At 38.8% G+C, this 130,159-nt stretch overlaps 1 protein-coding gene across 5 annotated transcripts; it reads left to right on the top strand.

The window, feature by feature from the left end:
* Window positions 1–29,564: 29,564 nt before the first annotated feature.
* MAPK10 (mitogen-activated protein kinase 10) lies at window positions 29,565–111,947 on the top strand. 5 transcript variants are annotated; one of them, XM_068402675.1, is made up of 12 exons: window positions 29,565–29,636; window positions 40,887–41,056; window positions 58,098–58,227; window positions 60,269–60,327; window positions 63,829–63,967; window positions 65,250–65,415; window positions 68,638–68,709; window positions 87,815–87,997; window positions 90,088–90,212; window positions 104,947–105,010; window positions 105,588–105,665; window positions 111,805–111,947. In XM_068402675.1, the coding sequence occupies exons 1-12, from the start codon at window positions 29,571–29,573 to the stop codon at window positions 111,945–111,947; spliced, it is 1,395 nt and encodes a 464-aa protein (XP_068258776.1). In that variant the 5' UTR covers window positions 29,565–29,570. The 5 variants fall into 5 exon arrangements, with proteins under 5 accessions (XP_068258776.1, XP_068258777.1, XP_068258778.1 ...); XM_068402676.1 differs by having other exon boundaries at window positions 29,571–29,640; window positions 40,831–41,056; XM_068402677.1 differs by lacking the exon at window positions 68,638–68,709 and adding an exon at window positions 79,419–79,490 and having other exon boundaries at window positions 29,571–29,636.
* Window positions 111,948–130,159: the final 18,212 nt, after the last annotated feature.

Raw genomic sequence — 130,159 nt, forward strand, 5'->3', positions numbered from 1 at the left:
GTGAGGTAGTAATTGGTACGGTTTCCTTACTAATATAATGTCTGTAATACATACTTTTAACCTTATGAGTCTTTTGAAAATTACTCCAGCTGTAGCAGATGAACATGTAGCTTATGTGTTTTTTGGTGTGTTTTTTTGTCTCTCTTCAAAAAATACAGAGAACTTTCAAACATACTTTGATTGCAAGTTGTTATTTCTCAAGCAGTTCATGTACTGACTTAGGCCCTCAAACAAAGAGCAGCTACATGGAAATACAACCTTGCTCTGTAGTGCTTTGCTTCGATTATGCTTGAAGCCTCACTCATTGTTCAAAGTAGTGAGAATCAAATCTTGTTTAGCATGTACAAGGTCACAGTACACCTACAGAAGCAGCCCCCAAAACACTTGGTATTTACACGTTACCACAGATCACAAAAAGGTAAAGAGTAACTGTGTCAAGAGATGATGAGAACCAGACAGTGAAATGAACTCAGGAGACCAGAATTATGGCCCAAGCTAAATGAAATATAAGCCAGTAATTTCACTTTGATATTTCAGCTTTTAGATAGTCTGATGCTTTTCTTATGCAAAATAACTTTTCGAAGGGTGGAAGAGGAGACAGACAGAGCTTCAGTAGCACTGTTGTTCATTCACGTTTCTCCACCTATGCTTCATGCAGACCTTGGCACCAAGAGGGTGAGCTAGTATTTAACTATGACTGATCGTGTGAGCCATGCAACAGCTTTTATATTATCCTCTCAAGTTACTTAAAAAAAAAAATCATCTTAAGAAAGATTCCTTTGAGATTGTGGAAGTGGCTTAGAAATGCAAGTTTGAAAATCATCAGTGGCAGACCTTTTTATCTGACTTGTGATTTGTTTGTGGTAGAGGGCTTTTTTGGGGATGCTAGGTGAGCGATGTGGAGTGGGCTTTGCTTCAGATGTCCAGCAGCAAAAAACTTGCTTGGTGAAGCTAACTTAGTGTTTTGTTTTGGGGATGTCAGAGGCAGCTGGATATGATGCTGTTTCTTATAATCTCATCTACATAGCTGCTGTGCTTTTCCACACTTGTTTGGTGCAGCATCTGCTCTCAGTAATTTTTTAAAGTTTTTTGCACCATTTCATTTTGCGTTTTAAATTCTACAACCCTGGTGGCAGAAAAGGCATGTATATATAAATAAAAAATAATAATCTATATCTCATATAATAAATAAGATGATGTAATATATTTCAATAAAGAATCTAAATTTATTGTGTGCATATATATTTAGTGAAAGATGAAATCGTGGTCCTTACATGACTTGAGAGTTAAGAGCTTAAAAAAAAAATTACCAAATAACAAACAGTTCACCATAAAAATGAATATTAGCTACCTGCTTATGGCAGCAGCGTACAGTCAGTGAAGGAGGACGGAGACTCACCAAGTGATTTTGCTGTTGTTCTTGCTGCCCAGAGAAGTATGCCAGCTGCTCCCACAGTAGTAGGACTCAGTCTCCATCTACTCACTGTATCACAAGAGGAACTGTGAGTGCCAGGGTTGAATGACATTGTCCATTCCTCTGTGGCGTTGCTGCTTTTCTCTGATCATTAACTAGGACAATGGCCTAGTGGTGCAGCTTGGTCAGTAATGTCATGCTGATTTATGTTAAGATGTTAATAACTAGAAGTTTCTAATTTATCTTACTTTTGCTTTGTATTATACAGCTTTGACTAAAATGTGGCTGGTTGGTCTTGAATGTTAGAGAATATTTAAGTGGTGATAACTTTCTCTTAAAATTACAAAATTTTCTTAATGCATAATACTGATCGGAAGGGAGAAGAGAGCTAGTGAAATAAGGATGCTTTAGCTTAAAATTCAGCTTATCAGTTAAGCAATTTTCAGTTTGATTTTTAGATTTGTTACGCAAGTCCTTAGGCACATCCATCAGGGAATTAGAATGCTCTAGACTAATTACTTTGCTGAATCTGGACTGTAAAACATAACTGGAAGGTATTAGGTATTGACACTGTAAATATGAGGCCTTTATTGCAAACTAGAACACCATTTAATAAAATAATCCAAAGCCCAGTGAAATCAGTAGAAAGATATCTGTTGAATACACTAACTCAGTACCAGACAAGGTGTGACCTGCAGTCATTTTTTTGAGATTATGAATGTGTTGTATAATCAGAAATGAAGTTACTGAACTGGCACAAATAATTATTCCTAAGGTTGAAACATCTATATCAATCATAGAAAGCTTCTCTGTTATGAAATTAAGAAATCTAGTATTTTATATAAATAATGTAATCCAAGGACAAGATGCCGCTGATATTCAAGGAATGGGGGTCAACAATTGCTACCAGTATCTGACTGTACAGGAAGATTTATCTTGTCTTTGCCCCACTGTTAGCTTATTCTTGCTGAGTCTGAATGCCTTTTGGGAGACGTGTATGTCTTCTCCAAGCTGAGACTATGAATGTTAATTTCTTGCCTTTTATTTACTACCTTCTGGCTCTCATTTGTTTGAAAATTTAGTTTCACAGTGACACATTTTGTACTTTCTTTACTAAGCATGTTAAACTGTAGCCTCTATTAAAACCCGAGGTAATTCTACAGCCTGTTCCTTTTGTCTGTGTTGAGATAAGTTGGGACTAGCGTACTTCTACTGCTTCCCTTTGTATATGTTTAGTTGCAGTCTTTTCATTCTGTTAGACTCAGTTGTCTTGGTATTTTTTGTTTACGCTATCTTTTGTTTTGATAGAAAATAAATGTAGTCTTACAGGTACATTTGGATCTATACAGATTCTATAAAGTGCTTTGATCATGCAAATATTTTATCTCATTAGGTAATGTTTAATGTTTCAGTGTTGCTGTCCATTTCTGTTGACTAGACAACCTTTTTGGTATTATTTGGTAAAAAATTAAAACACTGATCTGTCTTTTTCCCCTATTTTCTTCTGTGTCTAGTCATTGCCGATATTCTTTAATTTTTCAGATTTGTAGGTACATTGCTATTTATGGATCATACTTTGCCTATTTTCATTTATTTTTTTCTTTTGTTTTTACTAGTTACTATCTTAATATTTATCTTTTCCTATCTTTAACACAATTACCAGTTATGCAAACTATTTATCCATACATGGAGTGCAGGGAAAACCACATTATTTTGAAGTATCTATATATGCTTTAGATAGACTGTGGTGTACAGAACTGGCTCTTTAGTTTTTGTTAAATGTATGTCTACACTGTAGTCAGTGCATGGGCAGCTGGTTTTAAATTGGCTAACTTGAGTGCCGAGAAGAGTGGACTCCCAGCAGTATGGAACTCACTATGAACTGTGGCAAAAATGGGTTGATGCTCAGTTGTTGCTGCTCGTCTGCATGCTGCTGTGGCTATTTTATTAGTAGTGCCCTAGATGGGCTTGTTCAAAGCTTGTGTGCTCTATGTACTTGAGCTGAAGCCACAGCACTCTGAACTTACTCATAATTTAATGGGAGAATGCTAAACCTATTTTGGAACTCGGGCTTGCTTTCAGTATTGCAACAGATAGTGTGAGACCTTGGGCTCATAGTACAAGTTTGCGTTCCTCTGAGACCTGAAGGCATTTGGATTTAGTGTCCAGGTCCAGTACAAAACAGAGAAAATATCCAAGCTATCATACCATTTCCTTTGCAAAGGGAGTTGGCTCTCGTGTCCTTATGCATCTGTCTCTAAACTTCACAACGTCCTCCTGTGTGACACATGCAATTGTAGCGACGGCATTTTGCAGCCAGAATTTTAATGAAGGGTTTTGTTTTGAACTTTTTGATGAGCTCAAATGCATCAAGAATATGCATATCTGACAGTACAAAGAGGTAAAGGACAAAGACCTGTGCTTGCTCTCTGTCAGGGAGGTTTTTAAATATCTTGCCATTTGATGTATTTCATTCCAATGTAAAGGTGGAAAAGCTGTAGATTCATTTCTAGCATGAGTGATCTAGCAGTATGCAGAGAGAAGTAGCTGTAGTAAATCCAGGAAAGATATTAAAATATCTGTCCCTTGGAATTTGAGAAAAATGTTAACTGAATTCTTCCTTTGTACCTTAATAACTTTTCAAAGAGTGCTTCTGTAATCCATTTATTTATGGAAAGGTCATTGAGCTAAGTACAATATTTTAGCCTGCCTACAGAACTCCTTATACTTGATTTTGCACAGGATGTAAAGAAACGAGAATTTCTGATAAATATGGATACATTTTTCAACTTACTGTCCCCATCTTGCCAAGAGTGATGGTCCTTTCAGGGGTAGTGACGTCTCAGTACTTTGCTTCAGGTAACAGTTGCCTAAGTGTCTAGTCTCGGAAGCAGTCATTTTTAACCCTCCTAGTCCGTAACTGGTGATAACTGGATATTGGCATTTCTTGCAAAGACATCAGTATCTTTTGGCTATTCATTCTGCAAGCTCCTTGAACATATGTTGTCTGAAAACCAGTGCTGAACAGCACTTCACAAAAGGTCAATGAAATCAAAAATTAGATTGTATACATTTATCACAGTTACATAAATTTATTTGAGTAAGTATACAAAGACACATGCTTGCAAGAACTGCTGCATGTTAATATATTCAGGGCACCTGCTCATCTGAGCTTATCTTTACATGAGTTATGCTTAGAATTTGTGGTGCATATTGCATAGAATACAGTAGATAAGTTTATGTTTGATGAGGAAGCAAGTTCATTGTGGTTCTTTTTTTTCTTTACATGCAGCTACTTTATCAGGTGTATAGTAGTAAATTCACCATTCCTTCCTAGAATATGGTACCATGTGCTCTGCTGTTTCATTTATAGGATTGTCTTCTGTTTCTATTGTACACTGATGTTTCCATTCACGATGCTTGTGGATAGTTGTTCAAGACAATGTAATTGTGATAATATTTTACTTAATCCTTTTTTTTCTTTGAAGGACAGGTACTACCTACAGGTAGTAGGACAAAGAAGTCCTTCTTTGAAGGACACTCTTTTTGCGGGCCTGGGGAATCCCAGATGTAGCCATACTGGCAAGCAGATCTACTTCATTGTGTCTGTATGGGTTTGAGGAATGACAAATAATCAACACATAGACCCGTATGAGCTGAAATCTTTTCAAATAAAGGACATAAGGGGGCTCTGGGTGCTCTAAGTAGAGAGAATATGTATCTGTTTGGCAGTGAAACCTAATGGCCTGTGGGGCAATGTTTCTGAAAGCATAATAAGTTTCACTTACGTACATTTTAAATATGTCCAGTCTGAGCTTGCTATTTAGGCACTAGACAGTGTGAATTACATATTTATCTGTGGTTTCCATGGGATAAGTAGGAACACGTAGTAAAACGTGCTGATGCCAGAGTATGAACTTCGTTCTGTCGTAGTATGTGGTTAGCAGTTTTATTCTCTTTGTGAGTAGAGGCTGGGCCAGTAAGTGAAATCTGTCACAGTGGTTGTAGACATTGAGTTAGAGTTGACAAGAAATGAGAGACACAGGGTATTAGCATGGTTTTTCTGTGATTTAGAGTCACATTCACATTTGTGATGAAGTACTGCTCACCATCGGGTAGCTATCTTCTAACTGAGCCATTGTCTTTCTTGAAGAAAGTATTTTCACAGTATTTTCCAACATGAGCCTGAACAGAGGAATAATTTATCTGTTCACGACTCGTTCAGTGTGAACAGAAATGAAGAAATCTCAGTACAGTCAAGGATACTTAAACTGCTGTTTTCCTCTAAGGTAAGACCAACTTTAGATTTTTTTCGTCACTGATTTGGCTGTGCATGTTGTAAGAGGAAAATCCTGAAGGAACTGAAGAGAATTGCAACTTATCCTAGATTGTATACTTACGACTTCTGACATGTATAGGGTCTGCATAAATATAAGGAGGGATGCTCCTGAAGTGCACAGACACAGTGCTCCATACTCAATTTGGTGTATCATTAGGACTATTAATACAACTGCAGGGCCAAAAGTAGAGGCTCATTAGTGAAGCTAGGTGAATGTTGGTATTCAGAAAGGCAACGTGTTCCTTCTGCAGCAGACAATTGCATGCCTTGTAGATGTGGGAGTATAGGAGAGCTTATAAGCTTTTGTCACCTTCATGATTTATGCTATCACTATGACATATCCTGACCCATAGGACTTCAGGCAGCTTGATCATTTAAGCTATTTTACATTTTTTCATTATGTATGCTTTTTCTGAGTCTAAGTCCTTTGTACTTAGACCTTGATTTCCTTCCTTCCGTCTGAAGCAGACAGTACCAAAAATAATTCTTTTTTTCCCCCCCTCACTTTTGATGAGCTCCTTCAGTCTGTCAGGCCCTCCTTTTCAAAAGGACGTGTAGAAATCCAAGGTTTGCTGTTTGGTTAAAGTTTATTTAAAAAACCCAGCAAACAAACAAAGCGACAAAATACGTTTTTCAGAACTTAAGATAAAGGAGCCTGGGCTGGAGAGGTTGGCTTCTGGGTGAAGATCTACAGAGTAATCAAGTTCTTTTTAAAAGAAGAACTTGCCTGTCCAAAACCAGACCACATAGTGTCAGCCCAAAACAAGGGTGTATGATTGCTTCTTGGTGATCAAACCAGGTATAATCTTTTAATGAGCTTTTACAGCTCAATTTTTTACTGCATTCAAATCTTTTATTGGTTTATAGCATGACCTATTGACGTTGTAAAGGCTGTCTCCTAAATGTTTTGTCCAATCTTTAACCTTAATAGCTATTTTATAACCTGCACTGCCAGGTGCTTCACAGTTTCTGTAGGTCAGGGCAATTCAGCATGCTATCTGACACTTACCCATTTTGTAGTAATTTTACTGGATTTAATGTCTGTGACAGAAAGAATTCTGGGTTCTACAGTGAAACAGCCCTTCGTATAGTGATAGCAGTACTTAACTGCTTCACGGTGGTGTGTTTCAAAATAGGCTGGTTTAATCAATGTAATAGAAAGAAAACAGAAAGAGTTAGTATCTTTCTCTGCCTTTTGCCCTCTTTCTCCAGCTATAAGCTGATTAAACTGTTCCAGTCTTCATCTTAAGTAACTGCCATTCAGTGTTTCCTCAGTGAGCATTCACTTGCAGTAACTAGGATTCAGTAGAGGTAACTTCATGCAGAGGGTTTACATTATTGTACAAGTGAGAGAGAATAGGTTTAAGTATGGCAGCATGGATTCATACCTATAATGTAATGAGGAAAATAAATAACAAATGGTAAAACTGTAACAAAATTATTTCTCTTGATGGTGTTAAAATTTCGCATAGATGCATAGTTAAGATCCATGTGATTGGTCCCGCTGGTTTGTTTTCCACCCATATGCTTTGTCTGATGAGAAATACCTTGGCTAGCCAGGGATTCTTTTGTCTCTCTTGGCATTTTAGTTTGAAATGTAACATATGTTCCCATAGAAGCTGGGAATTTGCACTCAAAGAGGGGTTGGATAATACCCACTGTACAGCGAAGGCTGATAAAATCTCATCTTGGTGAAAGCTCCTGTGTAATCTCAGTAGAAGAGGGCAGTGTAAAGATGAACTCAACAAGCCATTGAAACTGTCTTTGTGAAAGGCAGTCTGCTATCATGTTGAACCATGGTTCAAATGAAATATCTGTAAGCTACTCTTGGATGGGGCTTTGAGCAACCTGATCTAATGAAAGATGTCCCTGCCCACAACAGGGCGGATGGACTAGATGATCTTTAGAGGTGCCTTCCAACCCACACCATTCTAGGATTCTATAATTCATGGTTAAATATTTAGCATTCATTCTGATCACCAAGTTTCACACCATTAGTTACTTGATCCTTGACTTGGGTCAGCATTTGGGAGAAAAATTAGCCAGAGAGCGTACAAGTATTCCAGTCAGTTGTTGCAACATCAAGTGTCCCAGCAAGTAGTCTGGGCTTAGGCATGGCTATCATGCGAGGTCCCTAACCCTGGCAACAACATGATTCAGTGGAAATTTGTAAAGGACTGGATGTGTAGGACAGTATTTCTGGCTATTCTTATGGGCATAAATTTGCTTGCTTATATTATTCAGGCAGATTTTCTTTGTTAATACGTTTATCATTCTTGTTGAATACTATATATCTTTTATTTTATTGAGTTTTTTTACTGTAATAGGGGTATTATACACAACACAATATGATACTCTAGTAATAATGCTATTGTGACAATAGCATGGTATACAAGATCTTGAAATTCAATACTTTGTGTTACTATCAATCTCTGAAAAGTTGTCTAGACAAACAGAGATGACAGTTATTAAAAATGTTTCACACTACATACAGGTCTTTGCACTTTTTCAGTGTTCTGCGTCATTTTGTCACATTTACATAATAATAACTACATTGAAATCTCTTCTTACAGAGTGTCTCTGATACAGTGGAGTAATTTCTGACAAAGAAAACACTCTTCTATAAAACAATGCCTTATGAAGTTCCTCCTTCTCATATGCAATTTTTTCAGATTAAAACAAGAAGATTTCAGTAGCACACTGACACACACACACAAACACATGCTTTGCTTGTGTGCATTCGCAAGGGCTGCAGTGGACTTACACTGACAAGGTTTTTAAAAACATTTGCACCGCACTGCTCATGGTCACAGTGTAGATGGGAATTTGTCTGTATTTTGGCTCTGCGTCACTTCAAGCTAAGCCTAGTGCTGCAGAATCTTATTTTGGTGATGATTTTTCTCAGCAGATTAATTGTCCATCCTGCTTGCATGCCTTTGTTTGGACTCTTCACTTACTCTGACCTTTGTTTTAACTCCAGCAATTGTGATAAAGAAACTCTTTTATAGTGAAAAATTTCATTTAACATTCACTAGCAGTGATTGATACCAGTCACCAACAAACCTGCTTTTCCTCCCACTGAAATAACTGGTAGAGTTTCCATTAAATACTGATAGAGGAAGGAATCTTTTTGAGACAAGAAACTGTCTTGAATTTATGGCTGCAAGTTGGTTAAATAAGCATGTGCCTAGGTCTGCCTGTCATTTGCAAAGTGGACTTGTGCCTCTGTGTACTCATAAATCATGAGTTGAAGTCTCAAAAAATTATTGGGTCATTTTGTTTTTAAATGGTGAATCTTGGTGTGTTCATGTTTTTCATCTTTTGAGGCTGTTGAGTGTGTTCTCTGTTGTCTTTCTGCAATTGTGAGGGACAGAAACTTCTTTTAAATGAAAGTTAAATCTCTTAATCTGAAGTTTTGAGAAGAGCAACAAATACAACCATAATAGGAGTCGTCAGCACTAGCAATAATAGTGATAGGAAAAGTGAGCAAAAGCTGGTCATGTCAGGCAGTGACTCGTATCCTTTTGAGGGTGGCACACACCTGAAGTTGGAAGGGGTACATTATGCTATGGACTTATGCAAATGAGTAAAACATTTCTGTTGCTGAGGATTATTAAAAATCACAACAAAACTGTGTTTCTGTACTGGTGGTGTTTGGTTTTAAAATTGCCCTTCCATTACAGCTTTGAAATTTGTCCAGGAAAGACTTGTGTTAAATTTTGTGGACTTGCAGTGGTCACATTCCTTTTCTCCTTTCCCACTTCTCCCCTTCCAACTCAAAGTAGACTTCTTGCAAATTCAGTTTTCATCCTGTCAGTAGTGACAGCTGCTGTTGTGCTCTGCTGACTCTGCATATCTTTAGGAAGTTCTGCTTCAGAAATTTTCTTCCATTCCCAGTCATGGAAGTGCTCCTACTGTGGAGCTGGTGTAGTGTATATGTAATTTTATTTTTATCTTCATTGAAATGCAGCCAGAACTAGACATGAATCCACTAAAATGTCTTAGAAATGGAAATGTCTTTCTATGGCTAGTTTAATGCACCTTTCTGACTGAGAATTGGAGGCATCCATCTTGCTTTGACGAGCTTTTAAAACATTCAATTCGTTATTGCCAATGCTGTGAATTTCATTTGTACAATGTCTCTTTCAACATATGGACTGATAAATGCATCCTGCGTAACAGTAGGATAGAGATTTCTTTTTTTTACATCATGGTTGAATCTTCTTCGGGACTGATTAACTGTTGAACAGCACGTGCTGTCTAGTCTAGAAAAGGATCTGATGTTCTTCTTTAACCATTCAAGTATTGCAGGTGAGTTCTGTCTACTAAAAAAACCCAACCTCCCAAAACCCCAAACATTGCACTATGTGCTTAGTGTTTCACCTTTAAATGTCAGTTTGACAGCGAATGCTGCCTGATTCTTCAAGGGCGAAGCAATTCTACTGAATGAAATAGGCTTAATTTGTAAACTTCATTGAAATAAAATTAGTCCAGAAGTAATGCTCTTTCCGCAATCCAGTGACATTGTTTCACTGGTAGTATATGGCTTTTAATTTGGGGAAATTTTGTTCTACTATAGGACAAATGGACGTATTTGTTGTAGAGGAATGGTTGCTTGTCACCCACCCTACTGTGACTGACTGGGTTGTTCTGCAGTCACGTGGCAATAGTATCCTACAAATGTGAATTCACTTTTCTTTCAGTGTATCTTTGAGGAAGGAGCTTCTGCTTAAAATAAAGCATGAGCATTCTCACTGAGCAACTTTCAGACATTATTTGGATTCCACAGAGAAAAAGGAGCTACAATTATGATAATACACGCTTTAAATGAGACAGAGGCAAGTGATACAATAAAAACTTCGTTTCAAAAGGCAGTGTGTGGTTTAGAGAGAGTAACCTCTCTTAAAGGAAAAAATCCCCAAAGAAGTGGAGAGTAATTATTCTGAAACATGTCTCTGAATTAATGAAATTGCTAAGTAGTAAAATACAGTGACATGTTTCTGATGAAAGCATCCTGCCTCTGAAGGAGAAGGATGTTGTAAGCTGTTGCTCGTTGTGGCATGCTTCATTGCTACCTGCGTGGCTTTCCTAAAACCTACAAGATATTAATGGACATAATGATTTCTTTTGCATGCCTGTATCTTTTGGTAAGAGTCGTATCATGTTAAAGTGATTATACAAGTCAACAGTATAAGTGCAAAGCCAGGAAGATTATCTTTGTGGCTGAGGTTTGCTTGGCTTGTACATTCCTTGTACTAGCTGCAAAATAAACAAATACTTCTTGTGTTAGAGATGTCCTACAAGTAGGACATAACAAGTTCCTAAGGAGGGGTAAATAGCCTGTCCTGCTTGGATACTGTTGCGAGGTCTAAAATAAACCTTAAGTTTCTGATATGGCGCATCTGAAATAGTGCTATGAATTTTCACTCCTGTTGAGCTCTGCAGTGTACGTTGGTTGTTTCACTCATCTTGTTCCTGGTCTGTGATTCATCTCTGGTGAACCTAAGCCCGTGGTATTCTATTTCCAGATCTTCTGCCAGTCCCTCATGAGATTTGCACTGAGCAACCCTGGAGTTACTTCGTGGAAGCTGGACCTTGAAAATGCTGTGGGGAGTGTTAAGGGCCATCCCTATACAGAGGAAATACGCTGCGGTCAGATGCCCTCTCAGCTGCCATGTGCTTTCTTGTGTCTTCCAGAGATGCTTTGTGAGCTCTCAGAGTAGGCACACACCCCATCCCATGTTGAGCAGAAATTGGTAGTTACTGTGGTTACTTTTGAAGTGACACTGATAATTTAAAAACAAAACAAAACCAACACCCCCACTCCTACCCCCAAAGAAACCAACCATAAATAGTTACTGGTTAATAGTCCATGTCTGGCAGACTTTCAAAATCCAGGGGTAAATGACCATGCAAAGGCATATACACTCAGTGTTGTTAAACTCGATGCAAATGTGGTGGAAAAGTGCTTCGGAGCCAGAAGATCAAGTCTTGTTGGCTGTAGTTCCTCTGCTTGTTGTGAAGTGGATAAGAAAACTCCTTGACTTAAATGAAACATTGAGCTTTTCTGGTTGGATTGATAACACCTGTTTCATCAGATTACAGTAATTCAAATGCAGTGGCTGTTTAAAATTATATTTGGCATGTGTAAAGCAACTGACAGAAGAGTATACTAAACATACAGACTCTTCATCAACAGATAAGATTTTATAGAGGGCATATACTGGTTCATCATGGAGGTGGGCATAACCCTGGTTAACCTTTCTACCAACGGTTAATTTGGCCCAAAGTGCATCTGTTTTCTGTGAATTCTTTTATATCTTTGTAAGCCTGGCATTCTGTTGAGCACTGTTCTTCTGAAGCTACAGATTTTATTCTTTGTAAACAGGAACTTCTCCGCTGAATGTAATGCAAATTGCAAGGGCATGTTCCATTGTGAAGAACAAGTTATAAAAATATCTGTCAGAAATAATTACAGTTGATCCTGCTGTTGGGCAGAAATGTAGACTGGATAATTTACTGGTGTCTCAGCAATATTTTCTATAGCTCTGGTATCAGTAGTATCAAAAATTAACTCAAAATGGTGAGAAAAGCATAAAATCATGCACAAGGGAAAAAGGGGATAGGAAAGGTTAATAATCTTCTATTCTTGGCTTTGCACAGTGGTTTGTGACATGGGCTTACTCTTCCATGACTGTGTAGAAAGCAGACTATGCTCATGGATACTGTTTTTGAAGATGTGGGGGCTCTTGAATGTACAAATGCTTCCCTCTTTTTCACTGACACCTAAGAATATCTTAAAAACCTCCAACACCTGTTTGGTCCTTTTAAAGTTATACCTTAAGTCAGATGTGGCATACAGTACAACCCTTTGTAGAAGACTAAGGGCGTATGGAGGTAGTTACACCGTATGGTGGTCTAAAGTGTGTATTTTGCAAAGTTGTCTGCAAGACTGACTTTTAAGTTAATGGGAGAAATTGCAAAGCTATTGGTTGTCGTTGCCCTCTGCTCCCCCATTCTCTAGATTGTAAGACTTGCTGTTATTGTTCAGGACAGCAAGGTGAAAGAGCAAAATGAATTATATAGTTGGCAGGACCAAAAAAGGGTAGGCTGGTAAACAGCTATTGTAATTTCATGGGTCTGGTAGAAATTGAGGTGTCGGTATCATTTTTAAAGAGCGGACAACAATACATCTTTCTAATGTACCCTTTCCTCACTGATCTGCAGTTGATAAGATTTCATTGATTGCCTCTTTTAAATTTCTATTCTTGAGCGTTTCAACACTGATGTTTTGGGAGTTCTAATTTACCTTTCCTCAGGTTTCTTTATTTCTCTGAATAAGGAATTTTCCCTTTCTTGTAAGCCTTCAGTACTGTGCAGAAAGAAGATCCAGGATGTGGACTCCTTATTCTTGTATAATTGCACATTTAAGCAATAATGTGTTGCTTGTTTATTTGCCCTTCGGACTGTTCTCTATACCCAAAGGTCCACAGCTACAGAAATGTTCTCTACCTGGAGATGAACAGGATATTGCAGTCATTGACTATCGCAATACATGGTAGTGACCTCCAGGCTTTTTTAATCCAACAGAGTTTACCAGCATGTGAAAGTGCTGCCCTGAGAGAGGCTGCAGAGGGTTTGAAAGTAAACAGCTAGTTTAATGAGAGAAAATGGACTGCTCAGTGTCCCTTGATCATGTTATCTGTGCTGTTTTGAATTGGAGCATGGTAAAATGGAACAAATGGTCACAAAATGTGTTAACTGTCCCAACTCAGACCCAGGCTTCCTTAACTCTGCATGTCTTTAACTCCTTTGACAGCTATCTTCCACTGGGACAGACGTGAAACTTCTCCGGGCCTCATTTGTTGAGCAGCGGTCCCCACATCTGCAGCTCTACCCCAGAAGACCTCGGAACAATTACAAGTGTGTCACCTGGACAACATGTAAAACTTCGCTGTCAGACTATCCTATCCCTGGTAAGGCATCTGGGGCCACCTGATTGCTGATGAAAACAACTCAGTAAAAAGGAAAATCCCTGCAAAAGAAGTGAACGATTACAGAGGTGTTACATGTTTGTGAAATGTTCATATTACACTGTGATGAGTATACTGTAAAAATGCAGATGAAGTAATAGGAGGAGAATCAGTTCAGGAAAAGAAACACTTTCTAAAGGTGTTTTGTGGTTTGTTGTTTGCAGCGATAGTTTGTAGTCTGCTCCCTGTGAGGAAGAAATGATTGTGACCAAAGCCTTCATTTATGAAAAGTGCCTGTGAATGTTATAGACAGAACTGGTCTTGATTTGACCGGTCAACGAACCTTTGAAAAAACATTGAATGAATATGACGTTTTGCATGATAGCTCTAAGCCTGAACAGCGTGTGTGTGAGGTAAGCTGTATTCTGTAGACCTGACCTATTTAGCTGTGTATCTTACTGTGAAGTTTCACCTCTAAATCTAATTCCAGTATTACTTCAATTCCGTGAGCGTGACTATGCAGCTGTGGATCCTATGCAAAGCCTTACACACATGCTTACCTCTGTGGTCTAGAGGACATTGCACATGCTGATATTTCCTTTAGGCCCATATTTAAATTTTTGCAAAATCAAGATCTCAGTGCACTTGTAATATTCTTCTCTGTGTAGCATGGATGTGTAGTATTATAATACAAATAGAATATAATAATAGTGCAAATGGTAATATAACAGATGAGTTAGCAGTACCTGGTACAATGTGACTGTTCTTAGTTGATCTTTAAGTGCCTGTACATCAATATAACAACAATTAATCATGATAATGTGCTAACACACTAGCAAGGACTAAAGATAGTTCTGAATGACATTCTGTGTTAAATTCATTTCCTAAATAATGCTGACAACAGCTACAGAAAATCACAAGGCAGTCCTGTATCTTACGTAGCCTACTTTTTTTTTTACTTGGTGTGTGTTTTTTTGGTTTAACCGATTTTGTTGGGTTTTGGTTTTTTCTTTTTTACTTTGATAAACGTAGCCAATTAAGTTCATGATACACCATGACAAGGTAAACTTAGCTTCCTCGGTGCTAGCCCTACTGGAGCTATAACTGTTGGCTGCATGTTAAGCAAATGCATGGGAAATAAGAATAAATTAGACATTTCCATTCTTGGATCCCCAGTATGTCACTGTATATGATCTGCCATTAAACAATGCTTGGGTGATGCTGAAGAGGAGGTGTTCCAGCAGTTCTGCCTGGTGTCACTCCTAGGGTGTGCCTGGGAACACAGGTGTAGAGACTGTACCAGGAGTTAATTTTGTTGGAAGCAGCATTGTCATAATAATGTTCAGGTCTGTTCATACCCTTCTATGGGAGGTTAGAGAATTGACATAACTTCCCATGAAACTGTGTCATGGAAGAATTGATGGCAGCCCAAAATGCAAGACAGACTCAACTTATGCTTCTTAAGAGGTTCCTGTTCTGTCTAGATGAGCGCAACAAAAAGCCTTTGTTCCCTTTTCACTTTGTGTCTAGTGAAACATCACTGAGTATCAGGGTTCTCTAGCAGCTCCAGCAGCAAACCAACAAATAATAAGAGTCACTGAAATGGTGGAGTTGACAATTTATGGCTAATGGAGGGAGGATCTAGGCTGAAGCATGCAGGCTCCATGCCTCCCCAGAAATCATTTCTTGTACTTTTTTGGTAGGATGTATGTGCTTAATATAAAACAAAAATAGTTCTCCTCTCTGAGACCATAGTCTCTGTTAGCTAGATGTACAGGGCTTAAATTTACAAGGAAGTAATTATTTATGTAGTTTAGGTGCAAGAAAGAACACTGAAGTTCTCACCACGCATGTGTCCCAGAATATTTTTAAACATTCTGAATGTGTGCAAATTCTTTATAATTTCTGTCTGAGGATAAATAGTACAGTTCAGCACAGGAACATCTCCAATATGTTGTGTTGCATACTGAAATCATGGCATTCACAAACGCATATGTATTTCACATATCTAGTCTGCCAAGCCCACTCTATTCAGTTTATAATTTTTCAGTGTTTCTTGAGGTGTAAAATTACATGGGCAGAACATAACACTGTTCCCTGAATTTCTTTTTTCAGAGATAGTCACTTCAGCTGTAAATTACAAAGACATGCTCCCTGCAGATAAAATGTTGCTGTAAATTAGAAAGCCTGAGAGGTTGTGAGAGGGAACTGAAATAGGACAGGTTTTGGATAGGACTGAGGTAGAATCAGTCTAGTATATTCCAATGCACAGGAATCTGCTGAAATTATTCTCCTGTTATTTCAGAGAATGTATTTCATTTAAATTATGTAGCATGTGGTACTAGCCCCTATGCAAGCAAAGTAAAGGCAGGTGGCACAAAGGATTAATTCTGGTGGGGTTTTTTATTGCAGAGATATAGCCCTGTAAGTTAGAGAAACAGGTTAGAGTCATGAGAACAGGACAACATTTTTCCTGCTGTTCTGTTGTGGTCAATACATGGCACTTCTGCTGATTGAGTTTCAGTTTGGGGAAGTGTCTGAATCATTTTATTTATGTTGTATCGCTGCACATATATAGATATATTTATGGAAAATTGATAAAGGTATAAAAATGCCTGTCTTCAGTTTGAACCTGTTTTGTGTAGATTAGGGATGAAATGTTTTTATAACTCTCTGTCTCGCCAGTTGTCTACTGCAGTGGATTTGTTGGACTTATTAAACATCCTAGAGGACAAGGTGTCTGTAAACTCACTCAAATTAATTAATGAATACTTAAACTACTAAAACTTGGTTTTCTCTGTATTTCTACCTCCTGACTGATTACACTTTCAAAAGTTATTTAAAGTTGAAGGATGAACAGACAGTAGGAAAACAAGCTAAAACTTTCAGTCCGAGTGGCAGTGATTTTTCATTACAAAAAGCACTTTTAACAGAACAGAAACATTTGCCGGGGTGGGGGGGCGGGAATTAAAGAAAATTGATCGAAGACTAAATATTTCAATTCATTTGTGTTTTCCTGTACTCTAAGGAATATCTTTTCCTAGGCTTTTTTTTGCTTGAAATTTTGACTGTTAAGGTTTTCTTTCTAGTTTAGAAATATTTTTTAAAGTGTTGGATATACTGCAGATTGGAAAATGGAGTTCCAATGGCTCTGTTAATAGTGTGGGAACCTCAGTGTACTAGAAGGAGTCACAGTCCATCAGGTTTGAGACATTTGTCTGCTAGTGTTTAAGAAAAGTATTAATATATTTTATACATATGTATTTTTCTTATGTTTTCCATAATATTCATACTTGTTGAGAAGTCTAGGAGATAGGAACTGAATAAGAGTAAAATTAGGCAAGGTGCTGCTAGCTTCTACCTAGTTCAGGAAAGGTTTACATTTGTAGTTAGTGTGAAAGCACTAGGAAGTGAACCCAGAAACACGTTTGGGTCTGATGCTCATTCAAATGGCAATTGCTTTCTTGTGGTATGTATTCCTTGCCTGCTGCAAGAAAAGAGCTAAGTGTAATTGTGACTTTACTGACCAACGGACATTTCAGAAACAGAAGACGATCCCCTATTGAGCCCTTGATAAAGGCTGCCACCCGAAGAACACATTAAAACCCTGAAACCTTAATCTAAAACTCCAGAGCCCTGGCACGTGACTGAGTTCTAAATTTTTCGTTCATGTTTACATTTCTAGTTCAGGAGAGTGAATACCAGTGCTCCAGTGGAATTGTGCAAGGGCTGTGTTGTGCTTTATGATCACAGGCCTCTGCTGAGGCTAATGTGAAGCTGCGCTGTCCCCATGGGAGCTCTAGGAAGCAGTTATGCCTTGGGCACACACTAAATTGCTGAGATTTTCCTAGAACAAAAAAGGCACGTGGGTTTAATATCTCCCTTAAGAGCTTTCTCTTCTTTAGATGACCATGTGCATTATGCACACATGTAAGGGGTGTGATTATTATTACTGCTATGTAATACTGTTCTGTTGGCATGTGTGCATGAAGCTTTACAAAATGTGTAGTGTTTATACTCTCCAAGCTTGTAGTCTAACTGGGATGAGTATTAGGCAAATGGGTTAATGTTTTATAGGGAGTAGAATTAATCAAGTGTGAAGGGCTGGACAAAATAAAGAGTATTTACATTGATATTTTGTTGTCAACCTAAAGAAAGCTTGGTACTATGGACATCAGAAGGTGTTCTAGCTGGGGGGAAGCTCTGGTAATTGAGTCACAGCTGAATAAGAAGCCAAAAACATTAGAAGAGCGAGCTATGGATTGCAGCATATTTGGAAAAATACATAAGAAGGTGCTAAATGGAAGAGCTTGAGAATTACTCTTGCACTTACATTTAGGCAGTCAAAATTAGGGTAAGATTGTGTTCGTGTACTTAAATTCTTTAGTAAAAGTAACTCTCTTAAAATACATGTTTACCCTGGTCATGGCAGCGTATCACGTTGTGGTACCCATCTCAGATCTTCCAGACCAAACTCTATCAAATTAATACAAAGGTTTGTCATTGAAGTTATTCTTTAGTCTTTTTCTCTCTCTTGCTTCCTGGCATTACTCACTGCAGAGTTCTTCTGGTGGCAACAACTTTCTCAAGGAATGCTCAGCTTGTTCTTGCTAAGATATCCCATACCTTATTAATGGCAGTGTTTTGGGGAGAGGAGTGAAGTCCTCAATCCATCTGGTGTACCCAGGTAAATTAAACTTCTTCCTGTATTGTCCTTAGTCCCCTTGGCTTACTGGATCAAATGCTCATAGTTGTTGCTGTTCACCACTTTGCTCAGCTTTGAGGGGAGCTGGGATACAAGAAAGAATATAGTTCTTGATGTAGTTCACATTTGAATTATATTCAGTACCTGTGAAAATCTGTATTTCATATGAGGTGTTTTGACCTTGCATGTTTCTGTAGATTTTGAATGCCTTTTATCCCTGTCTCTGAACTCTGGTTCCTCAGCAGAGTCGAGTATTTCTGAAAACTTCTGACAGCTACCTGAGAATAGGAGAGGCAGACAATTACCTGTTTATCTGAAATACCTGCACTGTATCTCTGCTTTAATGCTCTTACAGCGTTTTTCTATAACTGTGGGGATGCACATGCTTTTAAATGATGCTGTGTGCCTATGCCTGGCAGAATCAATTGCAAAGTGCTGTTTACCTGTAACAGGGAGTCTTTCCCTACAGTCAGAAGGATGTATGAGCTAGTGTCTCTGTATCTTGGTGGCAATGAGGAGGGAGAAGTTACGAAACAGCCAGTTTTGCTTTCAGTTTTCTGTTTTCCCAAACCGTTTGTCTAGAAAATTGCCCAGTTTGCCTCTTTGGCTCATTTTTTCTTACAAAAGCACTAGGAGAAGCTCTTCTTTGGTTAGGAAGAATGCTAAGGGGGCACCTCTGCCCTTACACCTTCAGCTTAGTTTGCAGTGATGTGAAGAACAGTTTTTACGTTGTTACTGCTGCCTTCAATTTCAGTACTGTAGAAACTTTCACGTTGCTGTATTAGTTCACATCCATGAATCACTTTCTCTCTTCCTCTCTCTTTGGTTGTTTTAATGAATGGCTTATGAAAAATTGCATTTAAAATTTTCCATTTGGAATGGATGACACACTTTTCTGAATAGCTGGTATCTGATGTAAAAGGTTAACCCCTGAGTCCCTCAAATCATTGAATCTTTTGACACTCAGCAAAGTAGGACCAAGCATGTCTTTACACTCTCTCCATATTCTGTTGTGTATCTCCAGGGATACAATGTGATGATCTGATATGATGGAAACTCAGAGAGAGAGAACAATTTCTTTTCAGAGAGTGAAATTGGGAAATACAAGTAGAAAAATAGCCCTTCAATTGCAACTAGGGAAGAACATGATGGCCCATGAAAATGCAATGTCTTTCATGCTGTAATGTTTTTATTTACTACAAAAAGATAACAACAACAGGAAAGTATTTTGCAGCAGAGTTATCTTTTTTCAATGTTGCTGTTTTAACTTCACCTGAGTTGTTTTGTGCCACTTGTCACAGGAAAGTAGACTAAATTTGGCACATATGATTCCTGCTGGCCATTTCACACTTGGGAAAAGAACCAAACTCGATTTATTTGCATGCACAATTCTGAGTGTGCTGCATCCCAGCTCTCCTGCCCTGTCCCTGCCCATTGAAATAGACTGCTGGGCCCTCTGTGGGGGTCAGTGTTTTGTGGGGTAATATTTGAAGTGAGCCAGCATCCCAGGCTAATGGAGACTGGCCATGGGATCAAGAAAGTCTACACTCCTCCCTGTTATCTCTTCTCCCTGTTCCTTTATTTAATCCTTGACAGCCTATTAAAAATAGAAGAACATTGAGAGAGAAGAGAAGAACAGAGAGAGATTCTAAATACAGCTCCTGAAATGGCAGGGGCTTGAAAAGGCTGCTGTAGTGCGTACAACAGAGATGCAAAGTTTCTGTTGCAGCAAAGCCGGAACATGGGAGTGCTCTGGCTGTCCTGTTTGTATCTGGACAGCTTTGCTTTTCATGTAAGGCTCAAATTTCGCTATTAAATTCCTGGTTTTGGTGCACTTTCTGCAACAATAAGTCAGTTCCTTGGTCTAAAAAGAAATTTACATGAAGAAGTGTTTCAACTTACTGTCTTTAAAATTCCCACCCTCTGACTTTATCAAAGTCACTTTGTTCCAATGCTACAGAAGAAAGAAAAAAAAAAATATTTTCTTGTGACAGTTAACCTTTGTGTTTCAAGTGCTGTTCCTTGTTTACTTGTATAGAAGAACCTAACAGGAATTTGACTTGGTTTTAATCACTCCTTACCTGTCTGGTCTAAGTTTACAAAAGAGTAAATTTTTTTTCTAATGTGCTAGTTTGTGGTCATCTGTGTAACAGGCAACTAACAATAACCTTCACGATTCTGTATCTTTGCATTGATCAGCTACCATATTTCTGGTTTTGCTTATGGGAAAACAAATGACTATTGCAGCAACAGCCCTCAGCAGCTGTAGATACGTTTTCTTTAAATGGTTCTTCTCTCATTGTTTTGTCAGACCCTAAAACTTTAATTGTATTCACTGGATATATAATTATCCTTATTATTCCTTGTAGTAATGGATAGTTTTATTTTTCTGTTTTATTTTTGGTCTAACTGCTAAATATAGTAAGCTAAGATTTTGCAAATCATGTGGCAGGCATGAAGGAGTTGTGAAAGTGTAGGTGCTGCGCTTCGGTTTTTGTGTAGTTAAGGGCTTGATTAATGTAAGAACTTCATGGCCAAATCTGGTGTAACTCTTAAGGAGAAGTGCCTATGTGGAGAAGGGAAAACAAACCTACATGGGATTAGTAGAACATAGTGATTGTAGTATCAGTGTACACGTGCTACATCTAATGCACGCAGACAGCCAAGGAAGCTAAAGAAGAAACCATTGTGCAGTTGTGTGCATCAGCTTCTAGGCTAAAAATCTGTATTAGTATTTTATTTAGCACAAAGCTAATGATCCTTTGAAAAACTTTTACCTGTCATTAACTACAGCTAGATTGGAGCAACGAAACACCTGCTTTTGCTGGGTGTGTACCCTGTGTAACTCAAAGGGAGTCTTGGTTTCTTTAGCCTTTCTGCACTGGCATGACATACATTCTAAAAGCAGCAGCGTAGGTAGATGGATGTAGTCCAGCAGCAGACAAACTGTTCTTTCCAGTCTCGCATTATATTAGATTTAGTTATTGTTCATCAGAAACACAGGGCTTCTTCTTCATTAACAATTTTTTCTCATATATTTAGAGTTTTAATCAACACAACTCAGAAAGTATCAAAATATTTTCTGTGTTTTCTTAAACAAGATGCAACTGCCATTTGATATTAACAGTTTGCAGTGATTTTGCAATAAATCCTGCTTGCTTTCCCGAGATGAGTGGCTCTAGTAGCATTTTTGTTACGGGAGTAATTAAAATTTACATTAAAGCTTAGGAGGGGGAAAAGATTTTCAGAAGGGAAGGAATCTGGATTTTAGTTGTTTGAGAAATAAGCTGTTTTGTAGCTGCAGAATTTACAGTGTAATCTGCTTGTGGCCACAAGCTTGTCCTCCAGAACTAAGCCTCTTACATTTTTTGAGTAATAGTATTTTTAGTTGTGTAGCTACTGTATTAATATGTAAATATAAACCAAGGTGGGAATTGAGCATCCTGACTTTGCAAACAACTGAAGTAACTGTCCTTGCTTTGAGCAGAGAGGTTGGATAATACATTTCCCATGGTCCCTTCCAATGTGAGTGATTCTGTGATTCTATTCCTGAATAATTGTGAGGTGTAAATTGGCCAGCTTGGTTCAGTGGCCAGTTATACAGTTCTTTTAAAGTTATGGTGATAACTTGCTCAACTGAAACATCCATATTTATTCCATAGTCCTAAACAGGTTTTCATATCTCCATCATACAAACTTTGATATAGGAAAGATGGGCATCAGTAGAATGTAATATAATTTTTTATCAAATAAGTAAAAGCATAGCTAAATATTATTTTGTTTACATAATTTTTTCCTGTTAAGTCACAAAAACCATAAATTTTTCCTCTAAATTGAATGAAACTCGTAGAAATTGCTGTTGCCTCTACCATAGTGCCACAAAATGAAGGTACCCTGAAACAGGATTTATATCTGAATCTAAGCGCCTGGCCTTTGATACATTTCTCCTAAAGTTAGAGTTTTGCTTTTGACTAGGCTATTCATTCTTTTTACATGCACCCTTTGTTAATGGGGTGGTTAACTTGCATAACAGAGCAGCATATTAAGAATGAGATCCAGTAGCATACAGATCAACGTATTAGTAATTAATTCCAAACTATTAGAGCTTAGTATATATGATTTAGTCAAATCTATTAATTTTATTGATACTGCTTGATGCAGACAGTAATTGAGTATTTTCCTCTGTATATTCTATAGAATATATGTCATTTTCACCAGTCGTACAGTGCCAAGGCCATCTGTGTTGAAGGCAAATTTAACTGAATTTGAATTAGGTTTGGAGGTTGTGCTCTGACTTGGGAGTGTATTAAAAATAGTTTTGATGTGATTCATTACATACCTTCAGGCAGTTTTACCACTGACATTTATCTAAGGAACAGCTTTTTATTGTTTGGTTTTTTTTTTAAATATATAGAGGAAAATAAATTTCTGAGAGGGCAGAATTTTTCATTCAACTGTGCTGAGATGGTTACCACAACTTTTTGTCTTTTTTTTTTTTTTTTTCGCAGAAAGACAAAGCAGATTAAAACCAAGTGCCAGAACAGAAAAAATGCGGGGGGGGAGGGGGAGTAAGAAAAAAAAATCTTGCTTTTACCATTGTGGTAAAGGTTGTTATCTTATGGTAGGCAGATAGTAAGTGTTTTACTGTTCTCAGCTCTTTCCAATTACTTTTTCTTCATTTTTTGGTGACAATAGTAGCTATGGTCTTGCACACTTACCACTGGAGTTTCATCCTGTGCAAATTCAGGGCTGCTTCCAACATCAAATTTAATGCCTCTAAGTAGTGGCTAGATTTTATTTTCTCTTTGAATTTGCATCAGAGAATGAAGATATTCAGCTACAAATGAAAAGATGGTATGAGAGATTATGACAACATCATCGTAAACTTTGACTAATTAATCTGCTGCAGCATCTCACAGGAGCAGATTCTTTCTCTGATAGTACCTGTTCGTAAAAGTAAGTATCACTTAGGTATGTGATATCTTGGACTGTTATAACTTGGGCATTTACACCAGGTATTGTTAAGTGTGGAAATCTGACTTGTAATAATTGACTTGAGAATACACGGGAAGCTGGTAGCAAGGCTGGACTTGGAGCTCATCTGTTCCTGTCTTCTGCACGTGAGCTGTGATCATTTGGAAAACCTGCTTATCAGTCCCCTATCTTTTCAGTTTGTGTGTTTTTTTCATTTCGTATGTATTTCCTCCAAAAGCATTTTCAGTGCTATTCGTAAATTCTTTCTTTACCATTCTCTTTTTCTCTTCCAGCAGTTCAGTTTTAGAGCTGCTTGCATGATTCTTGTGAATTTTTACATGCCATCACTTCTCATCCCAGTGGAAGATTATCTGTTTTGTTTCTGCTGGGATTTAACCTTAATTACCCTATTCACACCATTGCTTTCCCCAGTTATTCTAAGAATAATTAAAATGAAAGCATAGACACAATAGAAAAACACTCTTTCGCAGTAGAAGCACTCTCCTTGTCTATTATTAATCCACTTGGAAGTTTCAGTTTGTATTTATCCTCTGTCAGGTCTTGAAGCTTCTTGCCAAGCAGTGGGTCTCATTGAAGCCGATATTGAAAATGCCCTGTTATTGCAGTGCTCTGAATTAGATGTGAAAAAAAAATAAGTTCTATAAAAAATTGCTGATAACCCTGAAGGTCTGTTCTTTGAAGACCAATTTGATAGGATATTTGGACATATATATCCCAATCATAAAAGGCAGCAATTATATGAAAAAATCAGGCAAATTGCAGCCCTTCTTTCTTGAACCATCATGCTAAAGAATACAGAGCCCACGTATGGAATTCCATAGGAGTCTGAGGATCAGAAATTACCATTCTCTCCCGGTGCACTTTCTCATGCTATGTGACTTTGGTCAGGTCTTCATTATTTTATACATTCAGGATACAAAGATGCTGAATGGAAAGATGCAGTATACTGATAATGTTCTGTAACTTCTTTATTGTACTCCTTCTTGTTTATACAGAGCAGAATAGCCAAATTTCAGTAAACAAAAAATACAGTTACAGGAGTGAGAGCATTACTCAAAGCTTCAGAGAACTGATAAGCTACTGTGATAAGAGTGTATATTTTCAGATGAAGGAGAGAGGAATTCTGGTACTGGAAATGCATAAAATGATTCAAACATATTTTCAAAACAGGAAGCATTAATAATTCAAAAATGTTAATCTTTGAACATTAGTGTTTTTCAAGGTTTTTAAGTGACAGATGAATTGATAAATTGCCCCCTCTCACTAAAGTGGGACAGCATTTTTTTTAAATACTTTTAAAAGACTGTGCTATTTCATTAAATTTTTTTCATGCTTTGAATCTTTCTGTTCATGAATGAAATATAATGAGGCAGCAATAAATACTTTAATTAGCCTTTTGTAGCACAAGTATAGAACTGCATGTCTGTGAAGATAGGGAGCACATTCACTGTACCCATTGTGCACATGATGTATTCAGATGGTAATATCAAATAAGCAGAAATGCTGGGTTTGGCTCTTGATGTGAGTATATATAGTTTCCCCTTATTATTGAGATTATCACACTTGACGGGACTGGGAATAGATTATAGCATATTATTGGGGGATGTCCTGTGATTCTGTTAAAACGTTCCAGTTTGCAGCCATACTGTGCCAGGTTTAAATCTAGTGACGTTTGTGATACAAGTAGGTCTGTCTATGATATCTTCAGCTGTCATTTGATTTCTGTTTAAATTGGAACTCATACTTTTTTATAATTTTTTTTTCCACACAGGGTTATTTTTTAAATTAGGATTTGAAGAATTTGTTTTGGATTTGTTTTGTTGTAGGGCATGTAAGTACCTCTCAGAGTACAGCCTCAGGCCTGTGGGAGGTGGTGAGAACAGCTCTGGGGCTAGTTTGGGACTTGATTCATTTCAACTGCAGCAACACTGGTTTAAATACATGTCAAACAGCTGCTGCAGCTTTTATCATCAAGAACCTTGTTTTAACCCTGGATTGGTGTATTTGACATAGATGATTTTGCTGTGGGGTGAGGTGAAGGGTCCTGCCTGTCCAGGCTGTGATGAAGAAAACAGTATCACAGCAGGGCAGCTGGCTCCTTTGTCTCTCTGAATTAAAAAGTTATATGGAACTTTCCTGAGGCTCCACATTTGTCTTGTGAATTGTCACAGAAAAGCTTTAAATATGCTTTGACAGGCCAAGGCAATATCCATTGGGCATGAGGGATTTGCCTGTTGATGAGGAGACACAGGGATGAGAAACCATCATGGAGATACTTTCTGAAAAGAAAATTACTGTGATGCTTTCTCCAGACAAGAGAGCTTGTTAAGTGTCAGCTACAGAAGCAACTTAGAGACCACATGGTGGATGCAAGTGCTGACTCTCTCCTCGGACCAGTACAGCAACAGTTCAGACCCCTCAGGCTCAAAGTTTGCATCTACTGGGTCTAAGGCAAACACAGGCTCTCCATTCATGATCCAGAAGCCAATTATGTGAACAATAGCGCAGTCTGGGAAGGAAAACAAGGCTCCCTAGGCCAAAAGACTGGTTGCCAAATTGCTGAGACATTCACTGGGTACTAAGATCATATAATTTCGAGGGTGAGGAAAGAATTCAAGGACGAGCAGAAAGATTTACTGCGGGAGGCTATATTTGAGAACTACAGTTACTACTGGTTTTCTAGCCTGCTTTGTCTACTGTCATTGCGCGGTTTCCTCTCTGCTCTCAGTAATTATACTAATAGTATTGATTTAATCCTTTCAGTCTTCAAAGAACTGTTTGAATAATAGAGAGATAATCCTCCTGACCCCTGGAGAGAAAGATAAGCATTATTAAAAATACAGTCCTTCTCCAGAAAAGACAGATTTGGTAGCAGCACTGAGGGGAGGGGGAAGTTCATGCCTGAAACTGGGGCATGTCATTAGCTCACGGTCTGTTTGGAAGAGTAGCTGTTGATAAGGGAGGAGGAGTGGTGTGAGGAGGAGAATGGCGAAGCAGCAGGCCAGGTAGAGGCCAAGGCTCAGTGGTATCTTCACAGTTCCAGGCAGCAGTTCACTTGGGGGCTGTGCCACTGGACAGCTTAGAGGATTTTCTTACTCTTGCCTTCATGTCTACTTTCCTCCTCCTATTTTAGTGCCTCCTAGTTTTGTCTTGCCTGAAAGTAAGTCATGTATTTGCTGCTGCAACTTGTATGTTTCTATGGGTTCTGGCATATAGATGCCTTGATCCTGATGAAAATTTGAGATCCAGTTGTGGTGTTGCTGTTTCATACACAGATTTTCTCCCTGTGATGCTACTGTGATCTCTGACTTCCCAGCCAGATGCCAGCCTGGGTTATTACAAGGTATTTTGTTGTGTCAGCACTGTTCCGTTCTCCCAGTTCTTCCCACCCTGGGTGATTTTGCGCAAGGTTGAAAAGATAAAGCATCAGAAGTAGGGTAAAGAAATATTGGATGCTTATGCTCTCACCTAAAGCTGAGATCCCTAGTGAGTGATGCTGTTTGTCAGTAGCTTCTTGTTTTATAACTGCTTTATGTTGTGACACAATTATCTCAGCATCAGGCCAGCTCTTTATTCACTTTACACCAAGACTTCTTCAGTGTCTCTAGTGATGTAGTGTCAGCTAGCACGAGAGGACGTATGATCAAAGGTATTTATGCAGTTGAGTGTGTATGTATTTTCTGCATGAAGAGATTAGAAGTTACATACATGTGTGATTACTTACAGGGCGCTGAAGGGAATCTCATATGAATTCAATATACGAAGATGCTCACTACATAAAACATGAACTCAAATCTGGTTTGCCCTGGGTATACAGTCTTACAGACCTCTGTGCTACAGAAAGGTGTTCTTATTCCCGGTGTAAAATTGGAGGATCTCAGCTCTCTAGTGATTCATTTGATATATCTCATGTACAGAGGAATATGAGTATTGATCTAGGCCACTAAAACATATCATATTTCTATTATTTTATAAGCAGTAACTGCATACAAGGACAACATAATAAACTGTAAAATGTATTCCAGTTCATAAAATTTACTAGTCTATTGGTCTGCTCAGGGTGACTACTAACAGTTACAGTCACTCCTGTGGAAAGCTGAGGAGCTGTGTATGACTAGTAATGCGTATATAATACAAAGTGTGTCTTCTCAGTAGACCCTTGCAGCAAATTCTTTGAGGAACCAGATTTCCCCAATTGCCTTCCCTTCCTTTCTTCACTTTCCACTATTATACTCTTGTCTTGAATGTGATATGTTATGACTAATAACATTTCAGACATTGATTATTATAGCAATATAATGCATCCAGCCAATAGGATTTCACAGTGAATATATCTGCAGCGTGAGAGTGTAATTATCTACTGGCTTTCCAGAAATCACTGGCAATATGACTAATGTTAAAAGCTTTTTCTATTTATTTCTCTTTCTCATTTTAATATAAACCCTCTGTGGAATGGGAGGCTCTGGTAATGACTCACTGGGCAGTGAGGCAGCAATCTCAGACACTGTAATGTGATGCAGAAAAGGTCATGAAAACTTGCTTTCATAACAGGATTATTCATTCATTCATTAAAAATTAAACATGTGGGAGCATATGATGCATTTGAGAACTACTTTCTTGTAGTTTCTTAAGTCCTGATCAGTTTGTGTGAGATGAAGTTATTCCAAATTAAGTCTTGTCTTATTTAGTGGCATTTACACTTGAAGTTAGTTAATTGTTCCTATTGAAGACAAGTGCTGTAAGGAGGCACATAGTGTTTCAGAATCATGGCTATATCTTAATGGAGTGATGGTTGCGGTTTTTTTTGGTTTTAAGTCTTTGCAATGAGCTTATATTTTAAAGAAAAACATGAAGATCTGTATTATTTATCTCTTTTTACCTAAAAGTTGCTGGGGTTTTTTTAATTGTACTGTTAAAAGTTTTTTTGAAGTGGAGTCATGCAGAAAAATCAATGTGCTCCAAAGTCTTGTGACATAGCTACCTGTTTCAGCCTGATAGCATTGCTGTGGGTTTTTTATTCATTGATGTCCCATGCTAGAATGCAGCTAGGAAAGGATTGGTTAGTCAGAGCTGAATGTGGTACTGTGGAATAAAGTTAGAACAGCTGTAATAGGGTATGCAGGGAGGCCTGTCTAGTCTAGTGTATGGCTCCCTTGGCCAGCATCAGATGCCTGTGAAAGAATCTTAAAAATAGGGTGAGCATTTAGTGGCAGAGTGTGACTCAGGGTTGTCTTGAGCCAGAGGTGATATTTTTGAGGTTAATAGCCTTCAGCAGATTCCTTCTTATGTGAATTTGCCTAATCATACTAGGACTTAGGCTGACATCTGATATCCACAGCAATGTGAGGCAAGGATTTTCACAGTCTGATGAAACAGTGTATGAAGAATTCTCTCCTATGGCTGATTCTGAATCTGTTGTTTGATAACTTAATTTGATGCCACATACTTCTTTTTTGTAAAAAAAAAAAACAGGGAAGAGTGTTTTCCTTTTCACTTTTCAGTATGCCACTCATTTAATGGATCTCCAGCATATCTCCACTCAGACAGCTCTTTTCTAGGCTAAAAAAATTTCTCAGTCTGCGTAGTTTTTTCATGTGAGGAAACTGGATGTGATTTGGATGCTTCTTAACGCCCTTTTCTGTAACTTTTCTAGTTGTAAGCTGTTAAGATAAGAACCAGAACTATATGTAATATTCATAAAGTGGTTATGCCATGAATTTGTATGGTGACATAATTAGTCTTTCCATTTCTATAACTTCCCTAATAATTGTCAACTTAGGACTTGGTTTTATCCTTCCCATAATAATAACTGTTTCCCATTCCCACATTGTTTAGAACATTATTGACCTGGTGTTTATTTTTGTTGATGTAGGAATATACAAGTGACACGATAAACTTGGAGGTAATGGCATCAGTTACTGTAAAATTTTGCAGTTGTAACCAAGTCATATTTGAGGCCATAACCTTGAGGAGCATCAGAAAGAATTTAGAGCCTACTTACAGTTCAATGTTCTGACTGATTTCTATTGTTCACAAGCTGGGTGGCAACTCAGGTTGATCCAAATGTAAATAGAGCTGCATTGTACTTACACATCAGCAGACATACAAGATTTTTATTTATATTTTCTTTAATTGCAGGTATTTATGAGCCGCCATTTCTTGTATCATTGTGGTGAACCTACTCTGGATGTGAAGATTGCCTTTTGTCAGGTGTGTGTTCCTTACAGGTAGAACAAGGTACAGTATATACTTCATTTTTGCAGTTCATGCCATAATAAAAGAAAATTTCAGCAGTGAATTTCAGCAGCTTACTACGAGTAACTTGTTATAAGAATGAGAGTAAACATCAAAAATAGAAGAATGCATCACAAAAATTACTTCTTTGTTTATTTTGAAGTTTATTTTGTCGTTTGCTTTTAATGATTTTTAATTTTGTTTTGCTAGAATGTCAGTTGAAGTTCTGAGATTTTTTTTAGGTAAAAATAATAGAGTTTGCAAACAGAAAATATGTTTGTGTACTTACAATAAACTTAATTATGAATCAAACAACATAACTTTACGTAAACAGATGCTTTCACAGAAATATGCAAATTAGAACTATTTTTTCTTAGCCTTTGTTTTGGTTGAGACAGAGCCTTTTACATTGTAGCCTGTGACTACAATTTTCTGTCCCTCAGTCTACCTTTACTAGAAGTGAAGGGAGGGTAATTAAAATTGTGGGGTTTGTCTTGTCTCCAGTTGAACACCATGTGCTGTGCAGGTTCTGGAGTCATGAGACTGCACTATAGCCAATTTTGTATTTCTATATTACCCTTGAAATTGTTTGGTCATAATGCTTGGAAGTCTACAAGGCTGAAACTAACTTTGTGATATGAAGAAAAAGGCATATTGATTTGTCCAGTTTTTTGTTCTCTTGGTTAGATTAAGTTAGTTAAACATATATATATATATATGAGTCACAAATGTGTGTGCATGTTTTTCCATCATAAAGGAATGATGACTTTTTTGCTCACTTGTGAACAGTGTTTTGTGTTTGAATTCTATCTATAGTTTTTTTGGTGAGATGGGACACCAGTAATCTAACTAGCTGGAGAGACATTAGGGACATTCTTCATTTTTTGAGGGGTGAGAACAATGCTGCATTCTTAGAATTGGAATTCTGGTGAACACTGGGGTTTTTTTCCTCTCTATATTACTTATTGGGTCCAAGTAAGTGAAACGGCAATTCTAGAAAAGAAAGGGCTATTACTTGTATGTAAGCATTTAACACAAAACAGTGGCAAGTGTTCGGAGGTTTGGTTTATGTTTTTTAACTCAGGAGTACTAAATATTTCTTCTGCTGAGAAGGTTGGCTCTGCACTTAGTAAACCATCAGGTTTTTTCAGCCAAGGGTGAATCTTGGCTATTCAGTTTGAGAATCTGTTTAACTGTCTTTGTCCTTTTTTATCTCCTGTTCTTCATGTGTATATGTTCATCTGACTGGCTTAATTCTTCCGCTGTTTTTGAGAGAAGAAAAGATTTTGTCAAACATAGTATTTTTGTAATTTTTTGACAGAGTTCACTTGCCAAAAAAAAAAAAAAATAATCAAAACACTTTGCAAAAATTGAAAAAAAAAAGGGATTTTCCTCAGGTTGTATGAAAAAGACGTTACTGATTAAAAATTACTTTCACTGTGCAGAATACTATTTTTTTGCGTAGCTCTGCTTGCCAGCTTTCCTCTGCCTTTTAGTTAGACCAAAGCAGAGCTGTACAGAAACATTTCTATTTCACACGTGCAGAGGAAGGGTACTCTTAATCACTTCCTTTTATGTTCAGCGCTCCTTTAGTCTTGGCGTCAATCAGTGCGTGACCATGTATAGTCAATGCTTTCTGTCACTGCACTCTGGGTTCTTGATGTAGAGGAAACATGCCACTGTAATGATTCCTTTGCTGTTACCCTAAATTAATAAAAGGTGTTCAGAGGCACATACAGAACCAAATGTATTTACAGTGTTTTTGTTAAAGTATATATGATGAAATCAACAGCATTTTGGATTAATTTTTGTCACTGAATGAAACTGATTCATGTTTAATGCCTACAGCAGGTACCCAGAGAGGAGTCATCCAATGAATGCATACAGGAGATACTATCCTGACATTGCAGGAAACGGGATTCTATCCTTCAAGCACTTATCACACAAATACCTTTTTCAAGGTCTTCAGATGTTCAGATTTATTCTCCTGAGGATAAAAACTGGTTCAGGCTTCGTGTTAATTTATTCTCTCCGTAAAGACAGGCCCTCATCCAAATAACAGTTAAGCACATAGAATTAAGTACAAGAACAGTCTCTAAATTAAGTATTTTGTTGCATTAAGACCTTAGCTGTCATGGGGTGCTGTTCATCTGTATTGCATAGGGCGGGATGTGGGTTATGTCTGTATCCTGGTAATACTTGGTCCAAACATCCAGATCTTTATTTAGAGACTATTCAACAATCTCCAGGTAGTAATATTGTTTATTCGATGATTATTTAATGCTTATTCATAATGCTAATGTGGAAATCAAATGCCCTGTGATTTACTAGTAATTCTTCTGCTCTAAGTGTAAAGTTCATTTGTACCTTTGGGGAACTTCTATCTGCTGAATCAGTAAATCTAAGAGGTTCAGGAAGTACTGTTAACAAAAGATGACGATGTGACAGCAGAATGGTTGTCATAAGCAAGAGGTAGATACTGCGACTCAGGTCTTGAGGTGTCTACAACTGACAAGGATCCCAGCAGTATCTAAACAGGAGACCACAAAAAAATGTAGTTTCCGGTGAACATAATTCAACGCAGTAATTTTTTCGTGTGGTTCAACAAATGCAAAAATTATTTCTACTATGTAAGCATGCAACAGATATCAGGAAAAGTCAGTGTGGTATAGTTCAAGATTTATCTGTAGGAGCTTACACATTCTTATTGAAGTACAGCGTAACGCAGAGTAGTATATTCTCAGTAGAACAGGACGTTAAAGTTTAAGTACTGAATAATAGCTAACAATGTCTAAAGGATACTGATTGTGTCATCCATGTTTGCCTTCATTTAGTTTTTAGTTTTTCGATTATTTTTTTTATCAACATCAAGATGTGTATAGCCTGTCAGAATTCTCAAGTTTTCTAAATTGTAGCTGCATAGGATATCTATATTTAGAATATAATTCTATTTTTTTTTTTACTTGAAGCAGTAGACAAAAAAAAAGATTTTCTTGTCTTTGAAAAACACCTGTTTATTATTAGAACTTGCATGTCACAGTATTTCCATAGTGCTGCAACAATTATTTTCTTTAACAGAAAAGCAGGACATGGGATTACTGAGATGAAATATTGGGGACCTGGCCATGCACGTTAAGAAAATGTTTAATGTGAATCAGAAATGTAAATTCACATGCTGATTCTTTGGTACGGCATCACGACCAGTTTTTATTGCCCAGTTTAAACAATTTCGTGTTCCCAATAGAGTATGTCAGCGGTTTTGCATGCTGAAATTTGCATACTGTCCTGATGTCACCAAAAGAAAACTTGAGAATGAAATTTTGGTTTGCATGTCGAGGGTATTTTTGCTAACTTCTACTCAATTTGTGCTTTTTAAAAAAACACAAAACAAAAAGATTTTAAAAGTTTTAATTTCTCTCTAGGCATCTTTTTTTTCCCCTGTATTCTGCGAACTTGCTTTATTTTCACAGTTGTGCTTACCTGTCTTGAACTAAATGTGTATACACTTCCTAGATGCAGTATTACATCAATGACTGTTTAAAAATCACGTGATTTTAGAAAACTTTTCATTTTACATACAGAGACCAGCTTTATTAATTCCATAGCTCTCCGTTGATTGGTTGATTCATCTGGTCTGTTTTCTAATTTTATCCTAACTTTGATAAACCACTTTAATTACAACTAATGCTTTAATCAGATTGGATGGAGTTACTACTTTGACCATTAAAGGAACTGTCTTGATGCAGAATGTCCTATAATTATGCCTTCTATCCAATGGGAGATTAATTGGTATTCATAAGCCATCAACAAGCAGTGATCTAGATCTTAAGATTTCTGGGACTAAAATGATACTTTATAGTATCAAGAGCTGTCTATTTTTAACAAAAGCTGTGCTTAAATTATTCGGCTCTTTATAGTCTTTACTTATAAAAGGGAGAATCCTTTCATTAGCTATTGTCTTCACAGCGAATACTGTAATTATATAATTGTATTGGGAAATTTAATTTTTTTAATATTTCACCTGTACTGTTGTTACGTGCCTCTTCTTTACCCTTCTTTTTAAAAGAAGCCATGATGTGCATTGAGGCATAGCATTTTGTGTAGTCAGTCTTCTCACTGCTCTGCTTGCATACTAGAAGAAAGCTTCGTAAATAATACCCAGTATTTCAGTGTCATTCCAGTTTCCTGAGAAGTGTAAGGCGTTTGAAATATACTGTGTTATCAATATATGCAATAAACAAAGAGGAGCTGTTAATCCTATCTTTGCTCTCCATGCTCTTGGCATACTGTGCTTCTATGTTCCCTTCACTACTGTTGATAGATGGAATGTACTTTTCATTTCTTAGTATTGCAATGTTTTGGCCAACTTTTAGTGATCCTATTTTTCTTTCCTAATCTTAATTGTATCTTGCTTCTTACCATGTTATTGCTTCTTTTTCAAATCTAGGGCCTCAGAAGAAACTGATTAATATAAACGGCAGTGCGTCCCTTCTTCTCATTTCTCCTGCAAGTTAGATGTGGCTGCTGCCATCGCTTTCCTCTGTTTTGGACACAGTTCTACAGCGTGTCTTTGCTAGCTTCCAATCTCTGGAGCTGTGCCTGAATAACATGTTTCCAAACATCTTTACCAGAGCTTTCTCACGTACTCTTACATCTTTCTTTCTTGTATTTTTGGCTACAATTTTCCATTTGGATCACTGATTAAGTTCCTGTCCATAAAGAAAGCTCACTCTCAAGGAATCTTTTATCTCAGTGTTTCTTGATCAGTCTTCTCATCCTTACCTTCTTCGGTACGATGACCAGGATTGGATGTTACCTCTGTGTCAGTGTTGAATTCTTAGGCATCAGAGGAATGAGGAATCATTTTGAACTAGTTGTTTTGCTGTGCAGATACTCACATATTGCTCATCTCTTAGAGGTCTGGCCTGGGATGAAGCAGACACCTTTGGGTCACAGTGACTTCTGAGCAAGATGTGATACCACAGTTACAAATGAACTACAAAAATTTTGTGCCTGTAAGAAAGAAGCAATTAATAGTTAAAGCTCAGTGAACATGTGGAGGACAAGGGAAGAATATGTAAATAGTGCTTTGCTTTGTGTTTTGAGTAGATACCGATGAAAAGGAAACAGAAGGCAGTCCTGGTGCTTCTTGTTTAATCAGAACTAGATAAGAGCCGGTTCTGAAGCTGCTGGGTATTTGGTATCTCAGTAAGAAGAGGTTAAACAAGGACAGTGTGTTTAAAAAAAAAAAGAAACAAAAGAAACCTCAGCCAGCACTTATGAATATTGTACTCCATCTAATAAGATCTGTTTTAAAATAGAGTGAACAAAGTAAATATAGTAAAAAGATCAATGATTAATCTATCAAGGTTGAATCGTTTGGAAGGGTCAGTTGGCTACCTGAAAGGCTGACTTCATAAAGGAGGGTAGATTGTGTCTGGGGGCTAAGACAAGACTTCTGGAGAGAGATTAAAAGAAGGCAGAGAATTAACCTGTGAAAAAAAACCACTCAAAACACACTAAAATCAGGAAGACTGGGTGACTATTACAGTCCTTGCAGGATGGGAATGAGACAGAAGAATGAGGACTGTGGTGTGATGTGGCTGATATGGTAAAAATCTATAATATTACACCCAAACACACACAAGATGAAAACCTATTTTTTTGTAGGAGACTTGATCACTGTCTGTGGACTTTTGAGTTTAGAGAGCACCAGAATAACTGAAAAGTATGGCTTTATGGTGAGAAAAATAGATAATATTTCTGCCATAAATGTGGCATATACAGAATACACAATGAAAAATAACTTAGGAGGCCTTTCTATGCAAAGATACTTCATATTTCTCAATAGATGGCTCCAGTGTCCATCCAAATTTACAAAGCAAAACCTGTGACCATTAAATCCAAAGCAGAGGGTTCAGTAAATGTCTGTTTATCCCAGAATTCTGGCACTTGAATCTTCTGAGAAAATTACAGCTGTACAAATGGGAGGATAGCCATTAAATTAATAGTGTTGTTGACTTAACAGATGCACAGCTGAGCAGGGCTTGCATGTATGTGCATTTTTGGAGCTGGCAAGAAGACTCTGAGGATTTTACCGTGCTTCAGAACTTCAATTTGTATAATCTCAGCATCTGGCTTTTCAGGTCAAATTGTAGTTTTAAGATATTATCCTTTCAGATCCTGAGGGAATCAAAGGCATCCATCTCTGAAACGTGCAGTCTCTGTCTGAGATGGGATGGAGTCAGTGGGGACCCCTGGGGAGCCATTGTGATTTCTAGGTTAGAATATTTTCTCTTTTGCATCCTGCTCGTCTTTGGATGCTGTGCCAGTCTTCCTTCTAATTCTTTTCCTCGTCTGCATTCACACATGTGGAGTCAGTTGTTTTCAGTAGCCTTGAATCGTAGCACCCTTACAAGTTGATGTGTTCCTGTAGGTATTTCTGTGTGCAGACAGGGAAGGATATTAATACTGAGGTAAAGTTTCCCCTCAGCTGATGCCTGCTAACAGGCTCTGTGACAGCACTCATTGTCTTGGAAATGCAAAGAAGAGCAATTCAGCTTAAACTGCCATTAGGATGGTTTGTATTTATAAAAGCTAAGATGTATGAAATTCTGAGCTGTAAGAAATTGTGATATTTTAAGCTCATCAATCATAGGAGGAATGGTGTTCAGAAACAAAGGTCTGTCAGTGAAATATAATAAATATTGTTCTTTTATGGGGTAAAAATGGACAAATAAAATGGGATACCAGGAAACAATTCACCTCATAATAGAAAAAAATGACATAATTTTGTTTCTGTTGTGCTTTTTAATCCTCTCTTTTGCTCTCTATGCTATGAAACAAAAAACAAGAATACAACTTGTAGCTGTGTGTGAGGCAGTAAGTTAGTTTAGTTTAAACAAATTTTAAAATAATTGTTCTTTGAAAGCAAAACATATGTTCTCTAAGCATTTAGTAATGCTGAAAGTATCTTCTTCCTTCATCTCAGATGATTGAGTCTTGACAGTTCATTTTCTTTCCTGCTCCCCAATTGTTGGGATATAAAGCAAACATCATTGCAGATATGGCTATGTGTTTAAGTGACCGAACAAGGATAGCTGTGTTTTCAGGTCTGAAAAACTTTTACTTCTCTTACTTTTAAATTTCTCAGTATGGAGGAAAGTGAATGGCATTAGGTGTGTGTTAGAAGTTTTCAACTAGATACTGGAAAGAGAAAATAATGGTGCATGCATTCTTGTACATGTGAAGTTAAAGCTAAGTTCTAGTCAGTGTTGAAACAATGTAATTCCACTGTCCAAATATTTATGGAAACCAAGAAAAAATGGCATTCCAATGCATACTTTGTTGCTGAGGAGTAATCTTTCATGTTACACAGGGGTCTGAGAAACTAGATGTGTTTTGTTCAAAGCTGAAAGGATGGAGAAATTTGCTTTTGTTTCACACCTACAATGTTTACTATTACTTTGGAGCCCCAGTATTGTAGCTTGCCCAAGTTCATTTGAAGTTCACGTGAAAATTTATTAACTCAGTGAAATTCACTTTTCTATATGCAACCTCTGCATCTTTACTATGATATCCTAAAAAGTAAACCTAATTGCCATGTGTATGTACACCATCCCTTTCCCCAGCTAATTCTTAATGAAGTGCTAATTCCTAGTTTCGTAATCAAATTTGAAAGAAGTTTTTTCTTTAGGGTGTATACAGAAGGGTGTATACTGGAAACTTCTAGCCCTGTTTTCCTTTCTGCTGTTAGATAATCAAAGCTTTAACTTAGGCTGCCAGTACAGAACTTGTAAGCATTGTGCAGTAAAACCTGAATCTGAAGTAGCTTACATGGTATAGATGGGAGGTGGGGAAGGGGGTTATTAACTGCTATACCAATGCCAAGGCTTCTGGAAGGGGTTTCAGTGAGCGCTGAGAATGTAACAGAATGAGACCAAAACGTGGTGTGTAGGTTTCCTTAAGATCAGAAATGTGGATTTTGAAGACTTTGAGAAGAACCTTTTAATCAGACTTTGAAACTAAAACTAATATTGACGTGCCCTATTAAGAGTATGAATTTCCTTGCTAATGGGAAAAGCTTTTTTAGCTAATTTTAGAGTGAAACAAAACTGCCATTTCCTTGTCCTCATTTAGGAAGTGGCTGTTGTATCAACTTGGAGATGGTTCATAATTTGATTACGTGTCATCTTGGTTTGGGGATCTGAACAAATGTGATTAATCCAATAACACCGTTAATTCATTGATTTAGGGATTTGATTTAAATTATGATCATGACAAGGACAGTTATATCATTTATCTCCTGGTTCTTATAAAAGTAAGCAGTACTTCGGGCTTAAGCATGAGGCTTACTGTGTTTTAATTTTGCTTATTTAGGCTTTGGTAAAAATCAGTAAAATATAAAGAGTAGGGTTTTTTGTATATTTTTAGCAGTGTGTGTTTAAAGGAAGGAGGCAAATTAGTAGATGACCTGCAGATTGCTTGGCCTGTCCACAAAGCTGAAGTGTTTATCACTCAGAGAAGGCATTCTGCTTGGAGTGAACTCCAAACTAAATCAGCCTGTCTTGAATTTTATATGTAATTCTTGGTGTTGATATTTTCTGTCAAAGCTCCTTATGGTTCTCAGATTTTTAAGTAGACAGACTTTGAGAAAAATATTAATCTAAAAAGAAAAAAAAAATCCATGGAAAAATAAAACAATCTTTACCTTTCCTACTCACACACAGTTAGGAACGGATTGTCGGAGGAACGGTCTGTGTTATGTAGAGGAGAGCTGCTTGTCAGGACACTTGTGTATTCTAACCAGGTCTTACAGGTTGTGGTCTTCTGCACCTCATTGATCAACATCACTTTAATTGCTGTCGAAATGACTGAAGCGATTGCATATATTAATTATCCATATAACTGAGGTACTACAGAGTGGTTCTTCTGAGCTGTTTTAATTGATTTTTAAGACATTCCTGAATTTAAAATAACCACCTGCTGGAACTGCAGTAGTTCAGAAATCCCACTGTAAGCAGCATGGGATTCCTGAGGCCAGCAGTTCACAGGGTCAGTCTAACTTAAAAGTAAGTAATTTTGATGTGCAGAGGATTCTAAATATATAGAGTGACAAAGTATCTTTTCCCATGTAGCTCAATACCACCTGGTGAACTGTTGGGTAGCTCAGGCGTGAGGATGCAAACAAGTTATGGCAGGCCTGGCTCACTCAAGCCTTAACATGGTCATCTGGCTTGTTTAAAAAAGTCGCTGTATCTGTACTTCCAGAGGAGCTGGCTACAAGTCAGGCTCACTAAGGAATGCAATTTTTGTGCTGACGCTTCGTATAACATTGGTTTCGGAGTAACGGGTGTTAATGCTGAATGTTGTCTGCATTGTTCTGATAATGACATCAGAAAAAAACAAACTGCAAACGTGATTGTCTAGCCAGAGGGAGCTGTGATTATTTCCTGTCTATCAGGAGCATATTATTAAAATAAAGCCTCTCAATTCCAGGTCTGTTATGAATAGCTGACCTAACCAAATTTATGCATCTCTCTTCACGTAATGGAAGGAGTTTTAAGACTAAGGCTACACAGTGTGAATCAGATGCAGTCTGTCTTTCTTCAGATGAGAAAAAATTCAAACCTCTTTCAGAGTCATTTCACTCTCTGTAAGCTTGAATTTAACACTGTCAGTGTCCATAAATCTCTCACTTTATGCATTTGGAAAAAAAAAGAGGCTTGCTCTGTGTCTGATTAACAAGTAAATGTAATGTTTCTAATTACTTCTCTGAAATGAGATTTTCTGTTTGAATGAACAGCTACATTTATTAAAATGTTTTAAAGTCTCTAAATGAGGTGGTTAGGATTAACCAATGCTGTCCAGTGGCAATAGGCCTTCCAGTGAGATAACGGACAAAAAAAGAATATTAATCATCCTAAGGCAAACCTGAGAATCCAAGTTCTCAGCAAGGTCAGTTATCTGTTTTTAATGGCCAGCTTTGTGGAACAATGAAATGATGTCCTTTTAAATTGAAAAAAATAATATTCTCCAAATTGACTTTACATTTTTCCCTCCTCCATTAAAATTCAACTTAGTAGTCCATAGTCACATAACATGGTTGATTATTCAGGGTTTTTTGAGAAAGCAATTTATAATAGAGCAAATAAATAAGAAAATTTAGAAGCTGTGTTTGCGAGCATTGAAAATAAATGCACAGGTAGAGAGGCACATTTGGGTTTTGCTTATCCTTATTAAAAGTCTTGAGTTCCATAAGTGAATTATCAACTACTTGAGGACAGATCTGTTGTAATATGTTGAACTTTTGCATCCTGTGCTCAGCATCATGTAATAAAGAATCCTAAATTACAAACACTTAATTCTGATTTTTATCTCAAATTATTATATACTTTTCTCTGTAGTCTTCAGGGAACTGAGCTCACTAGTAGTCATAAAATGGTTATAATGTAACTTTCTGTATCGTAATTCTACAAATTTGGGTGAGGTTACAGCTCTGCAGTGCTAGCTTCAGTGCAAGCAAAAAAAAAGTTTACAGTAGCTTGTCTTTGCGTCTTGAAAATTTAGCCTTTGCTTAGGACTAATGCGTTTGTCAGGTCACGAGACAAGTCTTCTGTTCTTAGGAACCCAGAACCTGGGAAGATCTCCTGAGCTACTGAATACTCTCCATGATACTGAGCCATGTCAGGTCATAGTTAGTCTTATAAACTGCTCCGTTTCTTTTGCAACTCCTGATGAAAGGTTCTCAAGGCCTTTATCATATGCTCAGGGAAAGTTTTAGTGCTCATGTGAATAGACTTACTTGCTCTATCTGACCAATGATGAAGAGCCTAATTCCTGTGTCTCTTGTCCCACTTCCACTTCTGTGAGTCTTCTCATTTAAAAATATTTATTGCAATACAAATGAGGGCAAAATCAGCATGAAGACATAAGCCAGTAGTCAGAAAGCAGCAGTAACGGCAAGCAGAGACCAGTAGTTGACAGTAACCATGTTCAAACGTCAGCTTTCTTTAATCAGTGGCTTTTTATGGTTACTTCCTGGGTGAAAGAGGGTTTGATACAGTCTTTGAGAGCATTTGAGGATTCATGTAGATCTATGACAATGGCAAGAATTTATATTGGAAAATTAGGCTGACTGTGTTTTATCAGTATTCTGATGTTTTACCAGCCTTGGTTTCTGTGTTTTTTCCACTCCCTCCCCTCTTCCCTTCTTCTGTACAACAGGGATTTGGAAAACAAGTGGATGTGTCGTATATTGCCAAACATTACAACATGAGCAAAAGCAAAGTTGACAACCAGTTCTACAGTGTGGAAGTAGGTGACTCGACCTTCACAGTTCTCAAACGCTACCAGAACTTGAAACCTATTGGCTCTGGGGCTCAGGGAATAGTTTGGTAAGTATCAGCAGTTTCTCTTACGCTTTTAAATAGGATTTGCCTTTTGCATTTCTTCACAGTTTGCTAGCCACAGACATTGACTAAAATTGCAAAAATAACGGTCAGGCAACAGACATCCTGAGGCAGAAGGAGCCTAGTGGTTCGCTAATAAATTCTCCTGCTAGTGAAGAATGATAGCACTAGGTTTGTTTCTCCACATGGCAAAATGTAACTAGCAAGAAAGCAGGAGAAAGATCTTGTCATAATGACAACTAATGGCACTATTTCCAGAGGCAGTGCGAATAACATCCCAAGTAAACCCTGTAATTTTAGTCTTTGTGCAGTAAAAGTCACTGAGAGCAATATAGAAACTTGTCACATCCCATGGCATTCTCAAGTATCAGAATGGAGGCTATCGAATCAAGGTAACTGCTAATGTTTCCTTTATTTCTTAAAAGAGACATTGCAATTATGTGAACAATGCCAACAAAAGACACAGATTATCTCTCCTAAATAATACAAAAGTCTTATGGAATTCGAAATTATGATGTTCAAAAGTTTTGATGTCCTGGTTGGCTTTTGCCTCTGCGTTTTTAGAGATGCTTGTATTTAAATGTCTCTGCAGGCATTTGTTACCTGTTTAATTACGAGGCATTAGGGTAACTAACACAATCGTTTATCTATAGCTTGATCAGAGATTAAGTCTAATTCCATCTGTCATCTTTATCACTGCTCTTTTCTGACTTTGGTGTAGTGTGTGGTACCTTACAGTTGGAGGCAATGGTAAAGCAACAGGTTCCTTTAATGTACGGCAAGTGGGCTTCCATGGACCATTGGCATTGGCACTTTAATTGAGAGTGTAACAACAATTAGCAACATATCCTTAGGTCTGACTGTCACTTCCAGTGTTTAGTATGCTTTGAGACCACGCAAGTCCAAAGATTGATCTAAATGATCAAGCACTTTATTTCATAACTTAAACACAAAAGGGCTAAAGGTTAGTTTAAAAACAGCTTTGGGAAAGAAATATACATTGTGTTGAGTACTATTAGTGTTCATTTTGCACTATTTTTCCACTTCCGTATATAGCAACAGATGATTTTTTTTCCTACTTACTATCCTCTATTCGTTTTAGAGGAAAATCAGATTTTGTTGAACCTCTCTGCAACTGAATTGCTGTAATGATCAAGTATGAGCAGCAAAAAAACACGGAAGTTAAGCTAAATAAAATCAGTAACATTCTGTGAATTTGTCTTTCGTACTAAAAGTTGGCATGCAAAAAATAAGACTGCCTTAGGAAAGAAAATCAAATGAGAAAACAAGTAAGTTCAAGAGAAAGTTAACACAAATCCCCTGAAATGGCTGAGCAGCATGCAGAGGCCATAAAAGTCCTTTTACGGTTTGATGATACAGATGTAGAAATATTACATGATATATGGGGAAGATAATGAGCATTTTTGCTTAGTATGTGTTACGTTGTAATCTACTAGTCATGAGCCATAATTTACCAGAAATACATTAACGAACTATGAGCAAAGCATGAAGAATCACTGGTAAAGTGATAAATTAATGAAAAAATTGAGTTAAATATATATAGTTCAACTAAGGGGAGATAATACATGATAAAAAAAACTTCAGTTGTGTAAGTTTCTACTTGTGTAAAAACAATAAGTCTATAGTAATAATAACTTTATAAACTTAAATAGTGTAAGTTTCTACTGTAGAAACTTACACTATTTAGAAACTGTAGGTATTTTGATGGATATAGGGTTACATCTAGAAAAAGCAGATTAATTTAAGGGGAAAAATATACTGAGAAACTGCCTATTTGTGCAAGTGCTGCTGGTGCTCTGGTGGGGGAGGTATTCTGTCCTGCTCATCTTGTTCTTTTGCAAAGAAGAGCCATGAAGATTGTGTTTATGAAAACTGTGGGAAAAACCTAGGTCATAGTTTCTTTTAGATCCAGTGGCTCTGGTTATACTTAATGGCTTGTTTGAAAAGCGTAAGAGATCTGGGATGCAATTCTGTCTCTTAGTGCCAGAATTAGCAGAAGCGTAGGAGCTGAATGGGTGATTTCTGATTGCTCCCTCTACCAAGAGCAGACACAGGTAGGATAGCTCAGAGGAGTTTAGGCTCAGACTTCTCATAGCATGCACTATTTCTGGATTTTCTTTCGGGATAATTGTAGGTAAAAGAACACCACCTGTTGTCTGGCTGAAGTGATGGGCTACCCAGCTACTTGAGACAGCTTTAGTGCATAGCCACATCTGGTTTTATGGAGGGACAAAGGTAGAGTATTATTGGTAAATGCTAACTACCCTTTCAGGACTGAGCTGCTGCCAGCAGTTGCAATGCTGCTTCATGACTAGTCTAAACTTTTGCAGCTTGGCAAGTGGAGTCCATGCTGTCTTTGCCACACTGGCAGAGCTGAGCTGCTCATGACTCTTCTGCTTTGTCTAGTACTTGACCACACAACTGTAACTCACACATCTTGAGAAAAAGGGGCCTATTTAGTTATAGATTTTTCAATAATTTGACATCACATCTCTCAGAACCGATCAGGTGCAAGACACTCCATGCCAAGGATTGCCTCAGCACTAGCTTCAGCACCGAACTCCACTTGCTAGCAACAGCTTCCATCTTGGATGTCGGGCCCCACGTGCCCAGCATGCTTGGCTGCCTTAGCACCTTGCCAGATATACTTGGATAGGCAAGCTGTCTGCAGCCCAAGAGGTAATTGTAGAGGCAGAGGGAGATGAAGGAGAGACATAATGTTTTTCAGGCTGCTCTGGAAGCTGGTATTGCAGGGTTCCTAGGCAAAGCCAGAGAGTACTGAAATATTTCTGATACAATTCTATCAATAGATGTCAATATAAGCAGGAGAATTTCAGTGGAAAATCATGTCATGGAACAGAAGCAAGCACAGGAAGCAGGTGATGTGGTTATGAAAGAAGTTGGGACTTGATTTCACTTGATTATTCTGAAAATTACATCAAAGACAAAATCATTTTCTTGATATGGAAGCATTAAAGTAAAGATATTAAGGTCTTCAGGGAATGATAATTTATTAAATTATGTGAAAAAGAGAAAGCCATATGGTGTGAATGTTAGTTATAATTGTCATTGTGCCCATGTGAAATTATTATAAACTCAGTGAGAAAGTGGTATTGGCTGTAGACATAGTGCATTTGGTATCTTCGGAAATTAATTGTGGGAGCTTTCAATGGGATTTGTGTGCCAGCAGGAAGAAAGCTAGCTGCTTGGAATCTCTTCAGCAGGGAGGTTCCTCTTCAGTCTGCAAAAACTACTCTTAATGCATGTGTAGGCTGTTTGCTCACTGTACGTCACAGTGACATCTGTGAGGAAGACTATATAGGATGCGTTTGCATAAAATTTTCATGTTGTTCTAGGCATGATGACAATGGGACAGAGCTGAAACAGAGTTCATAGTTTATTAGACGAAGCTGTAGTTGTAAAAACTATGCAGGCTTTTAACCACACGAGTTGATCTTCAAGTCAAGAGAGAACAGCAACAAAAAAAACCTTCATACTGGACATCTTGTAGTGGACAATATCTGTTGCATTCCTCCTCTGGCCTTTGAACACTATAGGAAGTGGTTGAGTCACCATCCTTGGAGGTATTTAAAAGACGTGCTGACATGGTGCTTGGGGACATGATCTAGCGGTGGACTTCGTAGTGTTAGGTTAATGGTTGGACTTGATGATCTTAAAGGTCCTTTCCAACCAAAACGATTCTATGATTCTGCGTTTTCCTCGGAAGAGGAGAACAAAGAATGCATGTCATTCAGAGGAAAAATGAAGTGAAGCATGTACCCAGATATGCCTAGAATTTCAGTGGCCCTGAAGGAAGTGGCAGTGTTATTTTGTCAGTCCCAGTCTCTCCTATGAATCAGTACCAAGCGTATGTCGTGAGTTCAGTAACTTACATTTCAGTTACACAGTCACATCTCGCGGACTTTTTGTGCTTAACATTCTGTCGGCTGGCACTGCAGATTTACCCTCTTCTGTTAAAGATTCTCCAAATTGTATCCATTAGTTCAGTTTGTGTTCTCTTTCTCATGCTGTTGTGTGCTTTGCTGATGTGCTTTGATGCTCCGCTCCTGAGGAGGTTTTTGAAGACAAGCTTTAGAGAGTTTTACAAGTGTTTTGTGCAAGAGTAATGTAGAAAATAGCTGTCAGTTTGTACTGTGAACTATTACTGTACTGTTAGTGAAATAAGCATGTCAATTTAAGCAAATTCTCTGATGTTTCCCAGTGCTAATATCTCATACAATGGCAACACCTGATGCGATTTTTTTTTTTTTTTTTTTTTTTTTTTTTCCCTTCTGAGAGCAAGTGGTTTAAACTATTGCCAGAATTTTTTTTTCACTTTGGGAAGTTCTTAAATGTTGAAATATGGTAAGTAAACTCACAGCAAGCTTCAAGCCACACTCATTCATTTGTACATTGCAGAATTTTTCTCCAACTGCCAATTTGCCTTCACATTGTAGTATTCTTTGGATTTTCCAGCATGTCGTTGCTCTGAAATGCCAAAAATTTAATTGTGTGTATTCAGTTAGCCATTGATCACCATCTGATGTACATCTAGAACAGCACATTCTGGTTTGTTGTTCTGATATAAGCCTCAATTCTTCAGAAAGATAGCAAATTTCCCAATTGTATTTGGCATCTGGATCACCTGCATGTGAATTTTAAGGTTCTGAGAGACTTCCAGTGGGAACAGCAAAGGCTGAATATCTCTGTGGATTTGGGCTCCAGAACATTGAGTGAAGGTGCTTATCGAAGTTGGTCAGATTTGTTTTTCTTAAGGTGATGTTATTAGAATTTGCATAATAACACGTACTCAGAGACAGTTTGCTTGGATATGGGGTGAGAGGAGGAGGCAATGTCTTGCAGTGCTCTTGCTAATGACTCAACAAAGAACTTAGCTTGAATGTGGAGGAAGCTGCCTTTAGGATCATGGGGAACAGCTGCCATATGTCAAACTATGCATAACAAGTTTGAAAAATGAGATACCTTAAATTTGTCTTTAAGAATAAGCAGCTTCTATTCCATGTTTCTTTGATTCTTACAACTTCTTCTGTCTAGTAAAGGAATTAACTACTGTCAGTGCATTGCAGCCATTCCTTAGCTGAGTTCAGACTTACCCTTTTATTTCATTCTCTTGAAATCTTGTCACCACTGAAATGAAGACTGTTGCATCATCATCACTGATTACCATATGTTTAAAATGAGAGCAATTGTACTAAACATTTCTGCTCCCTCTTAGGGACAAGGGGTTTCTCTTGTGATAGAATAGCTGTGACCCTCTGAAATTAGAGAGGTAGAGCTATAGGACAGAGAATACAAATAAAAGGGCAGGTATCAAAACAAAGGAGCAATGAAACTAAAAATAGGAAAAACTAGAGCCAGTCTGGAAGGAAGTGCAGCTCGGATAATTCTATTTTCCTTGTCAGCATGTATTGCTGATATTTATTCTCTGATATTAATGTGGTCTACAGATTTTCACAGTGTTTTACAGAAAGCAAAAAGTTATCCCTTATCCCAAGACCTGGCCATATCCCTTAGACAATCAACCATAAAAAAACAGTGACAGCCAAAAAAATTGGAATATAACAGAAGCTGTGAAAAATTGAAAGACAATATGAAACAAGAGATTGTGTATGAAACCTGGGTGAAGTTTGTGACCAATGTGAGACATGTCTGGCATGAGATGAGTGGGGAAAACTCACCAGAATGGGCAAGAGTTGGTGATAAAAGAGAGAGGCAGTTAGGAAGGGAAGCAGAAAGGAGGAAGGCTCAGAGGCAGGAGTGAAAGCAAGTGGCAAACAGGACATCGAGGAGGTTTTTGGTGTTTTTTTTTTTGCTTTTATTCTTTTCTGGATTCATGTTGTTACACTTTTTCATCCAAAATTGGTTGGTGCCCATTTACAAACTGGAAATAAATTTTGTAACTCTGGGGTTGCTAATTCACCGTGAGAGGGTAGAGTTTCTAATTCAAACAAAAATCTTGTTTTAAAATTGTGTCAGAGCATCTACATGTTGAAATTTCTGGTGTAACAGGGCAATCTGAAAACCTAATTAATTTTTAATTTTGTTCCTGTTGAACAAAGGCATTTGGGCTTGTTATACAGCAGGTAAAACATTTTGTATCCTTACAATCAATTTTACCTGCTAGAATCTTACCTGTGTCAGAGGTGTCCCTCAGCATGAGAGACTGTAGATAGAGAATTACCCCAGCTGGACAAGAGAGTGCTGAGTGAGTGAGAGCAGTGTGGGTTGGTTGAGTTAGTGTCAGCATAGGAGTAGGCTGTGGACTAGCCCTTTGGCTGGAAGGGTAAAGGTGACATACGTGACAGCATCAGCTTTCTTCCTTCCCAGAACAGCACCAGGTGATATTTCAGCATCTCCAATCTTTTGTTTCTGTCTGCTTTGAATAGCCTTGCAGAGATTGCAGGGTTAGTTTTGGGAAAATAGAATTTGAGTAGCCTTTTAGGGTTAACATTTTTATGTTGACTTTTTTTTCCTTCCATGATTATCACATTGCAGTTGATGACTTGCTGACAATATATTTTTAGTGCTTGGCTGAATTTTGATTTTTAAACAGTTGAGAAATGCAGCAAGAAGGATTGTGAAATAATGTTTCTTTTTCTCCGAACTGACAGCTTTTGTTCTGTTTTTCAGGCAAGCCAGCAAGTCTTTTAAATTATGACTGTGAGGTGGCTTTGGAAGATAATAGCTGTTTTCTGCTTCAGTTTGTAGATCCAAAAATAACAGATTTATCATGTGACTGACAGTTTGAATGTACTAGGTACTCAACTTCTGCCAGGTACACAGACTCTGCTTTGGTGTCCCTATTTCCCTGCTTGTACATCGCTGTTAAATGAGGAAACGGGACTTTTTTCTGGCTTTGCTGCTTTGATGCTTAATGCAACTTGAAAACTGTCCAGAGTTTATATACCCTGCTGACAGTTCAGAGCACTGAACACATGATTTCTTTGCCAGATTCAGTGTCTTATACCCATTCTCCAAATGCTGGGCAAACATTTACTCGATATGGTTTAACTACGAATCACACTTTAACTTCCTTTGCCAATGCATTTTCTGCCACTGAATATTGATAGGCATCCCCAGCTGTGACCCATTTTTCAGATTTTTACCTTGCTCTGGCTTCGGTAAATCCTTGAGCATGCGAAGAGTGAGTAGTGTAGCATACTTTGGAAACCATGAGATTGTCATCCCTTACGTGTCATACATGTAAGGGAAAGCATTTTGGCCTAGAGCCATTTTAAAGCAGAATGAAGAAAAACTTGGCTTCTTTCACTGACCAGGTTGAATTTCCTAGGCTGACAGTTAACAAAAGTTATTGTCAGCTAGCAGACTACGTAGTGACTTAGTGACAAGAAATATGCTGAACCAGAAAGTACTGCTTTTACAGTTCTGTTCAGAAAAGGGTTCTACAACCAAGTCACTTTCAGAGCCAAGTATTTATTATATTATATATTATATTATATATTATTTAGAATTAGCAGAGTATATACAGATTCATCATCCTCATGAATATTTTAGTCACCAAGCAAACAGAAATGGCACCCATTATGAGAGGCATGCCAGGCGATGTGTGAACAGTATAGCTGTTTCCACATTTCCTTTCCTACCGTATCCCTGCACCATCTTTGTAAGTGAGAATGGTTATGGGAAAAGAGTTTATCTTGCATCAATATACAGAACTGGTCAGAGGATTCCAAAATGGTTCTTGTTAGGGCATCACCAACTCATGTAATTAGAAAGATAACTAAATTGAGGTTCAAGTTGTGAATGAGAGAGTCACAGAGGTATTTTTGTACAACTTGAGCCAAAAGGACATAACCTTGTGCATCTGAACTGTCAGCTCAGTCAAGAGATTTTGGTCTGTACAAGGTGTGAAGCTTCTGTATGCACAGGCTTCTGGTTTGTTGTGGTGATGGATAGTCACCTTGAAGAGGATAGTCACCTTGAAAAACTGCTAGCGGATTTGATGGAAGAGCACTTTATTAACATGAACAAATTCGATACTTTCACATGTGTAATTGTTTTAAAAGAAGAGCAGGTTCAGCCTAGTAACAGAATTTGTCAGCAAGTAAGAGGGCATATTTTACTGCAGACCCTCCTTTTATCTTAATAGAGTCCAGCTCGTGATTCCTCTTTTTCCCAGCAGTCTTCCAAGTGTGTAGCTTCTTTTGCCACATAGTGAATTATTTTATTTTACAATTTTACCCAGTAGTATAATTGGTGAAATTGTGATATAGCACATTTGAAGCCACCAGTGACACATTGAGTAAACTTTTATTGTAAATAAGTTTACTAAAAATAAGTGTTCCAGCCTTTTTTTTTCTGTGCAGCTTCTTTTACATTGTCTTATGTATGATGGCTCGATCATCTTCCTTCAGACAACCCATCTGAAAGTTTGGCAGATAAGAGTTGTCTCAGCATGACTGAATTGTAAAATAGATTTCACAGCAAAGTTTTCAAATCTAGTTGCCCTTAGAAATACAAAGTCACTGTGCTTCCCAGTTTATCTTTACTGGAAAGGGCTGCTTGGCTTTGATGTTTTAGGCAATGACTGTAGTACTTTAAACAGAATGAATAATATGGATTCAAAATTGGACTGCAGATGTCATGGATATGAAAGTGATACTATTCTAATCCTCTATGGGTGACAGTAAAGGGACTGGATGAGTTGTAGATTTGGACTTTGTGTTTGGTTTTTTAAGAATAAGCATGAGTGCATTTAGAACTCTGAACAAGTTCTTTAAAATCATAAATATCTAGGTGTACACTGTCACAAATCTGACTGGGGAAGTATTCTTGTTGAAGTAGTTTCTTCTAGCTGTGGCAAAGATTTGTCTGTTTGAGTCCCATTTCAATAAGCACAGTTACGACGGGACATGTGAGCGGTTCTTTTTTTTGTCATTTCCATACATTTTCAGAGAGAAATGTGTGTTTTAAATGTGTTCTTTAAATTGCTTTTTCTTGTTTAGTATATGGATAACCAGAGAGCTTTGGTCTGATTTCTGAAAAAATGTAGCTCAACTAAAACATATTTCTATTTAACCAGGGTCTTTAGAGAGCTGTATTTTGCAAGGTGGGAAGTAGAACAAGTATGTTGTAGTGAAGAAACCTGTATTAAAATACTACAATAATAATTTTAGTGACACTATAATGTGGACATTTTTTAGTCAAAATGTGCCATGTATGCTCTTCTCTGTTCTAAAATACTTAATATCTAAATGTAAAATCCATAATATGAATGGGACAAGAAACTTCTTCATTTTCAGAGGACTTTATTTCAGTATCAGAACCATAAGTCTTACAAGCAAAGTTTGAGAGCAAGCATTTTCTAGTGCAGTACACTAAATGAAGAGTATTGTGCAAGCAACGAGCAAGACATGTCTTTTCTGTTTTTAACTGGATGTTGCCTGCCATAAATTTATGAAATATATGAAAGCATGTGCACACTGAATGGTGGGCCTGATTCTTAGTTTTCTTTGAAAAGAAACCTGTCTTGCCTGATTAAACACTGAAATGTAAAGTAGAGCCACACATTTTAAACTTTCGTCTTAAAATCACCCTGTTTTAATGGTACATCTTTGATGTTTGAGTGCTACAGAATTCACTATATGATCTTGAGAGCAATGTTGAACTTTCATTCAAGGACTAGGATGATAATCCCAAATAATTCAAGCACTTCTGTCCTCTCTCACATTACTTCATTCCAACACAGGATAAGAGATCACGTGTAGAATATTTGGCATTGAGTTATGTTGCTTTGGCTGCAGTGTTCCCAAAGGCCCAAAAAGGGGACCTGCTCTCACTTAAAATGCACTGAGGTGACAGCTTAGTTTGACCTCTCTTTTTGTCTTTGCCGCTGAGGTTTCATGTCATCTTGGCATGTGAAGGGGCTCCAAAGGCCACCAGCTGGAGCACCTTGCTGGCAAGGTATTTGCTGTGGTAGGATGCCCGTGTTTAACTCCTCTGCTGCACTTCAGCACGTGCAGTCTTTGCTGCCCCATGCAGTGCAGGAAAGAACATTTTGAACTCAATCAGTAATCTCTGCTGTGATGAGGAAGCTCACAGAAGGTCTTGGAGCCCGATTTATTTATTCTGTGAAACATCCATGGTGATAGTAAAAAAGTAAATGATGACTTGTGTTGCAGTTGGGGAGGCAGCTTGATTGTATTTCCTCATCCAGCTGTTACCAGCTGATTGCAAGAAGCTGTGAGCTGATTGAGACTCAAAACAAATAGCTGGAACTGTATACAGTAGCAGGAGAAGTGCAGCAGTCCTCCATTATGAAACCGTATTGGTCTCCTTAAGCATCAGCTCTGAATATTGTCTCAGAGGCCACTGAATTTCTCTGCATTCTGAGGAGAAATAGACCTGATCCAGAGTGTAGAGTAGCCATTCCTGACAGCAGGTCTGCGACTCTTCATTAGGGTCATATTGGTTATTTTCTGGGTTTTCAGCATACAGGCTTTTGTTCATTACAGAGGCCTTTGACTTGTACTGTTGGGGGGAAACTATTTCTGTATGTTGGCGCACGTATGGAATTCTTTTCTTTTACACCGTTTTCATGGAAAACATTCACTATTTTTAAAGATACTTTCTGGAGAGAAGTTTTCACTCTAAAAATAATGATTTTTTTTTTTTTTTTCTGTGTAAAAGTAATTATTGAGAGAGAGGAATATGCACTGTTTGTAAGTAGAAATGTATCCATGTTTGCCTTTAGATACTCAGAAGCTACATGTCAAAAGGAGAAAAAAAGAAAAGGTAAAGAATGAGAAGGTCTAATTTAATTTTAAAATTTGGACTGATAAGTGAGGTCAACATAAAAAGCAAACAAACAAACAAAAACCCTACCAGAATACACTTCAAAATTTGCTTAAAGCAAAATAACTTTTTCACTCTTCTTTGTTAGAGTGCTTGCCTGAAATGGAACCTTAAGTAGGGAGAAGAAAAGCACTTAAGATATTTTATGGTTAAAGTTTCATAAACCACTTTTACAGAAATTTTGCATAATACAGGAAAAAGATACTTGGCTCTTGTCGTTCCTAAAAATGACTTGTGCAGACAGTGATAGTTACCTGGAACCAAGGGCAGGGAGCTTGAACTCAGAGAAATTACTGTGAAAAGGATTTATATATACATCTGTTTATGCTTTTTTTTTTATGTGTACATACATTTAAATGTATAACTGTGTGTGTATATAGAATGTGTTCTGCTCCATAGATCAGGGGTGATTTTTGAGGATGAGCTATCATTAGTGTTCTTGTTAAACGTGATTTTCAAGGTTACCAATTCTCACCACTGATGGAGATCTCAGCACTAAATAACCAGGGTATTTCAAATACACAGATGAGTGCTTTGTTTAACAAGATCAGTTTCAGCTTTCTTCCCTCTTGCTGTGCTGGGATGAAGGAAATAAGGCAAAATGCTAATGTCAGTGGCAAAACTACCTTACTCAGAAGGATCAAGTAATGCAGTTATAAATAGCAGTGGTTTGTAATAAATGGAGTTGCAGCTGGAGGCTTTGTGGAGGAAGGCAAAGATGACAGAAGTTTGTAATTTTAGAAAGTGGGTGTAATATTAAGTAGCTTTTCAGAAAGATTTGAATGCTATATTTGTCGAGATATAGATATATATAGATAGATATACATATATATATATGTATATATATGTATGTAGTGATAGGTAAGAGGAATTGGGTTTCTACAACATTCAGTGAAGAGACTTTGAGAGTCTCCATTTCGGAGCCTGCCCTGGGAGGCTGGAGGCTGGGAGCTTCCCTTCCTGTTTTGGGCTTCCATTCCATCATCTGAGAGCTAATAATAGTACTTTAATGAAGCAGTGACTTGAGGAAGGGTAAGCATCTTGAAAAGGATGTGTGCATCCCATCCGAAGAATCTTGAAACTAAAGACTATCAAAAATTGCCATTTGTCATCCTAGGAACCCATCTAGAAGAGTCAATTTTAAAAGAAAAATGTTTTCTGTGGTTTTGGCAGTCTGTTCTGGGGTAGCATGTAATGGAAGTGATAAATGTTAAGTTTCATTGTTGATTAAAAGATTTATTCCTATATGGGAAGAATAATTTTACTTATTTACTTGGTAAATGTCTATTGAAATAGAAACTTGGACATGAAACTAGAATGCTTTTCTTTGCTTTTTGAAATAGGTATAAAAATGAATGCCTGGTTCTTCAAGTGCATGATAACAGAGCTCATTGATCATTACAGTCTGAACTCGCACACAGTGTTAGTGGTAAATGATGATCTGGGTTTCTGTAAATCTGACTAGAATGAGTTTCATTTATTTCCTTTTTTTTCCCCTGCTGAAGTCAGCAAAGAGTCTTGTTAAATAGCTGTAATTATATATCTCTTGGTAGTCATGAATTTATATTTGCATCTGGCTAAAATTTTTTATCTCTGCTAAATAGGTTTGTTTTGAATTATTTACAGTTTAAAAAGGCATTTTTAACACTGACATTTACCTTGCCAAACTAGCTGTAAGCAGAATTTATAGGGAAAGAGTTTATTTACTGCATTTTCTGTCTGTACAGCTGCCAGAGATATGGTAGTAAACTTGGAGGATTTTTCTGAGCTCAAGTTGCAGTAAAACTATCATTTTATTACAAGACTGGGGTGAATTATTGTCTGTGTTATAAAAATAGGGCAACTGTATAAATTAAAAAATAAATTCATAGCTGAGCAAGAGATGTTATGATAGAGTTTATGGAGAAAGAAGCACAGGCTTTTAGATGCAAGTCCAGTCTCTTATTGGAGAGCTTGAAATTGACTTTCACGCTCAGCCTTTTCATAGCAGTTCGCAGACACTCATTACTCTCTCTCTCTTATTCCTGCTCCCTTGAGTCACCTGTTTATACAGCCACCCTTCTGCCAGTGATTGAAGTTTGTCTTAAGAAGGCTGATATATCATCAATACTAACCTTGGTGTTCCAAGGTAAGGATTTTGTGTAGCAAGCACCAGAGAGAGGACCTACGTGTGGTATCTGTAATTTCATTGTAGTAAAATGCATAGTTGGCTGTCTGTAAACAAAAGCTTCTCTCTGGTGAATTGAAAAAAAACATCAGTGCTATTAATTTACTCCATGCAATGAATTTACATATTGACTTCTTGAAGTAGTTGGACACCTTCCATTTGATAGAAGACAATGATAGAACTGCAGTCAAGACCCTTGTATCTCAAAGTAAATATCCCTGTACAAAGGATTACTTTAGTTGTTTTATTTTCCTCCATGGTGTATAAAGCACTGGAAATGGATCACAAAAGCCAAAGGCTTAAGAAGCCTTTGGTTTTCTGATTTTAGATTGATGCTTTTTTATCTCTTGCTTTGATGAAGAGAGAAAATTCAGCAAAGTAAACAGAGATCAGAAACGAGAAAATGGTTGCGCGGACAAACTTTTGGTGTTACTGTTTTCTAACTCCTAGTCAGTAATTTTATCATATAACTAATGAGATTAAAATATGAGAAAATAAAATATTATTAAAATAATTCAAAGTACTCTTACAAAGCTCAGATGAGTCTCGTGTAGGCTTTTCTTCTTAAAAGAAGTTGGGTGATTGAGTAATATGGATTAGCTGAGAGATTTGTCTGCTGAAGTATATTTGCAATATATGTCCATGAACAATAGAGACAAAACATTTAACTGTTGAAAGATCGTGGGTTTTAAATCCTTTGGCTTTGTATTTTATTTGTTCAATACTTTGTTAATGGAATTAAGGGGTATTTATGATGCCCTGTTGTGGCTGAACTAAATGAGAATGAAAGACACGATTCTGACAGTTGCTACAGGAGGTTTGCTTTCTGCTACGTACTGTTAGGCTATAAATCACACACATCGTGTTCCTCCTAACATAAGGTTTAGTTGCATAAAATTCTCTGGCCAGAATGAAGTCAAGTCAGACTGGAACTTTGATAGCCTTATCACCTCAGCTGCTTCATATATGCTTTAATTAGTGAGTGCAGTGTCTTTATTTATGCGTGTGCCTAGCATGATATTAGCTGGGTCATAAAAGTTATATGCCTTATTAATGAATAAGAGAAGAAAGAATTGTTACCAAATGACAGAACGGATGTTGTTGGAGAGTGGCTAGTCCAACACACCTGTTCAAAACAAAGTTAACTAGAGCAGGTTGGGGTTGGAAGGGACCTTAAAGATCATCTAGTTCCAACCCCCCTGCCACAGCCAGGGACATCTTTCCTCTAGACCAGGTTGCTCAAAGCCTCATCCAGCCTGGCCTTAAACACGGCCAGGGAGGGGGCAGCCACAACTTCTCTGAGCAACCTGTTCCAGTGTCTCACCACCCCCACAGTAAAGAATTTCTTCCTAATATCTAATCTAAATCTACCCTCTTTCAGTTTAAAACCATTCCCCCTTGTCCTGTCACTACTTGTCCTTGTAAAAATGCCCTCTCCAGCTTTCCTGTAGGCCCCCTTCAGGTAATGGAAGGCTGCTATAAGGTCTCCCCGGAGCCTTCTCTTCTCCAGGCTGAACAGCCCCAACTCTCTCAGCCTGTCTTCACAGGAGAGGTGCTCCAGCCCTCTGATCATCTTCGTGGCCCTCCTCTGGACTCTCTCCAACAGCTCCATGACCTTCTTATGTTGGGGGCCCCAGAGCTGAACGCAGGGTCTCATGAGGGTGGAGCAGAGGGGCAGAATCACCTCCCTCGACCTGCTGGCCATGCTTCTTTTGATGCAGCCCAGGATGCGGTTGGCCCTCTGGGCTGCAAGCACACACTGCTGGCTCATGTTGAGCTTCTCGTCAGCCATCACCCCCAAGTCCTTCTCCTCAGGGCTGCTCTCAATCCGTTCTCCACCCAGCCTGTATTTGTGCTTGGGATTGCCCCGACCCACATGCAGGGCCTTGCACTTGGCCTTGTTGAACTTCATGTGGTTTGCACAGGCCCAGCTCTCAAGCCTGTCAAGGTCCCTCTGGATGGCATCCCTTCCCTCCAGCGTGTTGACCACACCGCACAGCTTGGTACTTAAGATACTTAAGAACAATGGTAAGATGCCCCCTGAGCCTTCTATTCTCCAGGCTGAATAACCCCAGCTCACTCAGCCTCTCCTTGTATGACAGGTGTTGTAGTCCCTAATCATCTTCATGGCTCATTAGTGGAATTGCTCCAGTATGTCCCTATCTTTCTTGTACTGGGCATCCTGGAGCTGGACCCAGTCTTCCACATGTGGCCTTAGTAACGCTGAACAGAGTGGAAGGATCGCTTCCCTTGACCTGCTAGCAACAGTCTTCCTAAATGCAGCCCACAATGCTGTTGTGCTTCTTTGTCGCGAGGGCACATTGCTGGCTCCTGTTCAGCTTGTCCACCAGGATCCCTGGGTCCTTCTCTGCAAAGCTACTTTCCAGACTGTTGACCCCGAAGCGTGTAATGGTGCCTGGGGTTATTCCTCCCTAGGTGCAGGACTTGGCATTTCACAGTGTTGATAATTTGGGAAGATTCAGTATTTATTTTTAATTTTTCCTGTAAATTAACATTTCATCTGAAGTAGTTTCACTACAAAAATATTATAATGGAACATCCTGACAATTTCAGAATATCTGCAAGGGCAGTAATGAGAATTTTTTTTTTTTTCCCCTCTGAACATATTTTTGGGGGAAATCCCACTATCCTGCCCCAAAAGTCAACAGTGGACTAAAGCATTCTTTGCAAAACTCCTCATAACCTTTAGGAAACAATTATTCTTATTTATGGGATGTATATGGTGTGTTATTTATGCAGGAGGAGTGTAATTTAAATATTTCTTACTCTTCTCCACCTATGTGGTTTTCAAGACATATATTGCCAACCCTTTTTTACTTAGTTAGAGGACTTGCACGTTTTTGTTGGCTTTGTGACTAAGCTTGTGATGCTTGCATGCTTTCTGCTCTGTACTTGGTCAGTAAGACTCTGTAAGTGAATGTCAGTGAATGTCTACAATAAGCCAGAATTAATAAAAAAAATTACAGGATTTTGAATATTTACTTTAATGCTTAAAAAGGTCATTATTTTTAGTACAACTAGGAAGTTGCTTGATTTATCCTTTGGGAAATTCACTGTTGCCTTCATGGAGTAGCAGAAAACTTGTGTCATACCTTTCCTCATTCTTGGCGAAAGGGAGAATCAGGAAGAGAGTCTGAGAACTGTCCCTTTGGGAATGTTTCTAAGAATTAGTGCGCTTTGTGAAATGTGGAAGTCAAAACGTGTAGTCAGATGTGAACCACCAAAATAAGTGGTCCAAATTAATAGGAGCTGGAGATTATCGAAATAACTGAAGGTTGTACAAAACGTTTAAAAGTTTAAGGAGAATTTTAGGAACCCAGCTTTAAAAGCCCACTTTGCAAACCAGAGCCTGTATTTCTTTGTTTTCAAAAATTTGAATAAGTGTTTGTAAAAAATTTTTTCATTATCAGAAGGAAAAGGTAAAGAAATTTTGTGAAATGTTTCTGTTTCTAGGTATGTTATTGGAAGTGGATGATATGGTCTCGAAGAATGATTAAATAGCTTGATTCCATTAGAAATATCATAAGGAACATACAAAAGTTCATTCTAGATAAAAGTGAGCAATTGTTCATTAAGCCACTCAGTGAAGGTGTCCTTAATCTTGACAGAAAAAGCAAAAGCCTCTCCGCTGTACCCAATGCACAGAGAGTTGCTTTATGAAACAACTTTTCGTCTCATCCAGTTTTAATTGTATTTTTATTTGAAGTTACTTAATTTTTTTTTCCACCCCTTGAAAATAAGTGTTAGTTTCCTATGGAACTGGAGTTCAGAAGTAGTGGTGCATGCTGTCTTCTGCTGATGTGGTGGTACATGTTTCCTTTTGATGTCTTCTTTTTTCTTACTAGAAACTCTCTCCTTTTGCCCCAGTATTTTTCTCAGTGGAAAAAAAAGGCAATAGTAGACTTGAGGCTCAGGAATTTGCCATGAGAAATGCAGGATATCCTCTAAGATGCATAACCCTTGTGTTTGTAATTACTGCAGTGCTGCATACGATGCCGTCCTTGACAGAAACGTGGCCATTAAGAAACTCAGCAGACCATTTCAGAACCAAACTCACGCCAAGCGAGCTTACAGGGAGCTGGTCCTCATGAAGTGTGTGAATCATAAAAATGTAAGTTTTCAGTAAGTAACCAGAGAAGTGGTATGTATATTGGTTTGTTGGAAAGAGAATGTTTTTGTTGGGTGCCTTTTTAAGATAGAAGAAATTAAAAGTAAATTATGCTCAAGGGCTACAGTCTTTCTGGTACTATATGCCCACATGAGAGACTGAGGATCTTCCCTGTGCTTATTTAAAGACTATGCCAAAAGTGGATGCTGCTAGTAGGGTTAGGGTGATAGAAAGGGAGAGAGCAGAATACGTTCTTGTCAACTCCTTATCCAGAAATGCATAAGTGATTGTTGGAATCCTGGCTTCAGCCTCTTGTCACTGGGATTTGTGACTCAAAAGCAGTGTCTCTTGAGCTGGAGTACCACACACAAGTGTCACTCCTTGTTCTGGACTTCATCTGAAACCTACTCATATAGATGCATTGTGTAGATTGTACAAGATGAGGGGTTGTCATGGTGAAGGTTTCTGCAAAACTACCGAAGAAAATTAAGAACCAAAAGCACTTTTCCATTCTCACATATTTGTGTGTAAGCTAATGTTGTGGAGCCAGGGACTCTGAAGCCTCAGCACATTGTGCCATTCCTTCTAATCACAGTGTTTGTGTTGAAATAAAACAGCACTAGCAGGTTCTAGACTTTTCCTGCTTCTTAAACCCACTATATTGTATAACATTTAGTACCCACAGCGCATGAAAATATTCCTACACTGCAGCAAGAGAGTTATTCCAGGGCTGTATGTTAGTTGTAACTGTGTATGTATTAGTTAGAACTATCTGCCTGACCCTGTATAAGCTTGCTTTTTTGCATGGTCAAGGGATCTCCCAAGGATTTAATTTTCATACAATTCCTTGATTTCTCCTGTGGCTTGGTGCCATACCTTTGTGCTCCTTCCTTTTCATTAGGAGTGAATTCTCCAGTTTGCTACATGTTTACTCTGATGCATGGGGCTTTGAAAATGCAGGGATGAGTGAGTAGTTCTCCCTGTAGGCAGGAGAATGATGCATTCTCACTTCATGTTTTTAATGGACTGGAAAGAGCAGAGGGCAGCAGGAGCGGTATTAATTTTAAATATATAATTTTTTAAATGCTGCGTAAGAGCTGATAACAGCACCACATTGGTTGGGTCAGAGTTTTAATCTGTCTGTACAGAGAAGTGCAGAGGAAAAAGAGGATTGTAAAGGCACCAGTTTGGAGGCAAGAATCACTCAGAATATGTGGAGTAGACAAAGAATATTGAAGCATTCCTGTTAGAGACCCTAGAGAGGTGATGGAGGTGGGGAGGGAGACATTCAGATGTTGTTTTCATGGCAGCTGTGCTGGTATCTTCTACCTCTGTTGTCCACACAGAAGGAAAGCATGGGAAATTCAGATCCCTGAGGTCATGTTTTTCCTCTGTGCTGTTTCACACATACTTATCAGTGTCTTCCAACAGCACAGACCATTTTTAAAAAAAAAAAAAGTAAAAAAAAAGAGTTGCAGTTTGCAAGATGTCTTTGCCCAGAATGTGTCTATCATTTTAAAGTGCTTCTACTAAAAAGCAGTACCTCTTATGATGGAATTTGTGTCAGCGTGTGTGCGTATGTGCCCTCAAAGGAATTGAGGCCATGTCAGAGAGAAGGAAGGTCTTCTGTTTATTTTTAATGAGATGGTCCTTGATTATTTGTCCCCTCAGATGAGCATTTTTCATATATATGAAATTTCTGGCTGTAGTACAAGGGCTGCTATGCTAGATTGAGCTGAAGTTGGTCTTTGAACCTGTAACTTCAAGATTCAGAGGACTGTCTCACCCTTAGTATTTTAGTTTGTCACTGATCACTAATCCTTGTCTCAGAAACCATTTCAAGTGCACCTAGAAGAAATCTTAGAGATCTGTGGTATTTTGTTTTGAATGTTGCAGACTTCTTAATGATCTGTAAAGTGAGAAGTGTTAGTATAAATTGAGCAGTGAAAAAACAGAGTTTATCCTTTAACACACACTTCAAAATGGGTTCAGCTGCTTACATTTATCGCTTCTTTTTATCCTTTTGTCTTACTTTGCTTTTCAGATTATCAGTTTATTAAATGTCTTCACACCACAGAAGTCTCTGGAGGAGTTCCAGGATGTGTAAGTAACACAGGCAGTAATTAAACTAAAGCTTTAAAGATGTGTGGGGCATTATAGTGTACCTTGAATGCGATAACTTGGCAAAATACAAGTTATAAGCCCCTCTAAAAAAGATCATGTGTAGTCTACTCTGTGGGTAGACAGATATTCTACATTCCCATATTGAGAGGACTTTTGACATGAGATGCCAAATGGTATGTTTCCTAAGTGCTGTAATAGGGTGCAAAGCCTGCTGATGGGTCTTCTTGAGAGGGTTAGTGTGTTTGCATTTGCCTTCACATGCAGAGGAAGCAGTATGAGTATAAATACAGGGCCTGCTGTTGTGTTATTAGTTTGCTTGGGAAATGATGGTTGTTATGTGTCTCCCTGAGGTCTGTGAGGTTTTGAAATGTGGCACTTCATTCTGATATAATTTCCCATGAAAGATACTGATGTGAAATGTTTCCTCATTTCATAGTTATTTTGATATAACCTTTGACTGTGTAAAATTATTTGCCTGGGGAGGTAGTGCTGGGTGTAGAGGACAGCTAGCATCTCTGCTGAACGTTGGCCTATTGCACAAGCACTACTGTGCATAGTACGAACCTGCCCTGAATGAAATTTTAAATATTCAGTGTTTTATATAGTAGTACTCCTTTTATCTTTCAGTCTTTCCCATATTCAGTATACATTGTATGGAAATGTATTCCCATTCTGAACTCTAAAATCAGTAGTGAGAACAGACATAGAGCAATGGCTGAATTCAGGTGATTACTGTTCTGCTTTTGGTATATGGAATTTCACAGAATCACAGAATCACAGAATGTTAGGGATTGGAAGGGACCTCGAAAGATCATCTAGTCCAATCCCCCTGCCGGAGCAGGATTGCCTAGACCATATCACACAGGAACGTGTCCAGGCGGGTTTTGAATGTCTCCAGAGAAGGAGACTCCACAACCTCTCTGGGCAGCCTGTTCCAGTGTTCAGTTATCCTCACCGTAAAGAAGTTTTTCCTCATATTTATGTGGAACCTCCTGTGTTCCAGCTTGCACCCATTGCCCCTTGTCCTGTCAAGGGATGTCACTGAGAAGAGCATGGCTCCATCCTCATGACACTTGCCCTTTACATATTTATAAACATTAATGAGGTCACCCCTCAGTCTCCTCTTCTCTAAGCTAAAGAGACCCAGCTCCCTCAGCCTCTCCTCATAAGGGAGATGTTCCACTCCCTTAATCATCTTCGTGGCTCTGCGCTGGACTCTCTCTAGCAGTTCCCTGTCCTTCTTGAACTGAGGGGCCCAGAACTGGACACAATACTCCAGATGCGGCCTCACCAGGGCAGAGTAGAGGGGGAGGAGAACCTCTCTCAACCTGCTAACCACACCCCTTCTAATCCACCCCAGGATGCCATTGGCCTTCTTGGCCACAAGGGCACACTGCTGGCTCACGGTCATCCTGTTGTCCACTAGGACCCCCAGGTCCCTTTCCCCTACGCTGGTCTCCAACAGCTCTGCCCCCAACTTGTACTGGTACATGGGGTTGTTCTTGCCCAGATGCAGGACTCTACACTTGCCCTTGTTATATTTCATTAAATTTCTCCCCGCCCAACTCTCCAGCCTGTCCAGGTCTCTCTGAATGGCTGCGCAGCCTTCCGTTGTGTCAGCCACTCCTCCCAGTTTTGTGTCATCAGCGAACTTGCTGACAGTGCACTCTATTCCCTCATCCAAGTCATTAATGAATATATCGAATAGAACTGGTCCCAGTACCGACCCTTGAGGGACTCCGCTAGACACAGACCTCCAACTGGACTCAGTCCCATTGACCATCACTCTCTGGCTTCTTGCCTTCAGCCAGTTCACAATCCACCTCACTACCCGATCATCCAGACCACACTTCCTCAGTTTAGCTGCGAGGATGCTGTGGGAGACCGTGTCAAACGCTTTACTGAAATCGAGATAGACCACATCCACAGCTTTACCATCATCTATCCACTGGGTTACGTCCTCATAAAAGGCTATCAAGTTGGTTAAGCATGACTTCCCCTTGGTGAAGCCATGCTGAGTGCCCCTAATGATCCTCCTATCCTTGATGTGCCTAGAGACAGCACCAAGGACAAGTTGTTCCATCACCTTTCCGGGGATGGAGGTGAGGCTGACCGGTCTATAGTTACCCGGGTCCTCCTTCTTGCCCTTTTTGAAGACTGGAGTGACATTCGCTTTCCTCCAGTCCTCAGGCACCTCTCCCGTTGCCCACGACTTAGCAAAGATGATGGAGAGTGGCCTTGCAATGACTTCCGCCAGCTCCCTCAGCACCCGCGGGTGCATCCCATCAGGGCCCATGGATTTATGGACGTCCAGGTTGCTTAATTGGTCCCTGACCCAGCCCTCATCTACCAAGACAGATTCCTCCTCTATCCTGACTTCTTCTGGGGCTGCAGGGGTCCGGGGCTCCTCAGGACAGCCTCCAGCAGTATAGACAGAGGCAAAGAAGGCATTCAGTAACTCCACCTTCTTTTTATCCTCTGTCTCCAGGGCCCCCACCTCATTCATCAGTGGGCCTACATTGCCTCTAGTATTGGCTTTACCTGCAATGTATTTGAAGAAGCCCTTTCTGTTGTCCTTGACCTCTCTTGCAAGGTTTAATTCCAAGGAGGCCTTAGCTTTCCTAGTTGCCTCCCTACATCCTCTGACAACAGACTTATATTCCTCCCAAGTGGCCAGCCCCTCCATTATTTCCTCATAATGTTGTCACTGCAGACTTGTACAGAGCAGAGGAGGTAACTAGTGCTGGAGAGAAGACAAGGCATGCAGCTCACATTGAAATGGACAGCTAGTGTTTTCCCCAAAGTTTGAGAGTGCTTTAATGTAATATTACAGTTACGAATCAGCTGTGCTTGTGAGATGTCTCATAAGAAATGAGCTGATATGTTTAACGTATTAACTTACCGCGAAAGGAGATTGGGTTAACGTCCTGCTGAGGTTGTCAGTGAAGCTTATTTATCAGAAGCACAAGACCAATTAGTTGTAATGAGAATTGTGCGAAGTCATGTAATCTTAGGAGGGTTTTTGGAGTAATTTTGCATGGGGATGCATATTTTAGCCTGTAAGACATCTCTACTACTCTCTGATTCCTACATGTACTGTGGTAGCTATTCCTCATGATGGTCAAAGGCCAAGCAGTCGTGTCATTTGGTGCTTGTGGCTTTTCTGTTTTCTGCACGTTTCAGTGTCATGCTGCCTGTTTGCCCATGAAGGGTACAGCTTTTGTCATGGGGAATGCACCAAGAAAGGGTCAGCAATCCACCTGTTTTGCTGGGATGCGAAAAGAATGGTGTCTCTGCGGTGAGAAACAAACACCACAATGGTACTGTTGTGAGTGGGCCCATTCTCCAGCTGTGTTACTCCCAGTCATCAGAAATAAAGTGAATTTTGAAGCAAGAAAAGGCATTGTTACTTATTTGAGATGATGCTGTGGTTCCTCTTCAACACAGACAATAACCCTATGACTTTGCTTTTTCATACAGTTACCTGGTAATGGAGTTAATGGATGCCAATCTGTGCCAGGTCATTCAGATGGAGCTAGACCATGAGCGAATGTCTTATCTACTGTACCAAATGCTCTGTGGTATCAAGCATCTTCACTCTGCAGGCATTATTCACAGGGTAAGAGGCCTTCGGTTTGAAACTTAAGGCAGCATGCAACATTGTCATGAAGAATTTAGAAACCACTTGAGTTTCTTGTGTACTGTGGATCAAAACCCCATCTCCTAGTAAAATGACTATAAACTTACGAGTCGTAGTCCATCCCCTTAGCAGAGTAGCTTCATGCTTGTGTTAGGAGTGAGATTATTTGTGAACTTGATCAGACAAAAAGGTAATGTGATCATTAAAAACAAAAACAAAAACAAAACAAACCCAAATAATAAGCACTGGAAAACGTCAAAGTTGTTATGATCTCTGAAACATGTAGATAAATGTAATTTCTCCTGAAAATGCACCTAGCTACATCTACCACGCATGATCTTCAGATGCTTTGAATTGGTGTTGTAGTGTGGTCCAAGTATTGCTTGATCAGGATCTGCAGAGGTCAGGGCATATGGGATTGGCATTTGCCATCATTTACATGTGCTAAAACAAATGAAAAGACTGCTAAGTCTATATTAAATGCATCCTCTGATTTTGCTTTTCCCCATCAGAGTGCTGTGTCTGATAAGTATGTGGTACCCGGCTGTGAATGCCAGGGGTAGCGCTGTGTGTGATTGTTGACAGCAGAGGGAACAGTTCATGTGACTGTGAGCAGGAGGCAATTCTGAATGGATTGAAAATATCCTGAGTTAACTTCTTTATTGAAATGTGCTTTTACTAATTTGGGATTTCCAGCTGAAAAAACAAATCCAAAAATGTTTCCCTTCTGTTATGAGAGGAAGAAAAGAAGGGCTGATCAAATGGGTTACAAAGTGGATGTTGCTTTACAATATACAAAGGTCTTCTTTCTTGGCATGTTGTATGTTTAGCAAAGGATGATAGATTTGGCTTCCAGATAGTCATCCAGCAAGGAATGAGTTGAATTATTATAAATGAAGCATTAAGGCATCTCCACACATACAGTCGGAATGTCGCTATTAGGCTCACAGCATTTAAAAAAATATACTCAAAACAGTACTCTAATACTAATCCTAGTTTCTTGAACTGCTAAATGCAATTAACACCAGTAGGGTTCTGCTGTCCAGGTAAAGCCCCACAGTATGCCAAGTTAGAACACCTTCCAGAAGAGTTTGCTAGAGAAACAGTAGCAAGGTTTTGTTGCGTATTTACAAGTATTTCTCATAGTAACTGTGTCAGGAAAGTAAAAGAATATTTGAAGGGTGGCCTAAAATATCAGTCCATATCAGCTGTGCCTGGCTTTATGAAGGACAGTCATATGTCTTTTCACTGTCTTTTGCAGGATTTAAAACCAAGTAATATTGTGGTAAAATCTGACTGCACATTGAAGATTTTGGATTTTGGACTGGCCAGGACTGCAGGCACTAGCTTCATGATGACTCCATATGTGGTGACACGTTACTACAGAGCACCAGAGGTCATCTTGGGAATGGGCTACAAGGAGAACGGTAGGGCTGCAATTTCATAGCAAGCACAGTGCGACCTGAAGTGTGAGGTCTGCCCCTACAGTTGTAAGGGGCACTAAATGAAGAAGAAAACATAATGGGAAATGACATCTTGAATTTAAACGGCAGGTCATTTAGAGCAGTTTCTCCCTTTTGTGTACTGCAGCTACAGAATGTGTTTGGGATGCAATGCTGGTGAATTTATCAGTGTGGGATTGCAGAGTAATGAGAAACTCGTTCTTAGTTATGGTTGAGCTTAACAAATTACAATTAGCTCTTTCTGACCAGAATGTCTTTGGCTTCTGTGGCTTTGAAACAGTGTGGGAACCACTGGAATTGCTGAACAAGTGATGTGTTCTGAATTTGAGTCTGGGTCTCTGAATTGTTTGAGGGAAGAAGAAGAGGTACAAGCTGAAATAAGGAAACCTAGCCCTTCCAGAATTCCTCCAAATCCAGAGCTACATCTGGATTTCAGGAATGGTTTCTGTCTTTATGATAGCTTTAACTAAAGTCCCAGGTTTTGCTGACAGGTTTCATGTGGTCAGGATCTAGGTATAAATTTTGCAGTTTGAGTCTTTTTTTAATGGAAAGTAGAGTTGGAGAGAACAGGAAAAAGCTGAAGCTAAAAAAGCATGCATCTAATTTGGATGTAATCTCCCTAGATGTAAATAGGATTTTGCTCTGAACAGTCTGTGAGGGATCTGGATACCTCTTGGTCCCTGGTAAGGTTGTGAAAAGCAGGTAGGGGGTGCTCACTATAGAGAAGCAGGTAAGGAAGAATTCACATTTTGCAGGGGATGAAGGGAAAACTTTATAAGTGATTCTCATTTTGTAACAAAACTGAGAATTGCATCTGAGTGCCAGGTAGACCAGGCAACAAAGGAGGGGATACAACATAATAGTGGAGAAAAATCCACTATGACTACAATTCTGCTATCTAAAGCTACCACTGACAAGCAGACTTTTTGATGACAAATACAGCAAACGTCAAAACGAGAAATTTATTAAGAAGTGTCCTACTTAATTTATGTTGAAGAGGTTAGCTAACCTCTGGGAGAACTTTTACTAACAGCTAACTGCATCCTGTAAAGGGCAGTGGAACTGATTTTGGGAGCTGATTCCATGACTTAAGCAAGAATAAAGGCATGCTCACACAACCTCTTCCAAAATTAGCAAGTCTCTGTGTGAATTACTTGTAATGTTTATAAATTTACAGGACACATTTTAATATGAAAGTCTAAAAAGTAGAGCATTATTAAGCAGAGTCTAAGCGTATAGAATAATTTCTGAAAAGGAATAATCTTTCTTGAAATATTTTGTCATTGATATTTGTGATCAGCTCCATTAGAAATTTGAACTAGGCTCAGCACGCTTTAGATAGTTCCTTAGTCAATATCTAGAGTTCCTTCCATTGTGAAATGAATTATTTTACGTTTATTTTTTTTTTCTCTCCAGACATCTAGTAGATGATTACCATTGTTGTTGTTGTTGTTGTCCCTGAAAGGACAGAGAAAGCACTCGCTTTTCACATGATTAAAATCGCACCAAGAAAAAGTTAGACACACTTTTGTGATGAAGTACACAGCTGGGAAGGTACTAAGAATGTTTGTCACATCCAAAGGTCCCTGATCAAATGCCCATTGAAGTTAACACAGAGACTTCCTTTGACTTCCCTGGGCAGTGAATCTGGCTCAGGTTGAATGATCTCATCTTACTTGTTCAAAGCGAAAATAAAGTAAACAGAGAAAGAAAACAAAATATTTGAAAATGAAGGTCACTGTTTGGGAAGCCAGTCTGCTTGGAGGCTCTGATCCAGCTCCCAAGGAAGTCAACAGAAAGGGTTGTTCTTTGCTTCCCTGCTCTGGCCTATGCTGCCACATTACTGAAGCTCCCCCACTATTTTTCCTCTTACTATGTACACTGCCTGTATAAGGACTGTTCACTGCTTTCATTTTCTTTCTGCACTTGGTTGACTAAAGATGCATAATTATCACCAGTTTGCTGCACTTCTGTGGAAGGTCCCAAAACTGTCACTATGAAGAAAACTCTGCCACTGCCTCAGGCATGCTCTTGCTGTCCCATGCCCCTGCTACCTGTACCCTCCTTTTCCCAAATGGAACATTTCACCTTTATTTTGTTTAACCAATAAATGAGTTGTTTGTTTCTTTTGTTTGTTTTGGATTGCTTTTGAAGGATAAAAAGGGGGAAGAAAAAGAGGAGAAACTGGTTGTATAGATCAAACATGACCACAAAATGAGGATTCAAAGCTGAGAAACAATGTAGTCTTTTAAAGCATTTGAAAGCAGGTTTTTTTCCCTTCACATAAGATACAGGTCTTTTCTTCCTGTGCATACTGTGTAACTATCTGTCTAACCTTTTTTCTTGTAAGACTTAAAGGGCAAAAAAACCCCCCACCCAAGTCAAGCAGATAATAACTATGCATATTGCATCTAAAAGCTGAAGGCAAGATCAGGAAGATAAGAAATGCTCTTAGTCTTGTTGGTACTCATCCTGCGAAGCATTTGTTTCAGCATTTATTTTGAGTACCTATGCAGTAAAAAGCAGAGCCCACACAGGTGTCACTTTCCAGTTCTTTCCAGTCAGTGTGTAGGTACAGACAGATACATACACATACATACAGGTAGGTACCTATAGATAGGACATAGGTACAGATCCTGAAGCAGGAGTTTATTTAAATAAACCTTGAGGACGGTGTTTATCCACATGGCCTTTACTCGTGTGAGCAGTTCCATTGGGAACCTCTTGTCCTGAGAGAGACTCAGTCCTGCAGGACAAAGCCTAGAAACTGCCTGGCTGCAAGTAGGATTTATTCCAGATGATCATTGTCTGGGCTTGGGTTTTTTTGCTTTTGTTTTTTTTTTTTCTCAAAAAAAAAGTTTTTTTACCATAAACTCAGTTGTATACCACAGGTCTGTGCAGTTGTTACTTGATCTTTACTTGCTAGCTGTGGGCCTTTTCCCAAAAATGTTGATTTTAAACTTTTTGCACCATTGTTACTAACTACTGTTGAGCTGACTGACACAGCTTTTACTTATTTATTTTATTTTAGCTTTTGGTGAGACATGAAAAAAACCCAACAAAACCACAAAACAAACTGTACTGTTCTGATCAACCTGCTCTTTTTCCCCTCCTTTAGGAGTGAAATGTTGTAGTTAACTTTGCTTTTTTTCCTCCTTCTTCACTTCCCTGTCTCTGCTGTTCTAGTGGATATATGGTCTGTGGGATGCATTATGGGAGAAATGGTTCGCCACAAAATCCTCTTTCCAGGAAGGGACTGTATCCTTGTGCCATTTGCTGCAGCTTCACCTATTATTTGTTCCTCTCCTCCACCCCATCCCTTTTACCATATAATGACTATACCAGGATTGTAAAGATAGAAGCAAAAAGTTGAATCCCAGAGGTATGAGTAAATGAAAATAGTGCACTACTGATATGGACAAAATTGAAAATGAAAAACAGACGCACAGAATTATTTCAGTCAAATAAGTTACTTTATTTTAAAACCTGTAATCATTCCATTTTATGTAGTCTTTATGTCATACTAATAAGCAATATTAGAAAACAAGCATTATGATTGCAATTGGATAGCTGTACTTATCCTTTGAAGGAGAAATAAGAAAAAAAGAAACGAATTCTAACTAGGCCCATCTGATTCCTGTAAATCTATTTTTCTGCTTTTTCTATTTTGGAAATAGTGACTTCATAACATTTGTGGTGACATCATAATCTTTTGCTTGCTAATGCATCATGGATTTGGATTCATGTCAATGCTGTATGGGCTCAGAGTCGAGTCAATACAACATTTTTTTCTTTAAAACAAAATGAAGAATTTAACTCACCCAGTTTAAGGCAACCGTTATCTGCTGTGGTTTCCAAATTGGCCTGAAATCAGATTCTCTTGATTTAAAAATGGACTTTCCTTTACTTGCATGAGGTCTGCGTTGTTAATTAAACTGTATTTCCCTCCCATCTTGTTCTTCTCATCTTGGGTGATATTATTTTTACCACTTCCAAGGTGGTGAAAGCAATATTAGAAAATGAAAACAAAAGAGGAGGTGTCTACTTAGCCTTCAGCTTATCACAGGCTAAGCCAGACAACCTACCCACGATGGCTGGGAAGTGTAAGTAGTGTGTATTTTGCCCATCAGAATAAAATGCAGCAACATAACATGTTTTGCACTTTCAGAAACAAAAAGGCATATTATTTTCAGCAGGTTGGCAGAAAGACACCATAAAAATCTGGCATCAGCAGACACTGGCAGTTGGTGTGGAGAAGACCCAGCTTTTACAGACACGTAATCATGGAAGTAATTTTTTTTTTTTTTTTTTTTTGCTGGTTCTTGAGTGATTCCTGTAGTGTTTGTCAGAGTAGGCCCTGCCTTTCCTATTCTCACAGCTCTGTTGACTTTCTCTGAAAACGGAGCTCTGGCTGGTAGCCAGGTGAAGATGCAGTTATACTTTGCTAACAGGAAGATGGGGAAACTGCAGGTACCTCCTGTTTGCTGAGGAGGGAACAGCAACATTGTACTGGCTTCCAGTCTTACAGGAATATGAACTGGAAAGTTATCAGACGAAAAACACGATAATAAAGTAAGAATGGTGTTTTTTATTATTGGTGGAATAAGAATGGTGGGTTTTTTTATTAGTGGATAGCTTTGAGATGTCACTCCATAGGTACTGAGTTTTTCCTGCAACATGTGGAGCAGGCTGCGCACCCACCCTCTGCTGTAATGGGAATGTGCAGAGCAGCTCCCAGCATTCATGAGACCTGTAGTTCAGTGTGATAGTTACGCTGTGTTTCAGCGGTAACAAGACCTCAGAAACACCATCATAACTCTTCCTCCAAATACTGTGCTCTTTTCCTTTCTTTTTAATGTACAAAGAAAAACTAAATGATCTCTAATGTACTTGAGGTTCAGCTGTAAATACTGAGGGTATTTCCATTTAATCTTTTTGGAGAGAAGCCTGAGTTTTTAGTTGACAAGAAACTAAAATACAGAAAACTATTTCAGTGTAAAAACGTAGCACCGTGACTAGTGGGTTGCTCTCCTTTTTCAACAACAAATGATATTTAAGAGTCATGTTCTCTTGTCCATTTCCAGGAAAAATAAATTCTATATAATTTAAACAACGTAGCTTTTAAAAAAATCATTCAAACATGAGAATTACTTTGTTTCTGTCTGGCTGTGACAACAATCTCTTATGACAGTGTCTTATTCAGGGATAGCAACAGAATATTTTTAAAATACCTTTTAACATTTCACTATCAGTTAAAAATAACAACTGAATTCTTGAACAATGCAGAAAGCATTGTGTAAATTGTGGAATATTCCTGCTTTTTAAATCATTGGAAATCCCATACCCTGAAATGCAGTGTATGTGGGCCGGGTCACAACTGCTACCACATTTTAGTGGTGCGTTCAGGTGTGTTGGAAGTTTTTTTTTTAAAAAAAAAAAAAAGAAAAAAAGAAAAAAAAAAGAAAAAATGGAATCTGTACAATCATTTCCAAGTCAATACTCATTTGTTAACCAGTTTGACCCCATGAATAAGAGTTTTCAGTGTTAGAAAAGACTGGTTTGTGTATGGGTCCATATTATTTCCCCTTCCTCTGTGACTGTTGATGAGCAGATCTAGTTTGCCTCCTAGATACAGGAAGAGCTGGAGAAGCATTCATGCAACTGCAGGTAAACTTCACAGAACAACATTACAATAAAGCTTCCCTTGGGCTACTTAAGGCCTTCCAGCAGTGGGTTTTCTAGCTGAAAAAGGCAGATCTGTATAGAAACTAAAAATTTAAGTTCTTTTTAGAGATTCAGAAGAATGTCTACTGTGTGCACTTGCTATCAATATAAGGAGCTTACTAGTTTCTAGCCTGGAGTAAGAACATTCATGTGTGACACAGTATACATCTAAGAAAAATTTCACAGCTGCTGCTGCCAAGTTTTATGGAAAGAAAAATTCAAAAAAGTTAATCTTAACTAAACCATCACACTGAATTACCATTGCACTTAGGTGCTGCTGACTTTAAATTAAATTTAATTTTTAAAGTCTTCATGGAAGTTAAAACATGGAGAAGATTAATTTCAGATCATCTCATCTACATAAATAAGGAACTCTCTCTAAGTTACTATAAGAAGGCTCTGAAATCTGTATAGACTTACAGGTACCAGTATATTATAACTGTCCCAGTTAGTATAAATGTAAGTTATGCTTCGTCCAAAAAAAATGTGTATGTTTCTTAACTTTATTAAAATGATCTCTGAACATGTGTTAGTTAACTGCTATTTTCATTAGCAAAAAGCCAAACAGTACTTGATTGCTCTGTGAATATTGCTGAGGTATTTAATCTAACTGACCCAGTACGACACTTGAGATACAGCAGGGCTAGAGTCCATTCAAGTGCTGTCAGTTTGCGATGAGCCAGCTGGTTTTCAGAAAAATAAGAACACCCTCTAGCCTCCTGGAGAGTACTGGGTAGCAACTGCATGGCAGATACCTTTGTTCCTTGTTACTCGCCTAAAGCAGACATTTCAAAATACTGCCAGGGAGATTTCTTTGTCAGAAGTCAGGCCCTCATGAGACGAAATTCACCTTTTCATTGATTTCCAGACCAAAATATTCCTGGCAAATTCTGGTAACCTTTTATAGTCCACTTCTGAGCATCTTAGTGTTTCTTTGATGCTTATTTCACTCTTGTCTCAGTTAAATCAGAAGGAGTGTGACCAACTAAAAACTGCCCATATTCTTAGATGCCATTGGAAATATGTTGGAAAACTCCAGGACTTTCCCCAAAATTGTTTTCAGTTCTAGCTAATAAGGTCTTCAAAATCTCATAAGATTTCAATTTAAGGATTGAAAATACATTTCTGTTTATTTTTTTAAGAGAAGGGAAAACTTAAAATTGTCTGAATGCTTTTCAGTGAGATAGATAATTTATTAAGATTTGAGCTGCTGAGGCTGCAGTGATGTCCCCACAGGCACACATGATTTAGTGGGGTAAAAAAACAATCGAAGAACATTTTTTTTCGGTACTGGGGAAGCGTGTAAAGGATGGTACTCTAGCAAGTTCATGTGTGAGTCCCTCAGCAGATCAAAGGCAAAACAGTGATTTAGTCATAGAAATATATTGTGATAACAGCCAAGTGTCTTAAATTTGGCCAGGTCTGGATTACAGTGGGGAATATGGAAAACAGAAGTCCTACTGCAAATGGCTTAGAGTCTAAGGCAGTCAAAAGAGAAAATACTATTAAGATAGCATGGGAGAAAAAAATCCAGACTTAGTCTATGTAGCTATGAACATCCAAAATGCATTGTGAAGAGAAGTCAGCATTAACAGATTAAGTGAATGTTTTCTGTGGCCAGATTTTCAAAAATTCCTTTATTGCCAGCTGTCTTTGAGAATGGTGGGATTAAGAGATGCTCTCTGACATCTGACAGAGAGTATTCTATTTTATTTTCCCAGGAATTTATATGGCAAAAAAAAAATGTTTGTCTTAGGGAAAAAAATTTTAATCAAGAAAGTCTTTTGGGAAAAGATGTTGCCTTTCCACCACTCATTAGCTGAATTTGGCTTTGCAGTTGAAATATGATCTGCATTTATTAGTGGGTGTAATCCTAGTGTTTTGAGTGCATGTTGGGGGTTTTCTTAAACTTTGGTGTAATAAAACATCTGCACTTTTGTTTAGTACAGTCCATTGTTTTTCATGTTCCCAGTAGTATTTTCTTAAGGTTTGTTTTGTCTTTTAAAACACCAAAACCAACAATTAGCATCAGGATTATTTAAAAGAGACTATTAAGAATGGCCGGCCTGGCTTTCCAGGTTGGATCAGCTGCTACGCATTAGCCTGCTGCTTAAGTGTCTGTTGGCTATGATGGCATTAATGGCTAAGTTTGGATTTTGTTCAGCTGGATGATTCCTCCCTGAGTATATGGTATTTGGTTTTGGACTCAGGATTTTTCTAAGAATATAGCAAGAGTTTTAATTATGATGATTTTATTGGGGGAAGTTTGCTCATATGAGACGTGTCTGTCTCAAAGAGACTTCAGTGTAGCTGTGAAGATGATTGGGCTGCTGCCATTCTTCTCTTTCTTTTGTAATTCAGACATGTATACTTTTAACAGTTTATAGTGCAATTTGCATTTAGTATAAGAGCCCCATGCTGTCTGTGATCTGTGTGGCGTTTGGAGTGGATCCCAGCTGCTACAATGAAGATGATCCATTGCTCATTTCCCAACACTCACCTTAAACATTTTCAGCATGGGTCTGAACACACAGTTTCAAAAGTGGCCAAGTGTTGAGGTGTAGATATGTGCTACACCTACTGCTCCCTCGTGTGAATTTCAGCCAAGGCAAGTTAGTTGCCTTTTCAGGCACTTAAAATTGGATGGTCTCAAATGTATTTTGGGGTTTTTTTTTTCCCTTTCAATGCCATTAATCAGCTTCTGCTTAGTGGCAACTGTACTAATTTGACCTGAGTTTCACTGATACAGGTGAACAGAGAATTTAGAACTTGTAGACAAAAGAGACGGTACTGAAGGGTCTTTTGTCAAGAGCACACAGGTATTTGGTCGAGCACATAGGTATTTGGTCGGGATCAAAGCAGAGGACTAGAACACAATCACATATAATTGATCAGATACGAAAATATAAGTATTAAGTATCCTTAAATGATATGCTAATCTGTTTATATTGTAGCAGGAGAGACTGCCTGTGGGATTTCTGCTGGAAGAGGTAAAATGAGTGTACTTGAATACTCTTTGAGACCTGGGAAAAGAGATACTTAAAAGTCAAAATTTAAATTAAGCTAAAAAGAGGGTCTGAAGCTAGCAACTGCAGGATCTGCAAAACATGTTTTAAATCTTATTGTCTGTTAGATGCAGTGTAGAGCGTTTCACATTCCTTGGCAAGATTCCCCATAGGTCTCTTACTGCGATGATTTTTTTTATATAGTTATATTCAAAAGAAGATGGGAGACAGGGAAGGGCATGAGTCATTCCTTGTGCCTCCACTCATTCTTGAGCTTGCATCTCAGGATTCCTGTACCCTTTTCTTAATATACATGTGCCTCTTAATATCCCGTGCCATCCCTTGTAGCCCCTCTGCAAGCTCTGCTATTCTGAAAGGGACAGAGGAGCACGAGTTCCCAAGGAAAAACAATAGTTTTTCGCCACTTGTTTGGCACTGCAACCTAAGAGCCAACCTCTGAGGAAGAGCACAGATTTGGATGTGTTTAGTACCTCCTTCTGCATTTTTCCAGGTGGACCAGGCTCTGACACCTGCCTGTCTACTGCAGATCAATTCTGTCTGTGCCAAATGAGGGTGAGCATCTGCTAGTCTGAATCCCAGAGAGTGACAGCTCAGCTGTGTCATAAGAAGGTACAATGCCTATCAGTTTGGAACTCGCAGGAAGTTTAAAAAAAAACAAAAAAAAAAAGTCAGTCATACATTGGTTGGAAGCATCACACTTGTAAAACTGCGGCAACTCCTTTTTGGTTCCGTCTAGAGCCTGTCAGGAGAGTAGATGTTGCAGTTTCAGTTGCAGGTAGTAAATTAGAAGTCGATAATACAATATTCAAACACTTTGGAACCCTATTACTGTTATTCAGAAATAGTAAGGTTTTAATAACATCATGTGGAAGGTGGTGTTTCAAATTAGAAAGGAAAGACTTTCTCAGGAAATCTTAATGGATTGAGCTGATAATGTGCTGAGCACTTGTTAAAACATGTTGAAATCCATGCGTATAATAAATACAAGCACGAAGGGAAGGTTTTTGTTATCTCAGCGAGGTCTTGAGATTAGAATGTCACAAAACTGTGAGTTTGTCATGATTTAGACAGAACTGAGGGAGGGAAGGGTTTGATGGGTTTGAGAGGCTTTTAATCTTTTTCAAGTGTTTTGAAACATCTTCACAATTGTCATTAGGAGTGCAGCACATCACAAACTTTCTGTGGCATTGGCAGTCTGAAGCCTTTGTAGCTGTGCTGTCTGGAGCTTGTGAAAAAAAGCAGCTTTGCCCACATATTACCAAGAATTATCAAGCATTTTTCTAAACCATGTCCTTTTTTTATTGCATAGAAATAACAGAAAAACCTGTAAAGACAAAGTACAGTGTCCAATACAGACTGCTGTACTTTTTCTTCCTGAAAATTCAGATAAAGGCCTAGAAATGGTTCTTCAGAGCAGACCTCAGTGCAGATGTGCAGGAGCACTCAAGAGCAGAGGTGGAGGTAAAGGGAGGTCCTACCCAGCAAGGTGTCTTTCAATTTTAGGAGGATTTAGAGAGAGAAGCTCACTGTTTTGTGACAGGCATGCTCAGTTGCCTTGAAATTTTACTACAGTTTGCACCTCAGCCATTGAAAAATAGCACTGTGTGATAAATATTTTGGACTACAGTTACACAAAATCAGGTATCATCATTTGCTTCATAAATATGTCTATTACAGCCTTCCCACGTCAGTTTTGAGGACATGATCATCTCTTTCCAGCTTGCAGAGGGTTGATTTCTGCATCTCTAAACCAGGAGCTATTACAAATGTGAATGTTTGGCATTCTTACACTCTGGGCAGAGAGAGTAAGTGTGCACTAGCCCATGAGGTTGGGAAAGATATGAGCAAAGCTCATTCAGCTGCGCCTGCATCTCTGGTCTCCAGAGTTTCCCGTGGCATGCATTTCATGAATTTTAATTTGAGTGTCATGATTTTCATTGAATTCAAACCAGACCTGAGTGGGTGCACATCTGAAGAGCCACTTCAGTAGTAGTTTTAGCAAGGGAAGTTGCAGGTTTTCCTTATGGGCTCCCTTTCCTAGTGTTTTGTCAAGTCCCAGAGAACCTGCAGTTTGGCAGGAGGAGAGTGCAGGGCCATTATGGAGGAATGAGGAAGGAAACTATGGTGTCTTCAGTATCAGACTGACACCAATGCATTTTCCAGTTCATCCAGTATGGTAGGAGCAGCCTTCTGCAGAAACAGAAAAGGAAGTTGCATCCACAGCCAAGTTACAAGGGAGGTGTCCATGTAAGGTTAGCGTGGATCCTTTACATATAGAAACATCTTTGGCTAATTCTACAATTCCTTATCCTTCTGCACCTTTGCTGAAGGGAATCTGAAACCTGGAAGGATGAGCAAGCACTCATTTGGGTCAGGAAGCACATGAGACTAAAGCACAAAGAGGAATGTAGATGCCTTATTAATATTCTTCCATCCCAATTCTCCCTTCTCTCCTCACCATCTCTTCTGGTTACCTTCCCTGTGAAAGGCCATGTGAGCAGCCAGACCAGACTGCTTCCCAGGTCACAGGAAAGTTTGGCGAGTGGGGGGCATGCATGTGTGGCAACAGAGCAACTTCTGTTCAGCTCCCCGAACTCTATTCAAGCCTCTGGGGAGATTTTGGAGTTTCCTGTGGAGGACAGATTCTTTCCCCAAATGTTTTGCAAGACAGCCCTGACACAATCACTGTAGAGGGTATTTCTTAACTATTTGGCAGGGAATCAAGACCAGGAGGTGACCCAGAGGTTAAGATTTGCTGTATGAGTGAAATATTTCCTTTGTTGAGGAAAACACTTGCATGTGGTTTGTGGTGGGCATTAATTCAAGGTAGCTATGCCAGGGAGACATTTGGTGTCCTTGGAAAACTTACTCGTATTTTGAAGTGTATGTACACGCTCAGGAATGCATTTCAGAGCAGCTCTGTGCAATAATCTGGTTTGTAGAGACTTTGAACAAATTAAAAATCCCCTACTCTCAGTAATCCAGGACATGGGTATTGTAATGATAAGGGGGCTTCTCATCAAGGGCTACCCAAATCTCACCAGTTTCACTTCAGAGTGTCATGAAAAGTTGTCGGTTTAATTCCGTAACACTCAGTTTCATGTGATCCTAAAACATCAAGGCGCAAATGGCTGCTAAACTGAAGTTTTACCTAGAATCACGCAGAGGTCTCTGTGACTATGAGTTAGCCTGCATTTGATTAAAGCTTGGGGATATTCCACGTGTGGGTGGAGCATTGCCAGTTTGTGAATATCTTGCATTTGGAAAAAATCTTGAACCAAACGTAGATTTTCATTGCTTTGGAGTTGAGTGCAAATGTTTCGAGACTGTGGTTTGTTTTTTCTGATGCTTGTACGACTGAAATTACTCAGACTACATCTGGATTCATGTTGGACTAAATGAAACTTGAGGATTAAGGCTTACATCTCTGTACTGCAGTCCCTTATGGAGCTTTGCACGAGTCTCAGTGCCTTAACTGGGGCTTCTGACAGCTGCTGCTGTATGTGCTGAAACTCCTAATCTCCAAGTAACTACTTAAACACGCAGTGAAACTCTGGGTTCTAATTTGACTTATTTCTAATTGGCTCAGGAGAGGAAAAAGAGGCAGCAGTCAAAAAGGCACAGGTTTTTTTCTCTTCGGACAGTGGTTATATTCAGATGTTCATTTTTGCTGCTTCTGATTTGGAAATTTTCAAAGGCCTTCTTTCCCAAAACCTCGGGAGGAGAGGACAGTAATCATCTCTGCTTTACAGAGTTTACAGTTTAGTAAGTCACTAGTTCAACTTCTGTGTGTGTGCGCCCGAGCACAGCATAGAGCAGTAGTGTCAGAAGGCCGCCTCTGCAAATAAAAAGGAATTAATAACAGATGAACAAACAACTGCTTGCTCTATCTTTTCCTGATATTTTGCATGCCATTTAGTTTGTGATGAAAGCAGCAAGAATTTGCATCTCTAGGTTTGCTTATTGCTTCCAAACAAGTAGCCTTTTATTTATTTATTTGTTTGTTTATTGATTTATTTATTGTGTGGTGATGAAGCTTTTCATATGCTAAATAAAGCAACAGGGAACCTTAGACCCAGGCATGTAAAGATTTCCACAGATAGGACATTTGCCTTCAAAGTCAAATCCACTTTAAACTGTTGCTCAATATGAAATTGTAAGAGTAAATTTAACCAAGCAGCATGACGCTTTCATTTTTTTCCCACAGTTTCTGGCCCTGAGAGACCAGTCTATCCCTTTTCTTGCTTCCATGCCCTATGACTTATCATAGAGCAAGGACAGCAGAGGTAATGTGGTTTCATGGTATTGGTATGGAGGAAAACACCACCTTAATCCCGTACTGGATATAAGGAGTCTGATTTTCATCTCGTGTTCTGGTGTAAATTGTGGTTAGCTTTGTTTGACCCAGCTGAACTGCTCTCCTCTGTACAAGGTAAATAGTCCCCAGATTTACTCTGAATTTCAATGCAGAAGGTACAGCTTAGTGCTTCTGTGACTCAACTGTCTTATTTAGAAATCACCATTTCCTATCAAGGCAAAAGATAATCTTATGAGATTCTCAAGACCTATATTATGGCCTGCTGGCTTCACTGAGATTCAATGGAAGCGAGCCAACAGGCTCTAAAGCAAGCCTCATTGGAGTCAAATGAGCTCCACAAATTCTATTCATACCCCTGAATAAGAGGTAGATATGTCTTCACAAGGACCCAGGTTCCTTCTGTGGCTTCTGGCAGTTCAGCTTGTGAAAATCTGCATGGATCTCTGGTAACTGAAAGGATAAAGGAAAAGCAATTTGCATATCCTCATTGAATACAGAGACCAGCATTCATTTACAATACAAAGCAGTATAAACCTAGGTAATTAATGCAAATGAAAACTCTAAAAAGACAAAATTAATTGGTGAATTTTAATTACAAAGTTGTATTATGACACAGTAGCCAGCCGTGGGTCTCACTTGGTTTTCTGTATTTAATAGTATTGTCTTTCATCCACACTGGGGTGAAGAAAACCGTTGGAGTCGATTTTTCTCAGACCTGCTATGTTGTCATGAAACTTGTATGCTCTAGCAGAAAAGCGTCTGCACAGAGCGAAAGGCAGGTCTGTGTCTGCAGTGTGGGCTGCAGGCTCCATGCTATGGCATGATTGGATAAGTCTTCTCATTTATTTGTTGTTCTGTTCCTGTTTTCTTGTTTACCTTCATTTCATTTTTGTTTTCAGTTGACATGTGGTCAGTAGGGTGCATCATGGGAGAAATGATTAAAGGTGCTGTGTTGTTTCCTGGCACTGATCGTATCCTTCTTAGCAGCTGTTTTGGCCCCAGTAGGTACCTGCAACCCTTTCCCCTCCATCCCCTTCCCACTAGACTAGTGCTGACATACATTTGTACTGTATCCAAAGAGCTGGGTTAAGTCCCACTTCAAAATCCTTGCAAGCCAAAATGTCAATAAACCATTATTGCCTCTCAGTGAAAGTCTTAGGTGGAAACCGCAGCGAGTATAGTGTAAGGAGATGGAAAACAATGTCCTACATGGTTCATCAGAATCGCTTTCTGAGGCCAGTGACCACTTGGTTTTAGTTTTGTTGTTATAAATGTGTCTTTGTTAATTGGGGGGGGGCGGATGTTTCATAAATGTCAGGGGGTTTTAAGTTCAGGTTGTAGCATGGTAGGCACAAGTCTCTGTTTACCTCAGGATGGTGTGTGAGAGGTTCTGCACTTTAGGAAGAAGGTATGATTACCTAACTTGGACGTGGCTTTTAGAAATGCTTATTTCTTTGCTTACTTGCTCTGCAAGTGGTAGTGAAGTACGAAATGGCTTCAGTTTGGGAATGACTTCTGCTTCCCAAGACAAAAATTATCACTTGACTTTGTAGCAATTTGTTGGCTCAAAAGGCTGGGAATTTTCTTGGAAACTGTTGTAGTGGACTTCAGTCTGTCATCCTTTATTTAAGTACATGTAGCTATTATGTGAAAGCAGCATGTATTCTTGACATCAACAAGAAGTGATTTATAGATAAATGCATTAAATCAGTTCACAAATGGTCCAAGCAGACTAGGTATATGTACATTTTCCTTAGAGACCATTTTGCATTCAGGAGTGAGGCAGCCATAATTCTTACTTTATTTGATGCTTTAATAAAGCTTTGATATATATATATACACACACACACACACACACTCTCTATTATTTATCAGATTGTGAAAGTGATTTCTTCTTGTGCACAACAGCAACTGAGCTCCCTGCTTGCTTGGTCTAACTCCAGTGATTGATTCATGGTCTGTAGGATTACACAAATGAGAAATGGAGATGAAAACTGTGTACAAGTTTTCCTTGTAATTTAAATCCTGTACTTAGATGACAGAGGAGTTTCCAGGCATTATTAATTTTTGTCTAACTTTCTCTGAACATGTATGTGTGTACACTTAGATATATGTCTGTGTGTACCCATACTTACTAATTCAGTTTAGCATTTCACTTTCGGCCTCATTCACACTTTAAAGGGTTTAATATTTTGATTAAAAAGTGAAAAAAGTAACATCTGAAGAGCATTAAAGAAATGAAAGTAGGCAATGATTATCATTAATATTTTCACAGCTTTGTCTAGTAAGATTCTGATTTGTGTTTTGTCCAAAATGCTGGATGATCATACGCATACTGAAATGAAAGCTAAAACTCCCATGAGTTTTCACATGATCTGGAGCATAGCTCACCATGTGAAAGTAAACCTTTCCTTGCTGTGTGTTAATGTAACTCATTAGCACCTATTTGTGCTCCATGAAGATTTGGCCCAGGCTGTGCTTGTGTTCTCTGTGAATGTGGAGTGAGAAATTTAAGTGTGGGGGTTAGTGTAGTTCAGTGTTGTAGTCAGAACTGGTTTTATGTTAATAACTTAACATTTTTAAGATATCATTTAAAGAAATCCCCAAGTAAGTACAAGAAGAACTGAACACGTCCTATATAGCACTTCAAAAACTGGTTTCTTTGACACAGCTGCATACTTGTTAAAAAGAAATCACGCAAAGCCTCTATAATTAAACCATTATGTGCTGTTTATTATTGCAGTAACCCCACAGAAACTGGCATTGCCAGCTGCTGATTTGTTTGGGATTATTCTCTAATTGAGTTCACATTCTTCATTTGTATTTATAATACGTTGCTAAATTTGCAGTGCGCTTTATGTACCGCTCTGCTTTTATTCTGCTGTTCCATGAGTGTCTATTCTGTGAACAGAGAACGATGCTGTTGCTTTCTTTTAGGGCGCTGAGCACCCCTCCTCAAAGCCGCCTCTTCTCCAAATCCATCCTTCCCCACCTCTCCCCTGCTGCTGAGCAGCTGCTGGCAGGGGTTTGGTGATTCTCATTCCTGTGCCTGTCTGTGCAGCTGAAAACCAGTCAGTAAGTTGCAAGGGCAGACCCAGTCTGCTGAGACTGATGGCCTCATGGCATCTTCTTCCTTAAGTCTGTGTAGAAAATGCCTAGCGTTTCTGTAGAAAAAGATTATTTCTTCAGATGTGTGATGGAGTTGGGCAGCTGTATAATTCCATCAGCAGGGACTATGAGCTCTAAGAGCTTGAGGGGGGAGCATACTTAAGGATGTAGTTAAGTGTAGAAGGAGCAAGAGTAATTAGAAATCTGTTTCTTTTAAAAAGAAACCAAAAGCTTCCTCTTCAACATAAAATGGGTGTAAAATGGGTTAAGACTGGCAGTGTACCAGAATTTGTTATCAGCATTTTTTTTCTTCACAGGCAGTGCTTCATTTCACAACCACACTGTGATTTGAAGAGTACTTAATACTAATTTGTGTCCATTTTTATGCATAAATAACTGTGAAAAGCAGTTTTGAAACTGAAAGATTGAATATTCATGAGAAATGCACTGTCAGTCATATATTTGACTACAAAATTTACTATTTGCCATTTTCCAACAGTTAAGGAGTACAGGTCATTTGATGTTGTTTCTGCTTACAGAACTAAATGGTCCGTTCAGCTAACTGGAACAACGTCTGTAGCAAAACAGAGTCATCTTACATGGTTGTGGAAAATTCACAAGCAGAAACATAGGAGGTGCCTTTGCGTAAGTGTGGAGTGGAGTGCTTAGCTAGGCTGCAGCTCTGTTCCACTCCTGCAATCCACTTGAATTCACTGAAATTGCTTGGGTGGAGTTGAGAACAGAATCCACCTCTATTCTTTTTTTAAACTCCCAATTGTGAGTGAATGCGTGAATGAACGCTTTGTATTGTCCAAAATCCCCTGGGTCTTTACTGATCCTTGAAATGTTACTATTTCTCTACCATTTTTGGTGTATGCATGTGATACAGTTAATTGTGAGATAAAGCTCTTTTTTTTTTTTTAATGTTCTATGAAGCTTCTTTTCAAGGTTGACAGCAGTAGTTCTGCTTAGAGAGGAACTATTATCATGAAGCTTGGATATACTGATGCCTCGAGCAAGGAGAAAACAGCAACATGGTTTGTTGTGTTGCCTCAGGAGCAATTTGGAAAGCTGACTGTACCTGTGAGTTGACTCTTGTTCCGTGTGGTGTTCTCAAAATTTTATGACAGAAACAGTTACTCCTTTCTCACCACTGCATAAATGATCTGAAGGAGTTAAGAAGGTGCCTTAGTCCTCTGGTGAGCTGTGAAAGTGGTAGTTATACATGGATTTTAAATTTTTTTTTTTAATCTGCTGAATGCATTTTGGGCAGCCAAGGAAGAACGCGCCTTTAAATTCTGTATTTGGGAATGCGTACAGAGAGACAAGTATATACTCAGTAGAGATATGTAAGGTTGGCGTAACGTCAGCTTCTCTTAGTATAAATCACAGATGGCCATACAAGCTATCACTTACAGAGCCTTATTCTACAACTGCAATCGTGTTATTCACGTCACAGAGATTGGGGTATAGGGTTTTTATGCACAGTTTTACAGTTCATTTAGAAGGTATTTAACAATGCTAATGTTCATAGGCTGCCTCCTAGGCAATCCTGCGCTGTAATATCTGGACTATCCACTAAGTGCTGATTTGCATGCTGCTGTGTAAGCAAAGATGCTCAGCAACTGAATGAAGAGCCAGCTAAAAACAAAATAGTTGAAAATTTTAGTGGAGCTGTCATCCTAGATATGCATCCAAAGGCTTAATGACAGCTACACAACCAACACTGCTATCTTCTAACATCCAAATTATCAATGGTAATCTTTTGAAGTAATTTTATTTCTGTGCTACATGTTCTTTTTATTATCACCACATGTTCTATTATAGCATATAAATAGCAACTACTATTCTTAAAGTTGCAAACCACTTTCTGTTACCATCTAATTTTTACAAATGCCACATTCTTCTCAAAGTGTTCACCTTGGCACAGAAAATGCGCTACACTTGCTGTCTTGTCAGATACTGGTGTTTTCAATTTATTTTGTGCGTGTTTTGTAAACCGTGTTGACATCAGTATGTAAATTATGGGACTGTGGAAAAAATAAGTATCTGACACTGATGTCTCCCACAGTGAAGCTGGTTAGCTTGGTTTTTATTAACAGATTTATTTTTTTTAAAAAAAGGTCCAATTTAAAAAATGAAAATGGGTTGAGCTATCAAGTTTACAGTTGGTGTGACAATTTGGTGTTGGGGAGGGAAATACACAGAGCAGCTCATAGTAATTATTCTAACTTTGACAAGTTAGGCGCATAAAAAACTTGTACCTGAAGCAACGGAGTCAGTTTTTTTTGGTGGAGCATGCACATTTAAGGAGAAAACTTTCAGAAGGATGGTTCCCTTAAGATTTTGAGATTGAAAAGAGATGAACTTTACCCTGTCTGTTATGAAGGAAGAGCTCTGTGTCCATTTTGTTTTCATTGTGCCTCCCTTAACAAAAGCAAGATTTGACATGCCCTGGTCCTACCCATCTCCGGAAGCACTTTTAGCCAGAAAAAGCAAAGCCTGCTCCAGTGCAGTAAAGCTACTGCAGATGTGCTGCTTAATAGGTGAAGAAAGTGGAGTCCTGTATGCTGGGCAGGGAAGCATGATTCCCCACCATCACCACCACCGTCCAGTGTAACTCCAAAAGCTCTGTTATAAACAGGCATTTTGGCAGAATTACTTGTGTTTTCCACATCACAGTCCACAGCATTCAAAAGATACGCATTTTAGAACTATTTTCTTAAATAAGTTTCTTTGCTGTAATTTTGGCCATCTTAATGTTAGTAAAAATGCCACAGTGTTAGTGCCAGGGACAAACTAATAAATCCAGGTTAGATCCTTTCTTCTGTCTTAAGTCATACAGATGCTATTGTGTATAGTTGACACATTTTCCTTGATCCTGTTTGGGGCAAGGGATAGCAGAGGTGATTCAAAGCAGACATTTCATCATCTTCCAGAGTTTTGGGTTATAATTTTTCCGACTTCCAGTCTGTCCAACATTTGCTTAATTTCAAGGGGAAAAACAGGGTCTTCTGTTAGGAGAAGTTTTTCTTCTTTAAGTTTTTCTCACTCAAATACCGGTTAATCTTTTTTGGCTTGGGAAATTTCTGTCAGTTACGTGATCATTAATTGGTAGTACCGTTTTTTCAGTCGGTGTGCAAATAACTTCTATAGTCACAATCACTGATAGGTTAATGTAACCTACAGCAGGTTTTGATTCACATTAGGACTGTTCTATAGTAACATTTGTTTTCTTCAGAATTGCTGAAGCTAATTCTGGCTGCCAGCTAGAGAAAGCTGCTTCTCTTTGCTTCAAAAAGTAGACCTCAGAATTTTTTCAAAACTTTTTTTTTAATCTCATACTGTGACGGGTACAACCTCTTATCATCAGGTGCACCACAGATGCATTACAACCAGTGACTGTATAAAACTTAACAATGAAATGGAGCCAGATCAGTGTTCAGCAAGAACATCGTTACATTCTTGCACATTTTCATGTATTGGACCTCAGAATACAATCCAGTGCTTGTAAGGCCTAGGTAAGTGGAGAAACAATACTAGAGAGAAAATGTGTTTATCCATCTGATTGAAAAAGGGTCAGTCTCCACCTGCTCTCGTGGGGCATGGTTTTGCTATTGCTATTATTAGGACAAAAACAGATCCTGAGTGCTCCATCATGTCAATTTGTGTGTGTGTGTATAGATATATATAAAGACCAAATGAATAAATTTTGCTTAAGGGTTTTGGCAGAATTTGAGCAACATAACTCAGAAATAATATAGTAAAGAAGCATAATTATCCATTCAGATCATTTAGTTACTCAAAACCAGTCCCTGAAGTTGCTACGATGTAAAGCCTGACATTTTTGGCCCTTGGTGCAAGCCAGGGCCACAAAAGCTCCAGTGCTGTCCTCCTGCAAATCAAGGCTAGTCAAGGAGTGGAACATGGTGGCTCTGCCAGCTCCCTTGGCTTTGGCTGTCGTCTTTGTGCTGATGACTCATGAAGCTTCTTCCATCTCTTACAATCTTCCAGTCATGGGTGGTGGCCTGCTTGGCTGTCGTCTCTTAGTGAGAGCCTTTCTGTCAGCTTAGAAGAAATGTCTGCAGCAGGCACTGGCCCTGAGGTTTCTCCTTTTCCCCTCTCCATCACTGTTGACACTGGTTCCTCCATGTAGGCCCTATTCAGGGATATTTTTTTACTCTTTTCCCTTATCACACACATCCAGAGCATCTTACTACATCTTCCCGCTCAACATGTCCAAGTCCCACAACATTCTGTAATCCCAAAGACCCCTCTCTTTTTTGCCTTCATTAAATGCCTGAGAGATCATTAACCTGCTCTGTACAAGCGTAAGCTTCTGACGTCTGCTTTGAAGCAAGTCCTGTATTTGGCCCTCCCTGTTTATCAAATGGCCTTCACTCAATCTGCACAGGAAATGCTTCCAGTGATGCTTTTGTAGCTTGGCTTTCTCACCCATTTATCTTCTCTTGGCACAACTAACAGCACCTTCATTTCTGTATTCTCTGTTCTTCTCTGCAAAGCATTTACACACTCTATATTTTCAAGTTACTCAGAAAGATCTGCTTCTGAAATAGTCCAGCCAGCAAACAATAAGATGTGTTAACTTGAATACAAGTTTAAAATGTCAAAACACTTTATTTTCTAACAAAATGTTTAATTAAATATTCAAGCTCCTCTTTGAGCAGCTATAGTCATGGATAACTTTATTGTTGTTGCAATTCTTTAGTTTTCTGTTGAGAAAAAGATATTTTTCATGGACAGCACAAGATACATACAATCTATGGAGTGTGTGTGTGGGAGGGGTTGTTTTACATACATCTTTGTTTTAGTTTAAAAAATGAAAGTTATGCAGAAAAATCTTTACAGATTCACTGTAATTCACCGAAAATGCTATGTTTCCATTTCCCTAAACTAAAACACTTTTTTAAAAATCTGAAATTGCTACTGCACCAAAGAGCTGCTTTTTGCCTGACTTTATCTTTTTTCTCTTCTTATCTTCCTTCTGTTGACCTGATTTCTCTCTTAGATTGTGAGGAGCTGTCTTTAGTATTTGAGGAAACTTCTCCACACTTACGACACTCATGACAATAATAACTTAAAAGAATAATTAAAAAAAAAACAACTCTGTGCTGAAATGCTTTGAATATTTGTCTTTTTAAAGATTTTTATTTCCAGTATGTTCTTAACGAAACTCCGTTCATCACATTTCTTAGCATCAATGTACTTATGGCTGCATGTACTCTTCCTTTTCTTTTTTATGTTGTCATCAGATTCTTAGTGCTGTGAATTAGACACTGTGACGTAGAGATGGTACTGATTTTATAGACATTTGCTTGATAATTTTTTTTTAGCACAGTAAGGCTGGAAGAGCTACATAACACCTATCAGATGCCTAATTGTTATCTCAAGAAAAATAAAAAAATCAACACCAAAGCAAAAAAAAGCTCAGTGCAAATTGCCTGTAATACAATTTCTTTTAAAGCATGAGAGCCTGTTTCTTGTTAGTCAGTAAGAGCTCAGTAATGTAGCTGTCACATTTGCACTTACCTGAGGCATCATTTGTCTATGGAAAATGAGTTCAGTGCATTCTTATAAAATCAAACAAATTGCTTTTAAGGGGTTGCTGGTTGGGTGGTTTTAGCAAAATTAGCACCAATAAAGTTATTGGACAGAGTAAACATACAAGTGCGAAGCAGACGAGTTGAAGGTGACTTCTGTCCGGTGCAGAACTCCTTTGAGCCAGCTGGGTCTCACTCTCCACAGACCAAATAGAGAGGGCAGGTGAACCCCTCCTTCTTCCCTGCTGCGCCCATGTAGCCAAGGTGTCACAGAGGCAATTACCTGCGTGTACAAAAAGGGAGTGCAAGTCATTGGACTGCAAGTTAAAAATAAAAATGGTAACAGGTGTTGACCCAATGAGAGGAAGCTGTGTATTTTCCCGTAGTGGTGGTGGTGGTTTTAGGATTGCACAATGCCCTCATGTAAGTATAGTTGTGAAAGAGAGTAGTTTTGACCTTTGCAGGCTGTAGGACCTGGAGGCATAATGATGAAAAAAGATAGTAAATGCAAAGATGTTATGAAGGGAGTTAAACACCTCTGAGGATTCCCAGAGAACACTCAAACAGAAATGTCAGGAGACTACACTGGGGTTTGTATTTTGTTTACCTTAACTACTGATACTCAGATATTGATCAGTGGAATAAAGTTATTGAGCAGCTGGGAACTCCCTGTCCAGAATTCATGAAGAAGCTGCAGCCGACGGTACGGAACTATGTTGAGAACAGACCCAAGTATGCTGGCCTCACTTTCCCCAAACTTTTTCCAGACTCTCTCTTCCCAGCTGACTCGGAACACAACAAACTCAAAGGTATGTCTGACAAAGGGACATGGTTCACATGTCAACAGCTGCAATGCAATGAAGGTTGTTTTTTCAGTTTTTCTTCTCTCCCTTCTGCACTCCCTTTTAATGCAGTTAGTTGCAGAGACGAATGACCGCATGGGTTTTGTTCAGCTGAAAGGCAGCTTTTGGAAATGATTTTTGGAGACCCTGGTGCTTGGGCAGTCAAGGGAACATACGTTGTCACTAATGTGTTGAGCAATCCTCATGGTTTTCTGTGTGATGTTTCTGTACCACGAGGAACTTGAGTGGTCCTTTACTCTCATTCTTAAACTTGTAACAGAAAGGAACAGTAGTACTTCCATCGGAAGATCTCAGCGCTTGCACTGTTTTGTTTTAAGTGAAAAATTGATGTAGCTGAGGTTTAAAATCTGCTATGGGTGGATTTCTTCTTTTGAAAAATGCTACGAGTCAGTTTTGATATGTGAAGTAGAGCACTAACTTCATTACAGTGTGACTATGTATACCCCTGTAAAATACACGTTGTAGCGATTTTAATTGAAGTCTTGTTTTACTTGAACAGGGCATTGACCTTCAATTGGAAAGAGTGATTAATGTGTGTTTAGTATAGAAAGCATTTCTCATCACAGCTCTGGAACCCCTGCAAACTTGTACTCTGTATCAGTTCTGCACTGCTTGAGTACTTGAGGCTGCTTACTATGGTGGCGTGTAATGGTTTTCTATTGCTTGTCATTAACAAGAATACTCTTCCAATTAACAACTGTTTCATAGCATGGCTGCTGTCTTAGCTCGGGGAGCAAAGTGAAAGGTCTGAGCAGATGCTTTTGGATACACAGAATTTTATACTACTACAATAAAATTAAATAAGGAATTTTCTTGGATTTGGGGCTAATGAATAGAAATGACTGTCAAACAGTGCTGTTAGCTTTTGATTACATGAAGCATGTACATTTGAGCATAGTGAATGCCAGTTTTTAAGATACAGTCACAGAACAAGAAACACTGCATTCAACAAATTCTGCTTGTGCATCATTGTATCATCCCATGCCCTGCCTAAATATTTCACCATAATATAACATTAATGGTTTGATTAGATATTACTTTTATTTATTCATGTCTGATGAGATACCTAATAATATTTTTGCACTTATCTCTTTACATTCTTTCTTCTTTCAGTTTCTTTTTCATTTATACAGGAAATAATTTTGAGCATGGAGGAGCTTAGAATGCTACATTGATAATAATACTAGAAAAGTCTGTTAACATTTTTTACATGGGTTTAGATGGTATTATATTTGTTACAAACTCTAAACAGTAAAAACAATTTGGGTAATAGAAGGACGAGTTTGTGGCCTGATAGGCACAATGAGCTATATTATCAGGTAAAATAAATCAATGTTGCAACATAAAACTCAATGTATATATAAGACTGTACATTTTTGTAGTGGAGGATGATGTGTCCCACAGATTTAAACTTTGTTATGTGGGACAAACAAGACTTGAGCAGTTCCGAGGCACTTCCATACCATTATGTGTTGATCTTAGGCTACAGATTTGACATTATTGCTTCTAATGGGAGGCCCTAAGGTAAGCCTGGTACCTATGCCTCACTGAAATATTTAATGCCTCCCAGCAGGCTAGGTGAAAAACTTTAAAACATACAGAAAGGTGTGGATGTTTTTCTGAGCCACCATAAGAGCACCTGTACGTTTTAGGCTTTGATTTAGTAGTGCCGTGATTTTAGACTTCATTATGGAAGCTTTTGTTTTCTGATCCTGGCAATAATACAGATACCTCAAGCACATTTTTTGTGGGTATATTATTCAGCCCTCTACATGGAATCTGCACACAACATGTAAAATCTCACTGAAGCTTGTTAGGGGACTTATGGGGTGCAGCCCTGATGTTGGCATCTTCCTAATGAATCCGACTTAAAATGATTACTGAAGAACTCTTGCTATAACAAGGCAAGGGGCAGTACATACAAACGATCTCTAAAGGGATCGTGTCATTGTTACCTTCTTAACCCAATTAACCCTCTTCTGGAGGCAGTGATTGTTTTGTACTAATACTATGTTTATCTGATTTCATTGTTCTAGCTAGCCAAGCCAGGGACCTTTTATCAAAGATGCTAGTCATTGATCCGGCCAAGCGAATATCAGTAGACGAAGCCTTACAGCATCCATACATTAATGTCTGGTATGACCCAGCAGAAGTGGAGGCGGTAAGTGAGGCGTGACTCCTTACTTCAGACTGCTAAACGCACAGCAGCTTGATAATGAGCATGCTATAAAGAAACAATGTTGTTGTGACTGTAGTGGTCTTTGGATTTACGTGAAATGAGATCTGTAGGGACAGGATATCTCTCTTTGTTAGATTAACTGACAGTAGATGGGACAAGCAAAACTGCTTCAAGCATATGAAGCCACTTTCTGCTTTCTTCTAGACAACATGAGGAAAGGATTTTGAACCCCAGTAGCTCACCTGGTTTTTCTAGCTATATAAGTCAGTCTGGCAAAAGATACTATCTTTCTCTTTAAACATTTCTTTGTGGAAAACAGCAAACATCATTTATTAGTATTACAGAAAACATATCTGAACTTTTACCTGTAATACTAATCATGTATAAAAACAGAGCTCAGTATTTCAACAGGTTTAGAAATCTTACTTAACCACAAAAGGGAACTAAGACCCTGAACCTTGCAATATTAAATAATAGAATCAGAATGGTTTGGGTTGGAAGGGACCTTAAAGATCATCTAGTTCCAACCCCCCTGCCATCGCAAGGACACCTTTCCACTAGACCAGGTTTCTTAAGACCCCATCGAACCTGGCCTTGATGCCAGGGAGGGGGCATCCACAACTGTTCTGGGCAACCTGTTCCAGTGTCTCACCACCCTCACAGGAAAAAATTTCTTCCTAAGATATAATCTAAATCTACCCTCTCTCAGTTTAAAACCATTACCCCTTGCCCTATCACTACATGCCCTTGTAAAAAGTCCCTCTCCTGCTTTCCTGTAGGCCCCTTCAGGTACTGGAAGGCTGCTATGAGGTCTCCCTGGAGCCTTCTCTTCTCCAGGCTGAAGACCCCCAACTCTCTCAGCCTGTCTTCACAGGAGAGGTGGTCCAGCCCTCTGATCATCTTCATGGCCCTCCTCTGGACTCGTTCCAACAGGTCCATGTCCTTATGTTGCGGGCCCCAGAGCTGGACGCAGTACTCCAGGTGGGGTCTCATGAGAGGGGAGTAGAAGGAGAGAATCACCTCCCTCAGCCTGCTGGCCACACTTCTTTTGAGGCAGCCCAGGATATGGTTGGCTTTCTGGGCTGTAAGTGCACATTACTGGTCAGGTTGAGCTTCTCGTCAACCATCACTCCCAAGTCCTTCTCCTCAGGGCTGCTCTCAATCCATCCTCTGCCCAGCCTGCATTTGTGCGTGGGATTGCCCCAAATCACTGCTGTTTAGCAATATACTCCAATTCAGTGCAGTCTTGAAAGTGCAATAAATTTCAAAAGTAAACAGAATGCACAAAACCCCATCAAATTTCACGTGTGTAGGATCTTTGCAGAGTACGTTACTTAGGAGTGCTTTATAGGGGATGGCTCTACTATCTAGAGAGCCTTTAGTTTTTGCGTCCTGTTTAGTTTTCTTAAAGAAAAAGGTTTATCAGCCTGAATTGTAAACATTTGATACCTTGCAATATTTTACCCCCAGCATGTAAATTTTAGTTTTGCATCCCTCTCGAAGATCTCATTCCATTGTCAGATACTTTTGTTGTATTTCCGTGCATTTCTTAACTCCGTTTTACAGAATTACTCTGATACCTGAACTCAGATCTGGGTCCCTCTTTAGAAGTGCTTTGCCTGTGAGTTTAACCATGGAGAGCCACTTCTGATGCAGAACAGAAAGGGAATTTGGTACAGTGGATATTTTCATGTCATGATTTGCCCAATTTCCAGATGTATGCTCTTAGTTGTAGTTCAGATTGAAGCAGAAGTTGAATTTTTGTCATAATGAGATTGCCCTTTTAGAAGGAAAAACTTGCCACACACCTAGAATTACAGCTGATATTGAACTTCGTGTTACTGTTCTCTTACACAGACAGAGACGGGGGGTACATCTATGGCTGAAGAGACAACAGTTTAATTTCTGATTGTACCACGGAGTCCTCATGTGGTCTAGAACAAACCACATCCTTTTTCTGGATTGTGACTGTAAGACAGAAATAATAATTATTTGTTTTGCCTGCCAGGTGAATTGGCTGGAATCTGATGAGCCCACGAGCTCTTAAAAGCCTGTAGCAATTACAGTCTAGTTCATTGAGGCATTTGTCTCTCACATGCACCTCCTATCACCATAGATACCTGTACAAATGTGGTGCCACACGCGATCAAATCACGTTCCTTGCATTTTCACTGTTGGCTGCATTTCATTCCTCTGTAAATGACTACAGAAGGTGTAAAGCAGTGGAAAATCAAACTGCCATTGCTCCCATAGCACCTTAAAGAACAGAGGACGTCCTGTGAGGAAGGAACGGTGCCTTTAAATGTTCAACTTCAAATGCTCAGTGTTGTCCCGGTTATTTGTAGTTTGCATCTTTCTAGATAACCCTCTGTTCTCTTCACCCACCTGGTTCTTTGCACAGTTATTGTGTCGTTAACATGAGCTGAATATCAGCGTCCCCAGCGGCTTTCTCTGTCTCTCTTTGCCTCAGAGTTTTCTCTTCCAAAACATGCTGTATCTTGTCAATAACATACTATAGAATCATACTAATACTTTTGTCATGAGTACTTTGACAGTAAAGTGTCATTGAATTGCTTTGACACCAATTGCTCTGTGGTACAGAGACCCTTCTTCTCTTGGGATCACAGCAGGTTAAAAACCAGGAAGGTTCAGGTTGTGTGCAGTGTAACCTAAATAGAAGAACATGGAATTAATAAATATTCATTGTATTTTGTCAGTGTGCTAGGAATTCTAGAAAGAGCCTGGCTTCACTTCACACTCATCATTTTTTCAACCTCATTTTCAGAGGGAAAGTTAAACTGGAGGACTTTCTTTTCACAATTAACAGTTTATTAAATTCTAGATTTCCATCTGTTCATGCTGACACACCTTCAGTGGCTAGCTGTGAATCATTTACTAATTATTTTCTGGAGAAAACTTAACTCAGTTGGATTTTCTCTGCCTCTTGATTCAGCTGCTGAAGTGCAGTCAGTCCGTGTTTTTCATTGGTGTTGTCTCGATGATGGAATAAGTTTCTCAAACAGATTCATGGGAGACTGGTGGCTTTCTGTTCTTTCTCAAAAGAGTGTCCTGAGGTTCTGGGACTGCTACGAACTGGCAGTGCCTCTACGAGGAGTAGTTGTTGCTACACTGGAGAGAAAGTTTTACTTGTGCATCCGTGTTACAACTTGCCACTTCTGGCTGAAGGCTTGGTGTCTGATCAGCTATTAGTTCTTTACAAGACAGCAAGGTACCTCTATGTGATAAACTTGTTTGTTGGTAACACAAGTGATTTAGTGCTTCAAGCATGGAGTAACTTGGTTCCTCTTGGAAAAAGCTGTGTTGGTGTGCACAACAGGCTGTGTCCATCTGTCTGTGACCTCAGACATGGACCAGGAACCTAACGTAACATCCAGAATATCTTTTCGAGTATCTTGTAACACTGTGCTGACATCCAGTGTCTTAAATGATTACAGTTTTGTGCAGTAGTTTATATTATGCCTTAAGCCCCGGGCTCTGCATTGTGCTAATTCCCTTGTTCTACTTCTGTGTTAATTGTTGTTGCAATTTTGTATTATTAAGGGTATTGGACAAAGAACTGAATTACTATCACAGGAGTCTTTGCATCTCTCTCAAATACTTCACTGAAATATCTGCCTTGTTACAGTTAGGACCAAATTCAGGAAACATTTCCTAGCGCCATGCATTAAAGCATGTCATGGGCAATGGGGAAATGACTGTCATCTTATATATTTTTGTTAGATCTTGAAAACTTTGTAGCCAGGCTAGGAGTTGGTACTCATCTAAAAAAGTCCAAAAAATGAGCTCTTTGAGAGGTAGGTACTTTTGCTGATTCATTTTATAATCTGACTCTGTGAATTTGTCTATACTGAACTAAACCGCAGAAGTTTTAATAGGTTACAATTGCACGTAGTAGTATTTGAATGACATGTAAAAAAACCTAAAAATGGTTTTCTGGCTCATTAATGTTAGTTTTTGCCAAAAAAACCTTCACGGACATCGGTATGAAGAACAGATTGTGGTCTGATTCTTCCAGGTTGTGTACATCTTAAGTTTTGCATTCCAACTTCAATGGAACAAGTCATTTTTCCCTGTCTTGATAAGCTATTTTATTAATGTGTGCTATCAAACAGCTGCACCAGCACGTTTCATCAGTGACTTTTCTAATGGATCTCTGGATCTAGCCCACTGAATTTTGGGAGGTGGAAATGGAATGTACCTCTGCCACTCGCCCTCAGTTCTGCAGCTGAACCTGTTTCTAGTTGTAAACCAGAAGATGATTCTAGATCAATGCACTGTTGAAATGTATTGAAATCCTTATGCTACTAGTTCTAGGTCCTTTTTGTCCACAAACTATGCTGTAGTTTATGAAGCTTACAAAAATGCCTCATGGGAAAGGTAGAGAAATGTGTACTGATCATTAACTGTTTCACTGAATGCAGTTAAGAGTTTGTCCCAGTGTGGTCTCAACTTTTTGTGCCTATCTATCTTAGCTATGTTTGAGAGCCAGCTTTTATAAATGAAGGACAAAAGCAAATGAAAGACTACAGTCTAAGTAGGTTTTTCAAACCATTTAGCCCCATTTTTCCTCATGATTTAGGATCTGCGTTCATGATTGGAATAGGTTGACAAAAGGTTTATACAAACATGTATCAGCCTAAGGCAAATCTGCTACTATAAAGTTTCTGTTCTCAGGGTGTAATAAGTTGCATGAAATTGTTTGTGTTCCCTGTCTGGAAGATTTCCAACCCAAGGAAGAGGTGGTGATATTTTCTCTTTCTATGACAGTCTTGCAAACTTACATAATAGTAAAGCAATGGAAGGAGACTGAGCTGATGTGGAACACAGTAGCCATTCATATTCAAACTAATGTCCTTTGCAACTTCTGTTCAACTCTTCTCTGTCTCTTAAAGGTATTGTCTCATATTTTGATTATCAAGAGACTGGCCTGGCCTATTCTAACTCTTTGCTGCTTCAGTTAGCTGATAAACCCGTTAATGGATTTTGCATTTGTGCTCTCTGAGTATTCAGGTTTACTCTTGTTTTCTATTCTCTTTGCTTATTTCATGTTGAAATTCAGAAGTGCTCTTTTTATTATGTCAGCCATTTTTGAAGCATTTGTCCCCTGGTGTCTTTACCCCAAGATGATCTTTTGTTAAAACAGGTTTTAGGTGGGCATTTGTGTTTTGTATTTCACTAGAAATGCCACAGTTAGTCAGCATCAGATTTGGTCTTCTTTTTTTCATCCTCTTTTCGTGGATTTTCCTTGAGAGGTAATAATGAGCCTTACTAGTTTGCAATTGCTTGTTCCTGCATTTTACAAATTTACTGCTTTGGAGCCTATGAATTTTTTTTTTTTACAATTGCATTCAGTGAGTCTTCTCTTGTGTCAGAATCTGGCTTCTGCAATTCGTCTCATCCAAGGTGCGTAGATTTCTTTTTTCTGTCTGAGAACAAAGCTTTAGAGCCAGAAATCTAAGAAAATCCTGGTCGTCTTTGCCTCAATACAAGCTCAACACTTCAATTCTCTGTTGTCTGGGTTCTGAACTGAGCTGAATTACATCACTCCGGGTGTGATGAACAGGCAGATCAGAACTACTCTGTCAGGCAGAAGGATCAGGAGCACTTTACAGAAGCTTACTAGGTACTGGGGTGTTCTTCATCTTTTCCTCTCTCCCTTTATATAAGGAAGTACATTGGTATTTGGGGATGTACCTGTCTATTAGATTTCAAGTAATAGTTCTGTTGATTCCCGGTGAAGGGAGAAGAAAAGCCATAAGCCAGATTTTACTTCCTGTCTTTCTATATCACAGACAACAGGTACTAACCCCAGTTTTTGCTTTGCCTTCCCCAAGTGGGCCTTGTCTCTTCCTAGATGAGCACTTCACCCCACTAGCTCATAGCTTCAGAGATTTGCGTCTGTTTCATGGGCTAGGAGCCAGAGGGTGCAATAGGAGCCTTAGCTATTGACTGCAAAGTGGGCAAGCAAGGATGGAGTGGAGGGAGGAGTGGGAGAAAGGATGGACTAGCAAAGATGAATATTCTGCCACTTCCTTAGGGGAAGTTTGCAGAAAACCAGCTGGCACCTTAATGAATTCTTCTTTAGGCTTTGCAGCATGACAAGGCTCTATGAAGCAACTCTGCTTTTTCACAGGCTGCCCTGCAAATGTGCAGGCCAGGGAACCTGGCAAGTGCAATAGGAAAATGAGTGATGGAGATGCTTTTGGTCACTTGCATTGTGCTTAACTTCCCACTGTTTTTCCCAATTGCCCCACTGGGACTTAGAAGCCTGCACTGTGCTGCATCTGCCCACGTTCACTGAACTCTCTCTTTTGTAGCATTTGATAAGCGTTTTTCCATAGAGTGAGGTCTTCCATCATGTGAGTAAAGATTTGGTGGTGGGGCGTTGTGTGTTTTTTTTTTTTTTTGAGTCCTCCTCCCACAGTGTGTAACACAAGGCAGGATTCCTTCCACTATCAATAACCCTGTACAGCAGGCATAACACAGAAATTAGGATACAGAGGTATTAAACAACATGGCGTTTTCAACTAGTATAGCATTGGGGGGGATTTAGTTAGCTGAGCTGTCTAGTTAGATTACTCCTTCTCCCCAGTAAATGGCTTCATCAAAAGCAGCTAGGCATCTGTTGTACAGTATTCATTTGTTCAGAGGCCTAGGAGGACAGGTAACTGAAAGCAGTTAATGCGACAGGAATTTTGAAGTGAGCTGCTGCAATATCATGAAGTGTCAGCGTGTGCTGGAGTGACCCTGAAGAGCACTGAAGACAGTTAGGGAATAAGCAGAGAATTTGGTGTCAAAGTTTAACCTGGAGGTAACAACCCTCTACGTCTGCCCAGATTTACAGCATTATGAATGTGGGGAACAGATAAAATACAGCCCTGTCCACTTCAAACGCAGACTAGTGTGACAGTTACAGTCCCTATTTACAAGTCTATTAAAAGTTTATGGTCTTTCACAGGCTGTATGGGGGCAATAAAACTATTATGTCTCATTCTAATGGGCAAAAAGCATAACACAAATGGGAAGTGGTAGGAATGCAATACCCCTTCCCCCTGATGTGTAACAGCATTAAACTCTTCTGGTCGGCCTTAAATGCCATGTTGTGATTCCCTGATACAGAGAGGAAGAGGGTATGTTATTAGATGTGGTACTTGCTATTCACTAACAGCAGGAGGTTACACAAACAGCACTGTGACTCTCCCACGGACTTCTGCATAAAAACAAACCACATCCAAAGCCCTCAATAGCTCTGAAACACTTGTCATATTTACATTTAGAAACAGGACTTGCACAGTTTTTAAGCTTACCTGTGGAGTGAGTGGGTAAACTAGATTTTGGATTTAGAGGAAATTATGTGTAACATACTAACCTAGTTAGCCAGCTTCTTTTGAGCTCACTCAGCTTGCTGCTGTATCTTTGATAATAAAGTCACAGTATTAGGTTCTCCAGAGCGTACATCATTGCTCCAAAGTTAATTTGAATAGGGTTACTCACAGTTAATTTCTGTATTCAACCAATTATAACTAAAATTCGTGGTTTTAAAAAATATGAAAACATAGAGATAATGTGTGTTTATGATTGTGTGGAATTCCCAAGGCTTTAGGAACTGTTGAAATCTGTTACCAGTCTTCACATCTAATTTATATGTAGGGAAACCAGAGTTCAAAGGTTTTTTTTTATAGTAAATATTCGTTACTAAAAATAGTAAATATTATTTACTAATATTACACAGGAAATCTATTGTAAAAATCAGAATATTAACCTATAGACCTTACTTCTCTGTTTTTTATTTCAGTTAAAGGTTCTTTCTTCCTGTATGTTACATGCAGAAACTGTCTCGGTTCCACTTTTAAACAAATATTATGTTTATTACTCTCACATTATGATATTTACTTTACCTACATGACAGCATTTGGACTATTATAATGAATAAATGAGACATACGATACCTTTTCTCCCTCAAAGTGCTCTTGTTCTTTTTATAGGAAAGAAGACATTTCCAACATCTCTTGCCTCCATATGTAGACTATCCTGTTTATTGTAGACAATCTCAATATCTCCCTGATGACATATTAGCTTCTCTGTTTTCTTGTCTGAAAATGCTGTGCTAGAGACTTTGTTTTCATTTACACAGCTGCCTTTTTTGCTATACATTCTTATCTTTCATTGAGATGATCTGTGAATAAATCCCAAACCTGATATTTAATTTTTCATATCTCCCCTAATGTTTATGCGATGCTGCCTATATACAAGTCACTGTTTTTATCCCAAAATGTTTAAATTGTTTGTGAACAGAATGGATTCCTAGACATGTGCTTTAGAATAGCTTTAGCATTGCCCCCTGGGTGGCTCTGAAATCAAATTTCAGAACACTTGTGCTGGTTGTTCTCTAGGACTGCATTGGCTTGAGGTGCCTGGTCTCCAGTCTAATTCCTTGCATATGTTGGCATCAGAAATAATTTTGAATGGGAGAAATACCTACTTATTGGTATGAAAGTCACATTCTTATTCAAGACCGTGGCTGCTTTCTATTCCTCCCCTTAATTTTTCAATTATTATGTTATTTCATAAAAAATTAACCACGTATTTTTGGGCTGAAAAGATCTGCTTGAACATTTTTGGAAGATGCTATCTTAGAAGAATTTTTGCTGTTTATGGGAACTTGTTTAGGACTTAATCTTTGCACATTTTTTCTTCACCTATAAATGATTTAGGACTCACTTCAGTTTGGAACCTTTTGAATATCTGTGTGATCTCGAATTGGTTCAGACTTGGGAACAGTATTGTTCTATTCCATGGGAACAAACCTAGTAGCAAAATTTGCCATGGATTATTATCTGATGTTTTCTGTTAACTGGTTTCAAAATTCATCTTAGATTTTACTGTACCTATAGTTGTTGCTTGTTATCTGACATATGCCATCCATTAGAAGAGAGATTTCTTAGAAAACTGAAAGATGGGATGCTAAAAATGTTCCTTTTAAGCATTTCTCTATGTTGACAGAATTTTACAACAGTGATAGATTTTGTAGGGTTTTATTCACGGTAACTCACACTGCTTTTGTTATTGGTTTTATTCTCATAGGATTTATATTTCACTGGGGTATCCCTGCATCTAGGACCACCCATGAGGGCCTGAGTTGTGAACTATCATTCATTTTTCTGTGCATGCCAACCTGTGTGTTTCCTTTTATTATTGTGATGCTGTTTCCTACAGTGCTTATGAAGAGAGGTCAGTTTGCGGTTCTCAGTCCGAGGTCCTGTCCAGGATAGAAACTGCTGCTGTATTGTCTTAGCCCTCTATAGACTATCTGTGATCAGCTGTTAAATACAATCTGTTCAAGTTAATTTAAAGTTTCATAGTTTGTCATAAGAAAAAAAAATTGCCCATCTCTTACTTTACCTGTGAGTGCTGAGCATCCATGATAATGGAGAAGCACTTCTGGAGAGCTCTGTGGCCTTGGCAAACACCACTTCAAAGAAGGTGTTACCTTCACTACACGTGACACTTCACGGCAAAATCAAGGTTGTGTTGTGTGTCTTTTCCAGTATTCTCTTCTCTTGCTCAGCCCTGTGTGTATAAATGTTGTATCTAAACTCTTTGGTGATCTGCCACAGGTTATTTTTTTGGCAATCAGTTACAGGGTATGGTTTTCTGCTTAGAGGTCGATGGTGCACATCTGTTGCCTCACAAAAGAAGTTTGTAGCTCTGCTTTGCACACAAGCACAGTTATTTCCTCTAGTCAGCAACATTTATAGCTGATGAACTATGGAAGCCAAATACAGCTTCTGCAGCAATCTTCGATAATGTTAGTGAGAAATAGTGGTTAGAGAAGAAAGAGGCATTTATTTTCTTTTTTTTTTCTTTTTCAAACCAAACTAAAGCTTTTTCCAGCTTGTTGTTGTATGTATCTGCAAGCTGTTCAGTCATCTGTGTGTAGCCAACTAATTTTGACTCTGGCTGCATGGTATCCTTACAGTCCAGCTGTTCAGAAACAGCTCAGAGCACAGTTTCTTTGATGTGTACTATGCATCAAGTTTTCCAAAAGGCTTTGCAAAGAGTCCAAGGAATGAAATGGACACAGAGGCATCTCTTCTTCCATATCCATAGTTGAGAACATGCCCAGCCCACTGTGGGGTCCCTGGGCAACACAGGGTGAAATCCAAGGCCCTTGACACTTTCACAGAATCACAGAATCACAGAATCAACCAGGTTGGAAGAGACCTCTGGGATCATCGAGTCCAACCGTTGCCCTGACACCACCATGTCAACTAGACCATGGCACTAAGTGCCATATCCGGTCTTTTCTTAAACACATCCAGAGATGGTGACTCCACCACCTCCCTGGGCAGCCCCTTCCAATGTCTAATAACCCTTTCTGAGAAGAAATTCTTCCTAATGTCCAACCTGAACCTCCCCTGGCGAAGCTTGAGGCTGTGTCCTCTTGTCCTATCGCTAGTTGCCCGGGAGAAGAGGCCGACTCCCACTTCACTACAACCTCCCTTTCCTCTCTACCTAAAGAGACGTCAGGCCTCTGGTGACAGCACACTGGTGTACTTTGGCTTGCACTGCAAAAATAAATATATAAATGATATCAGTAACACAATGTATGTTGTAGCAAAACACAAAGGAATTTTTATATTCACCTGTTATGAGGATCTAAGCCATTTAACAAATTGTTTAACCTCACATCATTAATTTTTACAGCCTCCATTGCCTCTGGTATTTGTGTATTGCTAATTCTATTGTCGCCTTGTATGCTGCTCCACAGCTACTACTCCAGACCCTGAGATTCTGGGAACAGATGCAGAATCAAGCCTTGCTCCTGCCAAGCTTTCTAAAAACAGCTCATCCCAAGGTCTTCACTGTGCTGGCACTAGCTCTGCAGAGGCAGGGACAGAGATGGCAGGATTTATTCAAGTGTGAGCTCCAGCCCATTCCCTTTGCTTTCTAGCAGTAGCATACAAACCAATCCATGTTCCTTTGGGAAAGTAAGAATAGAATACATCAGCCTCAGCGTATGTTTTGCTTTTTTCCCCTAGTGAAAATCTTTTCCTCCCTAGATATTAGAAAGGTATTTAACAAATCCAGTAGTCTCCTGGTGCTTATCTGACCACATGAAAAAAACCTGTCTTTTGTGGTTTGGGTTGTTTGGGTTTTTTTGGTTGTTTTTTTTGTTTTGTTTTTTTGTTTGTTTGGTTTTTTTGTAGAAAAAGGTCTGTGTGGATAATTGCTTGGGGTTTTTTTTGTAATTTTTATTATAGTCAATGAATTTTAAATTTAATGCAAAAATATTTTTAAAATCCATTTGTAAAATGTACAAGCCAAGAACCATTGAAACAACAAGGAATTATTTTAATATATACAAGAAAAATATAATTTATTCCTTCTCGTCTGCATCCAAAAATAGACTCTATTCTTTGTTATTGTTACCAATGCAATTACTTACAAATCAATCTGACTTGGGGAGAAAATGGCTACCTTAAACTGAAGCTAGATGCTGCCACCCACAGGCTTGATCCACACTCTGCTTTGATTTAATGCTAGTTTAACTATACTTTTTCTGAAACCTGTACAAACGAAACCATGTAACTCTCAGTTGGGATGTGTTGTATGAAGGATTTATAAAAATATCTATAATACTTGCAGCTGCATCCACATAGAAAATTAATAATTGTGAACTCAGTAATTTTCTAAGGCATTTGAATTGGCCTAAAAATGACTTTGCTGCCTAACCTTTGCACCAAGACTGAAATCAGGTGCCCAGGAGGACCCAGGTAAGGCAGCTGCTCTGTCTACTCCATTGCTGTGACAATACTTGTGTTAAAAACCTCTCTTCCTCCCTCTAATTTTAGAAATTGGTTTAAAAAACCCCAAAACAAACCAGTTAGCAGGAAATGGGCAGTTAGCCTGGAGGGGATTGTCTAGGTTGACAACAATGTATTAGGCTTTGTTTTTCTCATTAAGATTAATGAGGATCATGGGAAAATAAATTCATTCCCAAAACTGTTGTGGTATTCTCAGCTCAGCGCCTTGAATCAATGAAATTATGACATAAGGGCTCATTTCCTTGTATCAGGGAATTTAGATGGGAAAGCTTCTCTTCTCCCAGGGAGAGAGCGCTGGCCTGCCTCTCAGCAGAGCACCACTCACCTATGTTCTGCACAGATTTTAGAGGTTATAGATCCTGCCTGTGTGAAGAGGAGGATTTTATTCAAGTCATTATCACACTGAATATTTGCTGCCCTTGGCTCTCGTGTTCCTGCCGAGAGCCATGTTTTATAGCTGTGGGTTCTGCTAGCTCACAAATATAAAGGTCTGCAGTACAAACTGTGGTACAGCAGTAGAACGCTGTGCAGGTGCAGTTTTGGCATCCAGTGGTGTGTGAAGTACAGAGTTTGATTGCTCTCCCTTGATTGTCTTAATAGCAAAATAGGAGTTTGATAACAAATGAGATTATTCTGGGCTTTCTCCCTGGCAAATGTCTTAGTTTCCAGAATGTGTTAATCTAGGAAATAATTACTGCTGCTTTTCTTGTTGCCTATTAGCCAATTATGCCTGCTTAAGACATAGCTGAAATAAATTAGAAAAGACATAAGCCAAAGATTTTGTGGTTGTGTGAACTGAGGACAGGAATGTGCATCTGATCTCACTTGTTCCTTTTGATTCTGTAATTTGTGTTTGGGAATTGAAGCAGTGAAGGAATCTAGCCTCTTATTTCTGGCTGGGGGAGAAATAACCTTGTTTTTCTGTGGAAGGTGTAAAAAGAGTGTTTACACTTGGTAGGAGCAATTTTACCCCCAGCTTGTGCTTTTTCTAAGCCCCTCCCTGAAGCTTTTAGAAAGCAAGCTACTTGCAGGATATTCTTGTCCAACTTGCTTTACCTGCTTTCCTTCCATCTGACAGAGAAGCAGTGGTTCTGCAGCTGATTCAGACTACAGCTCAGCCAAATGCCTCCCCTACTGGTACCATAAAAGCTAAGCCAGCTGCATAGGGGAGCTGACAGCCCCTGTAAGTCTCCTGTAAATTCTTTAGACCCCTCGGGCTTCCTTGTCTTTGCCAGCTTTCCCTGCTTTCCCCCAGTAGGAAATGCATGCTGCAGAGCTGGCTGAGTGGCCGAGCAGTAGTCCAGCAGGCCCAGTTGGAGGAGTGGAGCGAGCTTACTGCATCCTGCTGGTCAACGGTGAGGCTCACCTGCGCTGTTTTGTAGCATTCAGCTCCCTCATGATCAGCAGAAACATGGAAATCCCACGGAGATTGCATCAATTTTCGTTGAATCTATCTTAAGAGTCAGGACTGACTGGAAGGGACCGAGAAGGGTTGTTACGCTGAATAAGAGAACAGCTGCATTGATTTTGGACTCAGACTTCTTCAGTGGTTGTGTCTTACCTTGCTGACGTAGCGAAACCTCAGGTACCCCTGCTGAGGCCTGGCACTCACTTTAACTCATGGCATGTGTTTCATGCCTCTCGGCACCTTCTTAGGTATAAGACTTGGCAATCCAGGACTTCACCTGATACAAATGTCTCTCTGCAGGAACTTCTCTTGTTTTCAGTGGACTTGTACAGTTCAGCTGTCATATAATTTTCCCAGTCTGTGTTACATCACTGAGCTATTGCTTTCTCAGTTGTATCTGTAGCGTGCAAATAGCTTAATGGACTGATGGTGTTGGAGTCCTGAGAGCAAATTCTAAACTTCTTAGTGAATCAGAAAACAGTTTGGTAAATGTGCATTTAATAGTAGCATGTTTTGAAAGGGACGCAACGGCCAGGTGCCCAGGATGAACATTAGAGGAAATACTTACGAGCGAGAAAAGTCTTGTAGATCTTGTTTCCATCTTCATTAGATACTCTTAGCTTGAATGCTGCAGCTTCTTGGTAGAAGGAAGGAGGAGAGAGTCCTTTGCCTTGCTTGGCGGCTGTATTTGGAAGCTAACATCAAGAGAGACAATGAACACATGGCTTAGTTGCCCAATGAAAGCAGGTATTTGGCTCTCGGAAACTCTAGTTGCTCTTGTCTCAGTAAATTCCAGGATCTCTTGTCTCAGTAAATTCCAGGATCTGATACTTCTGTGACGTTCCTATCAACTAAAAAAACACAATAAAAAAAAAAAAACCCTAAACCACAACCTTTTCTGGTCAAAGTAAAGTTACTTAAGCTTATACAGTATATTATACATATATTGGAGAGCTTGGGAATGTGGAATGTGGATCAGAAATTCTGGCAGGGAGATTTACTTTAAAATTAGTTACTCTGAGAAGTTTGTATAGCAGCGAGTATGATGTCTAAAAGGCAACTTAAAAATTAATATAGTAATATTACTGCTACTTAATCAGGATTGGTATTTGTCTGGTGCTCTGACAGTACCTTCTCTGCCAGCGCAAACAATCTGTGTGTGGAGTTTCTGGGCTCAGTACAAGCACAATGACATTGTTGACCTGGGCTCTATTTCAACTGCAACTATGCCTCTTGTTTAAAAGAAGAAAAGGGAGAAATATATTGATTTGTTCTACATAAAGAGTTGAATTCCAGAAGTGTTAATCCCTTCAATATTCAAATGTCTTTCATGTGTTTTTGCATGTACAGGATGGATAACAAAGAGGGAGAAGAGAATTTATCTTTACTTAAATGATTACTCTTAATTATTTACAGTATAGCAGACAATTGACTAAATAGCTTTGTTTCTCTCCTGCAGCCTCCTCCTCAGATATATGATAAACAGCTGGATGAAAGGGAACATACAATTGAGGAATGGAAAGGTAATTGCAGTTTAGAATTATATGGGAAGGGGTAGCCACATCTGCCAATTGCATCTGTGTAAAACCAAAATAATTCCTTTGACGTGAAGAACTGACACTAGCCCTACAAACTGGTGCTTTGGTAGTGAAAATATAACTCATAGTCCTCAGGACATTTCTATCTACACAGGTAAATGTTAACACAGGAGGTGCAGATTCCAGTGTTTCATTGAAATCTAAGGATATCATCTGGAGAACAGGATACTGTTCAGCAGGAAGATGCATCATAATTTTACCCACAGTAAAAAGCACTATATTACTGTGCTGCTTCATTTCTAGATAGTGCAGGATTAAACAATTCATGTGTTCTGGTTTAACCCTATTTATCTCAATTCAGCTCCAAAAAGAGGTGATAGGAGAGGAGGAGAATGGAAGAGAGAGGTCTTAGGCGAGTAGAGCTGTCAGACTCGTGAAGACAAGGTGGGGCAGGCTGAGGGATCCCAGGGAAGGGCTATGACACTGTGTTTCATGATAGTTGTTTTGTTCCTGATCACAGGCACTGGTTCCTGTTTGTAACTGTTGCAATTATCTCTTCCAGAACTCATCTACAAAGAAGTAATGAATTCTGAAGAAAAGACTAAAAATGGTGTAGTAAAAGGACAGCCTTCTCCTTCAGGTACTCGGCCCCATTGAATAACTTTGATGTGTTTTCTGTACTGACAAAAAGAAAATGGTGATAGCTGAAACACTTGGGCTACACTTGTAGTTATGCAGACCAAGTTAAGAAGTTTTTATGGAATCCAGTATTTCTAATGGGTTGACCTTGATTAATGGTGCTCCAGTGTCATGTTAATGCTTAAAAATTCATCTGCTTTTCTATTTGAGATACAGTTGTCGTGATATTTTCTATGGAAAGATCTGTGGTTACAGATTATATTCCTGTGGGTGGGGAGGTTTATCTCACACTATTATTATTATTATACTGCTTATGGATGGATAACTGAACCAGTACTCTGCTAGTTGATATAAGCAAAATTGGTGATATTAGCATGTATCCATCTGTTGGACAGGCGACACTGCACCCCCCTCCATGTAAGCATCTGGTACCTACTCTGGTAGTTCAGACTTTCAGAAGTCTGATACCATTAGAACAGCTTGCTGACATGCTTGGTTGACACTTCGATGAGAAGGGAAAGGTGTCTTCAAACACAGATTCTTAAAGTCCTGTCACAAAAAAATCACAACTGAATTTTATCTGAGGAAAATTCACATCAGCAGTCTTTTCACAGAAGTGCAGTGTGACTGCCAGTACACAGAAATACATATTTGTGAAGGTATGCTTTCACTGGCAGACTAGAAGCGCACAGATTTTGAGCAGTGTTCCAGTAGCATTTATGGGTAAAACTAACTACCTTTTGCAGAGCCTTTCTTCAAAGCAAAATCATTTAATTCAGTGTTCTCTGCATATTTTCAGAGAGAGGTTTTTTGCATTCTCATTTTTCACTTGCTGCTGAGCTAACTTAACGTCAGAACAAGAATGCATCATTAGTAACTGACAGGACAAGGGGAAACACAGCAACAATGGAGGAAGTTAATAGAGTGCTGGATAGTAATAATTAGAGTAGTAGCACTGCACCTGGATTTTGACATCAATGAAGATATTGAAAACAATCCATTGTGTTCTTGCTGACTAGCAAACAAAGTATAGGACTTGCAGATTTAATTTACCAAACTACTGTACCACCACTGAAAAGAAATCTGGGGCCCTGACAAGTATCTGATAAATCCCCATTCTTAAATCTCTCTCCCCTGCAGAATGGTGGTTGCAGTCTGATTTATGATCGAGAAACATTGTAGTTGCTGGTTTCAGGAATTAACTGCCCAGGGATTTCCATGTTCTGTTTTTCCTATGTGGAATGTTTTTATTGTTTATGTAAAACATTCCCAAACATACATCATTGCCATTTCTTACCTGTCTTTCTTTTGCTGTTCCACTTCGACTGTTTTTAGATTGTTAGGCACCACCAAGTATACCAACTATTTAAAAATTGCTCTGAGATGAGGCTGTTTTATGAAACAGTAAATTTCCTGGTTTTCATCACTTTGTGAACCTGACTTACATTTCTTTCAACTGAATGAAATAAGGAAAGAATGAGATAAAACAAGTCACCGGTTCTGAGCATAAGGGAAATGAGGGAGACTCTGCACACACATTGCTCACTGGTCAGTGTTCTTGGCAAGGATTCAGAAGGCTAAGATTTGGCGCTCTATCAGTAATCACAGCAAGCAAACTGGAGATGAGTTTCCGTGATTACTTGATCAGAGCTTTTGGGGAGACAGCTGAAGTTGACAGCATCAAGGGTAATAGTTGCCCACTGATAGAGCAGGCTGCTTAGAGTGCCTGTGTATCACGGTGTCAGTCGCTTAGTGCTTCCTCTTGTCCTATGAAGAATTAGTTAATATAACAACATACAAGCTTGAAATATGGGGCTTGGGAGGAACCTCAAGTGCCCCTTGTGCTCATGTCCAACAAAAAAATCCGCTTTGTCTAAAACTGTTCCAAACAGATACTTCTGCTGCCTGTTCCAAAAAAAACCTCTGTAGGCTACCTTGTTTATTTTCAAAAAGCTTTTTGTGTTGTTGTGCCTAAATCTGTGTTTGCTGCAGTTTAACTCTGTTATTTCTTGTCCTGTCTCCAGAGGACGTGGAGAACGGTTTCCTCCATTTTTTCTTTCTGGCAGCTTTTAGCTCACATAAATTCCATTATCACATCCCTAATCAGTCTTCCTTCCTTTGAACTTCACTACCCACATGTTTCAATCTTTCAAACTTACTGCTTTTCTCTACACTTCATCTAGTTGCCTTCTGTCTTTCATAGATCACAGTGTCCAAACCTATCTGCTTAAGGCACTAGTAGTGCCAAACAGAGTGGAAAGATTTGCATGTAGGGGGGTGTGTGTATGTGTTACGTAAATATGTAAGCAACACGTGCAAACAACATATGTGTCTCTACATGCACATATAAACATTGAATTTAATCTTAGATGTTAGTTTTTGGTTTCTGTTCTTTCTATGTTACAAAATTGCTAAACAGTTCTGTTTTATTTATAAATTCAGATGCTGTACCCCTTACCGACATGCTCTCTATTTGAAGGGTCTATGCCATATCATTACTCAGCTGGTAGAATAAAAGTGCTTAGAGTAAAATATTTTCTCAGTGGAACTCAGTCACAACAATACATGTGAGAAATAGCCACTAAATTTAATCAACCTTCAGGATTGTTGACCAATTTACACCCTTATAACATGAAGATATATACTTTTTATACACCTATATCCTCTCCAAAATACACATATGCATGTCTGATAGCCAAGAAGTGCAGTTGCACTTTTCACTAGCAGTCTCTGACTCTTCTCTGTCATTTCTGTAGCAAAGGATATGAACTGTTTTATGCAAAGATATGGGAGCAGTTTACCAATACCATTTTCTGTTTGGTTAATGCATTAAAAAAAGTGTTTCTGACTGGTATTATGAAAGAGCAGGTATTCCCATTAAGTAAAAGATTTAATGCAAGGCTGTAGATTATTTAGAATTAATCTTAAATTCTGTCTGAAGTAAATAACCTTGCTGCTATTTGCAGATTTCCTCTGCTCTGACATTGCATACTATCTAACCTCCTCTCACAATCTCCCCTAGTCCTCACTACCCAGCTATAGTTTCGTACCTAACATTTCCAACTGTTTTCTCATTTCTGGATACAGTATATAGTAAATAGTGCTGATCTTAGTGCAGCTTATTCTTAACAGTCCCCTTTCTTGCTTAAAATTGCTCTTTTATTCTTCCCTTCCTGCCTTTTAGTTGCTGTCTGATTTGGTCAGTTTTGTTGCTATCACCCAAGAACTATAGGATACCTTTAGTAGCCCTCTTCTGTCGTGTGCAGAGCCTAAAATAAGCAGCTGATGGACTTGCCAAGCACTGTGACATTGGATATCAAGAGTTATTATTTACATGATTTATAAGAAGCTGAGCAAATCCCCAAGACAGACACAAGGCTTTTTTGTAAACAGCAAAAGCTGCAGTTCCTCTTTGTTTTTTTCCCCCCACGTGTACCACTTCGCAGCTGAAGTCTTAAAGGCACTTACATAGGTGCTAATTAAATAGGGCTTCACAGGAGGCCTCTGAGCAAGGAATCCCTGCTTTACAGCTGGGAGGCTGATGCATGGCTTAAAAGAGTAGCTGTCAAGTCAATGGCAGAGCCAGGAACAGATCCCAGGAGCTGTTTCTCACCTGCTCTAACCTTTTGCTCTTTTCCTCAACCCTGCAGCCACTGAGAAGCTTCCTGCCAAACAGCAAATTCATAAACCAGGGCTCTTTTTCTCTTTTGAATGCACCTCTCTCATTTCTGCAGTTATCACCTGGCACCCCATCCCTTCAGGAACAAGCTGTTGTAGCACCAGGCAGGTGCTGTGCATAGCAAATGAAGCATTACTTATTGACTAGGACAGCTTCTGGTTGGGTATCTGAGCGTTGCTGCATAAGCGCTGCTTTGTGCTGCTGAATTCTTTAATTCTGTTGTTTAGGTTCGGTGTGGTTTTGTTTTGTGAGTCTGGGTGCTTTGGGGCTGCAACAGTAACTATCAGATCTGTGTGTTGTGTCATGTGGAATTGTGCTGAAAGCTAGGAATGATCATAAAAATGCACTTGCCAGAAACTTAGGGGCTGAGTTGATACTTGCTGAAATGAGCATAGCAGGGTTTATTGAATTCAGTGGTGCTGAATCAGACAGTGTAACAAAATCTTCACCTATACAATTTCTGCAGGTATTTCTTCAGTTATTTTACCTAGCTAAGTTGATTGCACATTCATCAAAGAAGGCTGCACAGCAACAGTTTGATCAAAAGTTGATTGAACCTACTGGAATTCTTTCCATTTGATTCCTGGGACAATATCCATGACTTAATGGCAGGCTTCTGTCCAGCACTGTAAACATTTAGAATTTATTGTTTAGTCATTAATATCATTAAACTCAGTCATATTTTGACTGTATCTAAATGCATTTGTTTTGACTGACTAGTATTTTCATAAAATGCCACGTGGTTTAATAACATGTAAACATGAGGTAACAGTATTTTACTGGGGGATTACTGATCAATATGGATGAGGTATGTGTAAATAACTCTTAGAAAACTGAATCTTCTGTCAGAGAAGATGGATGATTGCTGCCTGCAGTCACTGATGAGATGTCATTGAGATTGCTCTGTCTTTTTGCAGCCTTTACAAAATTAACTATTTCATTTCCCAAATGTATCAGGAGAGTAAACTAATTCAAGGGTTCTTCTGGTGCCAGAATATCTTTGTACTACTACAACAGCAGAAAGCAGTTCCCATCTAGGTCTCTGAACGTGAGCGTATCTGTCTCTGTTATGTGCATATTTATAGTAGATGTGTATAAAGGGAAGAAAAAGTTGAGGCAAACAGAAGAGTGTTGGAGGTATGGTATGGTGGCTTGTTTTCTCAAAGTAATGTTTTTATTGCAAACTGGAAAGTGACAGAAATCCTCTCCTTTTGTCCATAGCATCATATGTTTTGCCTAGGCTGTATAGATGGCTATAAATTTCTGTATTAAGAATATATGAGTTTCATGATTTTACTAGGTGTGGTTTTTTTAGGTGCGTTCTCTTGCTTTTCAAGGCAATAGATGTTAATTTCTGTCCATTTTGAGGAAACAAAAATCTGTAGAAGTCAGCCGAGAAAACTTTTCGGCTATGAGAATGAAACAGCATCTATCTGCAGAACAAAGATCTGTGTGTCACGGTGACTAGCTATGATTTCCAGCTGTGCAATATCATGCAAAATCATGTCTTTTATTGTCATGAATGTTTAATGAAAATTAATGTATCTCCCAAACTGCAGACAGTGTTAATTTTCATGGAAAGAGGACAACAAAACGTTGCCTGAAAGCTCGGTTGAAAAAAACACCAATCAAACTGTTGTTTGCTATTCTGAGAACTGAAGTATGAGTTGAGGTTAATGGGCAGAGTAACAGTTAAGCAGTCATAGGTGCACGATAAATACATTCTTCATGTGGCTCTGTATTTATCACAGAGTTATCTGCATTTATAGGACAGATAATGCCTGATAATATTCGGGGATGTGATAAATGTTCAGTCACGTTAATGATAATCTCGTGAAGGTACATTTTTCGTTTCACAAAGTCAAAGTGATTTTTTGGATAATACTTGGTACTATTGTCATTTTACAGAGGACAGGTAAACTTGGATGCACAAAAATACTGTCACAACTGAAATCCTGGCCTTAGCCTACCTAGTCCTTAACTAGGAGGAAGAAACCAGCCTTGCCTCCTATACAGCCATCTTCTCTGCATTGCCACTAGGTGATTTGATGTCACCCATTCTACTAAACTATCTGGAAGAAAACTGGGATTTTATGAGAGTATGGAGGATTGGGTTGGTTTTTTTAATCATCTTGTTGGTGCCTGTGTGATCCTAGCAGACATCTGATCATTGGGTGTTTTGTAACACTTAAGAAGGCTAGAAAGAAGTAGAGTGATAGACACAACATGAGCTCTACCTCTTCAAAACAGACTGAGGGAGAGAATTTCCTGGTAAAATATTTAATATTACCCAATGCCTAAAGTTTGTATAGCCCATTTTCTGCTAACGTTTGCCATTGTTTAAAATGGTCTGGGTACTTACATGCCTGTTGCCACAGGTTAAGAATCCTTTGCTTTTTAAACTGTGAGCAGTTTTGGGGTTTCAGGTTTAATCACGTTGGTGTTCGTTTTCGTAGCACAGGTGCAGCAGTGAACAGCAGTGAAAGCCTTCCTCCATCCTCATCTGTCAATGACATCTCATCTATGTCCACGGATCAAACACTGGCGTCTGACACGGACAGCAGCCTGGAAGCTTCTGCGGGACCCCTCGGTTGTTGCAGGTGACTAGCCGCCTGCCTGCGAAACCCAGCGTTCTTCAGAGGATGATGTAATTTAGGAGTAAAAATTAACAGGAGTTAAGAGATGAAAAGGAAGAGAAATGAAATACAAAGATTTAAACAAAACAAACAAAAAATCTTTTCAGCCTGCTTCTCCTACAGAGTTATGTAATGCAGCTAAGCTCAAGTGTATATTTAACTTATAGTTGCTCTGCTTTGGTCTTCTTCCAATGATGCTTACTGGGGGGAAAAAAAAGGAACTCAAAAATCCTTTTTTTTTACCCCCTTCCCCAAAAGATGTAAAATTAATGGCTGCAAAACCAGCAACCTGCAACTGTCCTTTTCACACTGGCATGACAAGGTGTGCAGTAGCTACTCTCAAACATACAAGTGTGTATCTGCCTTCACTCTCTGTTCTGTCGTCTTCTGCCCAGTGAGGCAGATAGGGATATACATGGATTTTTCTTCATATACGAATAGCACATACACACACGTGCCAATAGAATTCTGGCAGTGTATGCAGCTGTGTGCCTATAGGAACATACACATCTGCATATGTACTTAGTGTGCACTCCACAACTAAATGGCCCATTTCAGGTGAACTACATAACTACATGTGTGATATTGCCAGTATATATTTGTTTGTTCATTGATGAGGTTGCATATCTTGTATGAGGATTTGTGGAAGTGTAAATAACCACATCGAACTGTGACTCCCTCAGACACTTGAAGATGTAGCACCAAAATTTCTGCTGAGAGTTGTATATATATTTTGAAATAATAACCAGTTTGTATTGAAAGAAGATACCATAGAGCTTCATAGAAAAATGTTTGTCTGTGAATGTTAAGACTTGTTGTTCTGATTTCTAGAGCGGATATGCCAAGCTAAGACCAGGTTAGAAGGAAGCACATATGTCTTTGCAAGCTACAGGGAACAAGAATGAAGGGTTTTTTATGCATGTCTAAGCCCAGAAAGATTTATCTCAGTAAGCAACTTTTCCTGTCAATGTTAAGTGAGTTATCATCTTAGTTTGTAGATAGGCTCGCTATTATGAATTACGTGTAAGCTTGTATGTTAGGGAATATGACAGGGTGGGGGAATGGGCAGATTATGGTCAAAAGGACATGCAACAACTTGGTTTTATTTTACATCCAGATCTTTACTAGGTTACACAGAGAAAGGATATTTGCAGCTCACTCCCTCTCAGTGTATGTTTGCGGCTTAGAGAATGTTTTCCCTTGAAATCATTCCCTTGCAGGGATCTCCGCTACTGAGAGAACTGGCCTTCTCTAGGTGCTTTTGGCTGTTCATTTGCTCATGACAAATCATCTGACTCCCCAGGAAGTTTTATCAGCTATGTTACATGGAAAAGGACCACAGAGTGCATGGGTCTAGTACTCCTATATTCAAAGTAGCAGCAGAGGATACCGACCAGCTAGTGCGCTGGGCTGCAAGGGTTGCAATCAGGGGCCTTAGGCAGTTTTGACAAGTTCCGAAGAACCCAACAGTGACTGAATATCAAATTGATTTTACCAGGTAATAATACGTAGGATTCCCAGTGGTAAGTAAGAGCGTGTGTTTTTACCAGAGAATGGCAAAACGCCACACAGGATTTCAGAACAACTGAATATTTTTCCAGCCAAAACAGCAACTAGCATTTTCCACTGCAAGATCATCATTACCTGTGTTGGAAATTAACTAAAATCTGAGTCATCCCTCCTCTTACCGAAGTGTGCCATGTAAACTGAAATGAGCTAAATCACACTGTAATGCTTTTCCAAATGTCAAAGAGAGAAACTGTTTAGAATACATTCCTGGATATTTCAAATTCACGAATTCTTATGTATTCAAAATTCTACCAAAACAGGACTATTCTATTAGATGACTTACAAGCCTGCCATTCTGTGGTAGGAAAAAAAAATGAGTATCAAGTCAGATTTTGTTGAAAGGGAAAGCAAAGAAAAAAACTTTTCTCCAGGATGGGGAGAAGGGGACATAAAAATTGAGAGGATATAAAATGATTTCAGACTTGGAAGATCTGAGCTGTCTCAAAATTGCTGTAGGAAATGTGAGGTTTTTTTTTCCCCCAGCTATATTTTTGGTAATTTTTATGGAAATTTTTTTGAGAATAAAATTAGGTCAATAATGTTCTAAAAACTCAGAGAGGTAATTGTAAAAGCAATAATTTACTACTGCTAAGCATATTTAGCAATATTCTCTCTTAAGCCATGAAACATCAAGTCATTGTTGAGCGATGTAACTCTGACTTCAAAGCCAATGATCATAAAAGTATTGAAAGGTAAACAGCAATGCTCTGTAGGTACAAAGGCAATAACACCAAGGGTGACTTCTTAGCAATAATGAAATGTATCACCTCCAGATTTAATTCACCATAGATATATATTAATAATATTCAGGTAACTAGTATCTGCTTTACATTCCTTAGCGTGCACCATATGGGTGTGTTATTTAAACAAAACAAAACAGTGTCTCAAATAGGCAAAGCTGTATGTAAGAGAAACTGCAAAAATACCACAAATGTAGACCATAGAAACTAGGAATAATCACAGTTCATTGCCAGTGATATTATGGAGATGCAGCATCAGCAATAGCAGAGAAGCCATTTACAGTAGGCAGATGCTTACAGATCTCCCAGGTTTCATCTATTGAAGCCAAAAAACATGCTCTTATTCCCATGGTACAATTCAGTCTTGTTTGGGTTCATGAGTGCTGAGTGGAGAACTGGTCACCATAGAAGATGTCCTAGTGATCGGCGCTAAATGAACCCACAACGTAGAAGTTATATAGCTTTATTCCCAGAAGCCCTGATTCTGCTAAGCACCAGTGCTTGTACAGACATTTAATGGAGACTATAGGGATGCATACATAATTTTAACTGGCATGTGCTTTTGTTCTTTCCTCATCAGCAATCGACATCAGCATGTGCTTAAGTGCCTTGCTGAAATGGGGCCTAAAAGAATTACTGCATCTCTTCTTGTCCTCAAATTAGTTAGTCTCCTTTATGAGAGAATAGTAAGTCTCCTTTATGAGAGAAGCTCTGTCTGTGGGAGGAGACTTGGGGCTGTCCACACTGGACACTAGAAAAAAGCCATCAATGAAGAAAAGCAATAGTTCTTTACAATTCTGGTCCTTGTATGCCCAAACTGAAGTAGCAACCATCGAACAGGAATAGCATCCTTTGTTTTGCTTTGTGTCAGGAAGTTGGTGATGTCAGCTGATACCTTACAAGAATGCATCTACTCTTGAATAAAAGATTGCAGTGATGACGTTCTGTAGCTGTTTTAAGGTAAACAAATTTTTCTTTGAGATTCTGGAAGTTTTGATACCCTTCTCTTGAAGTCTGTTCCCCTTTATTCCAGTATTCTGTTCGGTTTGATAATGACAGATGCTCTTATTTTTCTTGTCAGTGATCTTTTAAATCTACCTCTGTTTAAAATGTTACTAAATAGTACTTGAGTAACAGTTTTCACCTCATTCTCTGAGGTTTGCAGTTGTAAGCATAACTGTCACCACTGCAGAGATATTCCAAGGTATTTAGGCACTAAAGGGGCAATCAGAGAGCCTATGCCAGAAGTGACATATCTTCCATCAACATGAATGGCAGCTGGACACCTTGGTATTTTTGAAAATATGCCTAAGAGCCTATTGGTATCTTAAGTGCCTGAATACCCAAAGAAATTCTGTCCCAAGTGGCTTACTTAAGTCATGTTGTTAGCCATCAGGAGGGTGAGGAAAATGGCAGAAGCATCTTAACTATCAGTGGCTGCTCAGAGCACTAGCTGCAAAAAATAGCATTGAGAAGATAGAGAGGAAAGTTGCTGCAAAACATTCCTGCTTTATTTTCAGATGGAGTACTTCTGAGTAGCGTGAGAAACTAAAAAAGAAAAAACAGAATTGCTCTTAAAAGACCCTTCCTCCATTTTTCTTCTCACTGATGAGTTTAAATGAGGATGAGGTATTGATTTACTTCAAGTTGATGAAAGGTTATGCATGTTTTCAATCCAAAATTTTCTGTAATTTTTAAAATCAGTCTTCAGATACTGACTTGGTAGCTGGAATAGTATATTGTGAGTTTTGATTATATTCCATTAAAATGTAATAGATCTTTAGAGAGTTCAGATATTTGAGTTGGTCACACACTGATTTATGTGAATTGCATTGTTGTTGATAATCCTCCCACGCAATCTAGAATTCCATGGCACAGATAGATTCAGGAATCTTAGCAAGCTTGCATTATATAAAGTGGAGCTGAAATTAGAATGCAAGTATGGTAACATGTCAAAAAAAAAACAAACAAACAAACAAAAAAAACAACAGAAATACTGATCAGGTACTTCCCTAATGCACTGATGGCTTTCCTCTGGAAATTACCAGTTCCTGCATGATATTGGCATCCAGAGACTACACAAGACAGATGACCATCTGTCGGTGTATCACTCTTCTAAACTTATAGCCAAGAATAGATTCATATATATGGTTTTATCTTCATATATATTGCTTTACCTTCAAGCTTTGGGCTAATGATATTGAAGAAATTAGACCTGTTGCAGTGCCTTTAGGAAGTATTCCAAAGTAGTGCTACTTAACTGATTTGGATTGTATTCTAATGTTTGTCAGTGAGCACCAGTGATTTCTTTTCCACCAACATATTTTCTCATGAAAAATATGCTAATAGTCAATTTTAGAACTGCCTGAGAGAGTCAGTTTCAGCAAATCTCCCGAATTTTTTATTAAAAAAAAAAAAGGAAAGATGTGTTTTGAGTATCCTGCAATCATTGTAAAATGTAATTGAAATATTTTAATTCAAAATAACTTTTAATGGCCAATGTTAGCTTATTTATATTACAAGCTTTGCAGTATTTCAAAAGATCAAAAATTATTTTAGTTTCAGATCTATATTTCTTTCTTCATGCTTATTGAGATTTTAAAGTTTTGTGTGAATTCAAGCATGCAAAAGCAAACAAAAACAGACATTTTGCAACAAACTCTGTGTACTTCCAGGGAGAGCAACATAAAAGCAAACCTGCAGGGAAGAATTAGACTTTTCTTTTAATAACCTGGCAAAAAAGTCCGAGTTAGTGGTTCACTTTAAGTTTAGGGGTTTTTTTTTTCTTTGCTTCCGTATGTGTGTGTCGGAAAGAGAGTGCATATGGATGTGATTTTTAGAACCTGTATTCTATTAATATTTGATCCAAGTTCTCAGTGTGGATAAAGAGCATAATTGTAACATAATCACACATCTTCAAGAATCTGATGGCTGTGCTTATTTGAACTTCCACTGCTTTACAAAGGACACAGTTAACTAATTGCAAGCTTAAGGTGATCTTTTTCACACACACACACACACAAAAAAGAAAATCATTGTGCAGTAGGTTTGAATATTCCACAGATATGTAATGTCTTAATTAGATGCTTGGGGGGAGGCGGGGGAATGGTGAATGTGTCATCTTCACTGATGAGCTGGAAAACAGACCTGTCCAGTGGAATTTAGTAGAATCTCCTTAGTGTATTAGGAACTTGCCAGTGTGGCCTGGTTCTTTTTTCTTTTCTTTTTGTTTTTTTTTAAATTAACTATTGATTGCAAGAGGTGAACTGTTTAACTTAATTTCTGTTCAGGCTCATTGACCCATGGCAAGTTTGAGTTTTAAAGAGGGTTTGATTTGACAAAAAAATGTTGAAAAACTTCAACTGAGGCTAATGGTGCCTTTTTACCTGAGAGCGAAAAGCTGAAAAGCACATTATTGAAGGAAGACACAGTCAATTTGGGAAATAAATGTATCCCTACCATGTTTATTTCAGACAGGTAAGCCTTCTCTTTTGCTAATTTTCACTGAACAGGGCCATTCTTCTGGAAAGCAAGATATTTATAATGTAAATAGTTGTATTGATTTTTTTTTCCTTCCTCTGTAACTAATATGTAATAATCCAACACACTATTTCTGTTAAATCTTTTACAATAAGGCTGCTGTATGCCTAAATATGGTTGACCTCTGACCTTTTCTTAAGTCAGTCACATGCTGAAAAGGAGGGTGCTGGAGGTTTCAGTGTACATACAGAATCATGTATATTTAGTAAATTGAGTAAGTGGGACTTATGGCCAGTATACATTAAGCCACAAGAGTAACAAAGCTCCAGATCTTAACTAGCAAAAACAACTGTTCACCTTGCCATGTCCATCCTGTAATAAGATCGAAGTTGCACCTGCCTGTAGTTCTGCATGATCAGACTTCAAAGTATAACTAACAAGATCTGTAATGTATCAGTGTTGATAAACGTAGATGTAAAAAAAAAAAAAAAAGAAAAAAGAAAAAACTTGACCAACAAAAGAAAATCAACAACAGCAACAGTTCGGTATCAAGATTGGAACATGATACGTGTCCGATTTTGTTGCACAGTTATAGCTGAAAAGAAAAGCTGGTGTCAGCATAAATGGACTGCAGTAGTGATATTTGTTAAGGAACCAACCTTATTTCCATATTGTTTTGTTCTTACCCTGTTTTCCTTTGACCATCTATTGTTCGCTGTGTGTAGTACAGGGGAGAACAGGGCCTCAATCATCAGCGTTTTATGGGTCAGTGTCGCATCAATGATTTCTGATTTCTGTTTGTTTAGCAATTACTGATCTAAGATGGGAATCTCATGTTCTCCCATGTGTCAAAAGGAATCCTGTCAGAGCTTCCTCATGAGGATACGCTTCTCACTGCTGTCTTGACTCCTGTCGGTTGAATGACTTTGCAGTGTTCTCAATGAACAGCACAACGCAGCAAAATATATTTATTGAGGGCTTCATTACACGTGTTGTGCATCTGTACTTTCACAGAGGCTCAAAGTTGTGCAGGGACAGGACTCAACTGAAATATGGTATGTACTCTATGCATGACGCCTATACTACACCTTTATGACCTTATAGTGGTAAAACTGCTGATCTTTACAGATGTGGATTTGGACCATCTTTTTTTTGGAGGAAAGTTGTAGTGAACCTTGGTCCTTATCCCACAAACCACTCGCTCCTATCCAGAGCGGCTAAGTGGAAGTTAAAGTTGTGCGAGGGCCTTCTGGGGGCCGTGCACGGAGGTGAATTTCATGCTGTTTTAATGTGATCTTGCCAAAAAGCCTGTATGTCTAGCAGGGGAGACTGTGACTGTTCTATAAGGAGTGTTTGTGTTGTTTATTTTAAAACAAGCTTTGCTAATTAAAATAGTGTATTCCGAAGTCTTGTTTGAATGGCGTGAAGGGTATCACTGAAGAAGATACAAAGTATCATACAGCTCTCCTGGCTTCTTGTTTCTTTTCCTTCAGCCCTCCCTAGGGGACACAGATAAAGTTGTAAACATACCGAAATTGCCAGGATTACAAAATCCAGTTAGTGCTCTATCTGATGTGCTGCATAGGCTTAATCCTGTGTACCACCATTTGTTTAAGAAGCGCTACAGAAATGTAACGGGATCTTAATGCATATGAGACTCAATACTTTTTGTCTTTAAGTAGCTTAAGAGTTTATTTCTCTGGTTGACTGCCTAAAGATATTGGGGAAAAAATGACCTCATGCTGGACAGAATGAAGAAAAACTGCCGAGTAAAAGTCCTTCTCCTATCTCTTCCCCCACTAAAAAATGTAAAACGAAATCAAGCCAACAACAACAAAAAACAAAACCACCATACCAACTGCAGTTCCTGTTTGGGGACTGATTATTCACAGAGTTGAACACACTTCACTCCAAGTGAAAAAAGAACAAAAAGGAGAGAGGAAAACATTGCTGTTTTTCTCAATTCTTGCACAAGCTATCTGAGCCCATTGTATTTCCAAGCAAGTCAAACCCTAATACACGAAGGACATTTTTATGTTTGGATTTATCATGTGTAGAGAGAAAAAGAAAAATCATGAACAGCCTTCTGTCGAAACAATTTGAAGGGGGGGGGGGGGGGGGGGGGGGGGGGGGCGCTATAGAAAAGAATGAATTAAGCACCTTGTAAGCACTATAAAGGAAGAAATTCTTACAGTTGTTGGTACTTAAATGCCATTTCAAACATAGCGTGCAGGGCTGATACTCTTGCTCTGATTTGCTAAAACTGGACAATTTTCAAGGTCTATTCTTCTCCCAGTTTGTATACGCAGAGATTGGCTAAGCTACAACATAGAATACAAACCTCTGATTTGCAGTGGCTAGGGAAATTTGGCTTTGTGATTCTTACTGAAAAATGGGAAGGATAGGGACCAGTTTTTTTGTTTTACTGGGTACCTTTTGAGACAATGGAAGATTCATCTCTTTTTGAGAGGTTTGCCCTTTTCAGGACTCAGAATTTTTATAACCGTATTTCAGTGATTTACACATCATTGAATCCAGATCTGAAGCTCTAACTGTGATTTATCTTCAAATAACCCTGAGCCCTAAAGTCCAGAAAATTTGAAGTTGTACTTGAACAGGATGGGCCTATCTCCTACAATGCTCCTTGGTATTCAATAGAAGTACCTTTTGTAGTGACAGACCAGCCTTGGAATTTTTCTTCAGTCAGCTTGCGTGATGGCCTAAACATCTCTTGTTTGGTAAGGGGGAGTATGTGTTGCACGCTGATGAGCTGTGCATGGAATCGTCTGCGTTGAAGCAGAGTTGAAAGAAGGAGATCAGAGCACCTCTGCAAAACTCCCCATCTCTCTCCCAGCTTGAGGCAAACGAATGGGATGAAGGTCAGTGAACAACCTTTGTGCTCAAACTGATGAACATTCACTATGGTGTTGTGAGGCCCATTTAAACACAGTAGGACCAGTTCACAGTCCCCTTACAGTGTGTACGGCTGTTGTGATCTGCACGTGGAGGTAACTCTCTAGTTTGATGGCAGTGTTGAAGTTTCGCTTCTTCTGTGGAACCCTCTGCTGTTTGGTTTTGGCTCTGTTTCTGTGTGTGTGCTGATGCTTAGAAAGCAACAATTCTGCAGGCTCCATTCGCTGCCCTGTGGCTGGGACTCTCTTCAAGTACGTACAGATAAAGACTGAGATTATCTTGCTTTTCAACATGCTCTCCCAAACCCTCTGTTAATGGCATAGCTTGGAGCCTGAATTGCAAATTTGCTGTGCCTCCAAGAAAACCTGGTTATCCTATTGTCTAAGGAGCCAGGGAGAAGTTTAGCTGGTTAAATTAATACTGATTTCCTAATGTATTTGTCTTATTTTGAAATCAACTGCAGGGAAGGAGTAAGTGTTGTTTGTCTCCTGATATTTCCGTATGATGTTCTGTCCACATTCCAGGAGCACTTATATATGGAATAGTAATTCGGGTGCTGGAGAAAAATAGCTCTCTTGCTGAATATGTCTATTTAATGGATAGACTGGGGCTTTTGTTAAGTCAGTCCCATTACGGGGAGTGGCTGACTGTTGCTGTCTGGCAGATTTTAGCCTTTCTTGCATCATAAGCCTGGAACTAACAATGGGGGCATTTAATGTTTCTCTAGGCTAAATTTTAAATGTGTGAAATTCTTCCCACTTCTAGTTCACATCTAACATTGGAGGAATAAGGGGAATTATCTTTGATTCTTACAAACTCCTGAGGCAGAAATTACAAAGAAGTAGCTGCTACAACAAAATACCTCTTCCATTTTTCAGAACAATTAATGGTTTAATGTGTGGATGAGGTAAAAAGCTGTACAATGTCCCCTTCCTGCTGTTAACCCTAGCTAGGTAAAGACATGTCTGACGTTACAAGATTAAGCTGTGTTAGTGATTAAGAAATGGATGGCAGATTGTATGAAAATGTCTTCAAGTCTTGATTTGTCATCAACAAATGTTCAGAAAGATTACCTCTGGGATTTTTTGTCTTGGAAGATATGCTTATGCCCATGCTTTGCTGGATTTGTCCTCAGTATTCTCTAGATGATATTCCTGCTCTTAGAGTAGTCTTATCTCTTCAGTTCAGTTATATGATCTTAGATGGGAAAGGATATGTTTTAAGTGTTCTCATCAGAATGTCAAATCACAGCAAGAATAAATGTTCACTTTTTGGTTTTCTTCTTTTTTATATGAATAATTACCCTAAGTACTTTAATAGCAAAGTAAGAGTGCTGGAGGTATGTCACTATAGGGTGCTGTTAAATGTGTCCACCCCACACCTGTTTTCCAGAGAGCAGTCTGCCTTTCAGGGAAAGATTTGTGGATGTAGGTGTTCAGGGAGGAATGGTGACTCTTATTGTCAGCCTCAATCCAGAATTAACAGGGTTTGAACACAGATAAATTCCGAGTATGTACAAAAGCTCTCTCCAGTAAAATTGTAAGTACTCTAGGGCCCAGCACGTAACTGAGTGACTTGAAGGATGAAGCTCTGGTTTTAAAATCATGAACATTATGAGAAATAGTCCAGGAATTAAACCTCCTGTCTGAATACCACTGAATTTCAGAATTCCAAGCAGCCAGAACATTGTCCAAATTCTTACTGAAAAGCCTAGTGCAATGTAACAGATCAGAATCCACAGCTGTATTGTCAAAGCAGGAGTCCTCTGAGATTTTTAGTGTATGTCTTTCTGAAACATCAGTTAGTTGAAGGACTATTGTGATTCTCTGCATAAAGGAAAACACTGATTTTTGGCAATGTGCAGATTTCTCATCTTTTTTTCACCAGAAAGGAGAAAAGTAACATCTCCTTGAACAACACTGCAACACAATACCATGCTGCTGACTGCAGGTGGGTCAGTGGGAGAATGCTGGCCAGGTTTCAGCACAGTTGTACTCATCAATTTTAGCTTCTGACTCTGTTTTATCACAAGCACAAGACAGGGTTAGTGGACATGGCAATAAAATTACAGCATGTATTGATAAAGTAATCCATTTGCCAACAGTGTCAGGTGATTTCTGAAATATATGAAGGAAGTTTTAATTTCCCTTTTTGGCCATAATTACTAGCATTAGCAAATTGACAGGATAACTAAGCTGTCCATTGGTTTTAGCATTGCGTTTTTAAGCAGTTAGCACAAACACTCACACGTACTGCAAAAAATCACTGCTGCTCTTACGTAACGCCAAATCCAGAGGGACTGTGATTCCACATCAAATTTGCACTGTGTTTCAACCAGTTCACGGGACCATCCAGTAACTGGGGAGAAAAAAAAATTTAAAAAATCAGAGTGTGCAGTGCAAATAGGTTTTTTTAAGCTGATGGAGGAAGGCAACCATGATTATTCCGGCTTCTGCTCTGTGTTAGATCTCAGGTTAGTGTTGCGCTCATGTTACTACACTGAATGTGGTATTGCGGAGCTGTACAGACACAGCTCCCTTTAGCAAGGAAGACGCACGATACAGGTGAAGGGTGCCACCTAAAGGCAAAAATGTGCTGACGGCTCCAGCAAGAGCAAAATTGAGCGAACCCTTCAGCCTGTAAATCATCTGCTTGTTGCGTTTCTTCTCCAGCCAGACTGACCCTGGACAGTTCATCATGTACTTGACGGTCTGGAGCGTTTCTTGGACAAAGCATAATTCTACATTTTCAGTAAGTTTTCATTAATTTCTCTTCGTTTTCCAATAAATTTTGTGTATGAATGTGTGCAAATCGCTTCCTGTAGCACAGGGGATGACAAGAAAGATGGTCAAATGAGCAGAATTGAGGAGTAGATGGTGGTGGTGCTAAACTGACTGGGGGTGTGTAGATTTGGCCACCATCAATCTCTTCAAAACTATTTGGAGTCCTGGAAGTAAAAGGCCACAAAGAATTTGGCAATTACCTTTTACAAATTTTCCACTGTCTGGTCTGTGTCCAACTTGAAATTACATAGTAAAAACTTATTCCAACAGAGCATACAAAGATATGTCCAAATAGACATGCTACGTAAGCAGATTTCTCTTCCCTTTAGATAGCTCACCCATCAGACAGCAGTACAATTGGACAACACTATCATGCTGGGAAATTGCTTTGCGTTAAGTTCTTTTCTCCACAAATCTCTGCTCTAGTTGTTTTCTTTTCTTCTTTTTAAGTCCGCTTTAACAGAAAGGCATTCTCTGAACCATACCTTAAATATGCCTTCCTTCAATTTCTGGTAATATTAAAAACAATGGAGCTTTCTGACTTACCCACAGTACCTTTTGGAATCTGTGCAGAACTTTTTTTCTGGTTAAATTACTATATTTAACACAAAGTAATTCCTGAGCAGGAAGATGTTGCCAATCTCTTGTTTCCAGTGTTCTGAGGACTCCTCTTTAATGAGGTCTGCCCTGATGGTATATGGGCTCTCTCCAGCCATGCCACCTATACTTACTGAGGCAGTATAGAATAAAAAAAAAAAAAGGCATGTAGTGAAACTGGAGAAAAAGTAATTACACATCTGTTATGGTAATTGTTCCCTAAAAAAAAGATTGCCATGGTATCTGAATCTGTCATTGACTCAGTGTTTCCTGCTTTGGAGACTGACGAGTCTTATGTCCAATATGGTGTGTAATGTAGTAACATCTACCTTATTATCCAGGAACAATCATAGAAATATAGAATAGTTGGAAGGAACCTTTAAAGGTCATCTAGTCCAGCCCCTCCTGCAATGAGCAGGGATATCTTCAACTGGAACAGGTTGCTCAGAGCCCCATCCAGCCTGACCTTGAATGTTTCTAGGGATGGGGCATCCATCACCTCTCTGGGCAACCTGTTCCGGTGTTTCATCACCCTCATCATAAAAAACTTCTTCCTTATATCCAGTCTAAAGCTACCCTCTTTTAGTTTAAAGCCATTACCCCTTGTCCTATCACAACAAGCCCTACTAAAAAGTTTGTCCCCATTTTTCTTATGAGCCCCCTTTAAGTATTGAAAGGCCACAATAAGGCCTACTCCTTGGGCTGAACAACCCCAACTCTCTCAGCCCTTCTTCACAGGAGAGGTGTTCTGTCCCTCTGATCATTTTTGTTGCCCTCCTATGGACCCGTTCCAACAGATCCATGTCTTTCCTGCACTGAGGACTCCAGAGCTGGACGCAGTACTGCAGGTGGGGTCTCATCAGTACCACCAAACTATAGAGAGATCAGCCTTGTCATAATATTAATTAGTCCTTATCTCTATAACAACTTCTTTAGCAGTGGAAGCAGCAGGAGTAGCACACTGAAGTTGAAAGAAATCACCCATGACTACTGTAATACTGCTTTAGGCTGAACTTTCCTTTAGATCCATACAACTGAACCTGATGGTCCGACACAGAGCAAACATTGTGACATTTTAGAAAACATTCATCTTGCCAAATGATACAGTTTGTATCTTCTGTTTGTAATCTCTAGTGCATTTATTTATTAGGGGCTATTCCACCAGCTCAGGAAATGAGCTCTCCTAAAGATAGTAGCATTCAGTAATTATCACATCTCTCATTTCACCATGTCAGAGAAGCCCCTTAAAATGATTACATCCAGATTCCTGCTACGTTGCCTGTAAGAAGTGTATTACAAGTAAAGAAAAAAATGTTATTGCATCATCATTGCAATCTTGCTGTGAGGAATTAATGACTCTGAATTTCATAGTGAAATGCATGAAGGGAATTAATACTTTTATTGATTTGATGGTGTAGGTGATGTACAGTTAATAGGCAGGGAACAGCTACATAATATAGTAAGTGCACACAAGAGCATTTTTTTTTCTTCACAAAAGAGCATTAAGTGAAAAAGCAGTCAGAGCAATAACCACATAGCAACTAACTGAAAAACTCCAATTAATTCACCAAGCTAAATGGAAAATATTTCCTTACTAAATTTTTTGTAAAACAGAATCCAGTAAGACCTGTCTCAGGCAATGAGTTTCTATCAGGTGTTTCTTCAAGTATGAATTACCTACTACGTGTGTTATGTGTATGTTAGTAAGTCATATCACAATGCTTAGTATGTTCAAAGGCTAGTTAGGAAAGTAAATGACATTGTCTACAGGCAGTAGTTGCTTTAAATTAGTGTGGTGTTTTGGAGAAATATCCCTGGAAACATTTGGCGCAGTAGCTTTTTCTTTTTTTTTTTTTTATTACAACACAACACTGAAACATGGCCATAGACTTGCCCCCAGGTCACTGCAATGCAGAGGATATTTTGTGTTCTCTTCCTTTCATTCTTTTAACTACTGAGGAGTACAGTTGTCTCAGTAGTAGTAACAAATTAATCTACCATAGTGGCTTTTTTTGCAATTACTCAAATCTTTATGTGAGAATGCATTGGATGTTTTTAGGAGGTTTTATGTTGAAGGAAAATAAAGCAGGTTGTTAAGAATGTGGAACAGTAGTTTCAGCCAAGCTGTGCAAATAACCAACACTAATGAACTGATACACTACTAAACTGCTGAGCAGCTGGTTAAAACAGCTCTGACAGTATAAGCAATTCGGTTGTGGATGCTGTGTTCAGCATTTTGAACTGACGAATGAACGCCTGACAGCCATGCTGGTTACAGTCATCACTCTTTTAGGAAATACCAAGTTTAATGAGCACAACAGAACAAGGCAATACCTGCTAATTGGAAACAGTCTTCCTGTAGGCAAATAGTTGTAAATAATACCAAATCAGAACTCTACCTTCAGCCCAGGTCAGAAGTCAGTTCAATACCACATGTGCTGTTGGAGTGTCAGGCTTTTGTAACCTTGTGTAAGATTACCCCTGAAACACTCCCACACGCAAGTGCACATAAGGGTAGGGAAGAATGGAGAGCTGGGGATGGTCAGCACGTTGTCGCACTGTGTGAATACAGGTGTGCTGCTTTTGCACTGCAGAGAAGCAGTGGACTCTTCATCATTCCTCTCCATGCCAGGAGGACTTCTCCATTTCTACACAGTGTTCTGAGAGCAATTTCTGGTTTGGGGGTTGTGGCCTTTGATATCAAATAATTAGACTCGTAGGTTTTGCTTCAGTTGGCGCATGATGTTTTTGCTGAGGTTCAGTAATACAAACTGGAATGCTTATTGTCGCATAGGCTAAGAACTAGTCTTTGGTTTGCCCATAGGAAGCCTCTTCTAACTAACTCGCATGGCTCTGACCTACCCATTCAGATAGTTTCAAACTTAAAAGACTAAGGCAGAGAGCTCCTAAGGCTGGGAAAGAAAATTACTATTCCTCAACTGAGCAGGACTTAAAATAGCAATTAAAAGAACTAAAAGTAATAAAAGTATGGACGGTGTACTTTTAGCCTTTAAAGTACTCTTTAAAGTTTAACTCTTTCCCTCTATGTTCTTGACACACTAAAATCTCGTCCTCCCCTTTCAGGACAAAAATGTTGTAGGAGCAGAGTTTACTAGAGTGATGTATTACAGTCTCCTCCTCATCTCAGTCATGGATGACACAGCGGCATGGAGTTAAGACCTCAATGAGAAAGAGAGACTCAGGTACTTGCTGCAGTCATTCCTGTACCGCAGACCCCACACATACATTCTCCTTTACTAACAACACTTACGCAGGTCCAAGGCTGTATCCCTCGTTCAGACAAAAACTGCTCCTTCACTGTCTAAAAGAGGAGATTTGGCTGAACAAGGAGGTCAGAAACAAGGTCAAACCTTATATACAGATGGAGGTGGAGAAAGAAACTGTTTCACTGCTGAGACTAAATGTAATTATTTTCTGTAAAATAACTAAATAAATAGCAGCTCAAGCGGTTTTGGCTCATTTTTCTTTTGTACTGATTTTGTTCTGGTGTGAGAAGGAGTTAAATGCACGGTTTCTCTACAGCAGTGTGCTATAAGAGTCTGGCAGTCCCATCCCCTGTGCTCCCTGAATTTCAACTCCAACCACCACCAGACTTTTCAGAAAAGTATAATAATTTCAGGAAATGACTCACCTCTGTCTCCTATCCTGAACTAATTATATTTTTTTAGAAGGAAGAACCAAAAAGACGCTCAAGATTTTAAAGCTCCTCTGTATGAATAACTACTGTATGTATGTGTTTGAAAATAAAAGCAAGTCTTTGAAATCAGAACCATAGTGTGGACTGCTTCATACACTTTCACCTCTCAAACTCCGCTTTTCAAGAGTATTATTATTATCAAATGCAGTGCAGTTGTGTTTGGGAATTGCCCTCTACAGAACAGTGAAGCAAATAAAAAACCTTTGCCTTGAAATTTTGAGATACTGGATGCAGTTAGTTTCTGTATTGTGGTAATGCTCTGGCTTGTGGTGGTAAACATTTGCCCTGATATAATATTTTCAGCCACTTCCTTGACAAGAGAGTTAAAGATTGCATAATATAATGAACTAGAAAACAATTTACTGCAGGGGTTAATTCTGTTTCATTTTTTTTCTAATACTTTGGTATTCGGGAATGGTATAAAAATGTTAGCTATACTTACTTCAGTGCTTTGATTACAACTGTTTCTCTAACAATTCAAATCCATTTACAACCACTGTGCTGAGCAAAAACCTTGTTTTTCTTCCAGACGTTCATAAATACTTTTTACAGAAAGCTGTAGCCTTTATTCAATGAGAGATTGAATTAGAATGGAAATAGGAAGGTACTCTGATTTTAAAAAAAAAAAAAAAAAGTTAAGTACTTTTCATGTTGTATCTTGTCCATTTGTTATCTTACAGTTTTGGTTAGGATACTAGACATAAATGAAATGTCTAACATTTCCAACAGTGTTATGAAGTTTCACCACCATCGGGCTATTTCTTCCAAGCGATAAAAATTAAATCAGGTTTTATGGAGGGAAATCTGAAACTCATTCTATATTGACATTACATTTTTATAAAATTATTCACATCTCTTTTTAGTGAAGGACAAATCCATTGGCACAAAAAGCACAACCACAGTGTATCCTATTGTTTTAATAACTAACATTTTATATGTATGTATATATTTAGGCTGTCAGGATGTCCATTTTGTTATCTACAGCGTGCTCCTGCTTCATGTGTTCCTGTCACAGTGCCATTCATCGAGGTTGGCCATTTGCATCAATGCTACAGCTCTTTTGTTATCCGTAGCGTGATTCCTCACTTGTCTTAGCAGAAGTGCTACAAATAAGGACTGGCCGTCTGTGAGCATACCTTCAACTGCAAATTCAATTTCCTATGTTCGGACCTAAACTTCCCAGGATGGCTACATGTCCACTCAAAATCACGTGCAGAAAACCAATCATCTCCCTCTTTCCCACCTGTTTATCAGAAATAAGAGATTGTCAAAGGTGTCGCAAATAATGACACTAAGATGTCCATTATGGAACTTTTGTTACGCTGATGATGCAAACTTTTTACCATCCCACACACAGTCTGAATTAAAATTTGCCTGGGCCTCCCTGCATTTAAGAATCTGTGAAGCTGAATATTAATTATCAATTATAAAAAGATAGCTTGCATTCCTACAGAATGGAGAAATAGAGGTAAGAGATTTGTTATTAACTCCCCTGTGAATGCTAAAGCGTGCAAGAAATAGCAAGAGACTGAAGGTAAATTTAATTACAAAGAAAGTAAAAGATGGTACAGAGAAAATACATGTATAAAAGTATTTTGTATAAATAATTCCAGAGTTTCAGCCATGCTCATCTGTTTATTTAAATAGCATTATGGGACCATAGATTTTGGGGAGAAACATGGTATTCCAGAAAGCTGTCTGTTCTGGTGTTTTGAAGGAGACAGAGATTTTGGTCACAGCATCCATGCTAATGGTCTGCCAGCTGTGCCAAGAAGGTGTCTCTCCGCTGCAAGCACTTGAAGCATATTATATGAAATATAAAACAGGCTTAACACCCAAGCATGGCAAAATATTAGACTGAGAAATTAAGTAGCATGCTAATTTCAAGTGCATTTCTTAGACTGATTTTGTTCATTATTTGCTTTAACAGTGAAAGAAAAGATGTCCAGGGTGAAAGGGTGCTGCTTTGTTTTCTTCATAGCAGAACAGATGTGCATCAGACTGCAGTCCCTTGTGTAAGGAATACATTTCAGTTCTGCAACATTGCCAAGATAACATTAACAAAATCAGCTGAGTTTCAGATTTGTGTTCTTGAACATTTAAGTCACTTGACTTAAAGTGTCTGCAGAACAGTCTGTGGTTTGCAGTAAGGTATGTTTCTGAGACAGAAAATCTACAGTGTTAAGCCAGTTATGAGTGTGCAGTACACTAAAATACCTGCTTTTGGAATATTGCTTTGCTAGTATTCTGTAATAGAAAGCACTCCAGCAGTGCCATAAAAAATATCCTCTGGACCCCTTCTTGGGTAATAATTACACGACTAATGGCAACAAGGACTTTACTCTGCGCTTTAGCAGGCATAGTTAATCAGTGCTGCTCC

The sequence above is a fragment of the Nyctibius grandis genome, chromosome 6 (genome assembly GCF_013368605.1).
Source record: "Nyctibius grandis isolate bNycGra1 chromosome 6, bNycGra1.pri, whole genome shotgun sequence".
NCBI classification, from domain to species: domain Eukaryota; kingdom Metazoa; phylum Chordata; class Aves; order Nyctibiiformes; family Nyctibiidae; genus Nyctibius; species Nyctibius grandis.

Coding starts and splice junctions, on each gene's coding strand:
- MAPK10 (XM_068402676.1), top strand. CDS start 29,571: ATGAGCCGCCATTTCTTGTATCATTGTGGTGAACCTACTCTGGATGTG. Junction 60,328..63,828: donor CTGGAGGAGTTCCAGGATGT/GTAAGTAACACA, acceptor TTTTTCATACAG/TTACCTGGTAATGGAGTTAA. Junction 105,666..111,804: donor AGGACAGCCTTCTCCTTCAG/GTACTCGGCCCC, acceptor TTCGTAGCACAG/GTGCAGCAGTGAACAGCAGT.